General features: G+C 45.5%; 4 protein-coding genes across 9 annotated transcripts; 2 read left to right on the plus strand and 2 right to left on the minus strand.

Moving 5' to 3' along the window:
* Positions 1–9,370: 9,370 nt before the first annotated feature.
* NDUFB4 (NADH:ubiquinone oxidoreductase subunit B4) lies at positions 9,371–11,907 on the plus strand. Its single transcript, XM_063352126.1, has 3 exons — positions 9,371–9,615; positions 9,926–10,072; positions 11,749–11,907. The coding sequence occupies exons 1-3, from the start codon at positions 9,415–9,417 to the stop codon at positions 11,806–11,808; spliced, it is 408 nt and encodes a 135-aa protein (XP_063208196.1). The 5' UTR covers positions 9,371–9,414; the 3' UTR covers positions 11,809–11,907.
* A 3,244-nt stretch (positions 11,908–15,151) lies between these two features.
* HGD (homogentisate 1,2-dioxygenase) lies at positions 15,152–40,703 on the minus strand. The gene is made up of 14 exons (XM_063352114.1): positions 40,545–40,703; positions 35,256–35,327; positions 32,664–32,752; positions 30,820–30,925; positions 26,855–26,914; positions 26,289–26,380; positions 25,585–25,619; positions 24,326–24,405; positions 24,097–24,196; positions 21,610–21,734; positions 20,904–21,008; positions 19,583–19,709; positions 16,128–16,309; positions 15,152–15,530 (listed from the first exon to the last, which is right to left on the minus strand). The coding sequence occupies exons 1-14, from the start codon at positions 40,557–40,559 to the stop codon at positions 15,399–15,401; spliced, it is 1,320 nt and encodes a 439-aa protein (XP_063208184.1). The 5' UTR covers positions 40,560–40,703; the 3' UTR covers positions 15,152–15,398.
* A 7,967-nt stretch (positions 40,704–48,670) lies between these two features.
* Positions 48,671–64,238, minus strand: RABL3 (RAB, member of RAS oncogene family like 3). The gene is made up of 8 exons (XM_063352139.1): positions 64,139–64,238; positions 63,635–63,726; positions 62,321–62,450; positions 59,288–59,402; positions 57,582–57,732; positions 56,782–56,853; positions 55,672–55,710; positions 48,671–53,055 (listed from the first exon to the last, which is right to left on the minus strand). The coding sequence occupies exons 1-8, from the start codon at positions 64,182–64,184 to the stop codon at positions 52,990–52,992; spliced, it is 711 nt and encodes a 236-aa protein (XP_063208209.1). The 5' UTR covers positions 64,185–64,238; the 3' UTR covers positions 48,671–52,989.
* A 252-nt stretch (positions 64,239–64,490) lies between these two features.
* On the plus strand, positions 64,491–118,744 carry GTF2E1 (general transcription factor IIE subunit 1). Of its 6 annotated transcripts, XR_010073308.1 has the most exons (7): positions 64,491–64,551; positions 64,962–65,060; positions 72,827–73,304; positions 108,450–108,651; positions 113,426–113,673; positions 116,997–117,650; positions 117,755–118,744. XR_010073308.1 is itself a non-coding variant. In XM_063352150.1 (6 exons), the coding sequence occupies exons 3-6, from the start codon at positions 72,857–72,859 to the stop codon at positions 117,425–117,427; spliced, it is 1,329 nt and encodes a 442-aa protein (XP_063208220.1). In that variant the 5' UTR covers positions 64,491–64,551; positions 64,962–65,060; positions 72,827–72,856; the 3' UTR covers positions 117,428–118,744. The 6 variants fall into 6 exon arrangements, 5 of the variants coding, with proteins under 5 accessions (XP_063208220.1, XP_063208231.1, XP_063208241.1 ...); XM_063352150.1 differs by having other exon boundaries at positions 116,997–118,744; XM_063352161.1 differs by having other exon boundaries at positions 64,962–65,045; positions 116,997–118,744.
* The last annotated feature ends 23,730 nt before the right edge of the window (positions 118,745–142,474 follow it).

Raw genomic sequence — 142,474 nt, forward strand, 5'->3', positions numbered from 1 at the left:
TGGTGCCAGATGCAATACAGGTTCACTCAGACAAGACAGAGATGCTGGTATTTGGAAGAGGTTGTACTGTGAGAAAATATGATAAAAATCCATAAGCTGTCAAGTGAAGCTATTTGCTTGACTGCTATCAGAGGTGGGAGGGTACAGTCAGAGGTAACTCTACTCTGAGACTGCTCTGCAGGCCAGAAGGACCTTTTCCATCATTGCCTGACAAAAGAGCAGCATTGCTGTCAGGAGCAGATCTCACTCCTGTGACCCATCTGTGAAAACTACGTCTAAGAACAAGGAAATCAAAGGTTTCAGATTCATAATTTCACTGATCTTAAAACATATGCAGGAGATTTTTAAGATTAGGGGGTCAGTTTTCCTGCTTTTCTCAAGCTCTTTCTACAGCAAAGTAGAACAAGGAATGGTCAAGGAGCTGATGTAGTCCTACAGGACAAAGCAAAGGGATGGGAAATGGGGTCCTGCCCTGTGCTTGGGAGGAGTTATACAACATATAAGAAAGAAAAAGTACTTTGACTTTGGTGACTGTTGTGCAGACTGAGTGATTTATCATGTTTCAATTTTTCATTTGGATTTGAGACAAACAGATTTTGGCGTATTAGCTTCTCCCATGGGTATATCCCAGTCATTCTCACTCTTTGGTGGGGAGGACTATCATGGAAAGAATTAGGCAGGTTGAGCAGTGAGTCACTGCCCTTGTTCCTTCAGCTGACGGGATGTGTTCCGTCCCCAGGGAAATTACAGAGAAATGCAACCTCCATATTAGTGGGTCGAACAGAAGAGGCATCCCAGCCACCTGTGAAAGGCTGATATAGACATAACAACACTAGGCTTTGACATTTCCCTTGGACTCATTCAGTTTGTGACCACGCGCTGTGGGCAGCTCTGGTCACTGCAGGGACTGGTGGCCTGTGCCACGAGCAAGAGGGAGCTGCATCCCTGAAGCAGCTTGCAGCAAGACCAATGCAGCAACAGAAGGTGGGGATACCACGCCTGTGCCTGAGCAAAGACAAACTCGCTCCTGGTGGTACAACAACACACGAAGAAAGGAAGAATTAACCATGCAAGGCATTTGTACAGAGATGGACGGGTCCTTCTCCATAGCCTTCACCGTGTCACTGGCCTGCAAAACTAAAAGGCTAGTTGCAGAAACTGAGTTCGATCTGCCCTCATGTGCTGAGAAAACCAGCAAGCAGCATGGTGGCGGCTTGCATTCCCTTGGCTTCAGGCCACAGGAAGACTCTAAAGTAAATGAAAGCAAAGTAGGAAGAACGTGAATGCCCCTGCTCCAAATGTGTCGCGTATAGGTTGCTTGACACAGAGCTGATGAGAGGAAACTGAGAGCACAGTACCACAAGGCTGGCAATTACTATCTGCTAAGCATTTTGCAAGTGGTTGCTACCATGACTGGAGCTTCTTGTGAAGACGCTTGGAAGAAAGTGAGTGAGATACAGCCAGAGAAGAATACAGCCAGATGCAGCCAGAGAGGACTGAGCAGCAAGTGAAGGAGGCAGAGGAAGTCAGAGTATTTTCAGAGCCCCACAACAGTGGTTGGAGTGTGAGGAGAGGACTGAGTAGAAAAAAAACATCTGCAGGTGAGTAGAGGGGAAACAGAAGCACGTAAGGGGATGAAGTGAGGGGCAAGTAGGAGAGAGGGGAAAGCACTGTGTCTAAAGGACGCTGCAAGGGTCCCCCCAGAGGTAGAAATCTTTCCCTTAGGGGTTGCAAATCACAATTACACTGGCTGGATGATGGGGGCATGCCACTGTAAACAGAAGTGCTTTATCCAAAGAGCAAACCTCTCTGCTAAGAGGTTATCTAGACAAGTATGGAGACATTAATTTAGGAGGCAATTTTTAACTTTGGCAGCTGCCTTACCCATTCTCACCAACAAGCCAGATGAAACCTGATGGATATAGGGTTCTGCAATGCTAAGGGATATTTCTTGTTTAGTTAATGTTCCTGATTTATACAATGATAACAAGAGCCCAAGGAAAGCACTGCTCTGCCATTCTATCTTTATAAGTCAGAAGTTTAAGTTTTTTGTATTACCATCATTTTATTTTTTTTGAACATTGAAATACCCAGGCTGGACACTGTGTCTCTTTCCCACTAGCTGGCATTCTGCAGCAACAGCCTCATTTGTATTCTGTCTTTTACTTGAGCAAAAAAAAACCCACTCTGCATTGCCACAACTAAGTACTTCCCAACTGCGATACAGAGATTGCCAAACAGTCACACTAAATTCATCATGTCCCTGCTAACATATTTTATTCATATTGATGGTCTGCTTCACAGTATGTTTCCAAAGACTTGCTTTAAAATTTAAGCTCCAGACTTCCAAAAAATATAAAGCAAAATAAAATTAGTATCTTTTTCTACGTAGATGTACAATGGAGCTGCCTCTCCTTCAAGGCTGACCTATCACAGATTTCAGGCTGGTTTTTTCCCCACACAGAGCTTGAATGTTTTCCTGTACAAAGGAGAAATTTGTGACTTCTTAAAGAGTTATTGTCTATAAAGTCCTGTTCCTTTTCCAGTTAAAAATGAATTTTGGGCCATGGAGAAGTTTCAGACTGGATGATCCCACAAAGTGAGGCTTCCTCCAAGACCATGTTCATGAGTGGACCCCACCAGGACATGCAAAGTCCCTGACACCAAACCAGCCCTTGGGGCACTGTATTTCTGTCTTGAGCAGCAGGGGTGGCCATATCTGTTGGGGATTAAAGTCTCACTGGCCTCTCTTGGATGGATCTTTGCACAGTAGCCTTTTCCTCACACTCTGATTTTGTTTGTGAAAGGAAATCCAGCTAAACCCATGAAGTAACTTCAAGTAAAACATTGCAGGAAATCTGAAAACTTTGTGGGCCAGAGACACTTTTCATAGGGCTCTCCCTTGCTGTCAGCAAGTCCAGGGTTTCCCCCATGGGTCTGGGGAGAACTTACAGAAGCATCCTCCAGGTACAATAAAGGCTGTGTAACATTTGGCATTCTGACACACATTGGATACTCCTCGGTCTGGGAAATATCTGGGCTAAACTAGACTCTTTCCACAGCCCACGGGAAACACATGATCTGCACAGGATGGCTCACAGCCTCTCAGACATGTCTCAGGGTAGGAGGACTCACCATCCAGAGCTTCCTCCATCATGTCAGAGAGATGCAGACAGCATTCACAGTGAGAATCACTACTTTTCTGATACTCAGACTGAACAAGGAAGATGTATCCTTTCTTTCATGGACAAAGCAAAACACCTGGGGAGAAATGGGGAAAAAAGAAACATCAGCTGCTGGCGGTGATCTGTGTCAGGAGCAACAAACCAGAAAAGATGCCTCCCCTTACCCTGCGTGAGATATTTCCTGCAACACTTGGAGTTTCCACTCACTGACTCTTACTGCAGCCACTTTTTGAATTTTCACTGGCATCACTATGAGTCCACCCTTGGTGTTACATACGCTCCCTACAGTCATGAGGTTGAACACTGCTCCATGAGTCACAGTGCAGTCCAGGGACTGCAAGACTGGGCTGCTCCATGGGGGAAGGTGAGCTGTGAGCCAAACAACATGATCAGGGCAGGTCCAGTGGCAATAACTACGATCAGCCACAGTCCAGGGATGTCCAGGCAAGGCCAAAGTGACAAGGAAGGTCTGAGGTCAAGCTGGGAACTCGAGTCACTGCAGTCCAAGGCTGGATGCAACACACACTTGAGATAGCTCAGGCAAGAGCTAAGGTCAAGGTACCAAGCTTCAGTGCTGCTCCTGGGCCTGCGGGTGATGAAAGGTCCAGAGGAGGCTGGTCAGGGCAGTGACAGCTTGCTGGTGACAGCCATCACAAGGGGAAGCCTAGGAATAATGTTACCCTTTGGCTGGTTAAGCATTTCTAACCCTTAGACAATAACAGTACTTATCCTCAGATATTCAGCTTTTAAATTGCCACCATACTTTATTCTAAGAACTCTTCCTCTCCCACTCTTTGATGTTACGTGACTATTAATAGCCTCTCCCACAAGGAGCTGGAAGCAGAGGGAGAGCTAAGAAGATTATATTACGAAATGCTACAATCAATGCCCTGCAAAGGAGTGGAGAAGAGATGCTCAGTGCCAGCTTCTCCTTCTCCCAATGGAGCCTCCCAGGCGGCACCAAGCTGCTCGGGCAGCTTGGCCACAGCTATAATTCAGTGTGAGTCAAAAATTCTATTTCAGCAGGAAAAGCTGAAACAGCAGAGGGCTTCTTGTCACTGTCTCTGGACAAGCCCAGGAGAGGCAGAAATGGTTTGTTTAATGCCGTCTCTCATTATTCCTGGCACTTTATGACTCATTAAGTGTTCTAGTTTTGTAACTAACTCCTGCTGAGCTCAACATTTGATACACATTTATGGGTGGCCTGTTGGCTGTAATAACGATTGAACTATTCATAATTCCCCAAACCATGTTAACTCCTTCCTTTGCGTGCCAGTTTTTCCTTTAAACAACTGTAAGATAAATATACTGGGGACTTCAGTTCTTAACACAGAATTAATTTCATTTATCTGGACAATTTATTAGCATAGCTATGCACTAAAATTAGACACACTTGTCCTGGAGCCTAGATAAAATATTCTGTGTCCCAATATCTTTTACCCTGCTCCCCTTCTGTATCCACTATTTTTTTTTACCATGGATTTATCAATGCAGATGGATGTCTGATATCTATTTCCCTCAGAAGAAGGTTGGCAGCACACACATCAGTATTCATTCACTTGTATGGAATGGGAACAGGAGCCAAAAGACCCCTCTTGCCCATAACAGGTGGGAATTAGAAGGAAGGGACTTCTGTTCGGGAACCTTCTTGTGTTATGAGTGACCTTGTCAGCTTCTGCACTGTTTTCCACCTTGCCTTCTTTGCAAAAGGTCAATGAGAATTCAAAACAGAGCCCAGCAACATGTTGACCCAGCCTGCAAACTGATGCAAACAGGGCAACGGCAAGCGGTCAGCACGAGTTTGACAGACACAACTACTTTTGGAGATGACAGCACATTTAACCTGTCTCTTCTGAAAGCCTTGTGCACAATCACCTTGGATATAGGTAGATGGGTCAGTGATTTAGGTTAATGCTCCTTTCATTCACTTGAAGCACAGAGTCACTTAGCCTGGCCACTCTGAAAAGATGTGACTTTGTGTCTACAGTCTAACAAATTCAGTCTGTGTATATTTTGAAGCATGACTGAAAAGTCACCAACAAAATCACACAGGTCTAAACCAAAGGTCTGTATCTTGGTCTGCTTTAAATTCAAGCTGGAAGTTATTTGCAGCTTCAACCAAAGAGTCTGACATAGAAACGTGGCTGATTTCAGACTTCTGACTTGGAGGAAAACGCTCTCAGAAATTATCCTGTGTGTAGGACAGTATTCAAGATGGCCTTGTAGTGGGTCTAGCTGGGATGGAGTTAGCTTTCTTTACAGCAGCCTGTATGGTGCTGGGCCTTGCATCTATGGCTAAAACAGCATGGGTAACACACCAGTGTTTTGGCTATTGCTGAGCACTGGTTGCACAGCATCAAGGCTTTCTCTCCAATGCTCCACCACCAACCTCAAAGGTCTGTAGGCTAGAGATGGGCAAGAGTTTGGGAGGGGACATAGCTGACCAAAGGGATATCCCATACCATATGACGTCATGCTCAGCAATAAAAACTGAGGGAAAGGGGGAGGATGGGGCGGGCATTTGCGGTTATATCGTTTGCCTTCCCAAGCAATTGCTACATGTACTGAGGCCCTGCTTCCCAGGATGTGGCTGGACATCTGCCTGCCGATGGGAAGCGGTGAGTAAATTCCTCTTTTTGCTTTCCTTCTGTGCACAGCTTTTGCTTTTCTTAATAATTGTATTTATCTCAACCCATGAGCTTTTCTATCTCATTTTCTCCCCCAGTCCTATTGAAATGGGAGAGTGAGAGAGCGGCTGGGTGGGTGTCTGGCAGCCAGTCAAGGTAAACCCATCACAGGCTTCTGGACAAGTACTAATTTTCTTGGCTAATTCTCTCTGTTTTTGTTCCTGATGATCACAAAGAAAACAGATGATGTAAACTTCAAAGGCATTTTCATATGAGAATTGTCAATTTGATTCAATACTCCCAACCTCAAACATTTAATAATTATCAGTCCTGATTAAAAAGAAGAAAAACACTTGGGGTCTTACCTTTTAAGTCTTGGCATTTGAGCCCTCAAGGATGTGGTTTTATTACCGGTACATTCTAGTTCAAGCCTGTGTCGCCCTACTGAGAGTGTCCCCACTCTCACAAGTGCCTGCTTTATATTCCTGCTGCTTGTCTTAGGTCAACACTAGCAGTCAGGAGGAGAGTCAAACAAGCTTCATGATCTGGCCGGCAAAAACAGGGACAAGAAGGGTCTCATTCATTCTTGCAAAATACTGTGTTTCAAAGGTGGTTTGCAGTCAGCAGCCAGGCTGTGTTAGGAGTCTGCCATAGGGTGGCCCAGGAGGAGTGGATGACGCAGGAGGTCTGCACAGGAGTCCAGTTTGTCACTGCAGCATTTCTCACTGTGCGCAGCAGTTCCTGTCAGCAGGAAAAAAACAGTCACTGATTTCTGTCAAGTGCTTCAACTGCAGTATTTCTGTCTTTGTCCTGCATTGTTTTATGCAAGGGTTAGACATTTGTCTCGGGCTTTTGCTGAAGGATGCTGTTTCAAAGTTAGAGACATAGCTGTTATGATATGAAGAAGATGCACAAAATCACCTCTGGAGGAGTGAAAACAACAAATTGCAATGCACAGGCTTGAGTGTCAGCGAATACACATCTCTGGAAAGGATTTAGTTATTTTCTTACCCCATGAAACAAGTGACATCTCTCAGGAAAGACTCCCTGTGGGGAACTTGATCCTTTGGGAGGGAGGATGAGTTAGTGATCAGGGATGGAATGCAAAGGTGTTTTCAGCATAGCGCCTGGTTGCTCCATTTTCTAATACAGTACATTATGTTGTTAATGGAAATGTAGCTTTGCACCTTCTGTTTTTCTCCCAGTAGAATTAATTTCAGCACTGTTTGCATGCCAAGCATGCACACTCGCAGCTGTGAGCTCTGGGGAGAGGGAGAAGGCACAGCTTGGACCTGCCCAGATAAGATCACAAAAAGTCTGCAACAAGGCCAGGAGCTGAACCCGCTGCTTTTGCCAAGTGACTTCACCACAAGACCATCTTTGCTCCTGCCCACAGGAACTGTCCCGCGCCATTACAGACAGACCTCAGGAGCCAGACAACGGAGGGGGGAAACCATCTGGCTGTTTCAAAGTCCTTTGGGAGATCCACAAGATGGGTAGTTTTCTGTGCCACTCTGTGATGCAGCAATGAGGGGAAAAACACCCATTTCCCACTGAGCAGCTATCCCTTCCCAGTAATCCAACCCGCACGCCTGTTCCTGCCAGAAATCTCGCTGTTTCAAGGCTGCATGTGTCATTGATTAAGAAATAAGATAGAGCAGGGAGGAACAGCTTTTAAAGAATAAGGCCATGCACGGGCAGGGAAACAAGGGCTGCTGAGTGCTTGGGAACCCTCAGAGATGAAAGTTCCACAGGACTGCCACATGGCAGTGCTGCTGGTATATCTACCGTGCAGCTAAAGGAGTTCTCCACGTGCTGGTTACGGAGAGAGACAATCCTGGAGCTGGAGACGGTCACAGAGCTCACTCCATCTGACGGTCATGAAAGGGGAAAGTAAAGGGAGTAAATTGTTCCATGCAACAGGAGACACTATCACAAGCTGAAAGCCATGGGAAAGAAAGCAACAGGGCATGGGACTTCCTTGGGAGCTGACTGCGAATGAAGCAGCTGAAGTTTCCACTTGGATTTGCAGCTGCATGTTTGTGGAGAAAATAAGGGTGGAAAAGCTGGAGAAACACCGGGAGAGAGTTTCTGAGAGGACTGCAGGCTTGTACCCAAGAGAGGGAAAAGCACCTCCTGCTGTGCTGGTGTGCTCAAGGCACACAAACTGCAGAAATATCCGACTCCTATTTCATCCTGCTTGGAATCAAATCACAAAGCCCCAGCTCTCAATTAGCCGCTCAAACAAAAAGGGAGATGATCTATTTTCCAAGCGCTTAGGTAAAAGAAGAGTGAAATCATAAGATGTGAGGCAGAGCTTCTGCTCTGTTGTTGTGGTGCCAAAGCACAGCGTCTTAAATAAAGTCAGCAATATTATTTTGTGTGTGCTTAGGAGCAAACTGTAATCCCTCACCTAACATTACCTGAGTCTGTAGAGCTACCCTGGTGTAAATGAGTCCATAACTATATATACACAGCCATCAACTTACTCAGTTCCCATCAGCATAACTGCTGTCATTGCTTTGTATACCAAAGAAGAAAAAACAGCAGAAAACTTGTTTCCTGGCACCTTTGTTTCCAGAAAGACAGCTTGCATATATTTTTTTTACATCTCTGGAGAACAAAGCCCTTAATACTGACCGGACAGAAACTTCCTGAAGTCAAAACCTCCAGGCCAGAGCTCGCTTTCTTTGCCTTAGTATGTTAATGAGCAGAGGGCGATTTGTGAAGCTGTCAATAAAGTTTATCAGGGCGGTGAGTCACCACACCATAATCCTGAAGGTTATCTGGCGGCTTATCTAAGCAGCCTGGCCTTGGTTAAGGAATCAAAGAGATGATTTGACGCCGAAAGTCACAGACAGTGGGATTTTGCAACTCCCCATTCGCCTGCAATACAATGCGTAATTTTGGATATTCTGTTTAAATGTGCGTAGCCACAGGGCTGCGGAAGAGAGAGAGCGCAGCGATGGCTGCCCTGCCACCGTTATCCCCTGTGTACCCAACAAATCCAACAGCGGGAGATTTAGATTAGGTATCAGGAAGAAATTCTTTACTGTGAGGGTGGTGAGGCGCTGGAACAGGTTGCCCAGGGAAGTTGTGAATGCCCCATCCCTGGAAGTGTTCAAGGCCAGGCTGGATGGGGCTTTGAGCAGCCTGGTCTAGTGGGAGGTGTCCCTGCCCATGGCAGGGGGGCTGGAACTGGGTGATCTTTAAGGTCCCTTCCAACCCAAACCATTCTGTGATGCTATGACACCTCCGAGCGATTCCATGACACCTCTGTGACGCCCGCGAGCTCCTTTTAAGAAATAAAAAGGGGGGCGGGGAGGTGACAGGCCATTTAACCTGCTGGGACTGTGGCCGACAAGGGACGAACCTTCCCTGGACGCGACCATCGCCCCCGCTAGGCCTCAGACACGCACACCCCCCAACCCACCGCGGGGGGGCGGACGGACGGACGGTGCCGCCGCACGGACGGTGCCGCCGCCAGCCGACAGGGGGCGCTCCCGACGGGGAGCGGGGCTCCTGCGGCGGCGCCAGACCGGCACCGTCCCCCCCCTACCCCCGCCTTCCCCCCGGCGCCTGCGCTTCCAGGAGCCTCCAAGATGGCGGCGGGCCCGCCTCCCACCGCCGCCCAGGCCTACCGGCCCAACCGCTTCGTCTCGCTGCCGGCCGAGCTCGACCCCGAGACCTACGACTTGTCGCCGGAGAAGCGCCGCGCCGAGGCCGAGCGCTTGGCTATCCGCGCCCGGTTGAAGCGGCAGTACCAGCTGCAGCTCAACAACCCCAACCCACCCGCCATCATCGTGAGTGGGGAAGGGGGCCGCGGGCGGTTTGGGGCGGGGGGGGCGGGCCGCGGGAACGGGGCGCCTCGCCCGGCGTCCCGGAGCGGGGCCTGGGCCTGGGCCTGGGCCTGGGCCTGGGCCTGGGGCTGGGCCTGGGCGGGCAGGGTGATACCGTCCCCATGACCTTGTCACCCGTCCCGGCCTGGTCCCGGAGGCAACCGGGGGCTTTCTAGGCCCCTGCCCCGCCGCGGGGGGTAAAGGGGGCTGCCCCCAGTCGGGTGTCCGCTGCAAGGTCCCTGGGCCCTCACGGTGGCTTTCTTTCCAACCCCAGGAAGATCCTGCCTTGATCCGCTGGGCCTATGCTAGGTCGCAGAACGTCTACCCTACTTTCCGCCCGACGCCCAAGACGTCCTTTCTAGGAGCCGTTTTTGCGATAGGCCCTATCCTCTTCTGGGCTGCTGTCTTCAAAGCTGACAGGGTAAGTCCATTGACGACACTGAATGTCGGTGGACGCCGCTGATCTGCTTGGAGACTTAATTGGTGGAATTCTCTTGCACCTAAGAATTATTAATACCGTTAAAGTAATGAGGAAAGGGAGACTGATAACGAGCCTGCTAGCTCAAAGCGTCGGAACTGATTGCAAAGTCCTGCTGCGCTGAGAGCCCTTGTACCCTTGGGTATGGCCAGTCACAGTTTCCCTGATCAGGATATTTTGCTATAATAAAGCGCTCTGTAGCACTGACTGTAAATTAATTATAAGGGCTGTTGACACACAGTAACTGTGCATTCTAAAATAAACAAATAGAGAGTTTATGGCTGACAGACCTAGTGAGGTCTCTGCAAATTGCTTAACCATTTTTCTAATCTCATGAAGCAAGTGGTGAGGAGTACTTACACTGATTACAGTGCCTGCTGTCACATGGATTTTTAAGGTTTTGGAAGGTTTATCTTGCTTCTGTTCTGAGTCCTGAAATGTGGACGTCAGAATCTGAGCAATGGTAGACTACTCTGAAAATACTCATCTGTATACATATATAAGAAAGTGCTAGGCGACTGGCAGACAGCGACTGTTTTTACCGGTGCATTTGTGGCTATTGTAAAACACTCTTACTTCCCTCTTTCACACAGAAGTAGCATTTTTAGATTAAGTCATAGACCAGGAAGCACAAACATCAGTTAAAATCAATAGCATATTTGTAGGGAATGCTGTTTACTAGGATAAATTAAAAAAACAGGTTTAGGAAACATGCTGAGCATGTTGATATAAATCTCTGCAGTATTTTTGTCATGCTGGTTTGGTTTTGTACACAAAGCCGCACTTGAGCTTAGCCACCAAGTGTGGCTTAGTGTGTGAGTGCTTAAAAATAAACCTGTGTGAGTGAAATATAGAGATACTTGCCTGGCAATATTTAAGCTGAAGTCTTTAATGTAGTCTTCAGGACAATTTGTTTTCCATTATTCCAGTTCCCTTACTGATTGGCGATTTGTCTTTTGTTTTCTGTTAGTACAGAAAGCACAATAACTATTATACTCTTTTCTCTGAGGAGTGTTTGTGGTGTGTCTGGGAAAGCAAAAGATAAATTGCCGAGTCTTAAGCAAGTCTTCTGGTTTTACCCAGCAGAAGGAATCTGTGCAAAATCTGCAGTGTCTGTGTACTGTAACAATACCTGTCAGAAAGGTACATGACTGCAGAGTGAGATACAAATGGGCTGAAAGTGAACGCAGGCACGTTTAGGCAAGTTTTACTAAGAAGTTTCTCCATAATTAGATCTCTAAACTGGATTATTCAGCAAGAAGGAGGAGGTAGAAACTAAATGTATAAATTAACTGATGCAACTAGTTTGGTAAAAAATACATCACAGGAATTGGTGTCTGCTGGCCTGTGGGAGTGGATAGATGTGCAGAGAGGTCAATCTGAGCATGTCTTCCCTGGCTGGAATGCCGTGTTCTTTTTTTTGCTTTTTAATTAAACAATGGCTGTTACCAGAGTTTGTGCTTATAGAATCATTTAGGTTGGAAAAGACCCTTAAGATCATATGGTGCTATCTTCCTATAGGCTGTGCTGAGATACTAGAACTGCTTTTCTCTTATCCCAGGCTGATGGAAATTTTCTTCTTTAATAGGATAATGATGAATGTTCTCTTTCTTCCACAGGATCGTAAAGAGAAGCTTATCCAAGAAGGTAAATACAAGCGACCGTTCAGTGTATTTTAAGTCCTGGAATTGCAGTGCTGTTCATGGGATATGAATAAAATAAGATGTATTGTGTGCTGACATTTCTCCTTCATAAGAATAAATCTTAATTGCTCGTTGGTTGTCTTGCATCTTTAACAATTATGGAAAATGCAGAAATGCAGGATCTTTATATCTAATGCAGATAGATACAGAGAAGGTGTCTGGAACTCAGCTAGGGTACTCCTTTGGTCTACATGCAGAGGCTCCTTTGAAACTGTGGAAGTTGCTGCTGTCAGAGCAGCACAGGCTGAAGTTTAAAATTAGTAGCAGGCTAAAAAGTTGAGCAATCCCAAAGCAGTTTCCCAAAGAAGTGCTACTTGCCTACTAGGTATTTCTTCCTGGCGTCAGTTTGACTATGTAGTTTGCACTAATGGGATAATAGGCAAGTTCTGCAATACATTTTTAATAACTTTAGGAGCCTGCCTGACTGCTCTCAATAAGTTGAGTTAATTTTTGTTTTCCCTAATAAAATACAAGCCTAAACCATGCATTTGTTTACTGTAATAAACTTTTCGGTAAAATTACTGTACCAGACTTGGAAATAGTGGGCTTAACATTGTCATGCTATGTGTAACACGCGTTTCCACTAATTCTGCGATTCCTGTGAGCGGGAGACAAGAAGTAAAAAGAAAGGATTTTTATTTTTGACACTGATTCCCTTACAGTATAGGAGAATTCCATTTCACCCCTGCAAATGGGCTGTGATTAAAAAAAACCAACCCACAAAGCATAACTGAACCTTGTACCTGCAAAGATGTCTTTTCTGCTTATTTTTATAAGAACTTATTTTTATAAGAATTTATAAGATGTCTTTTCTGCCCAGGTCAACTGGTATAGGGGACTCTGGAATTGTGAGCCAGTTTGTCACTTGCATGGCAAAGTACTGCAAAGAAAAGATTTTTAATTCAGACTTGAATTTTCACGTGGCCTGTAGGTGCCATCATGATCCAAACAATCCTCAGTGTTCAGACATTATACAGGAGTGGTTTCCCAAATGTTGAGGTCAATGCCAAAAACTTAATCTGATGCAAAAGTTGAAAAAAACCTTCCCTCCGCCTCCTGTGAAAGCAGCCTATGTTCTTGACAGTGAAGTCAGCAAGAGCAGGTCTGATGAGTCCCTTTGCTGCCTGATTAGGATGTAAATATGGGCTGTTCGCAGCCCTTGTTCATCAGAGTGAGATGATGAGCTTTTTCACAGAGTGGCTGAGGTTGGAAGGGAGCCCTGGAGATCATCTGGTCCAAGCAGGGCCACCTTGAGCAGGCTGACCAGGATGGCTTTTGAGGATCTCCAAAGGTGGAGACTCCACAACCTCTCTGAGCAACCTGTGCTAGCGCTCAGTCACTCTCACAGTAAAAAAGTGTTTCCTGATTGATTAATTTTATTATTTTTTTAAAAGTATTTCCTGTCGTAGCTCTTCCCTTTCCTGTCTGTCTCATGAAACATTCAGGCTTGGCGCTGAGGCTGTGTGCAGCAGCTGTGCAAGGCCATGGCCTGCTTTTGCATTCCCGTATGTGCTCTCAACAACCCTCTCTGCACCTGTCTCTGCGGCTTGTTCTTCTGCTGGCTTAACGAAAGCAAGCCCAGATTATTCTCTCTGCAGAACAGCTTCTAAAAGACTGTCACAAATGATATTACAAGGTACGTCTGTGGGTCAGTGGAGAGAGAGAGGCATCAATGCATGGAGAAAGAGGTATTTAGGGAAAGAAATAATTGCTTGTCTGAGCATGCTAAATTAACTATCTTCTTGCTGCCACGGACTAATTTGATCTCCCAGGACCCATTTCCTCCAGCTAATTGGAACTTGAGTTGCCACACATGTAAATTCTCCCTTGCAGCTGTATTTGTTTCAGGCTGGTTGAGCAAATGGTTTGGGATGGGTTGTGGACGGGCGCTGCGTCTCTTGTCTTTCAGGCCGGCTTTGGATTGTTGCTCGTGGCGCCTGCCACAGCCCTTTCCTTTGCAGATGAGAGAGTCTGATGCTACGTCCCTGCAGATTTGAGCGTGGTGCTCGGGGAAAGGCTGCCCTACTTTTCCTCTCTCCTTATTTGCAGAACTCCTCCAAGCTGTTTTCTTGCAAGGAACGAACGTGCTGTGCTACTGGAGGTGGGGTTGGTGCTTTGAGGCCGTGGTGATGGGTGCATAGAGGAAGGAAAGGGGAGTTTCCCTTCAGAAATGTAGGGTGAAGACCGGAGAGTGAAAGTGCCTCGTGGAATTTTACCCTTGACTGATGTGTTACCACCCGTGTCTGCTTCAGTCTATAGGAGGAGAAATTCAAGCCTGCAGGTCACTGGATGATAATTTAGGCCCCAAAGAGAAAACAAGCTTGTCCCCTCTGCCTATGAAACATTTAGACCTCATTTATCCCTGGATCAGTCTGATTAAATCAGCTTCTCTGGCAAATTGATTCTCCTGAACGTCCTTTTCTGAGCTGGCTATTTTAGAGTAAACATCTCCCTGTAGATTTTATAATGTAATACTTTGCTCAAAGCCAATGCTTTTTTTTTCCCCCCAAGGATCTGGTGCAGATCCAAAACCGATGATGGATGTAACTGACAGAAGTTAGGTGTTGCAGTTCTATATTTCATACTCTTTTGGAAGATTGAGCATTGCTGCTCTTGGAAAGTAAGAAACATAAATGCTGATGGCACCAAGCTTAGTAAATGTTGCACATGGGTATGTGCTAAAGCACAGGCCTGAGGTTTGGGATCTTGGGCTGTGCTCCTGGTTCCCAGCCTACTTGGGGCTTTGCTTTCTGCCTCCACCTTGTGGAACTCGCCACCAGGAGGTGAGGCTTGCGTACTCCAATGAATTTTGAGGTCCTCCGTGATGTCTGCTCTTGAACTTTCTTCCAGGTACCTTCCCAGGAACAAATGCATGGATTGGCCAGAGAAGCCCCTTGCACTTGCTATGCTGCAAAGTAGCTCTTGACTAGGGAGAGAATTTGTCAAACGCTGACAAACAAGTCGATGCGGAAGGACGGCCAGAGCGTGAGGTTGGAGAGCAAATTTGGATTCTCCAGCCTTTTCTAATTTGCAGTCTACTTTTCTGACAAGTCTTTCCTTGGCAACCCTCCACAGAGCAGCAAGTTGAAATCGCTTGTCTAATAGGAGGCTTAGGTCTGGTAGAGCCTTCAGCTCTGCTTGGGAAGCTCTTCCCCTACGAACAGCATAAAATGCTTTATTGATCCCTAGTTTCTCCCTGTGAAAGATGCACCGGGTCGTATTTTCAGGAGGCCCTGTGAACAGGGGCTGGCTGTTACCTCCTATCCGCACAAGGTACAGTGTTCACACCAACTACACATAGTGACAGCCACACAAGTACTTCAGCTTCAGCGTGTCACCAGGAAAGCTTTAATTGGGTACTTGAAAGTTAAAAATAATGGTGGGGGTTTTTTTTACTGCATTTCCTAAGTTACATAGGGATGATCATTTTCATGGCTCGGTGGCTGGTGGAAATGCCGTTCTGTGCTGGGGCACTCTGGGTGGCCCGAGTCAACTGTGCCACCACACATAGGTATGCTGGATTTGCCTGTCTTCACTCACTCATTGCAAGCGACAAATACTTCTCTTTACTTGCACTTTGGGTTGAAATGGCTTTTCAGAGGCTCCCAGCACTTGTAGTAGTTTTTATCTAGGCAGTTGGAGGTCTGGAGGCCCCATTTGGTGACGGCCAGACTGAGGGACGATTCGAACATGAAGGCCTGTTGGGAAGAGGGAAGGTAGGTTAGGGCAAGAGAGCAAGAGTTTGCATCCATGCGAGGTGGCTCTGCTCTACCACAGACAGGAGTTGCGCATGTGGTCCAGCCCTGCCAGGTTCTGCCTCCATCCCGATCAACCCAGGGGGAGAAAGCTCTTCAGAGCTGGCATTGCAATGCTGGTGTGACTTTGGATTCCCTGCATACCCGGGAAGGCTAGGTTGTTCCAAAAGCTCGAGTTCAAGGTCTGTTGATGATCATCATTAGATTTTAGCGGGTAGAGAAAGGAGGACCATTAGGGGTTTCGTTTCTTTGTCCATAGGCTAACACAAAAATTAAATAAATCAGTATGAAAATTCCTAGCTTCCTGCTCAGGCAACAATTTATGTGGGACGATGATCAAAGCTGCCTGGCATCGCATGTCTCCAGGGGAGCTCCTGAGAGTTGAGTGGTGCTGATCGGTAAGGGAGGCGAATACTGCAGCTGTTTGGTCCAAGTACTTTTCCAACTTGCCAGCAAGAAGCTAGGCTGTACTTGGAGAGCGGCACAGCCGCAGTGTGCCATGCTGTATTCAAAATTTTACCATCTCTCTTGGCTCCTTACCATGGTCCCTTCTGCAACCCTCTCAGGTTCCAGCTTGGCTTTGCTCGCCTTCTCAAAGCAGTCAGCATCCGGCCCGTGAGGAGTCATCATGCTGTGCAAGCTGCCCCCTCCAGGCTGGAAGCCTTCCTCCTTTGCTTCGTAGTGGCCTTTGATGAGCCCCATGAACTCGCTCATGCAGTTCCCTGCAGGAGGCATAGAGAAGAGGCTGCAACCCCAGCTGAGCTGTGAGCTCCTTGAAGCCCACGGGCTAAGCTGGGCCAGGCAGTGGGCGGAGTGGAGGTTCCTAGGCAGGGCATCACAACAGAGGACATCAGGGCTCCTACAGGCAATGCTTGTAAAGCTGTATAGGTTTTATTCTGCTCTTAATTATCTGGATTCAGAAACTGGCAGCTCCCTAATGAAGGTGCATTGATGTTGGTAGACGTGTGTTTTTCCTACCACCTGGTGCTGTGTAAGTACGGCACCTGCGTGGTGTAACCTGATATTTACAGACTCGGATTAGAGATCTTAAAGTGCTGGAAAGAAAGTTCAGTATAATCGTCCCTGTGTTACAGGCACTGAGGCATAAAATGCCTGGCCATCAGTCTGGTGAGAGAGCCTGCTCTGCTCTCCCAGGTTGTAAGCTTGAAATCATTTTGTTCGATATTCTTCTACCACCTCCAGTCCAGCCAGGTGCTTTCAGTACTTTATGCTTTTGATTTGCGCATCATTTACTTATTTCTTGAGAGCCACTGTGTGCCCAAAGACAAGGAGCCAAATTCATCTTTCCCCAAGGAAGAATACTTTTAAGTAGACCCTCTGAAACCAAAGGAGTAATAAACCACTAACTTAGGTAAGGATGGCTGTATCTAGTCATTCAGTACTCACTGAGTTATGCTCCCTGGAGTACTTTAGTACTTTAACAAGTGCCATCCCAAGGTTTCAGCTTTAGTAGACCTGATGTGACTAAACAATATGGCAACTTTCTGCTTAGCAGTCAGTTTCTGCAAAACCAGGACACGCTTGTGTAGCTATGTTATATATAGCCCTTTTTAACCACTAGTTCAGTCTTTGTTAAGTACAATCCAGGGTCTGAAACATTTAACAACAAAACTAATTTGGCTCAAAGCAGACTTGGCCTATATACGTATGCAAACATTTATTAGTTTTCATCCCAAGTTGTCAGTATCTCATGTAAGACTGGATTGTTACGGGCTTTTCATTGAACTCGCTCACGTACTGCACTTGGTGTGCTCAGACGGCTGTACAGACCCTAAGAGCTGGAAATCCAACGCGTCCGCAACTGGACTCATGCTACTGCTTAGGAAGAGTGGGCTGGTGAGCAGGAAGCCCGGCGAGGACTTAAGAGATGAGCTGAGTCCAGGTTCTTATTTGTTCACAGATTTCCTACCCGCCCCAAGAACTTAGGCGCACCTCCATTCCCTGTCGGTAAAATAGCATTGTCCTCTACAAGCAGGATGCTGTGAAGTTAAAATCACTTAGTGGCCGTTAGATTCTAGGTCCCACTGAAATGAGAGTCACACAAGTACTCTCCCAGGCACAGGGGAGATATATGGTATAAAAGCTGTATCAGACACATTTTTCAACCTGTGGTGCAAAGACCCTAGGACTAATTCACAGCCTCCAGGGATGCAGAAAGGTGGCCAAGAGAAGTCAGTATTTATGAGCCGCACAGCCACCTTTGTATGTGAAATTGTTACCACGTCTAGGGGGAAACTTCGGGCAAAGCTAAGGCTAGACAAAAGCCATGACTCTGAGTGCACCAATGTTCTCTGAACACAGGCTTTCCACTGCACCTGAGAAGAGGAGGCAACAAGGGATTTCTGGCAAACAAAATGGGCCTCTCGTAAAATATCTGGAGAGAGGAGAGTTCAGCAGCACTGAGCTCATGCTACTCCTACCCCAGGGTTGCTCGGTCCTGTTATGCCTCTCTAATGGTACAAGACTCATCACCGCCCTAATTTCAGAGGGAACTAAAGTGCAGTGTCTTGATAATTAACTGTTGTGATGTCTGCCTTACCCACTCAAGCTCTGCCCCTCCATGGCTGGGCTAGAGTAGACAACCAACCTGCTCATCACTAATTTACTGCTCAAGCCTATGGCTGAGATACTGTGGTCAAGTGAGTAGCTGTGGTAGATACGGGTACTCTTAGCTCACAACACAGACAGAATGAGAGTTATTTCAACCATCTTTTACCACAGACTAAGCAAGGTCGAACAAGTGTATGTTGTTCAACACAACGTGTCTGTGGAAAGTTATCACAGCTCTGCTGATGCCCAGCAACTTAATCATGGTAAGGTGGCTGTGTGTCCCACCTTTTAGGGTCTAATAAAAGAGGTGACTGTGACCTGGCACTGTCCCAGCCAGTCAGGAGACACGTTTCCATGTCACACATGGAATCATTGCGATTGAAAGCAGAACAACCGGGCAGGACTTTGCCTGTGGGATTTACTCAGATGGCAGCACAGCTACCTACGGTGCTTGCAAGCGCCACTTAATTCTGCCAGCCCCCAAGATGCTTGGAAATATGTCTAATAGCAAGAGGAGCTGGCTATTAAACTGTGGTTAGTAAGTATGCAGTAAGTAAAGCCTCTCAGCACTTCAAAGTAACCATAGGGCGTCCTTGGTAGCTTCTGAGATGGGGCCTTTTAGCTGTCGACAGAAGGGGTGCAGCATGAGCAAGCTTTCCCCCTCAGTCTCATAGAGCAGGTTGCCTCATCCCTACCCTGGAAGGGCGAGCCCATGTGGGCAACTGATTTCTAGCATCTATTTGACGCAACATGTGGCTGTGCTCTGCCAAGATGAAATAAAAAAACTGCCAAAAAGAAACTGTCTCTGGTGATGGCAACCAAATCCCCCCCAAACCAACCGGCTGCCTGAGAAGGAGCTCAGTTCCTAATCTCTGGCTTCTTAAATGCCAGAGGTACCTCCATCACTGTGCAGATGGTGAAGAATGGCTCAGGAGAGCCAATTCAGTCCCTTGCTGTAACTTTGGTCTCACCCTGTGAGTGGCCTTGGGCAGCTCTATGTCTCTCTCTGCTTCTCGCCACCTGTGAAGTTGTATTTTCCTTTCTCCTGTTCTTCATCTATGTACTCTAATAAGACGCTAAGCAATTCATGGCTGGACGACAGGACAATTTCTGACGCACTTGTGCAATGCCAAGTTCAATGTGCACCCGGTCTCAGTGGGAGCCCCCTGAGTACAGATGCATCCACCTATGCAGACACCGCCAGCCCGTCACCCCTGAGTTTTCCTGAGATGCTCTAAATAGGAACATCTTTGGGTTTGTTCGTTTTCCAGGGAGGACTGACTGACTCCAAGAAGCTGACTCTAACTGTGCCAAGGGCAAAAAATCAGACTGCTTCTTCCCCGCTCATGCTCTCCAAATAAACAGAGGCTTATTTTTTCCCTGAAATCTTGTACTCAAGCATAACCAACAAAGAGCAGACGTACGGTGGTAGTATGGTGGACGGAAGGTGTTGTTAGCTACCCCCCATCGTGGGGGGAATATGACAAAGTCAGCGAGTGCCACTCCAGGACGAGTCGACTTGGCTGTCAGGACAGTGAAGATAGAAGGATCCTGAAAAAAGCAAAGCAAAAAGCATGAAACAGAGCAGGGCTCTGAGCTGTCTGCTCAGGTCATCCAGCTGGTGAACCTGACTGATACAGCCTCTCCCTCACCAAAACACTTTTACCACCTCCACCTGGTGGTATGGGTGATCTTTGCGACCCTGTGTGACAGCACCCAGCATCTTGATCCCATGCTGAACATGGGAGGCCAGTGGTGGGACTGGATGGTTCTTCCTTTAGGCAGCCTTGGAGAGCCTTCCCTGACCCAGCAGAGGTGCCCCTGGAGTCAGCAGCACAGATGCAGGGGAGGGACAGCCCTGAAAGATGGAGTACTGTAATACCAGGAGAAGCCTCCAGCACCTCTCCTACCACAGAACCGTACCTCTTCCTTAGCCAGTTACAGAGGACAGGAACATGCTCCGGTGGCATCTAGCCTCACAGCCCTGTTAGTTTACAAACAGGGAGAACAACGCACAGAGAAATTGTGGCTTGCTTCAAGGATTTTTGAAGCCTCTAGTCCTGTAAAGTGATTTTCTGGGCTTTGATCCCAAATCCATCCTTCTCCTGGCAGGTTTTTCTGGAGTTTAAACAATTCTTTCTGTTGGTTGTCTCACTAGAAATTCTCCAGTCTCCTTGCACACCCACTTGCAGAAGCAGCGCCAAGAGATGGCATCGCTGCGGGCACCTCTCCCACTGGGCTGGTTTCCTTTTTAGAAGAGCTGCTCACATTAGTTTTGGCTTTAGTTATTTTCCATAAGATCTCGAAATTATTGCAATGAAAGCTGCCAGCTCTTCAAATGAATTTCAGTGCTGGGCTCAGAAGAACCAGGGGAAGGAGCCTGTGCCATTGCAAGAAATAAATCAAGGCAAGAATTTGAAGGAAAATTCTTTTTGCTGAGTTGCACCGTGTGTGTTGGCTTCGGTATTCAGCTCTCTTCCAGGGCGCAGGAATTCTATGCTAAGCTGCATAAAGCTGTTCAAGAAGTGGATCAACCTCCAGTTATGTCTTTGTACCAAAAAGGAGGTTGTCTTTCTCTACAAGAGCTTGGTTTGGGCCCAGAGAAAGCAGCATAGGAGATTTCACACTGTTTCTTAGAGCGCAATATATTTTTTAACAGGCGCTAAGCCCATGGAGTTCAGGGTGCGTTTGGATGCTACGGTGCCCACGCAGCATTGCTCTGCCTTGCCCGGCCCCAGAACTTACCGCGTGGTCAAAAGCAACAGAATTAATGACCATGAATTTTTCCAGATGGTATTTGTATGGCGTGTAGTTCCCGTGCCAAGCTACAACATTGAAGGGGGAGAAATCCTACCAAAGCAAAGAGACAGAGGGTTACCATACACAGCCCTCCGACTTGCTGCACATGTGCAGGGCACTGCTCTTTCCCAAATTAAAAATGGGTTTTGTGGAGGTGAGAGGTACACCGGGAACCTGGAGCACGAAGCCCTTTACGCGCAGCGCGCCACTGCGAGGAAGTGTTTTTTCTCAGCATTTCCACTTAGTGAGCCTCATCCCTCCCTCTGGGGTTTGGTCTCCAAGGGCTTTTGAGTGCCCAGGCAGTGCTTGAACAAGGCCAGCTGCAACACTGGCTCTCTGGTAAGGAAACCCTGGCTTTTCACAACAGCCCCAGTTCCTCTTTTCTACTCTCTCACTATAAATGTATGGAAACAGTGAGGGAAAGACCATCTTTGAGTCTTTGGGCCGCAAAGTCTTCACAAACACTTTTTTCTAGGCTGTGGATCCTCAACTGGGAAGATGAATGACCCAACAAGGCAAGGGCTCAGTCCTGCTCCACTTGACCCAGCAGGACCTCCTGAGACTACATGCATGCTGCTGAGTTGCATATCCCAGGCCGTGCCCTGGCAGTCGCTGCGCTTCAGCATTACCTGTTCTCCTGGGGCATCCTCACCTGCTGGGCTGCAAACAGCTTGCCCTGGTACTTGCTGATCACCGTGTAACCCCCCGGCACTTGGCGGTCCTCGTACCATGCGACAGGCACCAAGAAGTCACGCGGGTTGGCCAGGCCGTTGGCTCCTGCGAAAGAAAGAGAGATGCCAGAGCCCTTTGGGCAACCTGCTAGAAAAGTGAGAGGCTGGTGCAATTTCCTGGCTTTGTGGGTGCCCTTCTGCATTGTGAATGACTGTACTGCTTCTTGGCCCACCACGAAACCTGAGATAGTCATGTACTTCTTGTGCTCCTACAAGTAGGTAATTGTAATACATCCGAGCGTTTAAGTCCATGCTCCCCTTATGTGACTAAGACAGGTATCCCTTAGTCGCCTTCTGAACAAGATTAGTACATCATCCTCAGTTAAAGGCACACAACAACTAGGAATTAAGCAAAAAAAGGAGGGTGAATTGTTCTCTGCTCCTGGACATCCTGCTGGTTGGACACATAGCCGTGCAGAGGTTACGAGGCATGTCATGAGGGGGCCAAATACATTTCTGAATGCTTGCAGGAAGAGTAGTAAAATAAGGGCTAGTGATACCTACAGACTCTGGGCATACTGAGGGGTTGGTTGTCGTGAGGAGTGCATTTTCAAAGTGTAAAGCACCGTATGGGTGCTGAAGTATTCTTCTTCTTCTCATTAGTATTATTGTTACGAAGGGTTTTTGAATTTCTTGGATAAAAATGCAGACATTACTACCTGCTGCTAGGGTTTAACAGTCAGTGCTTTTCTCTAGCTGTCATTTTTTTCAAGTGAAAAGTGAAGTCAGAATAAAGTAAGACTGAAATACAAAGGATCTTGGTCTCCGAGGGGAAGGCGGGTAGGTGGTGAGAAGAGGAGCTCTTATAATTACCACCTCCTGAAAAGGTTTACAGGCAAGTGCACTCATTTTCTTTTTCGTCACAAAGTAAACGTTATAATAGATTCCTGCCTTCTGGAGACCGAAAAAAATCCCACCCCAGTCTAACAGTGTCTGAAAAACTAGCTAATGGGAAAACTTGTTGCAAACAGGCTGGGGCAACAATATCAGTAATCAAGTGGAGCAGGCACAGAGCGCGAGAAGCGGGTGAAGGCAGGTAACCTCAGCTGGCTGAAAGGAAAGCTGCTGAAAAATCACTGTAGGCTCGATGCGGAAAGAGCTGTGCAGCGCACGTCACACGGGAGAGATGCTCGAGCCGGGTCCCATTAAATGGCTGGTTCCTAGGGGGCTAGCTCCCCCCTGCAGGAATGACCAGCTTCAGATTGACTATGGCTATGAGATGTTTACAAATGCCTTCTGAATGCAGATGGTCCAGACCAAGCTGGTTACTGGTTGGTAATACCTAGTCAGTTGACTTCAAGCATAGCCAGTCTTTTAGATCTCACTGAGAGTTATAAAACAAGCCCAGTCAGGGAGGTAGGGGGGGAAGCAACCTAAAATGAAAAACAACCACCAACAAACCACCAGTCTGAAGATGGGAAACTATTGTTACTGGGTTTGTAGTTATTTTAGCCGTTGCAAGGGAAGTTTCTTTTCCCTTCCCTGGGGCAATCTTAGTAGCACTAACCAGGAGGTGTTTTCCTGAGTAAGAAAACTTTGGAGGCAAATACTGCAAGGATAAGGAAAGTGAAATAACCTGAGCTGAGCACCTCCAGAAAGCTGGCTGGGAAAACACAGAGGGGTCGGCAGGGCTTCAGATGCCGTGCACCCTCATGATAGCTTTGTCACGGCAGCAAGAGACTGTGTCTTCGCGACCTGCGACATTGCACGGACCAGGAGGCAGCTGGCAGAGAGGATCCGTAATTTCTGAGAGCTAGGCCTGTGCTCAGGGAAAGCAGATCCGCCCTGGCAGCGCAACACGGAGATGCGAACGTGTTGCTGATCCTAGTCCTGTGCTGCTGGTTTTATTGATTTCTAATTCTCCAAGAGGAACAGCTTCTGACACTAAGGTGTTCTGGCTCTAGAGCTCTAAGGCACCTCTGATAACAGGGGTGGGGGAAAAACACTACTTGATTAAATCTAAAATGGGGCTTCAAGAATATCTGTTGCCTCTCAAATCTGCCTTTCCTTTTACCAGGTAAATTCTCCCTATTAACTCCAGTTTATGCCATATCCGTAAGTAAGAGGCATTGGTGATGATGGCCTTTTGAGTTTCTTTTGGTAGGAACAGGTTCAGAGCCAGCAGCTGGGGACTCCCGAACCAGAAGGAAATAGAGAAAGTGGAAAAGGGGGTGGGAGAGAAATAGTCACTTCAGTCCCAGGGGAAAATTGGGAAAACTGAGCTGTCACATTTTGGGGGGAGAACGCTTGCTCTGCTGGGGAATAACAGTGTTGGGATGGAAAGTGTCTTTGGGAAGAAGCGTGTGCATGGGAGGAAGTATTACATAGGAGATAAAAGGCTGGATTAGGGCTTGTAATTCCTGGCTGTATCTATGAAATTCACTGTAGCTCTGACGGGAGATTGTTACCGATGGGTCCCAGATCAGGCAGCTCAAAGTGTGCCCCATACACCTCCAGGATGTAGCCTCTGGTCTCTCCAAAAACCTCCACGCTGAAACGCATTCCTTGCTGGAAAATAAAGGAAGATACTAGCATCCTCACAGGACTTCCCTGACAAACCACAAATAGCTGAATGCGGGAGCTGGTTTGCTCCAATGTCAGGCTCTGAGACACAGGCAAGGTGCAGCCAGACCTTACCTGGATGACACAGATTTCGTTGGGCTCCACTAGCATCTTCCCAAACTCGGTGGTGATGAGCAGTTTCCCTTGCTGGGGCACTGTGGAAACAAAACGCAGGCAGAAAAGCTGAAGCAATGTGGTGATTGCTGCCTTCTCTGTCCCCCAAGAGCACCAGGCTCCAAGGAAGAGCAATGGGCCCTTTCTGATCCTGCTTCACAGCAGGACCGGGCTCCCTCTCCCATGCAGAGCCTTGCAGCAGAGATGCCCATACTGGAGGGAGAGTTTCCAGACCAGCCCCATGGCCCCCACATCGCAGCAGGTCATCCAGCACCTCATGCTCCCTTAACATAGGGTTTGTGCCACAGTCCAAATAAAGGAGACTTGATATATTTGGGCTCATACCTCTCAGTCTCATGATCTTCACGCAAAATGGTGCATGTACCCATCCTTCTCATGACTGTGGCAGTGTGAGATGTCTGGGAATATCTAATTCTCCCTGCTTCCTGAGGCTAGAAGTAATGCTTCGCTAATGTCTGCGTTATTTTCCTTGACTGTCCTGGTGCAGAAGAGCTCACACTTTGACTTTAAAAACTAGCAGATTTACAAAACCTGCCCTGGCACTTTTACTTCATGGTAGTGAGGGAGGTGAGCGAGAACAATTTAATAGCTATTTGATGGGAGAAATGTTTCTTTTGGTGACCCCAAGGCATTTCTGTCCCTTCGTCAAGAAAGATACAAGTAAATATCAGGCTTCTGATACTGCTCAGAATATTTTTCAGTGTGTGTGCACGTTATGTGCCAACCTCAACACTCATCGTGGCAGTCTGGTTGCCTGGGGCTGGCGGAGTGCAGGAGCTAAGCTGCTGTGCCAAATATTCTTGGACTGAAGCAGAGAAGGCATCTAGCTGTAAGCTGTTCAGAAATCCTGAGGCTTATGTTTTCCAGAAAACCTCCGCCTGTGGTGCACCTAATACCAATCTGGGGAGCGCTGGGAAACGATCCCTGAGCACCACGCCAAGGAAGCTGGGTCACTGCTCAAAACCAAAGTTGAGGTCTGGCACAGATGGGCGCTCTCTGAGCTGCAGGAGAGCGGCGCAAGCCACCCGACAGCCCAGCTGGTGCCAGGCCACCGAATCTGGATGGCATGAGGGTGCAGCCAACCCTCTCCTCAAAATCTTGGCTGTAGGGCTCAAGGCTGTGGAGGAACAAAGAGGCAGGCAGGTGGCAACCCAGATAGACCCTCGTGGGAGAAAGGAAAAGCCAGAACATCAACTCACCAATCAGGAAATCACCATCCGAATTATAAAGACATCTAAAGAAAAAATAGAACAGGAAGGTCAAGGTGCCATAAACACCAGGCGCTTGCACATGCCACGACCACAGCTGTGGAGGTCTGAGCTAGGAGACTGGCGTGGCAGAGGTCTCCCCTTCAGCACCCGAAAAGCTGCTTGTGGGTCAGCAAATGCAATATACAGACAGGGGCAGAGGAGGCAGGGAGGTTTAACGTGCATGCTCTGGAAGCAGGATCTCCTCTGACCTCTGCCAGGTCCCTGCCTTTGTGGCCATGGGTGCATCAGGCGCTGTAAACTGGGGAGCAGGGCTGACTTCCCCCATGAGCCGTTGCAGGGGGTAGCAATGACCACCAGAGCCTGTGTACGTGTTGACCTCTGAGGAGCATCTCTGGTCCCTGGGATGAGAGCACCTGAATCCAACGTATCCCCTCTTGCTGCATCCCCATGCCCAGCTCCTTCCTTCTCTTGGTGGTTCCCCACCCACTCCTCCAGTGCTCAACCGGGGAGCACAACCTGCTTCACCAACAGCTGACGTGGACACCATGGACACCTGCGCCTGTGCACACAGGCACACAGGGACAGAGACAGCACTGCTGGGAGCAGCTGGACTGAAGCACCGCGGTGACAGACATACACAAGCAGGCAGCCAGCCCGGGGCAGCCCAAGCCTCCGGCGTAGCACTCACTGACCTGTTGAGCATGGAGGTGTTGCAGACGAAAATATGGACAGCGATGCCATTGCGTCCTCTGGGCTCACCGGCGCCGCACAAGGTGTGCAGCCCCTGCGGGCAAACCCAAAGCATGGGGAGTGAGCGGCAGGCAGCGGGGCAGGGAACAGACCCCTTTCCTCCCCTCGTCCCACCCCCTTGCTGGGGCTCACCTCCCTCTCCCCGCTTCCCGTACCACTACCAGCCTTCCCATGGATGGCCTTTTGCCAAATGTGTTGGCTTTTCTTTAATATTTTAGGTGTTTCTTAAAAATCCATGTAAGCTGGTGTTTTCCAGCCCAGGGACTGGGGAGAGCTGGGGATTTGGGCTTTTTTTGGAAGAGTTCCTTGAAAGACAATGAAGGTAATAAGGTCCACTGTCAGTGGTTGAAATCTGGGATCCTCTCCCCTCCCACGGATACTCTGCCAGCCCTGCGGTGTCAAAACCACTGCTGTTAGCCCAATGCTGAGCATCCCATGTGCCCCACTACCCCCCCAAGGGGGAGCAGAGATGGAGGATGCCCAGATGCCCAGGCCCCCCTCAACTTACGCTCACAAAGTCCAGCTTATTCTGAGGGGCTTTCGGGATCTCGAAAGGTTTCCAGCGCAGCTAGATTGTGGCAAACAAAAAGCAAAAAGGCGGTGGCCAGTGGTTATAAAGCAAACAGTGGCAATTTGAAAGGAAGTAGAACCCTGCACGCTCCCTGCTTCCCTGCTCTCTGCTAGCTGAGGTAGACTTCTCTTTCCTCATTGCCTTGCTTAACTTGGTTTACAGGTTTCTTTTGATTTATGAAGCTTTTTTTCCCTTTTAATCATAATTTTGTGAAATATTTGGCAGGCTTGTGTAGTGCCAAGGTTTAAAAAAAAAAAAAAGTCCTATTTAAAAGCTGTCTCTTCCTTTATTACTAACAACACTGTTGAGGGCAAAGAAATTCAGATGCGCCGGCTTTCCACATCCAAATTGTCACGGTCCTGTGCTCCACTCCCTGCTGGATGATTCACTTCATCCATGACCCAAGCATAACACTCCTGTTTGCTCCACCTCATTTTCCCCCCATCCGAAGCAGAAATATCTCTACCTGCGTGAGCGGGAGCTCTAAGCAGCACTAATTACTTCTTGCAAAGCCTGTTGAGATCCTCAGGCAGAAGGTGCCAGAGGAGTCCAAAGTATTTACTGCCTCTAATATCGTATTAAGGTTTCGGCTTTGCAGCTCTTGGGAACGAGGTGCTGTGACTGACAGCCCCTCACTGGGGTGGGGGGGTTCAGTGCAGACCAGCCCAAACACCCCAAATTAGGAGGATGTTGACATGGCCAGCTGCCAGATATATATCCCCTGCATTGATACACTTGACCCCAGATGAAAGTGTCTGTGATTCTGGGCATCCACGAGAGCATTCTCTTGCTTTTAGCTACCCGACCTGGCAATTCTTGATATGTTTTTAGGCTGGTGCCCTCAGAAAACAAAGCTTATGGGACTCTGTGCCTGTGCCTGCCTCTCCCACTAATTTTGAACTATGTGAAATTTCAGCTAAATTTGAATAATTTCCCCCATGCCTCATGGAAGTTTTCCAGACCCAAATCAAAATGTGGGTGGCCAGGCGACTTGTCAGGCTCTCCTGGAGAGCCGGCCTTGGGAGGAAACAGGGAACTGTGCCCAGCGAGTGCATCTGCCAGTAAAGCTGAGCGAAGCAGGGGCTCATCACTAATTAATCAGCTGCACCCCAGGCCTGGCCCCACAGCTTGGCCCTCTCCGCTCTGCTCTCTGAAGCCATCTGCTTCCTGAGGGCATCCAACCACTAGCAGCCTTGGGTCACCTGGGTTCGATCCATCCCTTGTTCCTCTCTCCCCCCCATCCCATCTGCTGCCAGGCAGACCGCATTTTCCTCCCCAGGACACCTGGGCGGCTCCCTGATGGTGCCTGCTCAGGGTCACACTGCTGGGGTGCCTGGCAGTGGGGAAGAAGCTGATGGAGAAGTCGCATGTTCTGGATGGAGAACGCAACACACCCACCAGCAGATCAGATGTGACCCTTGCAAGGTATCAACACCTTACTGATGAGCCAGTAAGTGCGCGCTGAACCTCAGGTTTTGCTTTTGGACTTCTTTAAAGCATGTTTTCCTTTGGTTTCCAATCCGGTCTTCCAGACATGAACCAGAGCCAGCGCAAAGCATGGTCAGAAGGTGTTCCTGAGCCTGCTGCCACCCCCCGCAGTGGGATCTTCCCCTTCCCTGTTGATTTCATGGCAGCTGTGAAGGCCAGTGGTGACATCTCAATGTGAACTGTTCCTCTAATGGTTCATTTAAGCCTCCAGGGCTGGAAGTTGTGACCCACTTGACAGAAACCATTGGGAAATACTGACAGAAAGGACACAGGGAGGGACAAAGACAGAAGACCCTGAAGACTGGGGGGAGAGACAGACAGGGAATGAGAACAGGCAAAAGAAAGGAAATAAATGTCAGGTATAAAGATGGTCTTTTCTCACTGGGGAATACAGAAGATGACAGTAACTCTACAGATGAAGTAATAAGTATAGTGCAGTTCCTACATAACAGCTTCATTTTCACTTTGGTCCCTGTGGGCACCTCCACAGCTGTCATTCCTGTGGGACAAGGAAAGTGGGAAAAATGATCCAGCCCACTGCTTGCAACCAAAAATGGTGTCTGGCCCCTCTCCTCAGAAACGCTTGCAAATTGCTAAGCTACTGCCCGGGTCTGCACGCCATTCGTCTGGTGTTTCTCTGCTGCATTGGGCTTTCACTGGTGCAAGAGAAGAACAAGTGCCCTGAGCAGAAGAGAAGTCTAAGACAGCCAGCGGCTGCCAGTGCCTGGTGCTTAAAACAAGGAAGCTTTTAGTGTTGTTTCCCTGCTGTATGATCTGTGAGCCTCCTGAAATACAGCACCTCGGTACTTACTATTACTTTATAGGTTTTCTCTCTCCAAGGTTTGTCCAATCACTTTTCGAACACACCTGGATCCTCTGGCAAGAAGTTTCACAGTTTATGCTTTTATTTATTTTTTAATGTGACATTTGTTATTGGTATTCATTTTCTTCCCATCTCTCAATCATAGTTTCTCTTGGTCACCTCTGTTCCAGGCTGGAGAGCCGTCTTCTGTTTCAGCATTTCTTGCATGGATGCCGCTCCATATTTTTTCATCCTCTTAGTCCCCTTTTCTGTTTTGTGCCCTGTGCCTTTTATAATTCTGCCATTGTCTTTGGGCAACATTAAGGGATTTTTTTCCTATTGACTTCAATGAGCTTTGCATAAGGTACCTCCATATGTCCATCCTTTTAGATGGATGATGATCAGGAAAGCTCCTTAAATGAGCTGGGCGAAACACAGAGCACTGCAGGGAAGTGTTGGTCTTGTCCAACCAACTGAACCTGGCCTCTGGCTCTGGTTCAGAGAGGATGAGAAGGGAAGGATGAGAAGAAACTGGATGGCTCCCACTTGCTGCTGGGAAATAACCCCTCCAGGTCAGAGAGAGAGTGGGCAAGAGTCTCATTGCTGTTCTTTTAGGTAAAAGATGTATTACACGTAAATATCTTGAGATGCTTGAGAGCTAGGCATCTTGGAATTACCGTAATCATAAATAACCGTAATGGTAGATGCGGGCTGCGAAAGGGCGTCAGGGATGGATGAGGTGGTAACAGAAGTCATCGGAGCTTCATGTAGGAAGGAGCACCAAAGGGTGCTAAATATGAGCCTGTCACCGCTCCTTGGTCAGTGGCTGGAAAACATATTCCAGCAGAACTGGGAAAGTATTTAGACAAATGGCAAGGCTGCTGGGAGACTGGAAATTAGCTAATGATGATGCATCAAAGGGCAAAACCTGAGAGGAGTAAAAACCGATGACCGTGATATGATGCTGAGAGGAGAATGGCAGGAGGAGAGAGTCAGATTAACAAGCCAAATGTTCTGGGGCTGGCAGGGAAGAAATCATGATTAAAGATGATAGCGGGGCTGTAACAGAGGAAGACAAATGCCACGTCTCTGTGTGACTCTCCAGAATGAAGCTTGATTTCCCACGAGGCCTGCAGGGAAACAGGCTGGCAGCCAGCAGCCTCAACGAAAGCACGGGGAAGGAGGGGATGGATGGCAGAGACATGCTGCTGCTCTACCTGCTGGGCTGGGGCATGATGAGCCTTTGATGGGGGAAACTGAAGAGGAAGAAGGAGCAGCCTGAGGGGTGGCCAACAGGAGCCCCCAAGGGAGGTACTAGATAGCACAGACCAAACCCTGTGACATTGCAGCCGTGCTGGGAGGCAGCACAAGCATCCATCAATGTGGGAAGCAACAATCTTCGAGGGCTTTGTGTCGAGGGCTGTCCTTCCTTGGATGACCCATAGGTGAGGAACAACAGCTGGCAGAAAGGATCCAGCTCCTGTGTTGGCCAGACCCCCAGCTTCCTACTGCTCTCCTCAGACCTCTTGCAGCTCAGTGCCTTTGCACCCCTGATTAGCTTAATATTTGACTGTCCTCCTGGCAGGACCAGGGCTCTTCCCAGCACGGTTACCTGGTTGGGGTCAGGCTCAACTTCATCCCAGTCATGTGTCAAGTGGCCCTCCTTGAGAGGTTTGAAGGGTTTGTGGCAGACTGAAGGTAGGATCCGATACAGCCAGCTGTAAAGAAGGAAAAGACCTGGATTAGCCTGGGGAAGAGGTTAAATCCTCTGAGTGGTGGCCAGCTGATTGATCTTCTAAAGGTATGAGTAACATTTACATTGGTGGCAACTGGACCAAAAGGTGTATTAAATATCAAACACCAGCTCACAGCCAGAGACTTCCAGAGAAATGGCTTTTTATTACAGGCTCTAAATAAAAATCTACGCTGTTATATGCAGGTAAATGTCTATATGTGTGTTTACATATAATTACGTATGTTTACATTCACACACATATATATGTATATAAAAATAAAAGATACAGCTATCTCTGAGGTGGAAAAAAAACCTATTTAAACACAGCTACAAAGCAGCTCAGACAAAACAGGGACAAGCACAGTATCTAACTACAATACAGAGGAGCTTTCAGGAGGCAGAAGGTTCACAGCCAGTGTCTGAATTTGGGTGGATTACTGAAAGTAGCATCCGATGCCTAGTTGGCCACACCCATAGGACCACCAGTGAGCTGATGCAGAGTCCGGATCACCAGAGTGTTATGTGGGATGACGCTTCCTACTGCTGTAGGAGGTCCCCCATGCCCCCACCCCTGCCTGGGACCGTCACTCTCCTTCCTTGCTGTCTGATGCGTCCGCGGCTGCAGCCCCTGCCGCCCCCACCGCTCCGGCAGCCATGGCCGGCATCCACACACCACACACCGGCACGGCCAAGCCCGAAGCTGGGTTTTTAATCAGGTGGGAGAGCAGAGGTAATCAGGAAAGCCTGAGCTGGGCAGGGCTGCCAGCGCCTTTGATGTGTTAACAGCGGTGGTTGCAGTTTGGGTGGGTGGGAGAGGGGAGGAGGGAGCTCTCCCTTGAGAGCTGGAAAATTTCCATCAAGGACATCTTCGTGCCGCAAACAATGATTCATCCCTTTCCCACGCACACTGCGAGCTGGCACCAGCCCGGAGAGCAGAGCTCTGCTAGGTAGCTCGGATGATGCATTTGCCTTTCATTTGAACGAACAACAGAAGGGACAGAAGAGCCACCATGGGAGAAGCAAAACGAGAAACCCATCTTCTGCAATCTGGTCATAGCTGGAGCACGATGACCGGGACAGAGCTCTGGGACGTTTGCTGCCAGCTGGAACAAGCTGTCCCCAGCTCTGCTGGGAACAGCGGGTAGTCACCAGAGTGCTGGGTGCCTGGCGCTGCTCTGAGCCCCTGGCCAGCCCCAAAACAGGTACAGCCTGAGCTAGTGCCTCACTGGCCCTGGCCAGTCTGCAGGAGCATCCCTTAGGAGGAGGGAAGAGTCCTGCTCGGAGGCTCGGTTTTGACACTGTCCGTCAGGTGCTTACCAGTGCCGGTAGCAGCAGTGATGTTTTCTCAGTGCCATCAGGGCTGAGACCCCGAGGTTGTTTCACGCAGCACACAGCCCCCTCGGGACCCTCTGGCCCCCATGAATGTCCCCTCCCCTTCCTCTCCTCTCTCAGAAAACCATTTTCTTCCCCATCCTGGCACCTTCTTTCTCAGCATATTCACAACCCACTCACCCCACCTGACCGCCCTGCCCCTCTCCTGTGGTTTTCTGCCTTTGCCCCTCTCCCAGCACACAGTGGAGGTTTTCCGATGCGTGTTTCTTTGCCTCCACCCACCCAGGCTCGCAGAAAGCTCTGGTGGCACAGAGGCAGGCTCTCCATCGCTCCCCGTCCCTCACCCCAAGCTCCCCACGTCACCCACCCGCTGCCGGGAGTCACCGTACCTTCGCTTATTCGTCGGCCGGGGACAGGTGAAGGCAGAGCCCGAGAGCTGCTCAGCGTACAGGCCATACGGGCAGACTTGCGGGTTATTCTGAGTGGGAGGAGAAGGAAAAATAAGGAGTAAGAGGCAGCAGCATGGGGTTTAGCTCTGGAGCCCCCATCAGTGGGCCGCAGACTGATGCCATGGGGTGGACTGTGCTCCTGAGCCTGTGCATCAACCCCAGTAGTCGTATCTCCTTGCTCCTGTGAGGCTGAGTGCCCTGAGGGTACCAGCCAGGCCCCAAAACCCATTCCCACATGCAAGAGGCTTCAGAAGTGCCCTAAAGGAGTCGGCGCAGCCATTGAGGCAGCACGCCTGCTGCTGGAGCAAGTGGTGCTCGGTAGGGTCAGCGACAGGAGCGTCAGGGAGAAGAGGGTTATTCCCGATGCTTACAGACTGCAAAGCAGACCATCATTATGCACAAACTTTTTTGGGACCAAGTGTTCAGAGGGGTTGCCCCAGACCACTATGTCTGTCTGGCTTTCCAGAGGGCTGATAAAGACTCGCAGCAGCTGCACCTTTGTTTCCTCCCTCCTACGCACTGAAGGTCCCCTTCTCCTCCTGCCCTCTGCCCGGGGGAAGGATGCCCAGAGCGGGGATTTTGGTAGCGTGCTGCTTCCTCCTGCCAGTGCCGTTTGCTGCCCAAGAGTACGAGTGACCTGTGTGGGAGTCTTTGCTTTTCCACAGGGCTTCTGCGCAGCGGCAGTCCTCCTTTGGAGTACAAAGGGGGCACTTTCCCCTTTGCAGAGCCGTGGGTGTGACTAGCACAGGTTTAGCAGCCCTTGTGAGTTCATAACTGAAGGACAGATTCCTCCTTTTCAGAGAACAGAAACGAGACATTTTGATCTAAGTAGGCCAGCGTCTATTTGAGATCAGCAAGAAGCAAAGGCATCCAAGAACTGCAGGAAATACCCCGGTGGGACAGTCATACACCATTTGCTGTCCCATCTCCCTCCTGCAAGGTCTAGTTTAGCATCCTGTCGTCCTGCTGCGGCTGAGCGGATCAGCCATCCATACAGTATCAAACGCTGCCCTGACAGGTGGGCAGGAGGAAGAGGTAAAGCTCTCATAACGCACGCAGCTTCCAGCCCTCAAACTCCATCTTGTCGGTACGGGTATGCAGTGAAACAGGGGGATCAATAGCCCTTGTCATTTTTATCTTAGCCAGCACTACTGCAGATGCCAGTCTTATAAATACTGCAGAGGAGAAAGGATCCACCCCTGGGACTGGAGACTTTTTTTGTCTAATTTGTTTTCAGATTTTTCTATTAACTCTTTTGACACCGAGTCCAAACTCTGTCCAGATGAGGGTACCTCCACCAGGAGCTGGAGGGGTCTCCTCACCTGCAAAGTGGTGCTGCTCTGGGAAATCACGAGGAGCACATCCACCACAGCCCACTGCCTATTCAGACCAGCAGTCACCGCTGTTGATCTCCCAGTTTTAAGGGGCCTCTTTCTTACGTCTTTTTTCCCCCCATCTGCTGTAGCCAGTCCCAGAAAGAAGACACCCCACCGGCTGAGCCATCAGTCTGATCCAGCACAGCAGTTTTTCTTTCTTGTGGGCACACCATAGGCTGCAGTGCAGACCTAGGGGGTATACATACGCATTTAATGTGTCCTAGTGTTGTGTGTTACTGTCCACACTGACACACAACATGTAGAACATCAGAACCGGGGGGATCCAGCAAACTCAGGAAAAGCGAAGGGTGAAGTTCCCTATTTGACCTGAATTCTGCTGGCCGCCTCGCACAGAGGATGAAGAGGAGCTGACTTGCACCAAGGGGTGCCGCTGACTGAGCGTAAAATGCTGCCGTCCAAGTCCAAGGGATTGCAGGGCATGCAAGGGAGGGCACAGTCAGCCTCAAAACACCAGCAATAAGGAGATGAGAGAGCTTTAATTATTCAGGGTTTCATCCTTGCCTCTGCAGACCGAGTGGCTAGCATCACACGGGTCACTGTTCCTTCCCTTAAAGCAGAAAGACCCAACGTAATTTATTTTATTCTAACATGCTCAGAAGTTACTTACTTTTAAGAATGAATCTCTCGGCTTATTACTACAGGCGTTCATGTCCCCTCCCTACAAAGAAGCTGCTGTCCTGACAAAGGCTTATAAGCCAGCTTCACCAAACCCAATTCCTACAGGAATCCCAAAAACCGCATCTCCTGCATGATCGTGTCTCTCTGCCAACCTTCAAACTTCCGCTCCGGTTTATTCCAGAGCTGATGGCTTCCTTCTCGGTGTGGCAAAGACACTTTTACTGCAAACTCCTTTTGGAAAAAAACCCCGCTGTTGAGCAGAGGTAATTCAGAAAAGTCTTAATCCCCTAGGTGAAACTTGGAAGCTCACAAGTAACTTAAAAATAGAAAGCATGAATGGAAATCTTTAATTTTGATTTTTGCCAGCATGTTATTACAGTCCTGCATAAAGAAGGCTCCTGGAGACTTCTGTGGTGGCAGAGAGAAAGGAAACATGTTAAGATGAAAAGAAGCCCAGGGAACAGATATTCACTCTATTCCATGTCATTTTAATAAAGCGCTTAAAAAACCTCAGTACCTGTCCCTCTGGTAAAGCTCCTGGACAGCGTGGATCCTCAGAAACGTGTTCATTTCCAAATCCTGACATGTACTGTAAAATAAACCACACAACTCGTCAGTGTTTTGAATGAACAAGCAAAACATCTCCAAACAAGCCATCCATTGCTTCCCATGCTTTTTTTCCAGGCTCAAGTCTTCAGGCTCAAGTCATCAAGACTTTCCCAAGTTATCTACTTGCGTATTGCCATGGGCCTCCTGGGTTGGCTTCGTTGTCTAACTGCTTGGTGGACTAGGAAGGACAGACAGGATTTGCTCTTCTGCTACATCTGCATGTACATTTTGACCACATCTGCACTGTGAAGGCACTTGAGAAATATACCAAATATCGCATACGCAGTCAGCCTCAAGAAAAACAGGATGGTGTATAGAAGAACTATGCATCAACATTACGGAGGTGGGCTAGCACCATCCTGACTTGGCTTGAATAGCGCATGTTCCAACATCTGCAGACTGCCTTGTAAATTCATGCACTGAGTCATGGCCTTTGGATGCTCAGGGACTGAAACTGGGAGTCATTTGGTTGTTGAATTCTTGCCATACGTCCCCATGACCACCACGAAAGAGGTCAGGATGTAGTTGGGATGAGGGAAGAAAGGAAGCTCTGCTGGGACTCACACTGTGTTACTGATTTGCCCTAAATGAGTATCACCCCGTTGGGCGTGAACCATCCACCATGGTAGTAAGCAAGAATTAAATCATTAGCAGGTGATAATCTGATTTTCTAGGGCGATGCATACCCGAGAGACCCACGGACTGAACAGACCTGCGTGCCCTCCCATGCCTGCCCTGCCTACGGCCGCTGTGGTCTGAGCATGGCTAAAAGCCACAGGACCCCACAGGATGCGGCTCCCAGCTTTGCGGCACTGAGAGTAGCCCTACAGTGAACCTGAGACACGTGAGGGAAGCAGGTATAACAGAGACCTTAGCTTCGCACTGACAGAAATGTAAAGACAGTCCCTCCAGATGCTATAGAAAGGCATGAAGCAACTCAGTTGAACTCTGCGTGAACGCAGAGGTGTGTTGGCAGCGATCAGTGGTTCGGCTCTGCGTCCTGGGGAGAGAGTTAAATATTAATGCTTCCTTCTATCAACTGCGAGAGTAGCCGGGCTGCTCGTCTGCCTTCAAGCGGTGGCTCTGGGGTGGCAAAGCCCAGGCATCCCAGCGCTCGGCTGACACATGCGTGCTTGCGGCGACGGGGTGGCTTCATCGCTGCGATGCTGCTGCTCCCCAGCAGCTGCCTCGGGGCTCTGAGGAACCCCCGGCGAGCGGCGGGCACCCTCCGTCCCTGCGGTGCGACACCCCAGAGGGCAGAGGCCTGACACGAAGGTGGAGGCACAAATCCCCCATCCCTGCTTTATTATATCCTTGTAGTGCCTGGATTAGTTCCCCCAGGGTTTCTCAGCCTTGTGCAATTTGCATCCCTCCCTAGAAATTTCCCAGTGTGGCAGACACTCGGAAAGCAAACCTGAAACCTCCTGACAAGCCGTGTGCTCTCCTCCGGCACCTTTCAGCGACCCATAAGAAAAGCCCATTCCCAGGAGGAAGCCAGGCTGGCTGGAAGCCCTGCTTAGCCTGAACCTGAAAACAGCTCGGTTTCTGTCAGATCAGGGAGGCTATTTCTCTCCTTCTTATGAACGAGCGTATGCCGCTAGGACTCTGCTCTCCACTGGGTTCTGCAAGAAGCATATTGATATGCAAAGCAGCAGGTCACCTAAGCAGCCTTGGCAAATGTATTGTACTGGAGCGGGTTTTTTTTCTTTTTTTTTTTTTTTTTTTTTTTTCTCCCCTCGTTTAAAAGGAAATGCAGCAATATCTGATGGGACTGCAGCAGTTCCAGAATTAACCGAGACCTCCGCACTGCATCCTCCTCTACCTGCAGTGTAGAGGTGGTTGGAGCGTTTGCCTGAGGGGCAGCCTTGAAGAACAGGGGAGGAAAGGAGGAAGAGGAGGAGAAGGAGGAGGGGGGCATGCTTATTTTCTGGAGGCATAGCCAGCAGGGCCCAGAATGCTCTGCCATTAGCACAGCAAGGAGAGGGTTAATGCAACATGCAGGCTGCTTTGCTTGAGCACCACCTGAAAAACGCTCCACTGAGCTGGTGGAGAGCTGGGAGGGGATGGTTTGTGGTTCTTCGGTGGGTTTGCGTATCTGGTAACCAGCGTGTGCTCCCCGACAGCCCCCTGCCACGGTGCTGGGGCGAGGGGGAAGGAGGCACAGAGGTGATATATCCATCCCCCATCCTTCAGGCTAAACAGCCGGTGACCTGCCCAGCTGGCCTGCCCTTCCGCATCCACAGAAGCCCCTTTACTTCTGCTTGCTGGGATTAGGAAGGGGGTGGGGAAGGAAAGAAAAGAAACTCAGCAGCCAGCATCTCATGCCGGCAGCCGCTGTGTGCCCGTGTTGGTGCTGCACGGCTCCTCGCCAGCCCCAAGCACAGCCATGCAGGCAGATTCCCAGCGGGCTGCCAGCCGGAGAGCTGCTGCCTTCCTCGGCTGGGCATCACCGGGGGCTGCAGGGCTGCTGGTCGTCGCCCAGCGAGGAGGCAGGAGGCTGGGGGTTGGGGCAGGGGAGCCGAGTCGGGGAGGAGACGGTGTTTGGGAGAGGGTGGCATCACCCCGCTGCCCCCAGGGCTGGGGCAGAAGCTGCTTCATCATTGTTTGGTCAAATCAATTCTTCTTTGCCAAGAAAAGAAAAAAAAAAATTAATCCTCAGGTAACTGCATCGAGGGCTGAAAAAAAAGACATTGGCAGGACTGCAGCTGCGGGAGGGGAGACGTCGTCCTGCTGGTGATTTATCACCCTGTGTGGCTCCAAGGCTTTGCCTGGATGCTCAGTGTGGCTTTTCTCATTCACTCGTTTTATTTTGCCTTTCCCTGTGACAGACCTCAGAGAGGCTTCTCTCCTCTCCATGCCCTTAGGGTTTGGTGTCAAACACTACTTGGGCTGGCAAAAATAGCTGCGCAGCTCCCTGCGTGCATCCAGGGCTCTGGAGCACCACAAGGGGACCCAGCGGATGCAGGTCGGTCAGGAACAACAACACAAGGGCCAGGCACACAATGGCCCTTCTCCTTGCCGACCCTCTGAGCCCGCCTCCACCTCCCAGTCTGCGTAGTACAGGGTGGCCCCGAGCCAGGAGAAATGACCCCTTTCTGCCTGCCCGGCACCGGCACCGGATCACCCTTCCCGTGCAAAAACATCTGGAGAGATGGAAACCAACCCTTCTTCTCCATGGCACGGCGATGGGTCGTTAGTCCAAACTGACCTCCATCTAGGTCCCTGCCTGGCCTCCATGGTTCCTAGCCACGTTGTGAGTTACTCCAGGTCGGGTCGGTTGATGAGAACTATTTTGGTAATTGAGCTAGTGGTTTCATAAAACAAAAAGTTCTCTGCGGTCCTTTGTTTTCACTTCGGCTTTTAATTCCTGCTGTTGTTATTTTGTTCGAGATCCTGTAGCTTTTTATGCAAACGGGATCTTAGGAATTCATCTGACTCCACTTTGTTTTTTATTTTGTCGTTTTTCAATAAAATGGGAGAGATAAAAGCCTGGCACAGCATAAAAAATTCAGCAAAGCTCATTGATTGGGATAACCAGGATGCAAAACAGAGTGCTCGCAATGGGTGTCATGCTCTGACCTATAAACCATAACCTTTTGTTCACCGGATTAGACAGCAGGCATGGGAAAAAGGCATTTGAAGTCTGAACACATAGACTGCAAAATAATTAAGGCCCTTCTTCAAACGCTGCATAATACATTTCTCTATCAGCTCCTGCTGCAGGACACAGGAAAACAACATTCATCTCTAGACAAAAGGCATGGCACTTCGTATCAGCTCCGTTCAGTCAACACTGGAGCATCTAACACAAACCCGCAGAAGGAGGGACATGAGCATTTGGGGCGATGAGCAGAGCAAGTCTTTCACCTTCTGCATGGGGCTCCACAGCCTCTTTGCAGGGTTGAACCAAAGCACCCACACCGGAGCTCTGCCCTGGTGCTGCCATGGTCCTGCAGGGCCAACATCCCTGGCAGGAGCTGACGTCTCCCCAATGTCTGACCAACCCTCTGCTCTAAAAGTACCGGGGATGGTCCAGGGCCAGGCCCTTCCTGAAAGGACCTGCCCAGCTCCAAGGTGGGTCAGGGCACTCGGTGGAGGAGGGAAGAGAGGGATGGATGCCAGGAAGAGCAGAGAGGATGGGTGAAGCGACTCTTTCCTAGGAAAGACTCAAAGAGAAGATTGGCTGGGGAGAGGTGATAACGGGGTATGGATGTATATGACATGTATACGATATGTATATGAGGGGAGATGCCGGCAGAGCAGCCCGTTCCTGTGGGCAGCCCTGGGCAGCCCCATGCTCAACCTGTGGCCAAAGTCACACTGGCCAACAAGGTGCTAGGGTCTGCTAGGGATGAGTTGGAGACAGGGACATGGAAGATGCTGTCATGACCGTGACCGACACCTGTCGGCCACTCATCTGGAGTGGTATGGGGGCAAGGCTGCCCCCAATGCTGAAAGAGGACATTTCAGAGCTGTGGGGTGTCAGGGACAGGCAAGGAAGAGGCGCAGTGAAATTCTACTGTATGAGGAGACAGCCTTCAGAGAGGCTGGCCCTGGCGCAACGACAGCGAGGTGACGATGAGATGCAGGGCTGTGAGCCTCATGTGAGCCTGGGCGTGAGCCACCCGCCACATCTCAACCTTCTCCCCAAACTCCCCCATGCTCTGGCAAATGGTGGTGGAGAAAGCTCCTGCTGGCTGCCCCGCTGAGGCTCGGAGAAGAGGGCATGGCCGGAGCCCCGGTGTGCCAGCATGCCCTGTGCGGGGCATTGAGAAGCTGCCCCAGGACGGAGCTGCTGCTCCCCTGGGCTGCCGGGGAAGATGGTGGCCAGGGTTGCAACATCTGGGCAGATGTTGCCAGCCAGATTTCATAGGCTGAGGGGGAAACACCCCCCTGGCAGCCGGGGCAGGAGGAGGGGTGCGTATGGAGGGCGGGGGAAGGACAAATTCCCTGATGAAGAAGTCCTGTGCTGGGACAGGCTGACCAAGAACAATTTCCAAAGGAGGAGAAAAGGGAAAGAAAAGCCCATTGGTAGAGGAAACACAGCAAAAACCTTTACCCCAAGAGAGCTTTAAAACACACCCTGAAACACAAAAGAGGGCCACGCTGTAGTGAAACAGACGCCAAAAATTCGGTGTCAGCGGAGAAGGGGTGCCCACAGCCAGCACTGGTGGGTCGCAGGCGCCCAGCCCCTTACCTGCAAGCCCGCCATCCTCCTCCTGGTCCTCCTCCTGTGGGAGCAGACACAAACCCCAAGCAGGTGTCCGGCCGAAGCAGCCCGCCAAGCAAAGCCCGCTAGCCAGTCGAGCGAGGCAGGCCGATGGCAGGCTGACAGTGCTGGAAGTGAGAAAGTCCAAGGGAGTTTTCAACCTGTTTGCTCAGCCCGGTCTGTGTTTAACCAAACGCCAGCCCTTCGCCGCAGAACCAGCCCCGGGATCGATTTGAAGATAATAATGGCGGGGGGGGATGAGTGGGAATGGGTTTCCTCACCACTCTTTTTCCTCCTTAGATGTTAAAAAAGGGGTCGTAGTTCCCACACATAGGGGGAACGACCCCCCCCCCACCCCCCCCGAGGTGTTTAAGAACAAATAAAAGTAATTTTTGCAACTGTTTTATCAGCTTCTTCCATGAATCATACCTCTAGCAACTTTCATATTCAATCCTCTAAATGTGTAACAAATATGTGTTCATTATGCTTCCGAGCTGTGTTACATTGGGGACAGAAAGGATCACATCCCCGTCCTGCTGAAGGTGGTGATACTTGTGAAACACGTTACACAGCAGTTTGGGGCCAAAAGCCGAGGAGGATTTTGTATTCCGGTGATTAGAGCTAGTGAGGGGCGCTTACAAATTCTGAAATATTAATATTTTTCAAGAAAGCTGTTGCTGAGGCAGGAGCAGCAGCAAGCATTTAGCTATAGAATACTAATGAAAGTAGCTCTGCGTTTCCAGAAGCTGCAGAAAAAAAGATCAATTGATTTTATTTGATTTTTTTTACTTTGAATTCTCCTCTCTCCTTAAAAAAAAAAAAAGGCCAATTTTTATTTTTTTTTCCTTTCCATGACCTGCTCTACTGTAAGTGCTGCCAGGAGGAAATCTCTAGGAGGCACAACTGAAATTTGAACATGACCCTGGAGTTAATGTCTCCCCCTCTCCCAGAGAGTCCTGGAAGCCTTTGCTCCCCAAAGCAATTACCAGTTTGCGTGGTGACCGCAGCAGCCAGCGAGAGCTTGGTCTGCAAGAGGGACAGGTCTTAATTGTTTTGTCTTCTCTAAAAACTGGAACTTCCTCAAACCACCCTGAGTAATATGTCAGAGCCACCGAGAGCTGCCACTTTTTAAGGTCTGATGAATGAGGCTGGCTGCTACAAGGGAGATGGTGTGGTGCACGAAGAGACGGTGGTTATTGGCAGGGGAGAGGTAGAGATAGTCTTCCTTGGTTGTCCCCTCTGATCTTAGGATGACAGGATCATGAGATAGTTCAGGTCAGAAAGGACTTCAGAAGGTCATTAGTCCAACCTCCAGCTCCAAGCAAGGTCAGCTCTGAGATCAGACCAGGCTGATGAGGACTTTATCCAGTCTTCTCTTTAAGACCTCCGAAGATTGAAACCGCACAGCCTCACTGGGCAGCTTGTTCCACTGCTTGGTTGCCCTCACGGTCGAAAAGCTTTAATTTATATGCAGCTTGAATTTCCCTTGTTTTGATTGATGGCATTTGTGTCTCATCCTTCCACCGGTGAAGAGACAGGCTGGATCTTCTTGCTAACCTCTCCATAGGTATTGGAAGCTGCTGTCTGGTTCCCCCAAAGCCATTCTCCAGGCTGAACAAGCCCTCGCAGGATGTGGGCTCCAGCCCCCAAGCATCTTGGTTGGCCACTGCTGAACTTGCTGCAGTTGATTGGTCTTTCCTGTATTGGGAGCCCCAAAACCAGAGACAGGATCTCCACTTCCCCTACAACACTTGCCTCCCTAAAGCAGGAGCACCACAGCCCTGGAAGGCCACATCATCTTCACCTACTTCTTTATTTCTTCATTTGCTTGTCTACTCCGCTAAGATGTTTTGAGCCAGTTCTGTCATCATTTTTGCATACCGTTTTGCACACTACAAACTGAGCAAATAGCAACAACGCAAGCCCTGGAGACATGGTGTGTGTGGGAATTGCTTGGAAATGGAGATAGAGAGCTGCAGTTGAAGACTTGTCTGGAAAGTAGCAAGGCTTATTTATTGGTGGCACGTGGTGGAGCTGGTGCCTCACAACCAACAAGCAGGAGTGTTGTGGAGAGATGAACTAAGAAAGCGAGTGCCCCATCCTTTCCTAAACTCTGCGGGGACTTTCTGCCTGCTTGAGAGCCACCTTGACCCACTGCCTCCAGCACCCTCAGCTCAGAGACCATGCAGGGGCTGAGCCGAGCTCCTCTGGTATCATGAAGCCAATGGTTTTATCGCATAATCACCAGGAACAGGCTCAGCTAACCCGGCTGTACTATATCAGGTAGCAGTGCCTCACTGACGCTTGCTCTAAAACAGATAAAAAATTAGTCCCATTACAATGTGGGTGGGCTGAGGATGAATACAACTGGGAACTTACATAATTTTATTACAGCAGTACCTGAAAGTCTTGAACCGTAGAACTGGACTCCCTTGCGTTAGGCTCTAGAAGAATATAGACTGAGTAATCTTTAGGTCTCCATTATGGCTTGCTGTCTTACCATTTGCCCAGGACGGCGCTCTCCATACTCTGGCCTCTGCCAGCTTTCCTACAAAAAAATTGCACCAGCAGTGAGCAGTTCTCCAGCTCAAGGTAGAGATTGCAAATATGTTAGTTCACCCTGAGCAGTGATTCATCATTGCCAAAGAAATAAAGTACCCGGCACCTGCCACCTACCCTTGAGACTCCTTTCCTACCAGACAATATTTAAGAGTAAAGAGTTCATCTCACTTGTTTTCTGACAGTGAAGAATTACAAGTTTGACCACAGTTTTGGAAACTGAAGTTGCAAAGTTTCAGAGGTTTCCAAGATCCCCTTCCCCTGACCCATGCAGCAGGAGAGGTAATGCCGCATTTTAGCTTACATTCCCCTTTGAGAACCTACATTTCGCCCTGTTCACACCTCTTTACAGGCCCTGCACTCTTGCCTTCTTCTTGTGGGACAGATGAAAATAAAGGTGTTGCTTTTTAATTATGGGTAGACCTACTTCCTGCTTGTTCTTGTTTCCTTTAAAGGAAGGAGAAGGTATGATTCCTTTACTCACCTGATGGCCATGTAAGTGTTTTAGGGCTTATTAGGCTGTCTACCCTTGCTTTTCCATTCCATAGAGGGAAAAACATTCTTTCATGATAGACTGTTGAACTGACACTGTTGGCTTTTTTGATTTATTGACCTCCAAATTACATGAAGTGCAGAAAAGAATGTTTCTTAACACTTTTGTGGCGTTTCTGACCTAGCTCATCCCATTTAAGAGTGAAATAATAAATCCACGCTGGCTACTTCCAATCATCTTCATGTCCAACATGTGTCTGGAAATGGTTGCCAGGATTAGTTGCCTTGAAATGATGGTGGATCCCTTGGAGGGATGGAGCATCCCTTCTCAGGCATGGAGGTGAGGCTTACTGGCCTGTAGCTGTGGATTTTCCTTTTTGCCCTTGAATGTGAATATTAAGTTCTCCAGATCCTCCTTTTTGCCCATACACATGAATATTAAGTGGCAGTCAAACACTGGAACAGGTTGCCCAGAGAGGTTTTGTATTCTCCAGCTCTAAAGATACTCAAAACGCAACTGGACACGGTCCTGGGCAACCTGCTCCAGCTGACACTGCTTGGGCAGGGGATTTGTACTAGATGATCTCCAGAGATCACTTCCAACCTCAGTGATTCTGTGATTTAGCTTAAACAATCCCTTTAGTTAGTTGCAGCAGCTCTTAAATATAGATCTTATAAAACATTAAGTATAGATGTACTTCATTAATATTTTAGCAACTGTCTTTGTTATCACATAAATATGATGCAGAAACACAATGAATTGCTATCACATAAACATGATTCATAAACACAATGAATTAAGGGTGGAAGAACGAGCATTAAAAGCGCTCAGTGTCTTCTCAGCTATCTTTCTGGGTTTACGACACCTATCCAGTGCATGGCTCCATGTGGCCTTTACCCCAAAGAGATTTTGGCTGAAATACATGACAAGACCCAGGAGAGATACGTCAATGCAACAGTATCGGCTACCACACGATGTATATGCGCATCTATGGTACCAGCAGCTTACTAGATGTGAACTGTTCTCACAGCCTTCATGACGGAGACATGCAAGGAGCTCGTCTAAGTCAGGCAGAGTGAAAGTCTCAAGGGGCTTGCTTGGAAATTTAACAGCTTGAAAATGGCATCTAGTGTTCAACATCTCAGTAGTGAATGAAAGATGAGGAGAATTGGCAAAGCCTTTTAAATAGAAGATGAGGCAGCTTGTATTTGATACAGTAGGCAAAGGGGACTAAAATAATTCAACTTCATGGAATGTGCGTTAAGAGGCCTTTTGTTTCCTGCCAAATCATTTAAGAGTTCAGGTGGTGAGCCATTACAGGGGTGAATGACCTGGGAGAGAAGGGAAAGGAGAGACAAGGGACAGCAATCCTTATGCTTCCCTATGCTTTCCATGGGCATTTTCCTATGCAATGTGTATTTCATGCCATGTGACGGAGGTAAGGCCGTATATTCTTCCTCGTCCCTTTCCCTTAATCCTTGTTTATTAAGGTATGTGCTTTCCGGAGCAGGGCCTACACCTTCATAAATTTCTACTCAGTGCTTAGCATGGGGCTTCCCAGCATGGACGGCACCCTGCCCGTCTGCTGTGATGAGTACAATTACTGGATCACGGCTCACCATCACTTCTTGTAGCGAGTGGTTGTCCAGTCCCCAAAGTAAAGCTCTTCTATGTCGTGTGTGTTGATCTGAACGTGTTCACAGGGCTCAGAAAAGGAGACCAGCATGAACAGGAGGAGCCAACCGCACACTGACGCAGCAGCACAGCTCAGCAGTGGTGGGTTTTGTCATTGGTGAAGGCAACAAGCCCTGCCAGAAAGCTGGTGTGACGTCTTCAACTGATGTCACAGAATAGTCATAACCAAAACAGATGTCACCTGGGAATGAATGATTTGAAATGTCTGTGAATTTTACTCAGGTAAACTGCCAGATTTGGCGTGTGTGCACAACATCTGTGCACAACTGAGAGCGACAAATCCTTTCTGATGTGGCCACGGACCTGCTGTTGCAGTGGCCCACTGCTTTTCACAGGGATGTAACTTCTTTCTAAAAGGACCAATCTCTTCTCCTGCCTAACTTCATCCAGCTAAAATGCATTCATTGATGTACGTAGTTATTAATATGTCTCTACGATCTCAGCTTCCCCACCTTGCACTTCTTCTCTGCATGTTAACCCTTCACACACTGCCAAGTGGGACAGGAGCTCTCTAGAGCAGCTGTCTTTATCTGCCAGTGTACTACTTAGTACCAGGGGATTTAATCTCTTTTTTGAACCTTTCATCATAATATAAGAAAATGAAGCAATATTATTTATACTTTTTTATCACTGCCAACAGCTTTGCAGCAAAAAAGGCTCTTTTTAATAATGTACTTTTTTGTTGAGTGGCTCTTATGAAATACGTCCTTGTCATTTTTCTGGGACCATTCAGCAGCAGATGCCAGACAGGTTAATCATTATCATTTATTTGTGCAAGAAAGGTCATAAAAGTTGTCTGCAGTGGAAAGCACACACTCCTTGTCGCCAAAAAGCAGATGCTGAATGAACAGAGGCTGGAGAAGCCACCTGCTCACCTTGCTGTGATGCTTCTGCCTTCAGGCTAAAAGAACCACTCCTAGGAGGCAGGAGAAAATTTAGTCACCTTGCCCTGTCCTGTTCTGTCCTCCCACTCTGGTGCAGCGGCTAAGGAGGGTGCTAATTTTGGGTTGTCACTGAATTTTGTGATCTGACCTAGGAGTAGGACAGCCACCATCACATCCACATAAGCCACCACAGAACAAGCCTCAGGAAGACAGGATGGTCACAGACAGCAAGATAAAAATCTCTGAATTTAGTCCTAGTCATCAAAGCTACTGGGCCCCCTTGTCCTTTAATAAATCTTTAACCCGAAGCCAGCAGTGCTTTTCCACTTTGTAAATGTTAACTTTCAGGTCAAAGGGAACGTAGATGTGCATGGGTTAATCACACACTATTTCACTTCATGCTCCTTCTCCTAGTCAAAAGAAACGACTGAACTTCGAGTTGGATTGCCCACCCAGCCCAGACTTTCATTTGGTTGATCTAGTCAAGAAAGAGCATGTGTTTTTATTTACGAGCTTGTCTTGTATTCGACATCTTTATGAGAGAAGTCCATGGTGATACGCTGAGAAGGAATTACGCTGTGCAATTTCAGTAGGTATGGAACCAGGGTTTCTGCACATTGATAATCCCAAGGGGCACAACAAGCTGTGTCTCAGTGATATAATGGCAAGCCAGGAAAAATAAAACACAGTTGTGCATTTAATACTACTTGCAGCAGGGGTCGGCTAAGCAGTGAACTGCCCAAGCTAGATTTCACAGTCTCTTTTGCTGCCACAGATAGCTCTGATCATCTGAACCAACTTCCGTACAAACACACTGGGGTACTTTTCCTCAAAGCTGTGTTAAAGCACATCTTTCAGAAAACTGACAAAGCCCAAATGATGATAAATCTGCTTTTTTCCACTAGTTGTTTCAGGCGTTATCACTCTCACTGTTAGAGAGCTACCTCTAATTTCAAGATCCTTTTAGGCTTGGGTTCTGAGAATCACAGTTTATTGAAGCTTTGCCTGCACAACTGGAAAGTCCTTACGCTGCCCATATGCACATGGTTAGTGATGAAGACTCTCCTTAACTTCTTCATTGGGTTCTCATGTACCATAATGAAACATTTTCCCCATTTGCTGATCAGATGTTAGAATAAATCCACAGTAGCGCAAGTGGATAATAATAAAAATAATACTTCAGGTTTTGTTCTCCTTCCTCTCTTCCACCTGACACCTACCTGATGTTTTTTTCCAAAAAACAGTGTCTGTCTGAGGACCCAACGCACAGCACTGCAGGAAAGCACACCCTAAGGAAAGCTTTACCTCCGAGCGCTTTCTGGTAACTTGCCAGCCAGTGACAGGTTCATCAATAACGATAATGGCTTTTTGTCAAAGAAAACTGGCGCACTAAGCCACAGACATGCTCAACCCTATAAAGGAATCAAAGTAACTGGCGTCCTTGTAAGGAAAGTGAGACAGGAACATGACTTCTAATGGGAAGAGCTGGCTAACAAAAGAAATAGAAGGATTAAGCTCCCTTTGCTGAACAGCAGAAGCAGGTTTTCTATCGGTAAAGTCTGTCACCTCCTTATCAACTCAGAAACGAGGATTCAAGCGCCGACTTCATTATACCTCACCGAAAAGATCTGACTTGACTGCAGGCTACGACACAGCAGTTCATATCTCTTTTGTGATAAATGGAGCGTATTGCAGCTGCCGCTGCAAATATTTATGGTTGCACCCAAACCCCCATTACTGGTTAGGTTTCATACTCTTAAAGCCAGGGGCACCTTTGCTAAATGTTGCCGCAAGGAGCAGGCAATCCTGTTGCTACGAGAACAGAAACATATACTCAAGAATTTAAGGTTACTACTGTACACATGGGTTTCCTACTTTTCTGCAGGGAAATCGAGAGGGGCAGATTTGGGGGATTTTCCAAATTTAGGACATATTCATGCTTCTGACTATCCCCTCAGTCATCAAACTGGCCATAAATCAACCAGAAAGCTCTGCCGAGCCCTTTGGGAAGAGGGGAAGCTTATTAATATTTGCTATACACTTCACCTGTGTGGAAGTCTAACACAGCTCAAATGTACCTGACACCTGGTGGCATGAGCCACCTTCACTGACACCTCTGGTACACAGCACCTGAGTAAATATTTCTGCCTTGGAAATAACACAAAGAGATTGAGTAGCTCCGGTTTAAAGGAACCAGGTAAAAACTGCTTTGATGTGAAATGTGTGTGCTTGTGACAGACACCAGAGAGACAGACAGAAGGAGAGATGTAGGAAAACAGACAGAGACACATGGAGACAGGTGAACAGAGGGACAGAGATTGATATCAGGTGGTACAGCAAGAGAGACAAAGCATGGTGGAGGGAAATGGAGAGAAAAACAGAAGAAGAAAGGGGGAACCAGAGAGCAGAGTGGGGGGAGCACAGAGAGAGGGGTCTTTGTGACCCCTGGTGACGCAAAGGGATCAGACAGGTGGGACAGAAATTGGGAGAAAGGGATCTGGAGGAATGGGGGCATGGGTGGACAGAGGTAAGAGACAGAAGGCAAGACAGACAGAAGTGTCATAGAGGGCATGAGAAAGTGGGAGGGAGCAGAGAAAGGAAAGGTGAAACACAGACGGAGGAGTGAAGTGTGGCACAGAGACCACAGACCTGAAATTGGAGGTGAACATTTTTTGGGCAGCAGAAATAGGTGAGGTGCAAACAGCAACGCAACTGACTCCAGCTGCTCATGTAGTCCTGGTTCTGACAAGAAGCTAGCGCTTCCTTTGAAAAATAAATGTAACATCATCAACATACACGACTCAATTACACATCACTGTGACCTAAAAGGAAAAATTATACTTAACTATGGTTACCTGATGAGATATAAACAAATAAGATACTTAATCTGTACTGAAGATCTATTTGTATTAGAATAGCTAAGATGTTGGATTCATGGCACTACATTAACACAGGTGTAAGGCAACCAGTACACTCACACCCATGATCCAAAAAACTAAAAAGGATTTGGCTGGACAATGAATATTTGTCAACTTCTTTTTAGTGACAACTTAATACCGATGTTCAGACATTTTAAGATAGAAGTAAAGCAGAAGCACAGAAGGGATGTCGCAGCGAGTAATGGTAAAGTCAATGAGAACAGCTAGGGATGGTCATGCCACATCACCTGCTGGATGCTGAACATTTGATACACACCACAGCAAGTGCAAGATATTCTTGCTCTATACACACCAACAATATTGGTACAGCAAGGTACGGTGCTAAACTGGTGGCACTTGCATATGGTGCCACTATCCCTGATCAAAATACATATGTACCTAATCCCACACTACACCCAGTCAGCAGATTAATGGTGCCTGCAATGGCTTTCTGCCAGTTCCCATGGTTTATCTTATTTATAATTATCAGTCCATTCTGTCCCTCCATTACATTTAGGAAAACAGAAGCTACCACTCCAAACAAAAATCATACGGACCTATTTCAAGAGAGCTATAGTGCTCTCTTGCCTTGGTAAGTGCCAGTCAGGTAAACGTGAAAATGACAAAACAGGCATAGTGCAATTATCCAAACCCCAAGCATGGGAAAAAAACCATAAAATTTCAGGATTATACTTAAATGTAATTTGAATATGCTAATATCCTTAACTCGGCCCTGATGAAATACTGGAAGAAGAAAAGTAGGCAAAAATACATGGAAAAGCACACACAGGTGTTTTACACAGCAACCCATTATAATCTGGGACCAGGAAGGCTAAAGCATCGTAATCATGGTCAAATGGGTCTGCAACCATTTCTCAGGGCTACTGATGGAGAACAGCACAAAAATTTAGCCTTTACCCTTTAGAATTATAACCAAATGACAGCTACGTAAAGGATTTCAGTGCATTAAAACTAACAAAGACGGCCTACAGGAAAGACGGAGAGGGACTCTTTATCAGAGATTGTAATGATAGGACAAAGGACAACGGTTTTAAACTGAAAGAGGGGAGATATAGGTTAGATATTAGGAAGAAATTCTTTACTGTGAGGGTGGTGAGGCACTGGAACAGGTTGCCCAGGGAAGCTGTGGATGCCCCATCCCTGGAAGTGTCCAAGGCCAGGCTGGATGGGGCTTTGAGCAGCCTGGTCTAGTGGGAGGTGTCCCTGCCCATGGCAGGGGGTTGGAACTGGGTGATCTTTAAGGTCCCTTCCAACTCTAAGCATTCTATGATTCTGCGATTCTATCATTTGTTTATGCAGAACAGAGTTAAGGTTCGTGGTATCAGAATAAATACTGTGACAACACAAACAACATGAAACAACTCTGGTACTCGTTTTCTTCAAGTTAAACATCCAGACTAAAATTAAAAAGGGTAAACTCTTTAATTCCCAGTGTCCTGAAAGCACTACAATTTGACAAACAGATACATCAGAACCATGCCTCCAAGGAAGCATCCTTCGCTTTGCACAGGGGACAGTGAGACTGACCATGAAGTCACTTGTCAGCTGGTCATTTCAAGAATGGATGGAGATACCCTGGGAGGAGTTTTATGGCTCATAGCTGAATGAGTGAGCCCAGGAAGACTTAGCTGAGCCTAGAGCAGGAGCCACAGCCTCAGGCAAACTTCTCTCTCAATCTGCTAACCTGCTACCGCTTGCCCATGTGCTCTACTTTTCCTTGATACTACTCCCTTTATTTTCTCTCTCTCCTATCGTAACAGTATCTCTTTCTAATTTGCTCCTGGATACCGACTGCCATAACCTACAGTCCCACTGATGCACAGGACCTAGGAATTCTCTCCTCCTCCTGGAGCATGAACTGACCTTCATGAGATTTTCCATGTGAAGACTTTGTTTCTCCTTTGTGGAGCCTCAGGAGTGAAACGCACAAATACAGGTAAGCTGCAACTAGGGCTTATGCCACCCTACAGCATACTGAGCAATGTTCCTTTTTTTCATTAATTGAAAGGGGCTACTTTGGAGAGTTGCTTATTGCAAATCAAAGACCTGTGTAACTGTTGCTTCATGCAGCCTCTTATACTAAATGACCTCCCTTACTTTGCAATGCTTCCAATTCTCCCAAAACCATAGGGTGACAGAAGAAATAGGCCTAGCTTTCTTCTGTTCTGCAGTTCCTTGGTAACCTGAGGGAGCATAGTTCTACCTACCCTAAGACAGCACCTGACCTTGAAAAAATAATTCCAGCTTTTATTGTCAAGGGAGCAGAGAGACACATTGGTGCTGTCATGAGCTGCATAGCTCAGACATGGGTTATCTGCTATGAATATTTCAGTACCTTATTTTCCCCTGGTTATAAAGTAAAGGTAACCTAATAACCAATTTATACAGGCATCTAAAAAACTTACCGCAGTCATGTTTGCAAATGCTCCAAGACCTTTCTGGAAACAGCGTAAGGAAAAGCAAAGTATCCATATTTTTAATAAGTTTGACTGGTGCACCTAGCTGTCATTTTTGTGCCTGATTAGTGGCAATAAGCAGTTTTCCATTTATTTCCAGGCAGCTGCTAGAGAAGAGCTGCAGGCAGATGTAATCTGGAGACTGCAGAAGTCTGCTCACTGTCAGTTTCACACCAGCATTTTACTTTCTTCTATCCCCATTTATTATTAATCTGTATTTATATCTAACTCCAGCTCTTAGTTAGCCTTTGCCAGAGGCTTAACCATTAGAGATGACTGTGAGGAAGGAGGGGAAAGAAGAAACTGTGATAAATCAGGCTTTTACCACTCCATATAATTCTAGGGAGGTGAGAAACCATGCAAAGCTGGGGCTACTTAGGAAGACAACAACTTACACAGTAGATCAGACCAGGTCAAGTCTCCTTTATCCTTAGTACTAAATATGAAAAGGAAACAACTCTATCACAGAACTTTCCTTCTAATCATGCTCAGTTCCTACTTTTTACAGGCCTTTATATCCCTTCTAAATTTCTATCCATTCTAATTCAGAGGATGTTCTTACATTTCATGTTTTCTGAATCTGCGAAGCCCCGAGGCTCAGTAAGACCATGTCACATTTGTTCCAAATAAGCACTGTATAAAAACCATACTTTTCCCAACAGCTTTCAATGCACTGCCTTTTGATTTAAGAACAAGAACACACTCAATTATGAAAAGATAAACAGGAGTACCTGATTCACTTTGTCATCTCCAAAATAAACAATTTTAATTTAAGCAGCAGAATTAATACCATGTTTTCTACTCATAATTTTCTTTTTAAGGCTTCAAATCTTTTTTCATCTCTGCCTATTTCATTTATCCCTTTTGAATAGGGCTGAACAGTGTGTTCCAGGTGAGACACCACCATTCATTTAATGAAGGCATTCTATTATTTTCCAGACCATTTCTTATCCATTCTTACATTTTGCTCACTTGTTTTGTTCACTTTACCATAAATAAGAAGCCCACTCAGTGTCATCTTTCCTTTAGAGGTAAGATGAATGTAATTCATTGCAAAGACTGTCCATGAGTTTTCCAAAACGGAGATAAAGATGTCACGTATACTTGCTGTGTATGATAAAGTTTCCCACAGCAGCGCGAGAGGCATTCAATTTATGGCACGCTTTCCCCAAATGTTCCCATATATCCAGACAGTCTGCAATCCCCAGAAACACTGTAGGCTTCAAATTAGATTTTCGGAAATTCTTCCCCAAGTCTCTTCCAGTAAAAGTAGCTTCAGCAGTCTACTCGGCCAAAGCATAATACCGTTTTACTCTGCTTGACAGAGGCGTTATTGTCTTTAAGCATCCAGTCGAAATGGGAATGTTGTTAGGAACTTGGAGAAGTCATCTTCCACTTCTTCAGTGTTCAATCATAATGAAGGCTCTTCAGTGTTGCCCCTCCAAACCTTTTCCTTTCAGAGAAGCCAGGAATCTAGAGACAGGAAAGATAAGTCATCATGTCAGAATCAGCATGAGCTCCCTCTAGCCCACATTTGACTGCCTGTTACCAAGCCAACTGCAGCAATGCCTTCCTCTTCCACGTTGTCTCCAGAATCAGGACTAAAATGTTTCAGCCTACTGCTACAGGAGCACCGTCAATTAAACAAGACACAAAACCTGAGTATGGCTCATTTGTCCTATGGAGCTCCTTAATCCTTTTTGGCAAGGGTTACAATGAAAAGCTTAATTTCTTGGGCAAATCCTGAACGAGTTAATTACAGATTTCAAAGTCTGTAATTCAAATTCAGATTCAAATGCGTACAAGAATTTCTCTTCCACTCATTTTTAAAACTATAAAATAGTATTACCAAGTTCTATTAAACAGATGTTGAGACTTTACACCTTCTAACCTGAGACAGCAGCACTTCACTGATGGTTGAAAGTACAGTTTTAACAACTGCTGAAAGCTTTAAGAAAACCATCGGAATAAAAATGGCCACAACAATGCAAAGGATTAGCACTCCTGCTTTTGCAGCCAATCTGTAGAAACTGCTTACACCGAGACAATGAGTGCTTGCGAAGAAAATCTACTTGAAACCATCAGAAGCTTCTCTGGCTTAACGGTATTTCAAACAGATCTGCGATCCAATGCACCTGTGAATCCCACAGAAGAAAGAGATGTACTGCTTTCTAATAGGTATGTCTGTCCTATTGGTGGCATCATAAAACTATTTGATGACAGCCCAGAATAACTTCTAAATATCTAACCACATACAAACAGAAACAACAGACCCAATAAACACACCCTCCCAAAACAATTCCACACAGTATATTAAAATGGAAGGTGTCAACCAAGCACTACAAATCACGCCAGGAGAACATGGGCATGTATGGATAGTATGGGACGAAAATGTAATTTACAATACCAAGCAGGTATTAGGTTACACGCTTCATTGGTAAACTGAGAAAGCTAAAGAGCTCACCCAAAATAAAAATCCACCAAAACGCCCACAATTTAAATTTAGTTAGGGTTTTCCGGCACAAAACTCAAACAGATATGCAAGGTATTCATTCAGGAATTGTTTTGTTCATCTCTGAAAAGCAATCATCTCTAAGGGAAAAATCAGGCAGATTTTGCACAAAGTTGTATCTCATCAAAACTGCTTTGGGAATTCAAAAAAGAAAAATGCAATCATTATAACTAAAAAGTAGCAGGACACCGTAGCTAAAAACTTATCTGCTTTAGCATTTTTTATATCAAAGTCACTAATTAAGAGTAAGAATTATTTATCAGAGATCTGATCAAAGTCATAGCTAAAAACAATTTGAAACTTATCATTCTTTTCATCCTGAAGAAGTCTATAATAGAAATACCTCAAAACACGAGTGATCGAAGAGACCTATTGTAGAAAACCCACAAACACATTTGTAAGATTTACATTAAGTAGATAATTTCAAATAATAACATTAAGAGGTTATAATGAAATCTCCAGTTCCAATTTGGATTTTGCCTCTTTAAATATGACTGTCCACTACATAAGATTTGTTTTAAGCTTTTGAGCTGTTTTCAGTGAGGCAGATGAAAGTAGTCCTCAGAAGGCTGTAGTCTTTGGCGCGTGGCCATAAGGAATATAAAGTTAATCCCTAGCTAGCCACTAAAAACGATCAAATAAGAAAAATAAAAATCATGCGTCAAAGACAACCAGCACACAAGCAGATTTCTGCATTAAGCTATTATCCCCATGAAAGGGAGACTTCCTTTCACTAGAACGTGGGAAGGAGGGAGAGGGGAGGAAAAAAGGCATCATGCAGAACTGAAACAGGAAAAAGCAAATTTATTTTTAAAAAGCATTTAAAAACACTCAGAGAAAGTAAGCATTTTGTAATTCGTGACTATTTTTTACCCCGCTCTCCCTAAGGGGCTTTCAGCACGGCTACATCTAACCATACATTCAATTGTATTTCAGTGGTGCTATTCACGGCAATTTGCAAGCACCTCACAGACGGGGTAAGTGGAACCTCACTATTTCCTGCACGGTAGACTGTGCATGGGAAGGTGGGGGGCACAAGAAGTTAAAATGGCTTGCCCAACCCAGGACAGTAATTTTTCTAATTCTTTACTAACTGTATTGAAAACAGCTAATTCTGCCATTTAGAAATGAATTACAAGCTGGTATCATTACTGCCATTTTCCTTGTGGCTCCACTGGTTCTATGAAAACTACCTGTGCAAAACATAAAATGCTAGTTCCAGCTGTGCAAAAAAAGCCTTTTCTTTGACCTTCAGGACAGCATCTCTGGCCTAATTCTGCAATCAGGCAGTCTGAAGCTGACAGATCTGAAAGAGATTATATTTGCCCATTTTACCTCACTCTTGCAACTTCTACCATGTTAGAATACTTAATTATTTCACTGCCAAATACTTCAGCTGACAAGTCAGCCATTTTTCTGTCTATCCAAAATTGCTGTGCTCCCACATATTTAAAAACTCAGTTACCAGCATAGATTATCATTTAAGTCACATGAAGCCCATGTTTTATACAGGACTCTGTCAGCAGTTCACATTACGCAGGGAGAAACAAAGCAAAAGTGGAAGAAAAATGACAAACCTGATTGCCATCTCTTAAGAAGTATCTCTTCTCTATGACCTGGGAAAAACAGAGAATGATCTTAGTTGGCACAGCATACGCATAACCTCAGATTTCAATCAACATTTCACATGTAAGCACCAAAACTCACGGCTAACTGGGACAAGGTCTGAACCCACATGTCCTGCTCCAAGCCTGCTGCTTTAAGTGCAATGCTCTACTACTAATAGAAGGAGTTGCCACTTCCAGCCATTCTTAGTAAAGCTGTGTTGTCCTCAACTGCTAGACACCTAACTGAATTAGCCCTCTTTAGTAATGGAGATGATGGTTTGGGTGTCTCCTTATTGCATCAGAGTCAGTTATTCCCACCCCTCTCTGCAGGCGCAGCAGTTCTGAGTACCAGCAAAAGCTGACTCTGCAGGTGCATAACAACTCCAGTGGCTCCAAGGAGCCCCTGGCCATAGGTGAAGCTTGAGAAGAGGTAGCCCAACTCAGCCTCTGAGAACGATGCACAAATTGTCTGTGCTGAAGAAGACCTATGGAGGCAGTACCATTGATCCAAAAATCAAAAAGTGGTTTGTATCACCCTGTACAATCTACACCCTCCTCTGAAGAAAATTCAGGCCAAATTTCTTCTAAAGCATGACCTGTTACAGGAGGTGATCTGCTCCACTATGATCTCTTTGTCCAGGGTATGCTTAAACCAGAGCATTCCCCTTTTGTCATTTTCACAGTTGGCCTTGATGCTCTCTTGTGCAGGAAGGGAGAGTAATATGCCCAATTTCTTAATTCCTACCAGGAGCAACAGTGTCTTGTACTCCCCACGTTGCTACCTCAGCACACTGCAAACCTTCTGGCCTGCCAAAGGACTCCAAAAGCACATGCAGAGTGTCTTTGCACATTTGTGAGATTTTTTTCATTGCTCTACCCACATCAAGAATCAAACCGTCAAGCAGATCAGCTATTTTCTGGAGGTTTCCAAAAGCAGATTAATCTTTGGCCTCCCCAGATCTGGCTTGAACCAACTCAAAAAATGGAACACGAAAGGAGCAGCTAACTGTTGTTCCACATTCAAATCACGAATGGCGTTCAACATATAGGATAAAACATAATTTAATTGACTTGGCTTACCTTATCAAAAAACCTGCTTAGTTTGACAGCATTGGATGAGCCTGCAGCCAGGTAACGAGGATTGGTGCAATCCTAGAACACACAAAAGGCAACAACAAACCGAGCGCAAGGAGATCAATGCAAGGAAGCCATACACATGGAAATCAACATACCCTTTCCCCTGACACATGCACATGCAATCAGCTAGGGAAAACACCGTGTATCTGCTGATTTCTGCTCCACAGTCATCCGAGAGAAAAAGCCAACTTCTGTTCTACGAATCAACCGGAGAATTCTAAGTACTCCACTATGCGCTCCACGTATTCCTTCTGCCACCAGCTATACAGTCAGCTAATACTTTATACAGCCTACACATGAGACCGTGCGTGCATGTGTATGCATGTGTGTGTATACACGAGCATTCACACAGCACATGTATATTTTTATACATATATACACACACACAGACGTTATACATACATATATACATATATAAATAAAGTGACCTTGATGATTCTTTCAAAGATAGTCTGTGTCAGAACTAAGAATAGAGAAGAGAAAATTTAACTCACAACCATCAATTCTAAGCTTTGGTGATCTTACCCAACATCCCCTATACCTCCCTATAGTGAAACAAAGATGATTGTTTCATCAAGCAAGAGGGACGGACAACCAAAGTGTGCATGACTCCAGCACTGCGAGCGTCTCATTTACTGAGAAAATCTCCAAAAGACCAATTTTTGTAACAGTCTCTTTACTTACTAAAAATCAGACTCACTCCTGTATAAAAGCAAAATAACACTGGTGACAAGGATACTAACCAAATTTATCTCTTCAGCATTGAAATCCTCAGCCAAGAAAGCTGTTCTGGTCAAAACTTCATTCCGCTTAGTTTCTGGGATCTGATCCAGCTTAGTTCCTATTACCAGCAGTGGAATCTGGTTATCAGCAAACTGCTCGCGGTCATAGTCACTGATGAGGGAAACAAATATAATGCTGAATAAAGCATTGGTCATGTAAGTGGGCACAGAGGTGCCATCAGCTCCCCTGTTCCTTTCAAATACTGGTCATTTATTTATTAATGGTCATTATTTGTTTAAGTGAGAACGTGCTATATCTGTAAATTAAAGAAGGGCTTCTGCATCTAAGTCACTACACAGGAACTGAAAGGAAAGAGAAAAGAAACCACGAGTTGGATTTCTTCTCTGCACAGATGAACGGCAGAAGAAATGCTAACACAAGCAGGAAAGAAAGAGGAATTCCAGTATTGCACCAACCGTACGCAGCCACCAGAGACAGATCAGGGAGCTGGCACCTCTGAACATCTAAACTTCCTACATACATACACTTTTTAAAAAGGGACAATGAAATAAATTGCAACTATGAAACACTACCCCTTTCCACCTTAGACCAAAGAGGGCTGCAATAACAATTGTGTGGTGTCAAGTTACTAATTCTTCTACATTCAAGTAAAGGTAGCCACCATAAGCTATATTCCAACAAGCCTTGATTCAGATATGAATAATGATCAAAGACAGCCTTTATAAAATAGATAATATCGCAATTAAATGTCATCACAAATCCAAGTTCAAATCATTCTCCTCAACTAAGATAATCACTTGTCTTTCATTTTTACCTAAAACAAGCTTTCTAGAAAGTAATTTTACAGCGAACAGCAACAACTTAACCGAGCAATTGCTAGTGGCTGAGCATCTGTCGCTGACAGAAGTTAAGCTTTTGAAAATTAAAATGATTGTCAAAAACCTGCATGTGGAAAACCTGGAGGAATTGGCAGTTTATATAGTGCAAACCCTCCTTCCCTTCTCCCATGTTTCTACCGAAACACCTGCATACCAGCATAGGCAGAATAGCAATTGATATTCTTCCCACGAAAAGCTACTCCTTATTATTGCTTCCCTGCTCATATGTGAGGTTGATCAATGATCTTAAAACCTCCCTGACTACATGTACAACAGGAGCACTGAGGCACAGGAGGAAATACTTGATATGATGTTGGAAAGCTAATTATGAACATGCTGCTTAAGCAGAGTTTTCTAAGCCCTTTTTTTAGCCTGAAATAATTCCCCCACTGCCCCAACTGAAAAATAAAGGGAACTTCCTCAGTTTTAGTGCACGGACAGATAGCCTTTTGGAACGGAGTCATATCCCATGACACTTCCTGATGCTTTGCACATCTCAGTAGAGACACACGTCTTCAGGTATCAGGGACTGGACCCACTCTCACAGAGGCCTCAGACAAAAGAAAGACACAGTAAACATCTTTTCCCTTAAAGCAAGGTCTCTGCCACACAGTTCAGCAAACTACTGGCAGAATGGCCTGATTGGCAGCGTAAAACAAAAAGAACAGCAATTTTCTTTGATACCTCCCATTTGTTTCCTTTCTTTCTTAAAAGTCTAGGCACACCTAATTTTGTGCAGACTTCAAGTAGCCTTAGAGATGAACAAAGACTTCCACAACAGCTTGGAACTACTATGTCTTAACTCTGCACATATGTTTTTCACTTACCCATTTGTCACAAGAACTCCTGTTGGAGCAACATCTCTGTTGAGTGCTTCCAAAGACCAGCGATACAAATTCTGGGATGATTTCTTGTTGGTTAAGTCATGCACTAAAATTATCCCTAAAGTAAAAGAGAAGGCAGCAAGATGCTATTTAATGATATATATTTTTTCCTTATCTTCCAAAATGACATCTGCAGGTTGCCAGATATCTGAGAATGAAGAAAGGGAAGAATAACCGGTTCAGTTACAGTGAATGCGTAAAGCTGAACATATCAGGATGCAACAGTTCTTTTAAAGCTGCTTATCAGGAATTGGATAAGAGCTAAGAGAAAAATCTCATGAAAGGAGGAAACGAACAGCCACGTCAGGGTTTAATCTGCAAGAGGCTTGCAGGCATTCCCTGATTCTGCTCTGTCTAGTCCTAATGATATTGAAACTCTATATTATTGTAGCAGAGAATTTTGCCTTTCTGTTTTGACTAATTGGTAAACATAACTCTTTTTGTCACATCATCTAAGAAATCTAAAGGTTCTTTCTTTGTTTCAGAGCTTAGAGAGCACTATTGCTTTCCTGCATTTTCAAGAACTAATGCTATATACTTGGGGAGGTATCAAAAGGGGAAACAGACTCTGATGAACTTTCACAGTCCACCAAATGGCTGGTAGAAACATGAACTATTAAGATTTCATATATTTAAGATTAAGCTTCTAGCACTTTTCATTACCATGATCCTTCAGAATGTAAATTCTGAGACAAAAAAACAGCCAGCCAAACCTCCTAGCTGTGCTATTAGCAGACACCCACTTCTGATAACCACAGTTCCTAACTCAATTACCAACTCCTGCTAGCAAATTTCTTCTATTTATTCACACCTTCTGTAACCTGTGGAACGTTCCCACTTCCTCCAGACGTCAAGCCATCATTAATTCAAGGACAAAATGGAATTACACCCCTTATCTTCAGGATTCATTCTCAACACACTTCACAGTCCACAGGTGGAAAAAACTTACTCATTTAATCTTTCACCTTAACTCCCAAAGGTGCCACCCACTGTACACATTATGAACAAACCACATTTCCACAAACATTCTTCACTACCCCGCACAACTGTGCACAGACTTTCCTATGAGATTTCCCAGGATAACAGAACCATAGCCCTGTTTCAAAGCATTTATCTGAGGAACAACATAAAAAGGCAACTCAACTGCGTGTCCACCCCCAGTGTAGGCAGAAAAAGCCTGATACAATATAACTTGGCCTACAGCAACAGATTCAGAAGCACTGCTGCATAATCTGCGAGAAACACTCTCCACCTCCAGACACTCTTCCCCAGTTATGTTTTTGATAGGGCAGTTCTCTTATCTGCTTCAGTGAAAACCTACATAGTTAGTTGCACCAGCAGAAAAAGGCTATGTCAACATCAAAAAAAGGCAGGCAGGACCAATGACTACTCAAAGAAATGTTCCTCCCCCACTAGGGTCTGCAAGCCACAGCCTTACTGCCTAGTCACTGTCCTAGACTATCATGGCCCACACACCAGATGCAGGGACACCAAAGCTGAAGATATGCAGTAGAACCAAAAGCAAACCACACCTAACCTGGTCAAAAACCAGGTTATGCTGACAGCCTGCACAGATGCTGCCATGACCAAACATTAACTGTCTTTTGATCTCTGATTTTTCAGACCACTGCAAGCCCAGAAAGCACAAGCAGTCAGGCAGAAGGAATGCATTCATCTTCTCTTCTTGAATCACCTCTAACAGAGGCAATTTGTGAGACAAGCTCTAATGAAGGAATTAGTTTAACGAAAGAAACCAGAGCCAAGGCTAACTACCAAAGTCAACAGTTGTCATACGTAAGCTGCATAATAGCATCTTTTGGACAGTGGAGATAAATAACTCTATTTTAATAATGTCATCAATTATAATTCAGACACATAAGTTCAAGATTTCATCTCCTAATGGGCTGTTCTAGGATATTTCCAAGTCTGACCCACACTCACTGGCATACTGTGAATATGGCGTCAGAAGAAATAAATTTCTTTCACATACCAAATAGGCTTGCTTTGGGGCACACCTCAACTCAGATCTTATTTGCAGAGGTCTGGTTAACACTATAAGCAAGAGGTACCTACACACAGTTTTCCTCCTGGGAAAGGAGGAAGAAATAACTAGTTAAATAATCACAGAGCAAAAATGTTTATTGTATGGCTTAAGAGATTATTTAAAGGCCCTCAAATGATTGGGAGCAAGAAAAGAGAATCAAACGGAACATTTGAGACAGATTTTCAGAAGCGGTTGTTCATCTGGTATACATCTATTTTTAGTGAACTGTCCTTGGATGCCAAAACGTAACAATTGAAATATTGCATTACTATATTCATACTCTCTTCTTTAGTCTTATTGGTGGTACAGATGAACTACTAAGGCCTTTAAGTCAGTATCTCAACAGAAGGCACAGAATACTACTCTCTATTTACATTAAGTTGCAAAATTCAATTATTAAAAATAATTTGGCAAATTAAATGAGCAAGATGGTTATCAGCATATTGCAATTTTATGGGAGAACAGTTCAAATTTGCCAGGGCAGGATGTAACAATCAAAGTTTATATAAATTCAAATAACGATTCCCCTGCTGTAGGTTTTGAAAGTGAACAGACAAGAAAATATAAATCATACTTCTGCATGTGTACCAGGACCGGAAAGGTGAAGTCAACCTTTATGTCTGCAAGCGTAGCTGGAAGGGGCACCACTGCAACTTCAAAGACTCCCTGTTGCACCAGTTGCACAAGACTGAAGTGAAAGGCTGATGAACCTTACCTGCACAGGTTCGCCTAAAATAGCTTTTCTGTTGAAAATTGAATCCATAAAATTCTGCCTACAAATGGTATCAGTTTTTTTGCTGTATAAATTTACCGGAATCAGAAAAGAGAACAGTATAACCCTCAGCCAGACTTAAAGGAATCCCGCTTCAGAATCAAGAGACAGCTCGTAACTGAAACAGTGACAAAACCAGACCTACACCATGCAAACTTACCATTCAGCAAGTTATAAAATACTGCTCGTGTGCTTTTCACACTAGTGGCACTACCCACTGAACCTCCAACATCCCACAGCTCAATGTAGTAGGTCTTCTCCTCTGGAGTCCCTTCTTTGTAGTCATGGATCTGATGAAAAATTCACATCACAAGTAATGACAGCACCAGCTCACAAGAGTTAATCCACACAACACTTACACATTCAGCCGAAAGGATTATTGTACTTGGACAAAAATTTGCAATTCTCATGTTGACACCATTGCAAATCTCTCAAGTAGAAGAGAGAGGGAATGAGTCCAGCAGTGGCCACTGGATACCACAGCTCTTATATGAGATGGAGCTTGGTGGTCATCAGAGAGTATCCTTTCCATCTCAATATAAACAAACCTAACACCTCATGATGTGCTTAGAAATAGCATGTTGCAAAAGCTGATGAAAAAGTAAGGTCATAACTTCTTACAGTTGTTAAGACTACATATAGTACTGCAAGAATATTAACACAGATGACCACACTGGATTCCAACTGACCACATCTTTTTCCTCTCCAAATTCTCATTGACAGCTCAACTGAATTAATCAATTAACATTTTTTGCCCCAGGATCTGCTAGGTAGTTCTGCTCCACAGTCAAACAGGAGTGCCATGTTTCTTTCCCCAAATTTTAGAAATGTATTTCAGCATGCTTTGAGGTGAAATGACAGGATCATTCCTAACCTATGCCGATACATTTCGAGGAGAATGCAGCAAAGAGCTATGAAGGAAGAAAGCCTTTATCACCAGCACATGAGAACTGTAGGTTGGGCCAAAAACCTATTAGATTAATATCCTCACGCCTCTAATCGCAGGTCCTGCAATAAGCAGAGGGGAAGAGCGGAAGAGCAGCAACCCTATGGTCATGGTCAGCACCCTCAAATTAAACAAGCAAATTGTTTTTCCCCAATATGTTTGGCTGACAATTTAGCTGTGTGTTAAGTGTTTCTCAGGGAAGTGTGGTTTAAGTGCTATGCTTTCTGACTTAAACTGGCCAGTCCGTGACTTGTAACACGCCCGTGACCACTGCAGCAAGGAGAAATGCCACGAATGACAAGTATCTTGTTCGCTTTTGACGAGCTTGTAAGGTCAAAACTTGCTCAACACAAGCGCTCGGCTCACTTTTCATAGTATTTGTTTCAAAAGATTATATGCTTAGCAAAAGAAAACATCAAAACACACCTCCTTCTGGGGTGGAAAGTAATGAAAAGAAGAAAAAAAATGTCAAGGCCCTTCCTTTCCACTGTAAGCTAGGGCTACCAAGAGGTCGGGCACGTCACCTACTCGAACATCCACCGAGCAGCCCACGGTCCAGGATGGGTTCCCCAGCACCTGGTTTTGGCATAAGAGGTGAACAAGCGAAGATTTTCCGACACCTGCAAGTGCACACAAGAGGACAACTCCTGGGAGGCCACCCAAGGCAGGTAACAGGGCCGTGAGGTGACGGGGCAGCAGCACCGACTAAAAACCACAGTCCCGCCGCCACCGCCCTTCTCCCAGTAGCGGCAGGTAATGGCCAACGGTCATCGGCCAATGGCCAGCGCCCAGCGGCCGGGGCAAAGCGAGGAGTGAGGGAGCAACGACGGCCAGCGGGGTCGCCGGCACTGCTCGCCCCAGGGTACGCGACGGGAGGCGGGCAGGGCCTCAGGGAGGGGTGCGCGGGACAGGGAGCAGGAGGCTCCCGGTGGGTGTCGGCGGCGGGGCCGGGGGAGGGAGCGGGGCGCCGCGCATGCGCCGCCCGGCACCTCCGGGGCTGGGGGGGAGCGGGGGAGAGGGAGGGAGACTCACCGGAATCGCCCAACACCAGCACCTTGACCCTGTCCAAAGCCGCCATCTTATTCTACCTAGCAACAATACCTCCCTCTCCCGGCGCCACCAATCGCGGCGCACGCTCCTTCCCCTTCATTCCACCCATTGGCTGGCTGCTCGAGGGGGCGGTGCCGCTTTCACTCTTGATTGGTCTAACTCATGTGAGGGCGGGAACGGCGGGGCTTTCTGAGAACGCGATTAGCTCATTTTCCTGTCGCTCACCGAGAGGGGTGACCAAGGGCCACGGAGGCATGGTACTGCGCATGCGCAACAGCCCGAACGCTGTTGGGCAAGGTGCCCTGCTGACGTCACAGCCGCGCGCGGCAGTGACGTACCCTTGCGGCGCCGCCGGAAGCGCCGCCTGGAGCGGGGAGAGCTGGAAGCGGTGGCAGGTCAGTGCCGACCCCGGGGGTGGCGGCGGCAGCAGCGGCGGCCTTGTCCGCTCACTGTCCGCCCTGAGGCGCCAGGATGGCCCTGCCGGGTTCCCCCCGCTGCCGTCCCGTCCCGTCCGAGGCTGGGCGCCCCCTTTCCGCTTCCCAGGGGCCCCGCCGCTCTGGGCGGCGGGTACCTGGGGCCTGCGGAGACCCCTGTCCCGGCCCTCCGTCCCTCCCGTCCAGCTGTGCGTGCGCGTGTCGCTGCGGGGCCGGGCACGCCGGCACCGCCCGCAGGAGTCTGTGCCTCCCCGCACGTTGTCGGGCTGGGCCCTGCCCCGGGCCCCTGCTTCGGCTCCGTACCCCACCGCCTGCCTCTGCTCTTGCGCTGTTTGTGAGGGTTTTCTCGTTTGGTTTTTTTTTTTTTTCAGGAGGTACTGCTGAGCCCTCGTCAAGTCTCTTGTCCTACAGGAGCCTACACAACTGGATGTTTAAAGCTCACCGCATAGAAGTGGGTAGGGAACAGGAAGGTGTGCAAATAGCATAAAGGATTCTCTGCTTCACTTAGCTTTAAAGTGTAATCTGCTACTATAGTCTAGGAATTCTGTGCAATTTCTAATTTGAAGGAAGCTGCAAGATTATGGGAATCTGAAAAGTAACTGACGTGACAAATCTAGCTCAGTTCTTTTTGCCAGGCTTGAGCATTGGTTGAACCCATGCAGTGAAACCATTCAGTTCTCTATGTCAGCAAGATACTTTCTTTCTGTTTGTTAGTTTTCATCTGGCTTCACAGGCTTGCTGGTTCCCTGAGAGGCAGATGAACATCACATCTTATAATGGCACTAAACTGTTAAACAGGTCCAGCTGTGCAACAAATGACTTGGAATGAATAAGGAAGATCAGCATTTTGAAAAGGGTGTTCATCAGTATACATTTAAAGCATATTTTCATAAAATATAGGTAGGTTAGTATTTTTCAGCCATGAAAGGTATTATCTTCTCTCATCTCCTGCGCTTGGATCCTCTCGCATCTGCTGGTTCAGTTGCTCATCGGACTTTTCCACTAGTCAATTCAACTGATGAAACTGTTGAAAAACCTAGTAAAAGGAGGACAAAGGAAAAAAAAAAAAAGAAAGTGGTACATTTCTGCCATTTAGTGATGCAAATTGGTACACAGGCAAGTCTTGTGAGTGCTAGAGCTGGCAAGGGAGACAGCAGAGCCGTGTGCTTGAAAGAGGGGCAAATACCCTTCCGGCAGCAATACAGGATGATGGGAGTTTCAGTCCTACCTTCCTTTGAGATACTATTTACAGCTCGCTTTCACACAGGATGCTTTAGGGAATTCTGGGCAAGAAACTACATGAGTTAAAACTATCCAGTATCTTTATTATTTAGTTTCTCTGTTTCTTAATGGCTTACATCCACAGTATGTATCCCTTTTTGCTACCCCCGATTAACTAAAACTTTTCTGAACCTAATACTTTCATAAATCTTTGTGTTACTGCTTCCCTGAATTTCTGAGAGTCAGACAATATCACTCATGTTATCTGTCATGATGAGGAGTGTGGTCTTCCAGGTCTCATTGAATCCAGGATATGAAAAAGAATTACTACTTTCTTCCCATCAGAAACTTAACAAGGAATGCTGGAGTTAGGCCCACTGTACTTCAGTGTAATCATGACTTCTTAGGCTTGATATTTGTAAGAAATGCTCTTACTTTTTTCCTTTAAAAAAAAAAACCAAACTCAAAACCTTACAGCTTTGTTCTGTAAGGGGCAATGCGGAGGTTTCTCCAAAATAATAGACATTCTTCTGCTGGTGTACATTCAAATCGGAGTGTAAATTCTAAGCGTTTCTGATGTCCACGGTTAAAATGTTCTAGTGGCTTCACATTGCAGTTGATCCAATTGCACATCTTTGCAGCCCCATGGGGATGCCTCACTCTTCTACATCCCTAGCCGTGTTTTCTTTTCTCTGCTTCGTGTGGACTCTAGTCTGGTAACATAAATGATTCGGTTCTTGAACTTTGCCCCCTTGCCCTCCCTTTAAAATACATTAGTTTTTTGCCATGTTAATTCTTCACTTTTTTTCAACTTGATTCACCTTGCTACGTGAATAGGCAACTGGCAAAATCAGCACAGAATGGGCAGGGGTTGTGGCTAGAGGCTGGGAAGGAAAAGAAAGACTTCTTTATGGAAGGGTATAATTTGACTTAAGCTGTAACAGGAAACTTGTACCTTCACTATTCTAGCCACCAAGACTGGCCTTCAGTAAATAGTGCACTCCATTTTTGTCTACAGCTGCAATTATAAGCAGTTTGCTGTTGTGTATTTGAAGTACTTCTGAGTACTACATCTGTTTGTATACATGCACATAGGTAGCCCTTTAACTTACTGACATCTTGCTATCGTTACGCGACGTTTAGATTAAGAATGTGATTGGGAATTACATCCTGAGCCTGAATTGTTCAATTTCTGCCATGTGCAGTCAGGCCTTGTGGCCATATCATGTATGGTTCCATATATTTTTACTTGTGAAATTAGGTGAAAAAGTTGTAATTTCAGCCAGACCCTTCAGGCTTTCTATGTGCAGCTGTAGCACAACTTTTCACCTTAAGAGAAGAAAACCCTTTGATACCTGTGGCCTCCTGGTTCCCGTTTATGGAATGCCAAATAGAAGGCAGACTTTGAGCGAAAGCAGGTTGTTCTTTTCTCCTTTAATACTTCAGAGCAGGGCTTGCAATGAAAATATGTGATTTCTCATCAAGATGTAGTACAGGAGGAAGGCTGAGCAGCAGTGTTCTTGAAGTCTCCAGGGGATGGAATTCAGTAAGCTTTTGGTAAAATGCCAGAAGACTGTGGGTTTGCAACTGAAGTGGAATAAAGGCAGTTCTGGATAATAGGGACATGTTGCACAGATCATCCACTCACTACAGAGAAAGGCAAAAAAACCATCCATACTTCAAAATGGAAGATTCTGTGCCATTTTCCCTTTTCTGGAAAGGACAGCTAGTGGCTGAGATGACATTGTACAGGCATCTAGAATCTTGATGGCATGTCTTCCCACTGTAGTTCTGAAATGTGTGCCCTCCTTCCCTCTACTCGGGAAGATTCAGAATCGCTTCTCTCAGCTTAACCTCATCGTACTCTGGAAGACAGAATTTTAAATTTTATTAGAGTGACAGACTACAAAACTAGGATCTGGTGTTTACAAGTGACTGCTGGAGTGGGATATGCTATACGCTGGCTCCCGGAAACCTGTCATACTTGGCCACGTTTACAGGCGAGGGACTCTCTTCTTATAATCTGATTTTGACTTTTTCCTGGAGAAACTGTGTCGGTGGTGTAAGCAAATAATTTTTTTTGCCTTTAAAAAAATATTTTGGCAGAAGCCTGCAGAAGTGTTTTCCAAACAAATCTGCAAAACCTGATCTCAAAGATTTAGTGAAAAAGAGCACTAACAATTTAAATTAGGTGTGGGGGGAAAACAGGAAGCACCTTTCCAAGTGTAAACAGTATGTCTGATAGACCCAGGTTTCCAGCCAATGCTCCAACTCCCAAGTTTTCATCCAAAAGAGATCTGGGGTGTTGTATACCCAAGTGATTCTGAAGAGTAGTCTGCTTCCTTTTTCAAGATCCTGCGTATAAAATGTTTACCTTGTCAAATATATGAACAGTGAGACTTAGTTTTTTTGAGGTAAAGTTACTAGTGGAATCAGTATAAGCCTCAAAGTTACATGTTAAAACAATGTGATGATCATTTCCAGTATTAGATAAAAATTCAGGTTAATTTACTGTCTGACTCACGTTTTCATGACTTGTAGTTCTAATTTCATCTACATTGTGGCTTCTAGGTATCACCTTTTTAGCACTTGTCATTTTTTGACTCAGCTTTAGAGAGGAAAAGCGGGAAAGAAGAGGTCCAACATCCTTAGCACAATTCCTGTTAGAGTTCACAAAAGAATTCTTGAAATCTTTGTAAATAGAGAAGAAGAGTTCAGTTACTTTGATGCTGCATCAGGAAAGTCCTGGCTAATGGAGATGTTTGGTGCATTGAATTTCTGGCTTCTATGTGGTCTTTGGTCCCATTATATTGAATGGTTTTTTGCCGTCCCTTGCTCTCCTCTGGATTTCCTTACTGACAGCCTAGTTATGCTCAGTACTGATACCTCATGCATTTTACTCAACCTGAGGTATGATCGCGATTTTTGTGGGCTGTACCCTGATTTCCTTAATCCAACAGATGTGCTTGTATTGTGTCGCTTTCAGTCTTTCTTCCCAGTGTTGTCTCTTTTAGCCATGTCAGTATTTATTCTTATGTTTAGAGGAATTGTTTTAAAAAAAACAAATGTGTATTTAGGGTTGCTGTCCTACTGTGATAACATAGACAGATCTACTTTCCTGCTGTACCTGTAATACTGATTTGTATTCATGTAATTACGCAGAACCATTCCGCAACAGCTGTGTCTTTTAATGAAGCTTATGTTTAAATTTTGAAATTTTTCATTTGGGTATTTCTGAATATCATCCTGTCCAGTGTGCTTTATTGTTGGTGCTGTAGGTGCTTACTGCATAGTGATTTATCTTGGCCGTTGTTTTTCTTTTGTTTTTTCCCTGATAATGTCCCTCGATGTTCATACATTATTAAGGTCAGTACAGACATTATTATGAAACAGATGCACGTCCATTAAAATCTTGTTAGGAGATGTTATCATATTTCTATGCACGCGTAATTAATTCAGGCTTGACTTACTGCTTCGATGGAAGGTGAAGTCACTGCCTAAGGACGCAGTGGTAAAGTCCCCTGCTTTTGAATCAAACTGATATTCTTGTGGCAGTGGACTACCACTCGTGAGCTAGTTCACTGTCTGTCTTGCCCGGTGAAAGGCGGTAAGGATTTGGAGCTCTTATTCTGTAGCCTGGGATTCTTCATGGCAGGGTGGCCAGATGTCAGCTTCTCTTAGAGAAACAATTTGTTAGACCTTGGCCTAGTCAGGTCTGGAGTGGTATATGCTCATTCTCATGCCGTTGTTCTGTATCACCTAATTTACTTGAGAACGGGATTATCAAGCATGATGTTGCAAAATATGTCCTTCGTCTGACCATACAGATCTTGTTCAAGGCCTTGCTGGCATTAGGCCTCAATGTAGTATAAAACCTGGTGTTTGCTGAACATGCGCCAGTGCTCGTTTTCAGAGCTAGGTTAGTTGTGTTTAGCATTGTTGACCCTTGACAAGGGTGGGTTTTGTTGTCTTGCCTTTTTTTTTTTTTTTCTTTTTAAAATCTGACACTAGTCAATTCGATGTCTCACTGAAAAGCTGTCTTCTGCAGGATTTAGAATTTAATCCTTGTTAATCAACTTTTTGAAGTGGAGATTAATGGGAAAGAATGGTTTGTGGTGCTTTCAGAATGCTTGTATTTCCATGTACCCAGCTGTAAACCCAGCATTACGCCCAAGATGCCCACTATTGCCAGACGACATAGAAGATTTGGACATCACTAAAAATCTCCAGTAGAGGAGAAGAAATAATTGTGTAAAAACTCCTGGCCCCACTAGATTAAAAAAAAAAATTCTAGTGATTGACACTAAGAAGTATTATTAAATCTCTCACTATAGCTGGAAAACAAGGGAAAAGTATATACTCTTAGAGGTGGTTTTATTTATTGGTCCCTTGTAGGTCTTAGTTTAAGCTTTTTGAGTATGTTATTCATGAAATTGTACCTTAAACCTGTTTTGTGAGATCAGCACTTAAAAACCTCTTGCCTTTCAAAATTTGACTTCTTAAATCTCTTCTGGGGTGCCAAGTTTTAGTTAAAATTGATCTTTACATTAATGTTATACTGTGCTTAAACGCCGAATAAGAGTTAATCAGTTTGAATAAATAAAGGCTTCTGGCCAGCTTCTGCATTGACATTGTTTTATAGTATCAGTATGTTGCTGACAGATTCAGTCAAAAGCAAGATTTATCTTTAAGTGACTGAAAGATGTAAAAATACGAACAGAATTAAATTGATTTTCAGGGACAACGTCCTGTGACGGTATATTCAGATTGGGTCTGACTTAAGGGTTGAAAAATACTGTATGGCTAACTCATGACATCATTTATTGCTAACGCTTTTACCTTTAATGCAAAGCTCTAGAAAATTGTCCTTTGTGCGAGGTAATTCGTTATGTATCTGGTGTGCAAAAAAAAAAAGTTAACTGACTCTAGAAGTACTTGTTTCATGACTAATTCATGCTGTGATGAACATATTTCAATTTCCTTGAAGGGAAGCTGGAGCTGGACATCCAAGCATTGTTTCCGTAAACTGTTCTCAGCCTGCGCACCAGCACTCAACAGATGTTGTTCAGTTCATTTCAATTGGAGCACTGTGAATTCTGTTTGGCTCTAAGTTACAGAAAAAGAAAAGCTCAGGGAAGCATTTCAAAAGAAAAGAATGAAAGTGGGTGGTTTTTTCTTACCCAAAAGGCAAGCAAGACAGGACAATCTTAATTTACTTATGGTTAAGCTCCAGAATCCACAGCGTAATTGCTTTGCAGTTAGACTGGCCATAACCCTTGAGAGGAACATACCTCTTCTGTTGCAGAAGAAGGTGGGGGTTGGACAGAAGTAAAGCTTCAATGGGTAATGTCGCTTAAAGTTTTTTGAGAGGGCAATGTTTCTTATACCAAAAAAAAAAAAAAAAAAAATGCAAGCAGGCTACTGTGATAAATGTGCCCAGAGTTTTGAGTAGTCTTGGGTGATGGAAGTGAGTCATCAGCTGCTTGGTCACATGTAGAGCTTGGCGATTCTAGTAGCATGCCTTAGTGTGGGGAGTATAGAAAAGTTCTGTAATGGTGTTTGTCAAAAAGGATATTATAGGTTTTATGATAGCAATGAGGAAAATAGAATACTCATCCAGATCCTTTCTTCTCCTGTCACTCTCCTCTTCTCTTCATTTGAGACTTGAATGCTGGGGAGGTACATATACAGTGTGTGAAATATCCAATAGAAGTGAAAATTGATATTGGCAGAGTTTTACTATTTATGATATTAGTTCACAGATAAAAAACGCTTAGCAATGGTGAACAAACAAAACTTCAGGTGTGGGGTTTTTCCTCAGCTGAAGGAACCTGTTGCTTAAGAAATGGATGTTCATATCCTAAACCAGCATGGAAGTCTCATACTGAAAAAGACTATTCAACGTTTTATTTGAAGTTAACTGGAAGTACAGCCCCCTGAAAGAGTATTTCAAAAGCACCTATAGTATTTCATCTTATCTTGAACTTTTCATACATGGAAATCCAAGTGCATTATGAGTGGAGGGGAATTTTGTTACTGCCTACGGATGTATGGACTTGAAAGAGTGGAGGGAAAATGTACAAAACCACCCTGTGAACTGATAGTAGACTATTTCTGCCATTTCATGTTAAGAAATTATTGTCTTGTCACAGAGAGCACAGTAAGTCGTGATAAGTAAATCAAAGGATACTTCATGGAATACTTTTTTCTTTTTAAGCACATGGTCTCTTCATGTTCACTACATTTTGATTTTTACTTCATTTATCGTGCTGTATTATCCATGGGCTTCGAAGGCCTGAGCATGAAACACTTTAAATGAAGGATCAGTCCTTTGGAAGGACCTATTTGCTCATCTAAGATCAAGGCTGAAGCAGTCTGTGATGTAGGAGTTCGCAGTGCTAACATTTTCATGCTGCAGAGAGTTGACTAAGGTCTATTTATCAGAAAGTAAGGAAAAGGTTTATCTGTTCTCATTGTGTGGCTGGGAGCTTTTGCTTGAATGCAGACCCATCCGCACTAGCAAGCTATCCTCTTATCTTTGCCCAGTGATGCCTAAGGGGTAGAAGCAGGTAGGGCTACTTATAACGTGATCAAGTGATATCAACTGGGGCCATAAGACTGCTCTACTCTTGGGCTGTCTTAGGACCTTTTGTGCTTCAGTCTTTCTCTGCTTCTCCCAAGCTACGTCTCAGCTGATCATGAAGCTGTCTACTGGAGCTCAAGTTCAAGACAGCTTTCTTATTCCTGCTCTGTTGGTTGTGACTGAGCAGAAATGAAATCTGCCGTATGTTATGGTACCAATTTCTTGTACACTTTTTAAAGTTTTCCATCATTTTGTTTTGAATAAGATGTACCACTTACTAATTCTACTTCTGTAGCATTGGCATTATCGGTACAGGGCTTGGGAAAGAGAAATGGAAAACACCCATCCTTTTCCTAGCTCTAAGTGAGATAAATCAAAACTTCTGAAGTCAGAAGACTAGCTAAGAATCCATCTGCCTTTTTTTCATTGCAGTATACATGAAGCTTAAGATCTGAATCTGCTATGACTGACCCAGACGTCCTCACTGAGGTCCCGGCAGCTCTCAAACGCCTTGCCAAATATGTGGTGCGTGGCTTTTATGGCATTGAACATGCTTTGGCTCTGGACATTCTCATCAGGAACCCCTGCGTGAAGGAAGAGGACATGTTAGAGCTCCTTAAGTTTGACAGGAAGCAGTTGCGGGCTGTACTTAACACCCTCAAGGGTGACAAGTTCATCAAATGCAGGATGAGGGTAGAGACAGCTCCAGATGGCAAAACCACTCGTCATAACTACTACTTCATCAACTACCGCCTTCTGGTTAATGTGGTGAAGTACAAGCTGGACCACATGAGGAGGAGGATAGAGACGGATGAAAGAGACTCCACCAATCGCGCCTCTTTTAAATGCCCCATTTGCTTCAGCACTTTCACAGACTTGGAGGCCAACCAGCTGTTTGACCCCCGAACAGGTAAGAGTACAGGTAACAGAATGCTCTTGCTCTCTCCTTCATCACGTAAGTGCTGGACTTTAAGGAAACAGTCTTAACAAAATTCTCTTGAGTTCGGTCAGAGCTAGAGGGCACTCTGTTTCTGCACGTGGTAAATGTTTGAGCAAAATAGAAAAGTAATGTGTACAGACTTACATAGTCTGTACAGGCAAATAACAATGTTGGTAAAATGCTTGAGTGACAGGCAGTAGAGAAATGGAGGTCTTATCTCAATCAAATTCAAGGTGAATAAGGCAGTCTGTCCTTGTTGGAAGCTGGCAGTTTTTCAGTATAACCTGGTCTTGCCTTTCAACCGTATGATTTACTGGTAGTTTGCAGAGAGGACATATGTATAGTCGACTTTGGTATGCAAAAAAATTTTAATTTAGAGATGGTCATGCAAGGAGTGAGTTGTTACTGTTTAATTTTCTTCTAACTGGTTCACTATACTGCACAACCTTGTTTCCCTAGTGTAAAGCAATGTCACTAAAGTTAAAAGAAATTAATTACAGACTTGTCTGTGGTTGGGAGTAAACAAGATTCTTTTTCAAGTGTGTGTCTCAGTGGAGGTGCATATTTGTCTCATGCATATGAAATAAGAATCGTTTCTGGGTGTCATTGTCTACAGGGGCAGTCCAAATACTTTGTCTTTTGTGCCAGGGAAAAAAAAGGAAGAACACCTGCACCTGATGACATCCTGTATTGCTAGTCCAGTCTGGGATTACTCTGGGGGGAAAGCAGGGAGTAGGGGTTGGGCGTTGGGCTTCCACCTTCTGAATTAATTTCTTTACTTTTTAATTTTTCCTTTTGAGTTCTTTGACCTGATCTTGCTTTTCCAGAAAAATAAAAGAGCAAAAGTCAGGAGAGCTCTCACAAACATTGGAGTGTGGTGCTTTTTTTCAGTTATCTTAATAAGAAACTGTAAAATTTCACTGTTTAGTGGTATTGAAGCTTTTAATCTAGGCTTAGTGATATCTTATCTGCTTTGGAGAAGGGCAAATACCCAGCAAGTGTTCAGTCTATCATTTTCCCCTCTTTCCTGCCTGCAAAGATCAAGAGCTGTGAAAGTCCTTTTACTTGAACAACCATGAAAATGATATTTAGTACTAGGGAAGCAGAATCCACTAAGTCAAGTAACAGTCACTGCTGTAATCCATCACAGCTCTCCAAGTAGAAGTTGTTCCCTTACGGAACACCAAAACAGAAATGCCAGCACAGGTTTTCTGTGCTCACCACTGAGTATAGAAACTACACATTCTCTCTACAGTAATGATCATCTGTGGCAGCTACAGTTGTGGGTGTCGAGCTGCAGAGGAATAGTGCTTTTGCAGTTTGCGTCAGTGAGAAGACAATAGACAACTTGTGCAGAGAACATAGTTGGGAGTGTGAGACTGTCATCCCAAGGGGACCTGTAACACTTTGCAGGTGAATCCTCCCAGCCTGTGTGGGCGGTGAGTTCTAAGGGCAAAGAACTGTCTGTCGAGGAGATGCAGAACACAATAATGCTGGGATTCGGCTTTGACAGCAGGGCCTGTGCTCCAGGAAATGATGAGGTCAACAAAGGCTTTGCCTGCCTTACAGGCACTGGCTGCCTTCACAGTGTAAAATAGTTCACTGGCACGCTGTGTTTTGCAGTTTTGCTGATGGAAGGAAAGGTTGAATGCTGTTTTCCCAGCAATTCCCAGCAGTTGGTTTCTGTCAGTATTAATGCAAGTAACAAGATAACCAGTTTACCTTCGCTTACTTCAATAAGAACGTACCTGTCTAGGATTTATGTATATTCTGTTTCTCTTATATAACTTCTAAGTCAATGATAGCTTCATCTAGACGGTGCATGATGTTGTTTCTCAAGAGCTGTTACATGGAATACCAGTTTGGATAGGCCTCTCCGGTCACCGTTTAAGAAGGGCTCATACTGTTTCCAAACCATGAGATAGGAGCTTGTTTCCATTCCAGGGGAATAAGTGGGCAGTTTTACTTGATTTTTTTTTTTTTTTTTTTTTTTTTTTTTACTGGGAGTGGCTGCTTTATATTGCAGTGGATTGTATTGTCTGCATATGTTTCCCACTCCTCTGGAATTCCACATTAGAAAAGAACTGAGGCACCTTTCAGCCTCTCACAGAGGTAGCTTGTGAGGGCAAGGCATGTAGAGGAACAAGGTTTGTTGGACTGTGAATAGCAATCCTTTTCCAAGGATGTCTTTAGCCCTTATCAGCACTACACAAAAACATCTCCCACTCGTTGAAACTCATGGCAGTATAACTGCTGAAGGGGGGCTGAAAGCCACATGAATCTCAGTCACGGTTGACCTGAGCTGCTCCTGGACAGCAGCCATGTTCATAAAATTTTGTGAATTAAAAGGCCTGCAGGGCCAAAATCTGTTAGTCTATGGAGCAGGTAGAGCATGGAAGGCATCCTCTGCATGAGTCTAGACCAAGCTGCACTTAAATTGGCAATCTCTTGTTAAAAAACATCCTGTTTCATTATCTGCTTCTTGTCCTTGTCAGTCAGAGCTGGGGATGGTTTGGATGTCCAGTGTTTTCTTCTGCTTCGCTTTCCTCTTCCCTAGTTACAACTCGAATGCAAACTCTGAGCAATTGTTGTAGAATGAAGGGGTTAGAAGAGGAGGTTCTTGCTCTTGCCCTTCCTCATCAGTGATGGTGAAGAGGTTTCCAGAATCTCTCCATGCCTGTAGTCATTCTATTGTGACTTGTGAATTAAGAGCGCTTGCGAAGAGCCTGTCTATAAGTTGGATCTATAGTGCTCTTTAATGTTTATCACAGCATCTGTGTCTGTCTCTTGCCTTTAGCAGCGGTCCATTTCTTAAAGGTTACAGGCTGTCAAATGGAAGCCCTTTCAGCTCTGTGCTTTACTCCATTTGTGAATAATTTTGAAATGAACTGAGATGTTTATTTTTTTTCTTTAAAAGATGTGATTATTGATGTTTTTGGAAGGTGGAAATATGTCTGCTGAGAGAAAGTATTTGATAGTAAGAAGGGTATGTTTTCAGGGTACATAGGTATGGATGTGCTGTGGTTGCTGTTCATTCAATTTACTTGGAAAAATATTTTTGAACAGAGTAGCAGGTTTGCTGCTAAGGTAATTTTAAATGTAGTTTTTAAAATGGTATAAATGTTACTTTGAGAGTGTGAACTCTCTGTTTTTAAAAGTATTAAATGATTTTTCTCCATCTCTTTTTCTGGTATTAAACATCTGAACCCCCAAAAATCTCCAAAAACTTATTATGCTGTCAAAGTTTGAACACATGTTGTCTGGTACTTGTAGGAAGTTCAAGGACAGGAATTGTGCATTGTTAAACTGTCAGATGGTGAAAGTCAAGGTAATGAAAAAAACCTAGAGCTTTGCTGCTTCTTCAACTCACAAAGTGAAAAGAAAAAAAACACGTGTTGGAAGAGTCACTTGGTTGTATGACTAGTGAGTGCCCGCTAGCTCTAAGCATGATGTGCCGAGGTCATGAGTTTTAGCCCCACCTCTTCTAGATGAAGAGCTGGAGCAGGTCTCCAGATACCGCAGTTTCTCCTCAGTTGTCAGTTTTTACTGTTGCCTCCAAAGAAGCAGTATCAGTAACTTCTGCTTTTAGAGGTGAACAGCTTGGACAAAGCATGCTTTTATTTTGCAAAAGTTTGCTGTGGAAGCTTGTAGCAAAGCTAAGAACTTTCCAATTCAGTAGCTTGCAGATTTGTGGCTTGCCTATTAACCTGGCAGTGTCTTTGACAGGAATTGGTGCAGGCTGGGTTGTTACACTGAATGGGCAGTTCTTACCCACTTTTGTGAGTGTTTTGAGGTCTACAGAAAGGAAAAAGCTAATGCTGTGTGAATTGTGTGACTTCTAGCCCTGTGTTCCAGATGGGATGACTGAGAAGGGAAAAAGATTGTAGTTTTCCTAGAAGATCCTAATATAGGCACTTGAAATGCAGATAATTGCCTCTCACTTATGCCATTGTCTGTTGTCTACCTGTGCTCTGATATTTCTTCACTCTTTGTTCTGCATGCTAGTAATTGCATGCAGCTGCCATTGCGATGAAGCCTCATGCAAGTGGAAAGCTGCAGCTGTTCCCTTAAGGTAAGGGGTATCTCTTGACGCAGGGATGTACAAGAAGTTGTTTAATTGAGTAGTGGTAAGGAAAGCCAGATGTTAAATGGGTACTGTGAATAACGCTGCTGAACTCTGTCTGTTCCCAGACCTGGTCTGACAGTGGGCACTGACAACAAGGATTTTCAAGTGTTTCACTGAGAGATGGGGTGTTACTTCATCAAGCTCTTACACAGACCTATGGGAAGAATTTTCTTCTCTGTGTTTTTCAATGTAGAAACTACAGAAAGTTGGTTTCTGTAGGCCAATTCCTGAAACTGCAGAGCAACCTAAACAACTTGATACCATCTTGTGTATTGAATATTTTTTTATTTTAAAAGAATCTTGGAGAATTAAATATGCACAAGTTTGTTCTGTGGACCGTGGGGGGAAGGACAAGAGGAGCTGCGTTGTCTCACCCAGTAGAGGGAGCTGTCTTCTCTATACATATAGGCTTGGGTTGATTAATTTATTGAACGTCACAAAACTGGGAATTATGTTCATGGATGTGTGTTCTGTAGCATGATTAATTGGGTCTGGTTGGGGAAGGTCTCTCTGATGTATCCTGTTCTCATACCCTAATCATATTTGTAAATCTAGTGTAGTGTTGGAGTTGACTCTCAAACTCAAGGTCAATTTGAAAGAAAGTATGTGACTAGAAACCACAAAAGGGAGAGTGGGGTTGAAGTGAAGGAGTGACAGAAATGAGATCCTGCAGTGCATCACACTCTTATTCAGCCCTGAGTTTCCTTAGGTATTCTAAATACCAAACTGTATCAGGATGCTCACCAGCATAGCAGGTAAATTTGATGTTAGAAATAAAATACAAAGCTAGACAAAATAGGTTTTCCTCTGTTCTCTTCTACCTTTGCAGTATAATTTTTATGCAGTCTTGTGTTTCTTTCACTTCTGTTACTGTGAAGAAAATTCTTGATGTTAACAGTATATTGCAAATTACATTTGATCTCTCTTATATACATCTATACGTTAAGTATCCTCACCATAACGTTCAGTTAGATAAGACGTGAATAATAGAAAGAAAAAGATGGAACATAAATGGGTAATGTGGATCAGGAAGGTGATGCTGTTAGGATGTTCTAATTGCAATCATAATCACTGGAGTCTTTTGTTGTTGTTGAAAATCATAGCAGCTAATTACTTGCCTACTCTTTGTCCTCCCACAGTTTGCTCTTGGGTTGGTGAATGATTTTGGATATAGCTATCTTACTGTTACTGAAGATGCACTGTACCATGTATCTCCATGCCTTTCTTATTCTGTGTCCTGATACGAAATTTAATTTGGGGAAAAGCAGATTGAAGGTGGCAATATCAGTTTTACAGAAGGGAAGACAACAACTGGAACTTCATTTTAACCCCACTTGTTTTACTGTCAGCCTCTTGCATGTCATTTGTGTACTTCGTAACAGAATTGCACATAACGTCTTCAGAAACAGGTTTTCTGTACCTGTCACAAGGCAATTTATATCACGTTCAGGCAGTCTGTGTGCAGCTGAGCGTTTCAATGGTTGGGGCCCTGTTACTGAGATTAGAAATTTGACTAGTCTTTGATTTTTTTTTTTGCCTTGGTCTTATGTGTTGACTTCTAGAGCTACTGCCTTTACTTCTGAGTGCTCGGCTTCTCACTTCATCCCCAGTGAGCTATTCAGAACACATCTGTCTTCTCTTCTTGTTTTGAATTTCCCCTTCCTCAGGCAAGTTCTACACTAGCTTCAAATCTTCCTCACGTGATTCCAATTGCTTTTGACCCTGTCCTATCTATTTTGTTAATTTTTTCTTATGCTTCCCCTTCTCCCTGTTTTTTGCCTTGCCTTTTCTTGTTGGAGCTCTGGTGTCCATTTCTGGTACATCTCTTTTTGTGTTCTGTCCCTTCCAGCCATTAGAAGAAATAAATCACTTAGAGTGAATACGTAGAATAAATAGCTCTGTGTAGTCAATCCTATTTGATCTTTAGGCTGTTGATTCTTGTCGTTTTGATTCAATGATTTTCAGAATAAGCATTCTGGATAGTTTTGTCTACCATGTACAGCTATGCATGTGCTATATGATACTACTACTACAACAATTTACAGCTTTTTACCAGCCAAACACAGGTCTTTTTGTAAATTGGCATACCAGAAACTTCCCTTGAAAAAGAAAGGATTCAGAGCAATTCTGTTTTGAAACAACTTCAAATTCTGTGAAGACTTTTTTTTTTTATTGTTGTTAGCTTTCCAAGTGTATGTAAACCCATCAGTGTGATTTTTCTTGACTTTACAGGCACATTTTGTTTGTCTGTGCTGCCACTGAGAGTTTTTGGCAAACACCAACAGAAGGAAACTGCCCATGCTTTGCCTAGTTTCTCTGTTTCTGTTCAAATTTCTGGCAAAAGTTCCGTGAGTATTCCTGTCAGCTTTCCTCTGCTTCAGCTTGGTAAGGCCTGGAGCCACAGGGAAGGGAAAACTGAGAAAAACATATCAGAATTAATGCATGTTTTTCTAAAAATAAGAATACTCTTTAGAACGACTTACAAGGGGTGTGTAGGTTCCATCTGTAACTTGAATTCATTCCTTGCGTGTTGAACACCCTGTCTGGAAGATAACCATCTAGTCTAACCACGGACATCTCAGCTTTGTGGAGAAATAGGTGAGGGTAGTGTTAGAGCTATGCAGAGCCTGTTAGGATGTTCTGCATAGCTTTCAGACCAGAACATCAGACCAGAGGATTGTAAGTCACCGGAGTAACTCAGAAAAGCTGTTGCCTGCAGGGTGCTGGCTGGTCACTTCCTTGTATTCCACATTGACCTCTAGCTGGTGTGCTGTGTCTCTTAAATTAAAAAAAAAAAAAGTATCCAATAAACACATGACCTGACTTACAGTAGTGATACCGTTTTGGTTTTTTTTTTTGATCTGCAAAGGACACTTTATTATTAGAAGTGCAGGAAATAATTGCCCTTCAAGTAAAGGTTATCACTTTACCTTTTCTCTTGGCTTTGCAAATTGAAATAGATAACAGCAAGAAGATCTCTGTAAAATCTGTGAATATTGCTAAGCCGTTTGCGGTGATGAAAGCTGGACTGCAGCATTCCCATCTTTTACTCTTGTAACTTGCTCTTCTTTTGAAACTGCATCCTCGGTAATACCGTCTGCAACGTGTGTCATCCATTTAGGCATGGGTATCTGTAAGTCGGATCAGGAGCTCACGTAGAATCCTGTTACTCGTGTTGCAGTGTCTCTGCTGTTGGATGCAATTCGAGGGTACAGTATGTTGGCTCAGTTGATGTTTCGGTGTAGTCTTCTTGAATGACGTTTGAAAAAAAAAAAAAAATAATTACTGAATTCCTTTCGGGCTTCCTTTGCATATCCCCTCTGTCCAGTTGCGTCTTTCTCTGCTCAGTTTATCCTCAGTAGGACAGAAGGAAGAACTCTTGTCAGGTCACAGTTGCTGAGGTTGTGCGTATGAACTGGAGCAGAAATAGCTCTTACTGAGAAGAGGAAAGGATTCCTCTCTTCTTATCCAATTTTATGTTGAATACATATTAAATCACCTGGCGCTTCTGAACAATCAATAATTTGATGTGTGTCTCATGCCGTCCATTTTTTGGAATGCTTAATTCAACCTTTCCAAGAGAAATGTCTTTGGAAGCTCAAAAATTCTGTTACAGTATTTTTAATCTAGTTGGGCTAAAAATGGTCTGCACGCTGAGATGAATGAGCAACTCATAGTGCTCCTTTAGATAACATAAAGTGGTTCTGAAGGTGATTTTATTTTTTTCTTTTTAAGACATTAAATGTTAAATTGCTCTCCTTCTCTAATTGCAAACCCAGGTCAGCAGGAACTGGAAACTGTAGCATGAAATGTAGATTAATGTTGTTGTTGTGAAACACAGAAGCAAATTTGGTTGATATCTTTTGAACTTTCTGGAGTTTGCAACCTAAACTATGCCCAAGAAATAAATACCTATAGGCAATTGTGCATATACATGGCATGCCGTGATGAAGTTGCTGTTTCATAACTGAGTTACGGCACTGCTATGCCCTTAGAGCACCTTGCATGCCTCATTCTTCGCTGATAACTGCTGTGGCCCCCTGGCAGAGCTTATTAGCTCGCATCCCATGCAGTGCTCTAGAAGAATTTATTTTAAACTGCTGCCTGGGCCCCTGGACTGTCTTTGTATAGCTGTACTTAGTCCTTGTCCAGAAAAAGCTAGTGTCTTTGTTTTCCAAATTCAGATCAGAGTAATACAGCATGAGCATGGTTTGTTTTCTCCCAGAGTGCTATCGGGGTAGAAGTCAGAGGCCCAGATGTGTCCATCCTGTACAGAAATTCGTCTTCCAGCAGACACTGCAGGTCAGGCGTGGTGCTGATGCGTTGTCAGTGTCACCTGACGAGTGGTGAGATGGCACTGTAATGCTATAATTATTGTGGTCAAAAAATGGTAACTAACAGTGAAATGTAATAGGCATCTGTATGAATCCTTCATAAGTCTATAATAAGTCTTTTATAAGATTGAGAAACGTGTGGTACCAGGGGCTTTACCATGAAATGCTTCATTATCTTGATTCGATCATCTTTACTTCAGCGCTTCACAAGTTGGAAAGGCAAAGCATCTGTGGTCACCTCACCTGGCATTTCTTCGAGAGGAAGTATTTTACTTTAGGATTATTTTTTTTTCTTGATTTTTCTGCATGTACCTCTCAGATGCACCAGAGATGTGTCTCTCTCTCTGCCGCGTAGAGGCAAACAGCAGAAACTTCTTGCCCATCTGGCAGTATGTTCTGAAGGAGTCTTTCGGGAGCCCTGAACAAAATGTGATTTAAACAAGTAGGTGTAGAAGTCTTGAAAACATTACTAAGCTGTACACAAACTCTAGAAGACAAACGAAAGATGCCCAGAATGGTTTCCTGAAGCCAATTCCACGGTTAGAGGAGTTCTGACTTAACTTGGTTTGAGTCGTCATTATAGTGTTTGAGGATAGAAAGTAGGTCATCTACAGACAGAAGTAGAAGTTGTAACATCTTGCAAGGTAAGATGTTACACCTTACCTTGCAACATAAAGTGTTCCAAGTTCAGTTGCTATTTGTTAACGAAAGATGCCTTCTCAGGCAGGCCTAATTTTCAGTATGTCTATTGAAGTAACCTTCTGTTCCTTGATCTTTTTTCATTGCCTGAATTTGTGAATAACCTGACAAAAAGCGGTTATGGCAGAAGAGTGAAATCTCTTACTCTTAAGGGGTGGGAAGACAAGGGAAGAGAGTCCTTCTCTTGCCAGTCTGGTAAAGTGCTTTTAGGTTGGTGTGGGTTGTTGGTTTTGGGGATGGGGTGTGCATCTTTTTGGGGGGGATATTTTGGTGGGTTGGCTTGGGGTTTCTTTTTGTTTGTTTGTTTATTCGGGGGGTTATTTTGGTTTGTTTTGGTCGTGGGGTTTTTTTTTTTTTGCATTTCATGCTTTAAAGGTATGAATGCATTTTTTCACGTGTTGAAAAGAAGGTCAAAGTTGGTCCCTGCTGCCACTTAATTTTGTACTCAAGAGGTGAACATTTGAACCTTGATTTGTGGGTTTGGACTAATAGCCTTTTCCACTAATCTGTTACATTGTCTGAAAAATTAACAACTTCCCCTCTGGCAACATTCAAGCTGTTCTGTCTGTTATCATGTCAGTTCAGACTGGTTTCCCAGCTCCCAGCTTAGCAAGAAATAGCAGTTGCATGAATGAGTGAGAAACATGGGGTTTCTATAGCGAGCTGATCAAATGTGCTGCAGGGGCTCCAATGAGGATGGTTTCTGATAGCCAGTTTGCACAATAGCGGAGTATTGTGAGGACAGAGTTGCTTGCAGGAGTTTGCCAAGCGAATCTGCACCAGGTGCCCTAATGGAAATGCTTGACAGCTGGCAGCGATGCCATCCCCCTACATGCCAAACATACACTTTTTGCAGTTGCCATCCACACGTGCCCTGCCAGCACACAAAATCTGCTTCCTTTCATTTACAAGAATAAGAACTACTTGTTTCCCTGCCAGGTTCAGTCTGGTTCTTAAATGTGGTGGATGGCTTTGAGGTTACCAATAGCAATCTCAAATCCAAAGCAATATTGAAGTTCATTTTAATAGCAAGTTGCTGGTTCCTTCTACCTTGTGTGATGTTTGGGGGCAAGAAATTCAACACCTGGTTTTCCAAAAAAGTGGCCAACTGCTGTGAAGCTGTGTGCGCACCACTGTTATGTCAGTATAGTGTATGGGAGAAATGTAGGCATGGCATTTGGGAGACTTGTCCAGAGATTTGACCAGATAACAAAGGAAGAGAAGCAAATGTTCCTTGCTGCTTTTTGCCTTCTGTTGAGATACAAGAGAGTTTAATCTTCCACTGTGTGTCTGAAGCTATTGCACATTTCAAAAAGGCTAGGTGTACGAATTGGAATTTTGTCTCGGAAATACTCTTTCTGATCCTCGTCACTTGGCCTACAAGGCAGCCGACTCAAGGAACCTGTACTTTGGTGGCCTTATACACATGCTTGTGGCAAAGCGACTCTTGAGAAAAGATGGCAGGAGGAACACAAGTGCAAATTCTTCTCGAGAGCCCTTCCTTGCCCACAGACTGTATGTTGATTGTCATTGCTTTCTTTAATCAGAAGTGCAGACAGCCTGGTGTATATCTAAAACTTGCACAACTGAAATGGAGAGCCAACAGTGTATGCCAGTGTTGAACAGATCTGTATTTAAAATATTGGAAGGGACAAAAATGTTCCACAAGCAATAGTGCTCATTCTGTTTCTCGCTAACCATGCTTTGTGAGGAGTAGGTGCAATTGGGAATTCATGTAGGTAATATATTCATTGCTTTTCTTTTTTTTCTGGAGTGCCATTACAAAATAAAGCCAAAAATAAATGAAGTTTTGTATCGATACAAGTGTGCCGCTAATCAGTTAGCAGCTCTGAACATTAAAATATCTGTTGAAAGTGTCTGTAAATTCTTACTGATACTAAACTATCATCGTTGAACAGAATAAAGTTATTAATTTCTGTTCCTAAAATAGCGTAATGAAACCCCTCTGAACTCTACTTCCATCAGTATAGAGTTGCTCTTAAATACGTATTTTCACTGTATTTTTCAGTCTTGCTTTAACTATTCTAGTGGTTCAGTATAGGCCTCATCACTGACTTCAGGAGAATATTTTGCAGCGTGAAAGATTTTACTGCAGAGCTTTGACCTGTTGCGCAAAACTTTTAACTTTAATTTTTGAAAGTAATTACCTTGCTGTCTGCATTGTCCCCCACAACTGTGGGACGGAATTGAACTGAAAGAACAAAACTACGCTAGGAGTCTTCCTGACACTTCCTTCCTGAGAGGATCAGATTCAGTATCTTCTTTTCTGCTGTAACGTATTAGATTATTGGTTTGTGTGCTTCTTACTCCTTCTAATTGTACTCATCCTTTTTAATTAAAACACTATTCCCCTGCTTGTGCTCTCCAAAAAGGGGCTGAGGAAGAATTTTTCTGTTAACAACATGAAAAGAAACATTTGGACTGAATGTTTATTCTTTTAAGATCTCAACATGTAACAGAAATAGTTAATATTTGAAGAAAGAAATCGTATTGAGCCATATTGGCTATGCAGATAAGAGAATTAATGATTTTGCTGCTGGAGTATCAAGCTTTTTTGGCATCTAGAGGTAACAAGCTTTTTTGCTTGAAAAATGTGAGACTTGGGGAGGAGGAAAGAGGAAAATGAAAACGGAGAGATTAGGGGATCGCAAGTGCAAGACAACATTCGTTTTATAAGATAAGTAAACAGTCCACTGTTCCACCTAACATGTGCTCTTCAGGGAGAGGCAACAATAGCAAGAGGCGTGAAGCCTACTTGGGCAAGATTTGCATTTCAAAAGGATTGGCAAGGCTTTTAATTCCCTCCACCAGGGATGGCCAGGAAAGGCATTTCGTCAGAACATAGCATCCTGTCTTCTATGATTAAAGGAAATCTGGGTGTAGGAAGGAAATAGGCAGCTGCTTTGGCAGAACAGGAGAAAGCTCGATAATACAAAATCGCTGTGATAAAGCCAGTTAAAATTGCATCATGGAAGAATTTTTTCTCTTTGCAGTCAAAAATTTTCTTCCTCCTGGGCTGTTTAATAGTTTTATTCTTACTCTGCTGCTTGCTCCTGGGGACTTAACTGTGGCTAATAAAAGTTTTTTTTTTTTGGTTGTGCTTATAGGTGGAGCTAAGGCAGGCTCATTTTTCTGGGTTACCTTTGCCATTGGTCTGAAACGGTATGATCCAGCTTAATGAGTTCAGGCTAAGAAAAAGGGTTAAACCACTTTGCTTCTGAAAACACTCTTATTAACAAGTAGGTAAATGCATTTAGCAGTTTTACTGCATGACTTGAGTATATAGATTCTAACATCCGTGATTATGGGAATACTTGAATGCCATACTTTTAAGTTGCAAAGAGAAGATGAGCAATTTCTGAATGTAATTCACTGGAGTTGAGAGAAGAGAGAGCTGCTTTTTAATTTCCATAATAATTGCACTGAGCTGGTGAAACTGATTAAAAAGTCTGTCTACCCTCAAGTCTAAAGAGCAGCAAACGTAGGATCTTGCAGTGAGTAGAGGACAAGGATGTAACTTGACCATAAAAGACAACGGATTAGGTGATTTGTGATACTTCATTCAAACAGAAATGGAGAGATGGTGATTCTCCCTGCTTTGTGAACAAGATCACAGGAATATATAATTATTGTTGGGAACAGACCACATCAATTTTAAAAACAAACAAAAACCCACACTTTTTTCATAGAAGTCAGTAACATCCGTAATTAAATTGGCTGATATGTATGTGTGTATAAAAATATGGATGTAAAATCTTAAAAATGTCAGAGAAGCTAATGAAGGAAGATGAAATAATCCTCACCTGATGTATTTGATGTTATATAAGCTAAAACTTTCTGAAGACTTTGGACTGGTTCTGTGCTTGACTCGATCCTTTTGGGGATTTAAAAGTATTTAACTCGGGGAGATCTGTGTGTACTCAACACAGAGTTGACCTGCTTACTATCACACAAATATTTTTAGGTGGTAACTGAACATTGGGTGTCCAGGCTGGAATGTTTTTGCTGAGGAATGAGTTCCTCAGTCCTGCCTCTAGTCCTTCCTCTCAGCCAAAGGTCTTGCCCCTGGTAAATGCTTTGGTGTTTCATCTTAATCTGCCTGGAACTGAAAGTTAATGACCCACAAAAGCAGCAACTTGTAAAGCAGACAGGAACTTGCTGCTTCCAAGCAATGAAGTCTGCTGTGCTCCTCAGCAGTTTAATATTTGCTTCCAAAATGTAATCATCATCTGAACCTGTAGTACACATTCAGGAGTTTGAGTGTTAAGGATTTGCCGCCTTGTGCGTTGTCAGGACTGCAGTGGTTACAGTCTAATGCAGGGACAAACAGCTTCAGTTGTGGAATTGAGAAGATGTGGCTGAGCCTGAGCTTGACCCATGCCCACATTAGCATGCAACTTTGGATCCTCCTAAATGTTCCTTGGGTGACTCTGTCATTTAGATACCACAGCAGAAACTTGCAGGTTGACACACTGGGCATGAGCTCCAGAGATCCCCTTTCTACCACATACTTGTATGGCTTTATGACTTACTACTTAGGTTGCCCATCTTCAAAATGGGAAATGTGTAATACCTTTTGTTCGTGCTTGCTTGATTTGTCTGGTTAGACTGACAGCTTTAGAAGCAGAATTTTTCTTACCAAGTGGTTTTTTTTTTTTTTTTTCAAGTCTCCCAATTCCGTGCAGCTCTGGGCCTCTAGATCCCACCTGAATAGGACTGATGCCTCAGAAATACCGATGAGTCTCTGCTAGTCTTCACCACTGTTCCAAAATTTCATCTTTATATTTAACTAGAAGACAAAATTATAAACAAGGGTTTACAAATTTCTGAGGATCTTCTATCTTTCTGTCTTCTCTTGGATTTAAAGAGGCTTTGTTATCTTTGGCAAAAATGAATCTTTTATACCCCACTTCTTCAGAGCACAGGTGATGAGTTACATCACAAATTCAAGTTCATTGGTGCACTGCTGCTTTCCCACCTGTAAGGGAAAGGAGTAAGAGCTTGTTTCTCTTAACCCCTTTTTATTTGAATTTTAATTTATTAGCTCACTTGTATCAAATCTGGTAGAATACAAGTTAAATCTGTGCACAATGCATCTCTAGCAGCAAGATGGCAATTTACCTTGGAGCTGTGCCAATTCTGCTTGCTCCGACAGAAGCATTTATGGAACCAAGCATGAGTGTGTACTTAAGGAGAGGGAAAGCAAAAGCAAGTAAACAGCACGGCGGGCCTTCTATTTGAAACTCCCTGTGAGAGCTGAGGGATTTGCAATTAATGTCCGTATGTTTGTTTATAATCAGTTTTGAAAGGAGCATTAAGACCCTGTAAGCTTCTGAATGCTGAGAGACAGGAAATCGGTTTTGGAAATCTGTGTCTGAGAATTCATTTATGTAGTTGTTTTCTTCTTCTCAGATCACTGCCTGTATCAGAATTTGTGTGACAAAAAAATTCAAGTATGCATTTGCTGATCTTTTTTTTTTTTTTTTTTTTTGAAGGCTATATGAAGTCACTTTCTTTAATGTAATGGCAGTGTTTGCTTGCAGGTATGCTATACAATTTCTCAGTGTCAAAACATTGATTCCTCCACTTTTGATGACTCTTCATTTAGGAACTGCTGTCAGCTGTGATGCAAAATCCTTTAATATATTCTGTGATATGCTTTTTCTTCTCAGGTTATAGCAGTTAAAGCTTGGAATTGGTATCTTACTCAGAAGTTACCTTGCTGGAGAATATCCCTAGTGGTATAGTCTCAAGCATAGGCACTCACTTTGATCTTGTCTGTGTAGGTCCTTGTAAGTGCCCCAATACTGCAGTGTCTGCACAGTGATATGACATACTGTTTTCATCCCTATTCTGCCAATCCAAAGGTGCCTTTATAAGGCTCACAACAGTCTTCTGTAGGCAGTACGGAAGGTAAAGTGCTGGTATGGGTGAATAATATAAAAAGCACGATGCTTTGGGCTTTAGCAAACATCATCTTGTTGACTGATGACAATTTCTGTATTTTATAAAGACAAGTTTTCATTCTAATTGTCTTCTACCAAGGATTTGCCACCTTTTCCAATTTTGTCTTATTAGTATATTGCAATGCATATACAATTCTGCAATCAAAATCCTTAGTAGAAAGTATGAAATAGGGCTGAACCAGGATAGACCATTGAAATGTCCTCTAAGGCTGACAGTGAACCATGATTTTTTTTTTTCTAAAAGTGGTGTTCTCCACCAGTTATGCAATCATTTTCTGATGAATTTATCTGGACTATGGTTCTTTAGTTTGCTGATGAGCATACAAAACAGTTGAACACCCTCCTTTCCCCCAGTCAAAGTAGATTGCTTCCCATTTTTCCCATTATGCTTCAGCTTCTCCAAAACTTAAGATTGGGCTCGCTATTTTTTTTTTTTTCTGTAATAACTCAAACTCAGTTCCCTCCATATGAGTAAATTCTCTTCTGTGCTTTGGCCTCCACCAGTGTCCAGTTATCCTTGTCTGTGTTACAAAGTGTAATCCCTAGCTGTGAGTTTCAGCTCTCCTCTAGCCTTCCCCAAATCCTGAATGCCAGTCGCAGGGTGCGCTGCCATCATAGTTGTTTATCTCTGCATTAGCTCAAGGTAAATGCTGTTCCTCACTGGGCTGCAAGAGAGTAGATAATCTTCTTGGGAACAAGAAGGAGGAGAAAAGGCCATCTGCGGCAGTCTCCAAAGTGAGGTGCGTGCAAAATAATCCACTGAGGTGTATGAAGAAAATATTTTTTGTACCATTAATAAAATCGAAAACTTGTAAACCAATTTTTCATCTTAATCTTATCCTATTTCTGTTTCTGTGAATGTTTTATAATGTACATAATATATTAGTACAGTAGTACAAGTATTTAATTTATAAGTTAATATCCTTGTATTGAGGGTGTGTGCTCAAAAAATTTTTTACTGATGGGATGTGCAATCAAAAAAGTTAGGAGACCAATGATCTGGGGCTTCAAATTTCTTCCAAAGATAACTTCCAGTCCCTTGCCCAGTGTCAGGATCTTTGTCTTGGATTTTATTTTATTTTATTTTTAGTCCAGAGCATTATCATTTTGTTATTTACGGGTTAAATCAGGCTCTGGATTTGTTTATGAATTTGAAAGGCAGTGTTCTGTGCTCTTTAGAAGACTTGCATGGATTTTAATAAAGTACCTTAATCTCTTGCTGACCGCTTTTGTCAAAAACCTGAATGTTTCTTCTTGCTTCCACCAAAATCTTTTGTCTGGCTTTCCTTGACCCTGAAGTAAATCCTTTATAAATACTGAATACTTTGTTGTGAAATGGAAAGAGTTTTCTCTTGCATCTTTGACCTGTATCACGGTGTTTTTGTGAATCTCTTTGGCTGGGTATTGGGCAGACAATGAACGGATTAAATGGGGATAGCTGTGACTTTTAAATGTTGGACTAGCTGAAAGGTAGTCCTTGGAGCACACAGAAGAGGATGCCACTAACTTTGTAGTGCTGTTCTTCATCTTGTGCCCAAGGAGAATTGGGAGTATTCTGGTTTGGGATTGCAGTGATAACAAGTGATTGCGTTTGCGCCCACTTCCTGTTAAAAGCTCAGCTTTTCTTCATGCAGCAAGTGATCGGTGCAGGTGCCTGCAGAGCAAGGTTATGTGGTTTGGGGTTTTGTTTTTGTTTTTATTCTCTGTTCACCTCATCTAGTCGTAGCTCTAAGGCAAAACATCCCTTGGTCTCTGTGTGTTCAAATGGAACCAGAGCAAGTTGCTTCATTCCCTAGATTGTTGTGAATGAGGCAAAATTAGTTTGAAAGTATTTAGGAAAGTCAGAGTTTTTTGTTAAAAGGAAAGCTGATGCAAAAGTGACAGAGAGGATCTTGGATTGTGTAAATAAGGAAAGACCCTTGATCTGAGTGGGAAGAGAAATCTCTGATGGAAACTTGCGCTGTAAAAACTATATTTAATGGAAGACTAGAGAAGTGCTCAGAATACAGTTTCTGTTAGATTTTTCAAAAATGTATACATTCCAGGAGGCAAGGCAGAGCAGAGACAAAAATTCATTGATATTGGACTCTAGAAGTCACTGCAGCGATGGATGTGAAAGATGTAAACAGAACAGTACTGGAGCTTTCTGGCTTTGATTGAAGAGTGGATAGCTGATACTCAAACATCAGTAAATTAGCAATGTTAAGGTAGATCTGCAGCTAAATTTCTTACTTCTGTACATATGCATCTGACAATATGGAAATGCCCTTTCTTCTCAAAAGAAATGCAATATATTGTTTTTGAGTTTACTGCCTCGTATGCTGTATCAGACAGTGTACACTTGCACTAAACTGTATTTTCATGTATAATATTAAAATATGCTGGCACTTACTGGCCACAAAATTATTTATTAAAAAGAACTAATAATTGCGTGAATAATGTTCTTGTCTAATGGTGATAACTGACAGTGTTGCAGTGAGGTCTTGTGGAGTTATATACATATGTAAAGCTATGTACATATGGGAAGTTAGGTATATGATATGTTCCTAATTGGAAATAATTTGGTGACAAACCTAGGAGGAGTCTCTGAGTTCAGACTTCCAAACTCTCATCCTCAGAGAAAACCTGAAAGGCTGGGGTATTGTTATTTTCTTTCTCAAGTCACAGTTTGAAACTGTAAAACCTTTCATCTGTCTGTGCTGCAAAATATCAAGTGTAGGGTGGCACTCTTCTTTAGTTAATACTGCTAAAATGAAAATAAAATGCAGCTCAGGAAACTGATGTGGGTAACTTTTCAGCTCTTTTGAAGACTTTGTAAGGAAGCCAAAATTAGGTTCGACACTGGCTTTGTTTAAAAACGTATTTGCAGGACCTTAGAAAATGCTCCAATAATACAACTGGATAAATGGGAGAGAGGGGGAGAGAGATTCCTCCCAGACATGGGCATTGATACCAGACAAGGTATTCATCTCTCCTAACTTAAAGCATTTACATGCCAGACGTGGACATCAGAGGCAGAAATGATCTGTAACGGAGCTTCTTTCTCTCTGCTGCCAGCACAGGGATCCCTGTGGACTAGTAGCCCCTATGTTTGTGCCTGGTTTTAAGTGGGAAGGATCAAGAATGTTACTGGTCTGGGTTTTTTTTAGTGGTGATCAGTTAGATGAATTCAGGCGGAATTAAGCTCTCTTCCAGCCCACTTCAAATCAGCAAGTTCACTCTATCCAGAGTCTCCCAAAGGGTGAGTGTGTGTCTTACAGCATACCTTGTAAGCGAGCGTGCTAGGAGCAATAGAAAAGAATGTGAGGATCAAGAATTTCTCATAGGAATCAACCTGCAATTTTACACTCTTCTTTCAGCCTGCGGGTGTTGGGAGACTGGGAAGACAGGACAAGAGCACCATGAGATGTTCAGTGCCAAGTCAGACACGAACTACCGTGTTGAAGTGAAAAACACTGCCGTGACTTTCACTAAAATGGGTTAGCAGATGGTCTGTGTCAGTCATACGTGTAAGGCACTGGTCCAGGTGTTTGCTATGATCCCAGTAAGAAAGGCACTCAGACTCTGTGGGGTACAGGTTAAAATAGCACTTATTGGAACTAACAAGAAGGAAAAGATAAATGGATAATCTTACATCCTTTCCGATGCTGGGAATCCCATGTTGTGCATCATTGGACAGACCTGCAGTCGGGGCATGTCGTAATGTGCAGAACCCCATCCACAGAGAGGTTTGCTGGCGTGGTGGTCTTCACCGTTCTTAAAGGAGTTTCTTAGAAGAGAATGTTTGTAATAATTTCTGCTGTTGAGCAAAAGAACGTCCGCATGAGAGCGTGTTGCTTCACTTCAAGATAAAGACGTGGTGATGTAGTTGCCAGAGTGAGGGCTGCCTTACAGGCATCCTCTGGTAGGATTAACAGGCCGAGCGTATCCTGCGGCCAGGGTATATGTGCAGCTCGGGCCTGAAGGCCAAGTGCTATGTACAGCACGGCACAGACCTGCTGCTACTCAGGCAAACTGTTCTGTGTGCAGTAGCCTCCTGGTTCAGCTCGCTAAAGTACCCAGCCCTTCAGGTGGGGCAGCCTGCGTTGTTCCGTCCTGCAGCGAGGGAAAGGTGTATCTCACAGCTCTCAAATGACCGCTCTGCTTGCCAAAGGGCAGCTGACCCAATCATTTGCCGTGATTCCAGTATCTTCTAAAAAGGCCAGGTTTTCTGTCTGTATGGCGCACTGCTGCACAGAGTTTGCATATTGAACCAGTTCTCTCTGGACACTGTTTTCATGGGTTAGTTTCAGTAAGGAGTACAGGGCTCCGGAGGTGGTGTGCCGTTTGGCACCCTTCAATTACTGTCAACCTGGTTTACTGGGTTTCAGCATAAGCATAGTAGAAAACAGTATCCTAAAATTGGCAATCTCTTGATTAAAATGTACAGAAGAAAGCCTAAAACAAGAGATAAAGCATTTGTTTGTGAACCAGAATGATGATATGCAACAGAATTTTCCAAGGAAAGCTGCTGTTAGCGATCTAATTTATTAAACAGCCCTCAGTGGTGGGAGGGGAGTTCTGTCTGAATTTTTCATACCAGGTTGTCAATTTTATGTTTGTTTGCAGCTTTAAAAATGTTATGTTTGTTTCTGCTTTGAAAGTAGGTACAAAGTTGGGAATGAGTACACAATAAAAGTATCTGCATTTCAGAATATGCTGAAGGCTGTTTTCGGATACAGGGCATGCTAGGAGAGATATCCTATTCTGAAGCAGGACAAATTTAACCTCCATAGCTAGTACATTCCAGGCTTTTTATCCTCAGTTTTTCTTACTACCCTAACCTAAAGGGTTTTTTACCCCAAATTAAAGCTGTGAGTAATCTTTTGTGTGTATGTGTGAAACTGAAGAACAGTTTGTCACCATTTTCATTACTGTAACATACTAAATATCCAAAATTTGCTGTTCCCTACCACCACCTTCCTAAAACTAAACAAGTCTGTCTTTCCAATTTTTCCCTAATGAAACATGTGTTAAGCTGTGTCATTTTGTTCCTTTGGAGTTGTTACAGTTGGACTCCTTCAAGTATGCAATCTGAAGCCGCACCTGGTTATCAGCAGAGATATTCATAGGGCAGAATAAAGCAGGATAACATATTATTGTCTCATGCTTTGCATGACATAGTTATTAATTTACATAACAGACAGTTTTTCTTTTACTTTTTTTTTGCAGCACAACACTGTTGTTTCTTGGCTTTTTCCTCTGCTATAAACATGAGGATTTTTTTCAGTGTGCTGCTGAAACAATTCTCCCCTTCTGGCCTCCCTGGCCCACCCACACCTTTTTAAAAAACAAAACAAAACAAAAACAACCACAAAACCTCAAGTGCAGTATTCTCTAGCCATCTCTACTGAATTTCATAATAATGATTTTGAAATGAGAGGTTCCAACCTGATATGAGATCTTTTCACCATGAGGATGGTCGAGCAAGTGCAGCAGGTTGCCCAGCACAGTTGTGCAGTCTCCACCCTTGAAGGTTTCAAGATGCGATTGGATAAAGTCATGAGCAGCCAGGTCTAATTGTCCTGATTTGAACAGAAGGCTGGACTGGAGACCTTCTAAGGTCCCTTTATGTTTCTATTCTTTCTCACATCCCTCACAGCTGCTCTTTTTTGCCCTCTGTTTTTCCTACTGAGAGTTTGACAATCCTTGTTCATATCCCAAAGTCTGCTTTCAACAGTTCCCTCTTTTTTGCGGGGCAATCATCAGATCTTGCTGACGGTATGCCAAAGATGTATAGTTCATTTCACCGGCTGTACAAAGCTTTAGGCTCCACCTGATTTCTTTCTAAGTCTGTATTACAATGTGATGTCAGTTTCCAAATACGTTGTCATCCACCTGCAGTAGTTTGCTGGTGACAGTGGCACTTCTGAGCAGTGGCATAGCCACAGTGACACTGTAATTGTCACCTCCTGCACTGTACTACTGTACCTGAAAGTGAGTGTGAAGGCAGCGAGCAGGGTCATGCAGTTACAAAATGAACCTCCCCACTGCTTTACCACTTTATCAAGGCTGTGGTCCTGCCCTTCCCACAGCCCCCATCTAGTTTCCCGTGCTGATGTAACACCTTGGTGCTCCTCTTCAAAGGAAGTTAATCAATCAAGTCCACGCTACACAAGGGATGTCATAGGTTGAGACTACCTGGCACAACAGCACACCTCACTTGGGGCAGTGTCAGTCTGTGAACGTTGTACAGTTTTCACTTTCACAGATGAACAAAAGTGATCAAAAAAGCTTTTTTTTTTGAGATTTTGCACAGGCCTCGGTAAAAGCGGGGATGCATATTCCCATCACTAAATGGTCGATTTACGTGACCTCCCCCTACTTCTGCTAGCTTCTTGGACCATTTAACATTATCAAACCTTCCCAAAGAACCGAAAAACCAGCAGGTATTCCCTGGCTGCTGGAGGAGAACAGGCAAGTTGCCTGCCGCTATGGAGAAGCAGCAGTTTTTCTTTCCTCTGACTCTGCGTTTATCCATCTGTTTCCTATCCACTGTGATGCTCAGGGGTGCAACACTGGACGTTCTCCCCTTGCCCCCTGCTACCATCTCGCAGCACAGCACTTTCCCAGGGGAAAGGGTGCCGTTCCTGCCATGCTCACCACACTGGAGGGAGCGATGGCTGGTTAAAAATAAATTTGGGAGCAGATGGCGAGGCAGATTATTGTTCATCCTAGGGCGATGATGATGATGTGCCAGCTAACTGCTGGTTGTCTATCAGAATTAATCAGGAGCTGTTGTGGCACATGATCAGTGAAGCCACTGCTCCCCCTGGGAAAAGCGAAAGAAGAGGAGAGAAGCAGCTCTGTAAAATGAGTTGTCAGAGAAGCACTTGATTTTTGAGATAGGAGAAGTTTCTTATGGAGAAAAGACTATATAAAAAGAAAAACAGGGCATGTTTTTAGCATTTGGGGTTTGGATTTTTTTAATGTACTCATACTCTTTCATATATCTGCAGGTGGGCCTGGCTCCTAAATATCAAGTGGGAAAGCTTCGTTGCTTTCTTTTTGCTTTTGTCTCGGTGCAATTGTAGATCATCAGAAATAAAAATATTTAAGTGGATTATAGGACCTTTACGAGCACTGTCTATATGGATAGTATGAAACATTGTCCATGGATGCTTCTGGTTTAGATTTGTGGCCTGTGTCAGAGGAAAGGAGTTCACGCTTGCTGTGCTCAAAACACTTCACAAACATTAATTCTCTGTACAGACTCAGAACAGACTAGGCGAAAGCTGGCTCGACCCGTTGAGCTGAAAGGCAGCATCAGAGGTACAACTCCAGAGTTTTGATGCTTTAGCTATCTGAAGGGTAGTTTATCCATATTATCTTTCTTTTTTTTTTTTTTCCTGTTTGACTAAAGAGGTTAATGAAATGATGGAAGAATTACCAGATGTTTTGTTTGATCAAAATAAGAAATAAAGAGTACATTTTTGGTTAATGTTTTTGTAATGAAAATCAACAGTAAATTTTGATCACTTAGTCCACTTAGATAACCCGTCAGTCTATTTTGTTAGCCTAGTAACATTTGTTAAACTAAATTTCTTATTTTGTGTCGTCAGCTTCTATTGTCCAGGCTGTATGTCATGGCATCTCCTTTCAGTGTACATCATAGGACCATAGGGTTGGAAGGCACCTCTGGAGATCATCTAGTCCAACCCACCCTGCCAGAGCAGGGTCGCCTTAGAGCAGGTTGCACAGGAACGCGTCCAGGCGGGTTTTGAATGTCTCCAGAGACGGAGGCTCCCCCACCACTCTGGGCAGCCTGTTCCAGTGCTCTGCCACCCTCAAAGTAAAGAAGTTCCTCCTCATGTTTAGGTGGAATTTCCTATGCTCAGGTTTGTGCCCATTACCTCTTGTCCTGTCCCCGGGCACCACTGAAAAGAGCCTGGCCCCATCCTCCTGACACCCACCCTTTAAGTATTTATAAGTGTTGATAAGGTCCCCCCTCAAGCCATCTTTTTTCCAGACTGAAGAGACCCAAATCCCTCAGCCTTTCCTCATAAGAGAGGTGTTCCGCTCCCCTAATCATCTTGGTAGCCCTTTGCTGCACCCTCTCCGGCAGTTCCCTGTCCTTCTTAAACTGGGGAGCCCAGAACTGGACACAGTACTCCAGGTGCATCCAGTCTGTTCTCCAAAGATACATTTTGCTAGGGTGTAATTTATGGGAAAAAACCCATGGTTCTGTTTCAGAAGATATTTCAAGTGATACTTTTTATCTAAGACTGTCAGGTATATACAGCCTATCTTAAATAGCACATTCTTCACAAACGTACATTATAAAATACAAAAGATGGGATGAAATTTGCCATTTCCTTACATTTTTAACCACTTTTTTCTTTTGTACTTTCTTTTTAAATGGTAGTGCTGTTTTAGGTTGTTAAAGAGGTATTTCCTGTGCAAACTAATCTGAGGGCTCTGTCTTGTATGTAACAGTGAGTGGAAGACGAGGCAAGGCTGAATTAAGCTTCTTCAGCTCTTATTTTTCAGGTGATCTAATTTGAATTGTTAGCAGTAAGAAGAAATGAACTTAAAGCAGAAATAAGATAGAATAACATGAAGAGAGGTGGTCCCTCTGGACACTCAAAATTTGCAGACGTCAAGGAGGCTTTTTATTGTTTGGTCTGGCATTACTATAAGCTTTATTAATACTTCTTTTTAACAGTTCATGAGTGAGACAGCAAATCACTAGCAGGTTATCTGCGGCAGCAGCAATCTTTAGGTCAGAAACACTGTTAAAACACTCCTGATATTAACAAGTCCTTTTCTTTTGCTGGTGTTGCAAATGATGAGAATGGAAATATATTACTTCACTGTCTTATTTCTTGTTATGTATAGGTCAGACTGAACTGCAAAACTAGTCTTCCTGTCTTTGTTTCTGATCAATTCACCTGTGTACCACTGCAGGAGGGCCAGATTCGTAGTATTTTGCATCCCTAGTGCCTGAAATGTCCTGTCTGTCTTACTTTTTAATAACTGAAATAACCTCAGAACCATTTTATTTCATTGTCCTTGCCCTTCCAACCTGCTTTTTTGGCCTGCAAGTTGCTGGGTGGTTTAAAGACAGTTGTATGCACATGGGATGGCTTGCTCTTTAAATCTTTTTAAGTGGTTGGATGCTGGTAAGACGGGGATATGTACAAACCCTGCAGTGCAGAGGTGCTATTGGTGAGCGTTGCTCAATTTTAGCATGAAACCTGTGAACAGCCAGATCAGTGCAGAAGGCAAAAATTGCCCTTAGCAGTAGAAAATCTTTTTCCTCTTTAAAGAGCAATAATTGAAAACAGCACCTCCTTTCCAAACAGGTAGTGAAGGTGAGAGCGCTGGGAATTTGGTCTTTGAAGAGTTTTTAGCAGAAATCTTGTTTCTTTAACAGGTGCTCGTGGCACTTGTGGCTGTCTCACTAGGCCATGCTATTGTTTTGTCCCTCTCACCTCTGTAAGCCCATGTGGTTCCTATTGCATGAATCAAAAGGAAAGGGATAGATAAAATCATTCTCTGGGAAGGTAAAAGATCACGCGCACATCCCCCCATTGCATCTTTCTCTAAGGCAGTGTGGGAGATAGCCACCCAGACCTCAGTCCTGGCTTCATGAGAGATCCTGCTTGGCATCATGGGCCAGCATTTGAGCAGCCTCAGCAATTTCTCTTGCATATTTCGCCTGGTGCCCTATTTTCCCCCCCTAATTTCTTTTTCTAACGTTTTTGTAGGCCTGGCCTGTGTTAGCTTCCCTTTGTGCTCCAGGTTACCTCCTGGCATCTGTGCAATTCTTTCACTTAGAAACTGCCAACTTTTTTCTCTCCATAGCAATTCTGGCACCATCCTGCAGTTTGGAGCTCAGCTTAGTCCCAAGGAACTTCTCTTTCCATTTGCTCTCTCTTTTATTTAATGAGAAAATAGGATCCTTCCATCCAGCCACTGCCTCGGCCGTGGAGCACTGCCCAAGCTTTCAGTGCTGCTCCCATTGCTCTAATGGCTCCGGAGAGGGAAGAAGGGCAGGGAAGAAGGGCAGGCAGGCACTGAGTGCATGGTCTTTGGAGGAAGCTTTGCCATTGCACTTCTTTGGACGAACCTTCATTCCCTTCTCCCGGGTCTGGCCACAACGCTGAGCACTGTACTATATACAGGGGGTCCTACAGGTGGGATCTGGCTTGGCTGTCATCCTTTCCTGGCCATAAGAGGTGGCCATTCATGCAGCATTACTTGGACCAGTTTGGGGTATCTCATTTGGCATTCCCAGTTTTCACAAGGAAAGGGGAAAAGATATTTCCTTTGAGAGTAGCATTAAGAAGGAAAGGGAACGAGGGTAGCATGACTATCCAGAAGAATATCTAAAGGTATAAAAAAGAATACACAGATATTCCAATTTTCTTGATGGCAGTGAGGTTTCATGTGATAAGATGTGAGAAATATGAAAAGAATCAGATTTCTAAAAATACTGTGTAAGGCAGCAGTTAAAAGGTGGGACTTCTTTCTGTGTGGGATATATGCACAGGTCTCAGAAAGGGATCTGTTACCTTTTCTATAGCTGAGAATACAAGTTAGTTGAATAGGAAATGCTTGCTTGCATCATCTTTTGTATTCCCAGCAAAAAGTGAATCACAGAAAGTCAACTAGAGAGCAATGCTCATTCTTATCACGTACTGTTGTGTGTTTTTGCAGTGCCAGGGCACTTTCAAAAACTGCAGGCTAGGAGCACGATCTCTTCCACCAGTAAATTGCTGGCAAGTGTTGCCCATGAGCTTTTCCAGATCTTCAGGAAGGAGGGTAAAATGACATCTATTCTGATAATAGACGGTCTTTGTTCTTAAGTAACCAGCATCTGAAAAACCTGCTTCGTTCATTGTGAAGGGCCTCCAGAGGCTCACGGAAAACAAAAGGCGGAAAGCAGACTGAAGAGCAGCTTGTCCTCCTGGTGTTGGCCCATCGTGTGATGACATTGAAAATAAGGCTGGAAACAACATCTTGGAGCTCACTGTTATGCTTCCTCTTTCTTGCTGCCATCCCAAGGCCCACCACTGCTTGAAGCACTGGTATGGAAACGCATGCTTCTGACATTCGCCCCGTTAGCCTTTCAAATACTGCCTTGGGACAATGGTTTAAGGATTTCGTTCTTGCTCTTTGTTCTTAAATAGATTTCTTGTGTGTACATGAGCAGATTTGCATGAAATGCAAAGTCTCCGCATTCATGGCATGTTCCCTTGGTACCCTTCTTTTCAACCGGAGTTTGTTGTAATGAGGAGAAAATGACATTTTTAAATTTTTTTATTAATCTATATTGTTCTCTGTTGGCGGCCCTAGTAGCTTTTGGAGGAAGCTCATGCAGTAGGGAATTTTTCTTGCCACTCATTAACTCTGAAAAGAATTTGAAAGTAAAGGGTTTCAGTTGTTGGCATTTCTGAGCCACCATCTATTGAATTTGAAGCTCTTTTTGACTACAAGTAGCAGAGTAGGTGTGCCAGAGCTGTAAATCTCTCTCCTCGGGGAATTTGTTGTATGCTACTAAAGGGATTCAGTAGTGACAGTGAACATGGAGGAATAGATCTGTTCCAGAAAATCAGAAGTGCTGGTGTGGTTTAACAAATGAATCTCGGGCATGGGAAGTATTTAATGTTTGCCATTGCCTGCAACAGAGGAGTCTGGAACCAGCCTCTGAAACCTTCTGTTTCCCTGTCCCTAAGTACTTGAGATTTTCAGGGAAGAAAAATGCTGTCCTTATGTATTCAAAGGTGTTGCCAAGGGTGTCTTATCTCAGCAATTCCTACTTTTATTGTTAACAGCAGGGTTCATTTTGTGCTGAGAGGGTCCAGAACAAGTGCTGGACACTATTCTTGGCCATCTGTAACGACATTCCAGCACCACCGTTTTTCCAAATTATGGCTAGGATAATGTAACTGCCTGAGTGAAATCTGCTCTGCAGCTTAACAGAGAGACCTTCTGTTTCCAGGACTGCCAGTCCCTCAATTTTTATACATTTACACACTGCTCTCAGGGAGAATAAATAATACATGAACATATGCACTGGCTAAGTGAAATTTCCTTCCGATAATAGTGAGGCACTGGTTAATGGCAATTATAAAATACATTTATTTCATCTTTTGCTAATCTTGCAGTGTGTTTAAAAGTATGCCTTTCTCTCTTCTTTTTTTTTTTTAAGTTGCCATTTTGTTTTTATTTTTTAAAATAATTGTTTTGATTGTTTTTCATGTGTTGGCAAGTTGCAGTTTTGAACCCCGTTAAACACGTTTCTGGCAGAATTACCTCATCTGAATCAGAAATAGTGCTACTGCATAAGTGCCCTTAAATGCTGTGTCTGCTACATCTATATTACAATAATAGAAGCTTTGGAAAGAAACCGATTGACATTAATCCCAAATGAAATGTTTACTCTCTGCTTAATACCTGGTGGGCAGTTCAATACTCTGAATCTATATTGAACAAGAAAAATGTTTAAGGCTCAAAATCAGGTGCTCAAAAGTCAGAGCTGTATCTTGGTGTGCATTATGAAATGGTGTTGAATAGTGTGATCAAATACTGGGTTTTGCACTTAATAAATTCATAGAATAAACCTTTTTTGAAGGCTGATTTGGAGGGTACAAGTATATGAGTCTCCATCCCAAACTTGTTATACATGTGGGCTAGACAGTTGAATGCTGTATTTTATCCTCCTGCCTCCGCCGTAGAGTCCGGAGTCATGTTGAACAGGTCAGTGAAAGCAGGTGAATGATCCTTGCTTGTTCTCTAATTCACCGAAAACTGTCTTAAAACCTTATGGTCTGATACTGAGAAGTATCAGTCTCATTGCTGTTGACTCAGTGGCATTTGTGCTAGAATATGTATGTGCCTAGGAAAAACTGGATCTAGATTTGGGGCATATAAAGTTAAAAGGAATTTTTCTTCATTTTGGGGTCTTGATCTCATTTGTAAACAGTAGATAACACAACTTTCTTAGGAATTCAGATACTGCAGAAAAATTCATAAAGAGATTAAAATCTCTTTTCTGATAACAGTATTACATTATTTGTTCCTAGCCCCATTTCTAGCTGAAGCGATGTGCTTGACATTTTATAAATGTGCGCGCCATACGCTTCCTCACTCATCTGAAGCAGAATTGTGATACAAAAGAAGGTCTAGCAAATTTCAGTTTAGGATGTGATAATAGGATGCGTCAGGCCGCCTTTCATATTGGTTGTTGCTATCCTTCCTGCCCATAATCCTAATTGTATGTGCCTGGTAGTACCTCTTCAGGAAAGGCAGAGAGGAATAGAGGAGATGCTGTATTTTCTTAGCCTATTATGAAGAGAGCTGTCAGGTCTGGGGGCAGGATGCTGTATTTAGCAGTCCACGTTCACGTCTGCTCAGGCCTCATCTGGCGAGTGTCTCGATTTGGTTGCAGTGCCGTTCACAGGGATGCTGCATACCCGGCTTCATACTACAGCCACTGCACTGACCGCCTCCTCTGGGCAGCATCGTCCTGTGGACTTTTCAGATCTCTGCTTTCAGATACCATTCACATGTTCTGGATTTGCTCTGTCGCTGTCTGCACTCGATGTTGCGCATCTCAGTTGCAATATACCTTATCTTCTCTATAGTTAGAAATTTTAAAGTAAGACTTTTCAGACTGTTGGGATGGAGCTTGGTGCATTTTGGGTTTCAATGGCAAAGCTGGATGTTTTATTACAGATGTGGGGTTAGCAAATCTTCCCAGAATGCTAACATTTCCTACACATGGTCCAGTGTTTGTTCTTGTACCCTAAGGAGCTCTGACAACAGCATCTGTTCTAGCCTATCCCAAACAGGACTAATATAAAAACATACACTTTCTGTGTCACATTTCAAGATAGAGTCAGCCCTGGGCTGTGGAGTGTCCTCAAGAGCTTGAGATCCAGCGGACCATGAAACCTGTCTTAGAAAGATGAGATGTGGCATTACATTTTATGTAACACACTGTGCTCTGTAATTGGCTCTTTTAATGCATGTGTAGAAACACTGAAATACTTGCAAGAGAGAATGGTATTGCTGTGGTGTTCAGGAGACGGATTTTATTGGTGGGTTTCTCTATTTTTTTCCTAAAACAGCCGGGGTTTTGGAGGTCAAATGAGAATACAAATGTACTTCGGACTGTCGGTCTGCAATACGGGGAGAAAAGAGAGACGGGGCCAGGGAAGGCTACCGGATAAAATCAACAGGAGACTCATCTTCCCGTGGGGCAGGAGCACATTTTCCACTCCGACACACTGGATTGCTTTCTCGTTGAGATGCTAAGGACAGCTTAATCTGTTTAAGACTGGGAGTCACTAAAGATCAAGAGCTCCTACAGTCTAATCTGCATTATTATTAAACCAGTTAACAAGCAACAGTTTTAACAATTAGCTCTGTGACTAGCTAAGTTCATTAAGGTCATTACAACTCTTTGCTTCAATTTAACCCCTTAGGTTGCTACTTCTAGTAGGTGAGTATCCTTATCATGTAGTGTGGTTTATGTTATGGTTGCTGATGATCCAGGTCTGTTGTAGCCACTCGGGCTACGATTTGTGTCTTTAATGATTCAGGAGAGAAATGCCTGTAGGTGCTGTCATAAACAGTCCTCTATATCTTGAAAATCAATGAGAAATGAAAGGAAGTTAATTACAATTTGTACTGACAGCACTGCCTATTACTTGGGTTGCTAAGTATTTCCATTACATGAGCTTGGATCGTTCGTTGGAGGGCAGGCGTGGGAATTGCTGTGTGGATTTTGTTCTGTTCAAAACTCTGTCAAACACTTAATTTATGATGAATTTTTCCTATTCTATGCATCCAACTAAGTTTAAATTGCTTTGGAAAATTTCATCAAAAAACAGTTTGGCCATTTTGAAGAATGGGCTGATGAGAAAATGGAAGAGGAGGCCGGAGAAATGCATATTCCTTTGCCTGTGTTATATTGTTCCGAATGACAGGTTGTACTGCGAAAGATTTTCCGTCTCTCTGGCTTGAAACAGGAAATTAATCTGATGACCAGGGCTCAAAGTTAGAAACAGAATTAGTTGATCAAAGAGCAGAGAGGCACGGGAGCGGAGACAGGCCGAGATTGGAAAAGAAGGATGGACAGGAAAGTCTGAGAAGTGAGTGAAGCCCAGGCTGAGAAAGCAGGACTAGATAGACCAGGACTTGCTAGCAAGGAGAAAAGGACTGTCAGATTGGGGAAAAGCCTGGAACTGAGGTGGGAGCAGATGGGAAGAGCTGGGTAGGAAACCTCAGGTTTGGGGCTAGCAGGTAGGATAGCAGGTTCCCACAAAGCACATCTCTTCCAAGAAGCTCAACCAGGACCCCGAGGTGTTTCCATTTCATCCTCCTTTTGTTGCCAGGAAGCAATCTGGCAAGGCATCCTGCTCCCTCTGCAGCCAATCCACGCAGCACTAGCAGGTTGTCATCTTCTCTGTTATTTCATTCCATCAAATGGCGAAGGCCTGTGCGGAACTGAGGGTTCCAGGTCTGCAGATCAACCATATGGCTGTCGGCATAGCGTCACATGGCGGGAGACATTTGTCCAGCTTCATGTTGGTAGGAACCTAGGAAACTCCTGTCCTTTCCTCAAGGCCTTAATACTCTCTTTTTAACATCAAATGAAGCACTCGGAGAGTGCTGAAATTAAAGTTGCTTATGCATCCCGTAACATTTTCTCTGTGACTTTTTTTTCCCCCTCACAAAACATGTGCTTTTCTCGGTGAGAGAGATGAGCTGTGCGCTTATAGTGCACTTTTTGTCTGGCTTGCTGAAAAAGAAGGAAAAATGTGCAGTGTGAGAGTCGAGGAATTACTTGAAGAAAATGGCTGCAAGTAGACACAGGAACATGATCCGATCCTCCAGGCCAGCTTAGTTTCTCTGTGGTGTTGGACTGGTCTCTGTGGTGTGGGACTGGTCAATTTGAGCTTAACTTTTCAAAGGCTATCTTTAGCTGTTGGACCTAACTTGTTTGAGATACCGGATTCTGCAGCCTGAAAGAAGATTGGTGAAAATACTGCACGCTCTTTGGTGAAACAGAAGTTTCAGGAAAGCATTTCTTAGGCATCTCAAATCAAGTACTGCTCAAATCAGCAGCTCCTTCTGAAATTGTGCCATCTGTGCCTTAGCTCACTCTCCACGTAATGGGAATAATGCTACTTCTAAAAGAAGGTTGTGGAAGATTTTGAAAATAAATTAGCTTAATGTTTTGTGATGCGGTTGAGAATAAAGAATTGGGTGAGGATGAAGGCTGGAGGAATAAAAAGGAGCTGAAAGATTCTAGTATAAAGTACAGTGTCATGCACCGAGCATCTAATGCAAGTGTCTCCTATAAACGTGGAGCTCAGCAACTGGAAACTACAAAGGAGGAAGAAAGATCTCGGAGCGTTGCTAGATCTTGTGATAATTGAGGCAGCACTTTCATGATCAGTTACACTGTGATCTTAAAAGGTCTCAGTGGCTATCAGAGAAGCACTAATGCTTTGGGCTTTTGGGAAAACTCATCTGGACACTTCTATATACTTCCAGCTTTACAGCAGAAAGATGAGAGCAAACTGGAGAAAGTGCTCAATGATGCTGATAGCATGGTTGGAGGAACGGGTGGCCAGTTTTAAAAGGCAAAGAAAAATGTGTGTCTTATTGAGCCTTGCAAAATGAAAATGGAGGGATGAGTAAGACAGCAGATCGTAAATATACCTGAAGGATTAACAGCAAGATGGAAGCTGGCTGAGCTGAGGTACGGTTTTTGGCTCAACAGTACATAGGCTTGAAATGAACGGGAATGAGTTTAGGTTGAAAACAAAATAGTTTGTAAGTATCAGAGTAGTGAGAGCCTGGGGCAGCATCCCAAAGGACAGAGTGGGAGAAAGACACCTTGTTGGGCTGGAGATGAGGCTTGAACTCTTCGAGAAGGGTGTGAGCAGGACCTGGGCTGAGGCTCACGAGGCTGTAGCCAGTTAAATGCATTAATTATAGCAGATGCAGCATGCACGCTTGGACATCGTGTATGCAATGCGTGTGGGCAGTTGACCTTTTCCTTCTCTCAAGTGAAATCAAGTCATTAGGAATTATCTCTAAATATTCTGGCCCTATACTTCAGAGCCTGAGCTGCTTTAATCTTAGTATGCCTTGGGGAGCCAGATTACCAGCGTATCTGCCCTGGAGAGTCTGGGAGCAGATGAGGAGATCTCTTTCAGATGGCTGGTTTTTAACGTGCAGCCAGAGCGCTCTGTTGAGTGCCTGAGCATATGTGGAAAGGAGGGGATGTATGCGCTCTCCATTAGCATTTCCAAAATGCAGGAAAGCCTCATGTCTGTTCGCTTCAGGATATCTACTTGTCCTGGTTTATGCAGCGTATTTGAATGGAACACTGTCAGTTGTGTAAGGGCTGAAGGAAGAAATACATTGTTGGAGTGGGAACATTGCCATTCTCAGCCTTTGGATGGCCTGCACTTCATGTTTGTCATATGCAGTTCACATCTGTAAGGAACATGTGTCACTGCTGATGTGATGTGCCATGTCATAAAAGCTCCGGTGACAGTTTGTGACCTCTTAAAGTCTAACAAAAGAGGTTTGCAACATATAAATGCCATCTGCCATGGCAAAGCAACTTCCCAGTTCTCTAATCACATATGCCTTTTGTGAAATGCTGCATCACCTCGAAAAAAAATCAGCATATTAATGGAGGAAGCTTGTCATTTCACTTATTCCCAGATTCTTTACATAATTCATCTATTAACTTTTTTTGTTGTTGTTGCTTATTAAGAACCCTGAGGGGTGGAAGTTGCAGCAAATCCATGATAGCTTTAGGAGTTCCGTTTCATTAGAGCTGTATTTACTTTCTGATTTTTTGGTACTCTGAATTGGAACCATTCTCCCTACGATCTTAATCTTTTGCAAATACTCATGGGGTTCACAGATGGAAGCGTGAAAAGTCTGAGCTGTCTCAGGAACATGTAACAGGACTTTGGGCGGGGGGGGGGGTGTAAAAAGAGGAGAGTTTTCCTCATTAAGCTGTGTTTGTTCACTTAGTCCATTATGGGAACTGAGATGTGCTAATTATTTTGATTCAACTTGTTTGCCAATTTGTCACGCCGATAGCCTTAGATGTGGGATAAGGAGACCAAACTTTGGCTTCAATTTTTGCCGGGCTGAGAGCTTATATAATGTATAGTTCTTGAATCAGTAGGGGCCATATTTACAGCCTGAAAAAATAAGCAGAGTGTTTCATGCTTGGATGGGAGAGAAGAGCACTTTACCCACTTATCCTTTACTTTGCATACTGCTGTTGTTGGGTGCTGCAGCTTTTACATGTAGATAAGAAAAACTTTCTAAAGAGAGAGTCTATTGCAGGAAACGTGTACATATTACAGGCCACATATACAACACACTCACATTAATTTATGAGTAACAATGAGCAAAAGCTACATCAGATGGTTCCAAGGTAGAAAACTGCATCTCTACAGACTGTGATGAGAGGCAACAGATCTACCTCCTGTCATAAACAGTGCTTTTGTTTGTTTTCCAAGAAGCGCGCAGGCATTGTCTAGCCCTCACAGCCATCAGTGAAGAAGTTAGGTCTGTTTTTATCGCTGTCTTACAGGCAGAGAAAAAGGTACACTGAAAAATGAAGTGACAAGACTAGCAAATCTGTGTAAGCAGCAAAACAAGATACCAGAAGCCCTGGCTTGCCTGCCTGTCTCATTACATCATGCCCGTGTGCCCTGGGCAAACCCCAGTCTTTCGACTGTGTTTGTACATAGCATCGGTGATATAGCAGGCTCCAATACCGATTGAATACTGATTTTTAGACATAAGCTTATCATTTCCCTGATATAACCTATCTTTCCGCTCCCTATTAGTAAAAAGAACTTTTCCTTTCTTCATTGGGGTATTGAAGGATGATGCTAGATGTGTATAGGTGTCACAGAACGGATAAATTTAAAAAAAATCACACAGGGACAAGAGAAATTGAGAAGCCTGTGAGCATTGTTCTGGATGTAAGTGTTCTGAGGCGGCAGAGGTACATTCTCAGTCCAGCACTTGCAAGGATAAGTCATTACACTCTGCTGCTCCTCTCGTCGTGGACCATATGGTAAGGTCCTACTGTGCATGTACTGCCCTAAGGGTCCTACTCGCAGGTGGAGCAATGAAACTGAAAAGCCTGCTGTTCAGGAGTTCGGTAGGTTTTTTGTAACTGCATTGCCATACAACCATTTCAGTTGCCTTCCTGATTGACCTGTTTTTATAGATCCCGATGAGGTCTGAAAAACGAGCTTATTCTTAATTGCCATTCATACAATTCTTATCTTGCCATTCTTAATTTCAAGAAGTGAATAAAGGGGTTAGGTGCGATAAGTTTTTACATTTGCTGCTCTGCAGTAATGACAATTTTGCATGTTTTGACCCCGAAACAAAAGGAGAAGCCGTCTTTTTTGCATTAGTTGCAGAGTGAAAATGGTTATACTAGCAGTTACTGCAGAGTGGTTGGTGCAGTGTAAAACTTCACCCTGCTTCATTGTGAAATTAGCCTGTTCGTGTGGCCTGGGAGATACCAGTGCAAGCACCTGAAACAGGTATTTGAACTTCTAAGAGTATATTGTGAAGCTTCTTATCACAGCCCAGTCGTAATTGACATTCAAAATGTGCAGCAAGAAAGAGGGAGTGAGATTAGGAGATGTCTCAGCAGAGGTACTGCAGCCTATCTGGGCTTTTCAGAACAAGAATCTGTACCCAACTGGGCATGACTGGATGGCATCAAAATGCTTGCTTTGTTTTCTGCTTAAATAATAACCAGGTACACTGTGTGTGGGAAGGGATTGTCAGGGGAGGAAAAGCTCTTTAGCGTCAAGCTAAAAAACCAGCAAAGCACTGCTGTTTGAAAGACTGTATAAAAAGCAGGGCCTGTTGCTTTCCTTCCAATGCTTTGCAACTTTTTTTGTTTTAGGAACTTTCCGCTGTACTTTCTGTGAGACTGAAGTGGAAGAAGATGAGTCGGCGATGCCCAAAAAGGATGCAAGGACACTCGTGGCAAGATTTAATGAGCAGATTGAGCCCATCTATGCGCTGCTTCGTGAGACAGAAGACGTTAACTTAGCCTATGAAATCCTCGAGCCAGAACCCACCGAGATTCCTGCCCTGAAGCAGAGGTGGGAATGGGCCTGGTCTTCTCTCACTGCGCTGCTTTCTTGTAGTGTGTTTGCCTGCTCTGTGAGGCTTTCCCAAACCTTGCGCAGCCTCTGGCTGCATTGAGGACTTGTTCAGCACCAACTGTGCAAGCAACTGACGGATTCCCCAAGGAGTGTGTGGTTTATAAGGAGACAAAGGGCAAGAACCATTCTTTACTAAACAAGGCAGATGACTTTTTTTCTGGTCAGCCTCCTGCGTGTAGTTTTCCGTGGGGTGGGGTACTCAAATTACCTGCTGCTTGCTGTGCTGCAGCTGGTATGTATATCAAGCCCTTGCCCCAGTATGCAAGAAATGCAAACTGCAGCCATTTGGGAAAGCTCTGAAGGTGCCATCTACACTGTCTTCTTTCTCTCAAACCCTTGTCTTTCATCTGTTCCTTTTGCTTTTACCCAGCTTTTGAAACTAAGCTATCTGCATTCTACAATTTGCACTTCAAATCCACATGTAACAACATTCTAGTTCAGAGGCATTACTTGTAATAAGGGTATTTTTTTCTTCTGATTTTCTCCTACTTGTTACGCACCTCTTCTTTTCGGGAGGAGACCATGTTACATTTAAAAACTCTTTAAAATGTTCTTACCCATGGGAAGTGACACTTTCTTTCAGAACATTCCTAGCTGTACAAAAACAGATGATGTTTAAATAATGCAGAAAGATGTGGGGAGCTGTCAGTTTTGTCAGCTGTGTGAAATGTGATGCACTTCTCTGTGTTTAAAAAAAAATAATTAAACACAAGATGGGGGGGAATGTACCATGAGGGGAAGCATTCCCACAGTGCCTTGGGGTGCTTGGCTTTAGTTAATGTGAGAGCAAGCAGGATACTTTTTTTCTCTCAAGCTAACCTTGAGAGAGAATGTTCCTCATATATTCATGCCAGACAGTTTCTAATTAATATAATAAAAAGTTCTTTTCTATTCATAGTCTTTTTCTAGCCAAGAAGGTAGCTAATTTTCCTCATAATTCTGATAGAAAAACAGAAGCAATATAGCGAGGGGAGGAGATTTTTTCCAAGGTCACTCAACATGTCTTTGGTGATATGGGGAGTCTTTGAAGCCGTTATGCCCAAGCTGAATCACTAGACTTTGCTTTAAAAACCCATTTGAGTAGTAGAACTGGGATAACCCCACCAAAAAGAGAGCGATTTCTCAGTCTTCCTTTTCTGCACACAGGAAATTATCACAGCAGAAGCCTGGTGCAGTCCCGTGATTAAATAGCAGCACCCACTTACTTGACTCTTAAATACTTAAAAAACATTGTAAATGATTAATTACTCTGTGCAAGGAATGACAAAATAAATAGGCGGCTTTTTAAATGCTTACTTGAATACAACTTGCTTCAGTATATTTGTGATTTAATTATTTATTAACTCATTAATTCAAAGCAGCTAATTGCATGAAAGCACTGCTGTGAGATTATTTTTTTTTTAAAGTGCCAAACCCTGGGTTATTTATTCCCTCCATTTTTATGGAGTCTTGAGTGTCTGAAATCATTGACAAAACTGACATTTGGTGATTCTGAAACAAGCAGAAAAGGTCATGCATCATCTCTTTGCACTGACACAGGCAACTGCATGTGTTTTCAGAAGAGTTACAGCTCTAAGCGACCACACTGACGTTGCATAACTGTCATTCACCTGCCGTGGGAAACTAGGCAGGTTGTCATTTATATCTTTCTAGGAGGCCGTTAATTTTCTTAATCTTGGCAGAGCATGAATTAGCCCCACAGGTTTCAAAATAAACCTGCTTTTTACCTAAGCCCTTCTCTGTGGTTTTCTGAAACAGATGGATTATAATATCCCTCTGTTTTCTTCTGTCAAAATTGCATGATTTTATATAACAAAAATCTTCGCAGAATTAATCTTCTGTGGTCATGCTATCAAGGACCATGGGTTGTCTGCTGTGAATTTGAAGCTCTTAAAAGCAGCTAAGTGAAAAAGTGCTTTATTTCAAACACAACACAAAAAGAGTTATCCCCATTATGCGGAACCTTTTCTTAATAGTCTGGGCAGGATTGAGATGAAAATTTCAAGTTGTTTCCCCATTGCACAGCGTGGTTTCTGTGGGCCATACCTCAGCTATGTCAAGGATTATTTATGTCACCTTTAAAGGCAGCTAACCACTCATTAAGGGATTTACATCAGGGTAAAACAACTGATGGGTAACAGAGCAAATGTAGCCGCATCTGGGCCACTGAGCTGACACTGTCTGAGTAGTTCCTAGTTGCAGGATGGCTGTGCAAAGTCTAGACCTAAGAGGGGGAAAGCAGATCTTGGATCTGAGAGAGACAGAGAGAGATGTAAGAGTGCACTCCCTTCATCTGCTCTGTGCTGCCCGTAAGGCAGCTTGCGCGTCTGGCCTTTTGCTGGTGCCTGATCCATGGTGTTTAATCCCGCACTTCGAAAAAGGGTTGCTGAACAGGAAGATCTCTTCTGGCAGTAGGGCTTGAGGGGTTGCTGACTCCTACCACCAGTGTTGTTGATGCAGTTCCACAAACAAGGAAGTAAATTGAGACACGTTTGCAAAGCTCACCAGGGTTTGAAAGTAGAAAGTGTCTACATGGTTCCACCTAAGTGTGGGACTTTGCAGTAGTTGGCTTAAACTAATCCATGCTGTAGGTGTCTCTTAGGGTTGTTACTTTCATTTTTGAAATGTTCCTAACGTTGTGGAATAAGTGTTTTGCTGCTAAATGATACCGCATAGGAAAAAAGTCCATTTCAGGCACGCTTACGGGGACCTCTGTGCAAGAGTATTGTTAGGCAGTTCCTGGCCCTGCTGAGTATTCAGCTGTCACGCTGCAGTCGTGGGGAGGGAGAGCTTGAGGGAGAGCTGCATTGTGTATCTTGTGAGGAAAGTGGATTACATAAAATCGTCAGGGAAACGCTAGTTAGAGATTTCTATTGTGTGGGAAGCAGAGTGGTGCTTTTCACAGAACACACGCCTGTCTTGGAGAGCTGAAAGGTACCAACACTTGAAATAACACACTGGGAAGAAGGTCTCTGTGTGGTTCCTTAGGTTACGTAAGCAATACATGTGCACGAGTCTTCTGCCCCAAAATTCAAGGCTGATGTGAAGCTGTCTTAGTGGGGCTGGCTGCAGGAGAGAACCGGCTAGTGTGTGGACACATGCGAAAACCAATGCTGTGAAGTATTTTGCTAACAGACCCCAGCAAGCTCGCTATTGGGAGGCTGTGCACAGCCCTCAATCCAAACTCCGGCTGAACGCACCAATACGTTTTATGTGGAGAAGCGAGATGATCACCTACCTGCTTATTTTCCTCTCACTGTTCACCCCAAAAAATCCATCAGAATTAGCTCATCAAGCAGTGGTTCAGTCCTTGCTGAATTAAAGAAATTGCATATTACTCAGGTCTTCTTCAACTACAACCTTATTTTAAGCTTCTCAGTTGGAAGAGAGGTCATGGGTACATAGCAGTGTCTGAACTGTGCTCGCTGACAACTTCTGGCAGCTGAGCTGGCAGCAGAGCCGGGATGCTGTGGGTATCCTTGATGGATTTGCTTTGGACAAGAGGAGGAGTCTAGACAGGTCTCTTACCCGTGAAAAGCCTTAGGTACTACTGGCAGTCAGATGACTGAAATTATATGGCTGAGGGCGGGTGCGGTCTGCAGCGGATCTGTTTCTCCGAGAAGATGAAATATGATTTTGAATTAGAGGAACGGTCACATTTGGCTTTCCCCCACCTGGAAAGCAGTGAGTTTCCATTCATCTGCTTTCCCTGATCAATGCATATGTAGCAGCACAGACCAGAGAGAGTATTTTAGGCTCATTGCCATTACTGTGCAGAAAATACTCCACCTGATGTCCTCTTTCCATCAGATCCAAGCAGGAATGTTTCTTTTCTCCATCAGTCTCCTGAGTTAGAAGGGAGCCTGGAGGAAAATGTGCTGTCTGCAGCTTGTCTCAGAAAACAAAGGAGGGCTAGGCTTTGACTGTTGTACCCTTCGCATCGGTCATCGCCTTTCTTTCTCCAGCTTTTCCACAATGAAGACAGTTCTGTCTTGCCTCCTCCCACACAGCATCACCACACAAAGCCCTTTGCCCAGCCCTAGCTAGTCCTCTGGTTTGAACGTGCCCTCTCATCTTTCTTCTCCTCTGCCTGGACTCCCCAGTGCTCCCACAGCTGTGGATAGTACAGATCTCCTGTGCAACACAGGAGACGTGACATACCATGCGCACTGTCACTCACAATTGAAGCAAGGGTTTGAACTGTGTTTTTCATGGTGAGTTAACTCCTTCGTGAGTCCCGTGATTAATAATGGTTCACAGATCTGAGCATGCTGGGTCTCTGCCTATCATCTGACTTGTTTAAACCTGGGTGCTTTTTTTATGCAGTATATGGTTGCTGTGTGAAGGCCTTTTCCAAACGCCAGATTACTGTTTGACTATGTTTTGCTGCTGTGGCTTTTATTTCAGGGTATTCTGGGATTTTATGTTTTTACGTAAGTGCATTAGAAGCCTTGGTGCTGTCTCTTCTTTTCAGTGTCTGTGGAGGAAGTTGCCATAGCCTCATGTAGGGTTTCCCATTAGAGAACCCCCAACCAAAGTTCCCCAAACCAGCAAGCTGGTGTAGAAATTCCTGGCACTATGTGTTAGACATGAGAATGCAAGTTCTCAGTGCAGATCATGGAAGATAACTAATCATAGTATGTGTTGTAATGCTGGCCAAGAAGGGGCTTGTTCTGAATGTTCTGTTTTTATATCTTTGACTTCTATGTAGCAAGGAACGTGCAGCTGGTGCTGGTTCAGGCACAGCAGCTGGCCTTGCAGGTGGACACCATCGGGAAGCATGGACTACAAAAGGACCATCGTATGAGGACTTGTATACCCAGAACGTTGTCATCAGCATGGAGGACCAGGAGGATCTTAACCGGTCTGCAAATGAAGGAAAGCCAGCCAGAGAGAGGCCAATTTGGCTACGGGAGAGCACAGTGCAGGGGGCTTATGACCCTGATGAGATCAAAGATGGTAAGAAAATTCACAAGGCAAAAGTACTGCTCTGCTTATGTGATGCTCTTAAAGTGCTGGCAAAAATATGTTTCCCTGTGTGTGTACAGCTGCTGCTCCCAACACTCCAGATTTTGGCTGCTCCCCTCTGCTGTGCAAAGCACCTGTGTGTAGGTAGATGTAAAAAATCCTGATTTATTAGATCCAGGATTGAAATCTAGGTCAGTAAAGCCGAGTTGCCCAAAAAATTGTTTGTGGGCTTCTAAAATGTTAATTATCTGTTACATCTTCAACCTTGAGTGTTTATTACTTTTGGATGAAGGTCTTTCAATTTCATCTAGAAAGCTGCCTCCCTAATAGGTCACTGCTGAAAAATAACATTTATTAACATTGGGTCAGTCTGAAGCCTACTGAATCTACCAGCAGTGGTTTTGTGCTCCCAGCCTTCTTATTGCCAATTGGTTTTGAAAATGTGTTTTATATGAAGAATATGTCAGAAATACAGCTTCTGGAAGTACAATAGGAAGGTATGTTACCATGGCAAGTGAGTCTTTATTGCTTTCTGTTTGGTTCTCATTATGTTTGCTTTTATTTTCATTCATGTTGGGGTCAGGTTGTCCATAGACTATAGTCAAGATCTTGTAACTGCTCGTAGAAACATTCTGCTTTGTTAAGTGTACTATTTCAGCTTACACACTAAAAATAGGAAATAGAGACTTTTTATTATTTGTACGGGAGTGAATCAATAGATATGATCTTCCAAGTTGTCTGAGGATTATAGACTGAAACTTTTGATGCCCTAGGAAGAGAAGATGGTAAAAGGGGACCGCATGTATCCCTGCATGAGACCCTGGAACCAGTGCAGTGCTCAGGAGAGGAGTGGAGTACGTAGGTGTAGCAGAACTGAAGAAAAGGGACGGTAAAATGTCTGTAACGTCCTTCAAACATACAGATCCCAGAACATTTTCCAAATAGATTAAATAAAGTGAGGTGATTGAAACAACCTCCTCCTGCAGTCTGTAGCAGATATTGTTGTTACTCACCAGCCATAGTGAGTTCTCACCCCATTTTTCTGCTAGACATTCAATTCACCTGTAGTTTTAAATTGGCTGCTTGAGATGATGTTTGGTGTACACAGCATAAATGTTCCTCAGATGCCACTGAAGGACATGGAGGGGGAGTGAGTATATCTCCTTACAGCATGATGGCATCGCTGCTTAACCTTCACCACTGCTGGAGACCAAAGAGGGGGCTTGTGGAAATGGCCTGAAAGTGCTGCTGCAACGCATTTCGATAGCTCATGGATGACATAAACAGGGAGGAAGGAAACTTGGGACTGTTGACAGAAAAGACCCATGGTGTTTAATTCACTGCTTGGATCTGGCAGGAACAGTTCTTGCAAGCAAGACACAGCCCCACGCCTGAGCCGCAAAGTCGGACTTTGTGGAGGTACTCCAGGCTGTGGTCACTTCACAGCTCTCAATGTGATGAGCTACAACATTATCTCACAGGGATGCTCTCTAATAGCCTCTTAGGTTCCACAGTCACGAGCAACAAGCTGAGCACAAGGCTGCCAACACAATGCCTTCATTCTTCCTTTCTTTCAAGATTTGTGCCAGTGCATTAATAATAGTGGTTTCAGCCATCACCCATCACTACAACTTCATTTACAATAAAAACACGAGTCCAGTGAAGCTAGGGGTGGGTCTTTTGGCCTTTATTTTACCACAGGAAAGGAGTGACCACAAACTCCCCCTGGCTTTTAGTGCTAAATGCAGAGCTTACTTCCCAAGTTCACCTGTTTCTCATAATTTTTTTCATTTCATAAGGATGAAAAATAACTGGTGCATTTTTGACCCTGGGGGAAAGGCTTGGGTGCCAACTGCCTGGATGTGACGCTGAAATCATGAGGGTCCTGGTCTTGGAGAAGCGGGCAAGTGTCATTAAAGTATGAGGGCAGAATGCCATCGCCTCAGCTCCAGCAATTGTTCGTAGGCAGCATCTGAGGTGCAAGAGAGAAAGTTTGCTATGGGGATGTCTGTCCTGCTTTTTAGGCCTTGTTTTTACATAAGGTTATCTGTATTTCAGTTTTTCTCCTGGGGTTGTTTATTTCCATACTGCCTGTAGTTTTATTGGTGCTGGGTGGACTCACAGTCCTCTCATCAAATGTAGGATTAAGAGACGTTTTCTGCAGAACGCCACTTTTTGAACAGAATTTTACCTTTTGAATCTGTGTACCCTGCCTACCCAAGTCATGCCAAACCCTCCCAGCTATTGTACAGCCAAGCTTACTGAAAGAGGAGCTGGGAAACGGCAGTCCCCTTCGAATAAGAGGTCCAGGTAAGCAGCCAGAGAGGCTGGCTGGGCTGTGTTTCAGCTTGGAGGGCAGGAGCTGGTTTAACGCAGGCTTCCACGCTGTGCTGCGCAGCTTGGCTGCAGGCTGTAACCTGCATCTGCTTCACAAGATAGATCCTGCTCGCTACCACCGTGTTCCAGTAATGAGCGGTAATGAGCTTTTCCCCTTCCTGCCTCATAGGTGCACCTCTGAGCTTACCAGGCACAGCTACTTTGAATGTTGTTTTATAACACATGGTTTCCGCAATATTCCCTGTCTGCCTGGATTCATCTGCTGCTCCATCTTAATCCTTAGAGATGAGGAGCTTGACAGGGCAGGGCCTGGTTTTGGTTCTGTGTTTATGGTCTGTGCCAGCAACACCCCATGGTCTTCATCACCACCACAAGTCCTCCAGGCTGTGGTCATACAACCTGTAAATTAAGGGGCAAAAAGGAAGGAAACAGGCTGTGCTTGTTCATCTGTGAAACAGCACTGAGATACTTGCTGTATCTGACAAGCATCATCATTAGGTGCGTGGTCTGGGTATCTGTAGCTCTGACAAGTGTCATCATTGAGTGCACAGTCTGAGTATCTGAAAGCCCAGATTTTGGTCCCAAGGACTACACTCTGCTGTACATTGACGAAAGGGTATCAGCCCAGCTGAGGGGTGCCTGAGTTGGGCACCTCCTTGGAGGGTCTTTTCCAGGTGCCTGCCCATCATGCGTTTGTTGTCTTCTCTTATGATGTGCTTCTGGCTGAGACTATTAGCTGGGAGCCACAGTGACTCCAGGCCTCCCAGCTCCTAGGAAATGTCAATACTTGCTCTGCTGTTATGAGCAAAAACCTAACTATCTCTGTCTTTTAAGGGAGAGGAGGAGCTGGCATAGAGAAAGGATGTGACTTGCCCAAGCGTGCTCAGTGGCGGTAATTAATATGGGTCCAGAAGGCCTTCAGGGCCGTCACCCAGATCTCTATGCGGAAATGATCATTCCCTTGTGTCTCTTCCCAGGGGGCCGGGATCTGGATGCCTTCCAGGAGCGTGAGGAGGGCCGGGCAGCTCTGGATGATAATGAGGAGGTGATGCGTGCCCTGCTTATCCACGAGAAGAAGACACCTTCTGCTTCAACAGTCACTGTCGGAGGTGCTGCTCCTCTCTCCGGTGCCAACGCTAGTGACTCCGAGAGCGAGACAAGCGAGTCGGAGGAGGAATCCCCTCCCCGCGCTCCCACCACAGCCACCACAACATACGGGCTAGAGGATGAGGATGAGGATGAAGAGTTTGAGGTGGTGGCAGAGGACCCCACTGTCACAGTGGCTGGGCGTCCGCACTCCTACAGCCAAGTGAGCCAGCGCCCTGAGCTGGTGGCCCAGATGACGCCAGAAGAAAAAGAAGTTTACATAGCCATGGGGCGACGCATGTTTGAGGATATGTTTGATTAACTGCTTCCTGCCATGGCATTTTTTTAAAAGTGACTTTTTAAGCCAGAGACTCCCTAGTAAAACAGAAGACTGAAGTGCATCTTTCCTCCCCTGTGCACAGGGATATTGGGGCTTGGGACTGCTAATCTCGGGCATCTTGCCCGCCAGAGACGGGGAGCAGGAAGGCTGCATGTGCCAAAACAGGTAGAGGAGGACAAATCTCAGAAGTGAGGATGCTTGCAAGGTAAAAATCTGCTTCAGGGTGCCCTGCACGGGCACTGCTTTAACATTCTCCAAGGCCCCAGCAGCTGCCTCTCCCCGATTGCTTTGAGTTGATTTTTGTTGCAGATCCTAGTGAAGTCCACACCCCTGCCCTCAGAGGACCCGAGTGCTCCGTGGTCTCATCAAAGTGCTCTGCAGAGGAGGGTGTAAGTAACGTTACAGCTGCCTGTGCTCAGTGAGGGGAGAGGAGAGGGAAGCACTCATCTGCTGATGGCAAGCTTGGGCCAGAGTTGTAGCCAACCTCCTGCCAGCGGCCACTGGAATGGCTATTTCCAAGCAGACCTGTGGGCAGCAACCTTTTCTTGCTCCCATTCGCTCCTTACTAGGTCTTGACACCTCAAGGTCAGGTGTAACTTAAAGCATGCAGAGTGAAAGCCTTGGCAAGCGCACAGTCACTCATTGTCAGTGTAATGAAAGCCCTCCATGGATCTGAGCTGTCAGAGCGCTCCGGCTTATCAGGAGATACCTTCATTTTTCCAGTATTGCTGCCCGTCGCTTCTGCCTGGCCCTGTCCGAACTCCAGTGTTGCAGATGGTTCGTAGTGGGCAGGGCCACAGTCAGGCAGTGCCAGAGAAATAGCATAGCTAGTTTTTATTTGCAGTCACACCAGGGCTGTATCATTTTAGTAGGAATTATGCAATTTTGAGTTCTGCTTTGGCACTCTTTTACCATAGAAGAACATTCATTAGTGCCTACAGAGCAATATCGTATTTTTAATGTTTTTCTCTTTCAACTGAAAATGTTGTTTTTTTAAAATTCTTGTGTTTTCCTATCCAGTACTACGATAAAATAAAATGATAAAAGAATTTTGTGTTCCAGAGGGTAGGGGCAGTATTATGTACTGTTCAATTTACATGGGCGGCATGAATTTGCTGTTCACTGAGACTGTAAATCTGTTTTATACTAACTATGCTTTCTATGTTCTGCTAACCTTGTAATGCCTCCTTTGTGGTTTTATTTTCAGCTTCTTGATATTTTGGACCCCCGTCTTTTTTTAAATAGTGTTTAAATTTGCTTTTAAGTCATTTTAAAGAGGAATAAATAAACAGAAACTTCTCCCCTTTGTCATCTTCCAGTTTGTCATCTGCCTAGTTGGCAATGTTGTTTGCCTTATCATTTTGATTTACTCGATTCAAGAAAAAAACCACACAGTTTGAGGCTCTCCGTTGGGGGAAGGCCTATTTGAAATCCCACTGCACATTGTTTCTCCTTACTAGAACTTCCTTGAATGCCTCCTGGAATCTCCTGCGCTTCCGGGAAGGATGTTTCATTACACCGATGCTGTAGGGGAGGCCCTTTTTGATCAGCACTTCCACTCCTTTCCCCCTTCCTCCAGGGAAGCACAGGTTGATGGCAGAGGTCTCACAGACATTGTATCGCTGGTTCGAATGGTACTTTTGTGTAGACAGAATTCCAAGATCTGCTATCAAGCTTCTAGATATCAAGCCCCAGAGCTGGTAAGTCAGATTCGGCGATCAGCTAACAGAAGAAAAGTGCTGCACCAATTCTGTCTAGATTTAATCTGGTTGAATTCAAGGTTAGCGCTGGAGAAAAGCAGGAAGGTTTACAAGGAGCCAAAGACAGAAACTGAGAACGAATCCTGAACACAGTACCAGGTACTCATGCTTGTAACTCACTAGTGGTTTATACTGAGTTTTCAGTCTGCAAAATCAAACTGTAGCTTTATTAAAGCTTTGGTGAAGAAATAATGGGTTTTACTAAAAGAGCACTTACGCTGCATCTATATCCAGCATAATCATCTATAAAGTCGTGGTTTTACTTAATGAACACCTTTAATTGTGGTTTGTACGGCAGCTGTAATTTTTGTCGTTCAGCAAGGCATGTCCTGCACGTGAGGGAATCAGTGCGGTGGTTTGTAGGGCAAGCCTTCCGCCTTTCCTCCACCACATGCAGCCCTGAGGAGGACTGGCAAGGTCAAGATCCACGAGCAGATGCCATCATTGTTTCCTTCCCTTTTTAACAGCTTCTGGCTCTTGGAAAGGATGGCTGCTCTGCTCTGTTATAGCCAGTTAGGGCTGTTGTCAAAGGACAACTATGTGCTGCTGCTGCCCTGTCATGACAAGCAGTGCTTGAACGAAAAGGAACAAGTACAATCGATGGTGCCATTTTTTAATTTTTTTTTTCTTTTTGCAATTGAAGCAGGGCTCTGCACACATGCCAGGAGAGGAAGAACAGTGGCTGCTGCAAGCAAAGCCAGCCACTGCCTGGGAGCTTGGTGCTAATGCAAGGGATAAAGCCATCAATTCTGAGGAAGGCCCCAGCCGTTTCCTCTGGCGGCTGGACCGCATGTGCTGCATTAACGCTAACCCAGTAACACCCTGAGTGTGGTCGAGCGCTGAAGCCTTCCTGGGTGAATGTTCTGTCTAAACCCATTCAAACCAGTTTCTGTGTCTGCTTTCAGCCTGAAACGCGTTTTATCTGATGAGCGCACTTGAGGCCAGGGCACTGCAGCTCAGGCTGGAAAGAAAAACGCATTTCTTGAGCTGCTCGTACTCCTCTCCCCAAAGGTCAGAGGCCCTGGGTGCTTTTCCCAGCTTGGGGAGAGCTGCCTCTGTCCCCACTCCCATTGCGCGTCAGGAAAAACACAGTGGAGTTATGTCCTCCCTGGCCCAGCACAGAGCAGGCCAGAGCAGATCAATGAAGCTGCTGATGGAGGGGAAGAGCACTATCAACGCTGGAAAACAAGAATGTTTTAAATTTTTATACTAAGCTCCCAAACATCGTCTTCCTCCATCCAACTCTTCTTTTCCTGTGTTGCTGCCTCCCTCAAACAGACTCGGATTAAACAGACTCCTGCGCTGTGAGAGTCGAGGGATTTGAAGATCCCCTGGAGGAAGGGCAGAAAAATAGCATCATCTCTTCCCTGAGACATCTAAGGCGCCCTGCCTCGGTGATGCCTGCAGCGCCTGGGCGTGCTGCGGGGAAGTTTGACAGGGGCCTGAGGGGAGAAGCAGCCAGCTGTGCTTGGGTCTCTGTCTCCCACCGTGCCCCCATCGGAGGAGGGAGAAAATTGCCTCAGGAATCAAACACAAAAGAAAGCCTTCACGGAAATGGAAAGGTTATGAGCAGGTGGAAGGACATGTCAGCAGCAGGGCAAGCCAGCGGGCTGTCCAGTGTGCTCTCCTGGGTGGTTTGCGGAGAAGCAGCAGCAGCAACCCCGTTCCTCTGCTCTGGTATGTGTTGACATAAAGCAGTGAGGCTGTGGGCTCCGTCCCTTGGAGAAGTGTCACGCAGGGCTGCAAAAATTGCTCTGGGCTGTTCTAGGGCTGGTATTGCCTTATCCTGCTGGAAGCCCTGGGCAAGGTAACCGTGTTCCTAGCTTGTCCACAGGAGGCTTTGCGGTATTGATCTAAGCACGGACAGCCAAGGATCCCTAAGCATCACGATACACTCCAGTTTCAAGTGTATTGACTGTGAGTCAACACAGCCTCTTCTCCAGGAGCTGGGGCTGAAGAGTAGCTTCTGTCTGCTGAGCTGCTTCCAGAATAAGGATCAATATTTATAAAGTCTAAGGAGATCATCGCTCGTGCAGTCTTGACAGGAGGCGTAGCCAGATGCTTGAAGCTGTTTAAGATGCGGTTGCACAGGGAGTCGTGGAGAGGCCGCTGCCTAAAAAGAGTGGGGAGCGATGTCTGAGTGCTGGTGCTCCTGGAAAGCTGCCTGCCTGCTCCCTCCTAGCAGAGAGCAGAGCACCGGCAGCGCCGGGCTGGCCGGGACTACAACCCCGTCACTATGGCAGAGCTATTTTCTCTCTCTTCCAAAGTTATCCAGGCAAATCTGGGCTCTTGCCTGTTCGGGATACCTAAATGAGCTGCCAGAGGGTGGTTTCTTATTTACCAGCATTAATTAGATTGAGAGAGAGAATGAACCTAATTTATATTTAAACAAAAATCAGATTTTGGAAGTGCCTGCTGTACCATCAAAAAACATATTAAGGACAGTGACTATTTGTGCAGCCATCCTGGAAGCAGTAGACAGAGAGTCTCTGAACAAGATGCTTTAAATATAACAGGTATTTTTTGCTTAAAATATGTTTCTGACCTAAATATAATTCAATTTCCATCCCTTTGAACAGTTTGATGCTAATGAACCAGCCAGGGATGGCAGAGAGGAGGCTGAGCCAGCCGCATCGGAAGCGACTCGGCTCCACTGCAGTGCGTTAAGAGACCCTGCGTGCGCTTCACCCCGGCTGCACGCAGCGATGAATGCGCAAATCTCTGCCGAGAGCTGGCCACAGGCAGCAGGAGGAAACCTTGGGCTGCTCAGCCGGAGGAACAGGCAGGGATCCAGCCTGAAAATTAAGGCTGATCAAATATTGTTCCACGAGCATTAACGTCTGCGTACAAAAAAAGGTGCGTCTGGCAAGGAGGAAAAATCACATCTCCTGCAGATTCGATTAAAGCCCTGACGTACTGCTTCTGCTTATTTTTCACCTGGAATCCGTATCGCCAGCCTCTGCCATCCCATTACTTGCTGGGAGAAGGCAGGTGAGCAGTGCTAATTTTGCAGTGAGCTAAAATTGTACGTAGAGCTGAGAAGCCTGGCTCACCGGGTAAAGGGATCCTCTTAGTCTTAAAAACATTCCTTTTTCTGCGCTTCTGACAGCGGAAATCTGCCTGATCCAATGCCAAATTTGCCAGGCACTGTTAGCAGAGTCCATGCTTTTCCTATGTCCTCTTAACATACGTTACGGGGGCGCAAGATGCCAATCAGCGTTTAATGGTGGTTTTTGATACCAGCTGACCTGGGGATGCTTGGGTTGCAGTGTCTGAACCAGCCCTGTCCCATATTGGGGAATGATAGGTCGGGGCATTTTGGCCAGATTATCCATACCCGCGCTTTGCAAAGGTGCTGGTTGTTCTTCTCCCAGCCAGTGCTGACGGGCTCTCATAAACTCACACCCAGGTGACAATTTAAAACAAAGTTTCAGTCCCTTCTCCACCACCACCACCACCTCCACCACTGAGCAGCTCTGGCTTGTGCCACGTCCACTCTTGGGGCACGTGTGCCTGTCATGCTGAGGTCCACCATGCAGGTCTGGGCCATGACTGCCTCCGGCTGTACCACGTCCTGGCAGAGAGGTTTAATGAATGGTAGGTCTGTGCCTTCTCCAGAAGTGAGGCTTTGGCTGGGCTTGGGGGAAACACCTACTATGGCCCCCCTCCCTCGCCCCCCAGTTTCCTACAGTGGGGAGGGAACTGGCATCAGCCCCAGGCTGGTCATTCCCCTTACACGCAATCTTTGCTGCTTGAACTGGATGTGATTCCGTAGGACGGGATGTGATCTTTCTTTTTTTTTTTTTTTTTAACCCTTGTTCTTTTTGTTCCTTGGGAGTATTTTGAGTTGCTGAATTTCTCGTGTTTCCCTGCTGCTTCTAACAACAAAAAAAAAAACAAACCAACAACTTTTTTTTTCTTCTGAATGCAAATGAGGCTGTAAAATCTTTTTAAGGAGACATATCTGTTCTCCCTGCGCTGTCAGCACAATTATTCTTCCTTTGCCATACAATGCTTTCTTCCAAGACGTGGTGCTTTCAACACCTCGCAGCCCTTCTGGTGATGTCAGGAGATGAAAACTATCCCCATTACAATAGGGAAAAGTAGAAAGGAATGGGGTTAGAGGGAAATATGGCCTTTAGAACATGAGGCATCTTGAGAGAAATTTCACTTTCGCAGAACTCTCCCAGGCCACACGGGTGCCGTATCCAAGCAAATTAAAATACAATATGCTGAAGAGGGACTTGGCTCATGGTGTGTTTTTCCTGGTGTATTCCATTGCCTCAGAGCCCATTAGGAAGGGTAATATTCACTGAGTGTGCCAGCCTCTTGGAAGTTATACAAAGGCATCAGGGAGGTCCCCAGATTAGCCATCAACTTCAGCAGGAGCCTGCAGGTCCGTTTGAATGATCTGACTCCTACTTTCACCATGCTGGAAGGCTTGGTGCAAGAATACCTTGCAGCAATGAGTTGCCGAAATGAGTTCCATGTCGCATTAAAAAGTACCTCTTTCCTTGAAGGTTTCATCTGAGTGGGCTGTTACGTCTGTGTCTGTGTATGAGAAACAAGCACATAAAGTCACGTAGCGGGGCTGCCCAGCCCTCCCGAAGCATGTTTCCCTTTGGGAATGTTAACAGATAAGGATTTTTGTACGTTTTAGGTAGGAGCTACTGCCAAGAGCAGCAAATAATAGTTGAAGTTTTTGTTACCTAGATAGTCACTAGATAGTCATTGCAGCCTTTCTGAAGTCCAGAATAAAGGAGCTTATCTCCGTAGGCGGCAGGCGTGGCTTCTTCCAGTTGGACAGGTGTCAAAAAGCCACATTTTCAGCCCTTTCAACGTTGGGTGGGCTTTGCTTTTTTAACTCTTTGCATATTTTGTGCCTCATGCAATGGGCACTAGCGTCTTTGGTGCACCAATGGAGCAGGAGCTACCATGAACTAAAAACCTCTGGCTTGGCTCTGTACTAATGAGCTCCTTGCGGGATTGGTAATTCACATGCTAATGGAGCCTGCCCCGGGAAAGGTGTGAGTCAAGCCATTAGAAATACTGAAAACAGGCCAAATGAACACTGTGCGTGGGGGCACATTTGTTCAGGTGGTCAAAACCAATGAACCGGAGATGAACGGCTCCCTGTTTGCAGAAAGTGTCTAGTGCACTTCCAAGTCCACAGTGGACATAAAAACTGCTTCGTGTCTAGCTCAGTAATAAAAAGAGCATCAACGCTGGAAATCCATGTTGGAAAGGAAATAAATCATGCATTACTAAGGTAAATCATGCATTACTAAGGTTTTATTTCTCATGTTTGTTAAGGACAAAGAGGCAGTGAAGCAGAACCTTTCTCTGTCCCATATGAAACAGCCTTTGGCACCTGTGGAAGTAATAACGAAGCAGAAATGGGAACCGCTTTCACCTCATGGCTGCCGATGGATTGCTCTGAACGGGAAATCCAGCATTTTTTTAGCGCTAGAAGGAGCCAAACGTTCAGTGAGACCGGTGCAGCCTGTGCCGTAGCAGCAACAGCTGCAGAACCACAGAGAGAGCTGCTGTGATTCAGACACTCGTGCTCGTCCTCTCTGGTTTTCACAGAAGCCGCGGCCGCGCTGCAGGATTCATGGAGCGTGTCAGCAGAAGGAGCTGTAGGCAGGGCACAGTCTGCTGGAGATGGTTACTCTTGTTCCTCCCTGGCCTCGTCACTTCCCCCTCCCTTCCCCCATCCCTCCTTTCATATTTTGAAGAGGGAAAATACAAAAATAACTAATTTGCCCTTTAAACTGGGAGAGTGAAACACGATACTCAAGCCTATAGCTTACTGGCAAGGAATCAAGGAGAACAGGTGGTTGCAGGTGACTCTCGGTCCATCTTGCTGGTAACTTTTCCTCACACCAAGGGCTGTAACTATACAAAATCACGGAATCACGGAATGGCTGATGTTGGAAGGCAGCTCTGGAGGTCACCTGGTCCAACCCCCCTGCTCAAGTAGGGCCATCTTGAGCAGGCTGCACCCAGGACCATGTCCAGATGGCTTTTGAGAGTCTTCAAGGACAGAGACCCCACAACGTCCCTGCGCAACCTGTGTCAGTGCTCAGTCACCCTCATAGTAAAAAAGCATTTCCTGATGTTCAGACAGAGCCTTTTGTGTTCCAGTTTGTGCCCATTGCCTCTGTTCCTGTCACTAGAGAACAGCCTGGCTCCATCGTCTTCACACCCTCCCTTCAGGTATTTATACACATTAATAAGATCCTGCCCTGAGCCTTCTCTGCTCCAGGAGGAACAGCCCCAGCTCTTTCAGCCTCTCCTCATAGGAGAGATGCTCCAGTCCCTTCTTCATCTTTGTAGCCCTTCATTGGACTCTCTCCAGTATGTCCATCTCTCTCTTGTACTGGGAAGCCCAGAACTGGACACAGGACTCCAGGTGTGGCTTCACCAGTGCTGAATAAAGAGGAAGGATCGCCTCCCTCGACCTGCTGGCAATACCTTACCGAACGCAGTCCAGGATACCATTAGCCTTCCTTGCAGCAAGGGCACATTGCTGGCTCACGTTCAACCTGGTGTCCACCAGGACCCCTCAGATCCAAGCTGCTCTTCAGATGGTTTACCTCCAGCATATATTAGTGCATGGGGTTGTTCCTTTCCAGGTGTAGGACTTTGCACTTACCCTTGCTGAACTGCATGAGATTCCTGTCAGCCCATTTCTCCAGGCTGTCAAGGTCCCTTTGGATGGCAGCCTGACCCTCTGGTGTATCAGCCACTCCTCCCAGTTTGTTTTCATCAGGAAATGTGCTGAGGGCACACTCTGTCCCATCATCCAGATCATTAATGAAGATGTTCAACAGGTTTGGACCTCATATTGACTAGGGTACACCGTTAGTTACTGGCCTCCTAGTAGACTTCATGCTACTGATAACCACCCTCTGGGCCTGGCCCTTCAGCCATTTTTCAGATCACCTCCCTGTCTGCTCATCCAGCCTGTACGTCATCAGCTTCTCTATGAGGATCTTATGGGAGACAGTGTCAAAGCCCTTCCTGAAGTCCAGGTAGACAATATCTACTGCTCTCCCCTCATCTACCAGGCCAGTCCCTTCTTCACAGGTGGTTATCAAATTGGTCCAGGATGACTTCCCCTTGGTGAATCCGCTGCTGGCTGCTCCTGATGATATGGATGTCTGCTTGGAGGTGTGGATGCTTGGAGCAAGGATTTTGCTCCCAGCTCTTCTCCCTTTACCACCCAGCAGCGCTGCCTGTTAAGCTTCCCTCTCTATGATGAGTGGAACATCTTACTCTGGTGCAGGCACAGCAGAGGGAGAGCTGCATTGTTGGAGCTAGGGAGGGGGGGTCTCTCTTCTTCAACTCACCCCAAGGGGACAGGGCAGGGGGGTCCCATGCACATTTCCGAGGCGCTGCATGACTGTGGGGTGCAAACTGCCCGTGGAAGTGGAGAGGAAAGTGGAGAAGTATCAGGAGAGCAATAAACAGGGCACTTATCTCCTCCTTAATCACAGCCCAGCCTTCAGGAGGTCTGCAGGGAGAGCTAATGGATTAAATACAGGTATTAAATGAAATCTTGGAAATGCTTCCTTCACCTGGCATGACCGAGAAGCTGATGATACGAGGGAGTGCTCCCAGCGTGTCTGGGCTGTAAGAGGCAGCAAAAGGAGCGAGGGCCGTGGTTGCTCGTAGCTGGTTGTGGGATTTAATAACCTGGGTTTGATCTGTTGGTGCCGAGGCCAATCCTGAAATTTCCTGAGTATGTCCTTCAGCATTTCCAGATGGACTCAACAGGACGTTCCTCCTCAAGTTGCTTTTAGCCTGCGGAGGTCAGTCTGTGTTTTGTTTCACTAGGGGTGCTTGCTGCAGTGCTTGACCATCTCCAGGGCTGGGCTCCATGCACGAGGCACATGAGCAAAGAACCGCAGCTCTTTTACAGCCAAAGACTACAGCAGCATCCCAAGAGATCAGTTATTGATATGACCTGCACAAAATCTTACAAGGGTGTCCTTAAAATGCTTGTTTGGGTCTCTAGGTGCCCTTTTATCAGAAGGAAGGCTCCAAAATGTGTGGCTGAAGATGAGGGGTGATCTCTGTCCTGGTGCCATGGGTGGCTGAGCGCAGATGGGAGCTCACCAGGAAGGTTTCAGTAAGTAAAAGCACCGGGAAGTGGAGGTGGAACAATATATTGTTAATCTTATACCTTAGTGCAATCACTTTTAATGCTGGCTACATTTCCGGGCCATAGGATCTCACTTTTGGTGTTGCTTTCAGCAAGGATGCAGTAAGCTTTCCTCCTCCTTCCTCTCCTGTGAACTCCTTCTCCTTAAAAACATTAGGAAAAGCAGTGCTTTTCATCATTTCAGGGGTTTATCCAGAATGTGTGAACTAGCCCTGCCCCTCGGGTGACTAGTACAGCTGGAGGGCTTATCTGCTTTCTCTTTTACTAAGTGGACGGGATGGCTGGAGTCCCTTCACGACCAGGAGGCTTGCAAGTGTTCATGGAGAGGGCAGCTCTGCCCCACAGCTGAAACTGACACTGTGAACTCAACTCCAAAAAGTAGGCTTCAAGCGCTGTGGGCAAAGCTAGCGCATCTGTTGGGAGAAAGCAAATCACATTAATAAATGGTATCATAATTCAAAGTATTTTCTCAATATAAGGCTGAATTAATGTAATGCACTTCTTAGGGACAAATCAACAGCAATCAGGCTAATCAAATTGGCGTTTAAAATAATCCGACACAAGTAGAAAATCCTATTTAGCTAACTAATGATGCCAGTCATTTTACTCAGTCACTTTCAGAGTATAAAGAGAATCCTTCATCTTTGAAGTCAGTGACATTAGTTTTTCCAGCTCCTTCTCCCTTTCCTAGCGTGCTTCCCCTTGCTCTCGGAGGGTCACTGGCTAGGACGTCTGCCTCCCACAATCCTCGTGCCGTCACCACCTAAATGGAAACCTCAGCAGAAGTCATGCTTCATTAATACACACCTTCTGGTTGTGTTATACAAGCATGAGGTGCCGAATTGTCATTAGAGGTTTCTTGAGCACTACTGGGAGTACAGTTCCCCCCCACCAACCCGCATTTTAGATAAAACCGCATGGCACTCGCTGCTGCCGCTGTATTGGCAGTGGGGAAAGGCCAGGTCAATGAGGGGTAGCCAAGATCGAGGTCAAGATGAGGTCTGCGAGGAGCTGCGCTGGGCGGCTGTTGTGGGACCGTGGGAGAGAGCGACAGCACAGCAAAGCTGGGACCTGGTGTCATAATTCAAGCAACAGTAATTAAAACAAAGCAGGAGGGTATTGTTTGGACAATGAACCCGCTTTAGAAGAGCGTCTGTTCTCAGACACCTGAGCCACCCCAGCCCGCTGGCCCCACAGACAAGGCTCTATCAGTGCTGTCCCTGCTCAAGAGGCAGTCCCAGGTGAAAACGGGATGGAAGGAGATAGGCATGGACATTAAGAATTAACAGCTAATTCGTTCATCAGTTACACGCAGGCTTTGACATCTCATTAGGTTGTAACACACACAGTCCCACCGTCGCACTCGCTGTGCAATTAATTTTAGGTCCTTGGCTTCTTTCGAACGCAAGTAACTTCTCACTCACTCCTAATTTGCATCCTTTCATCATTTTATTTCTGAAATTAAGAATCATCATTTCCTTCTGTTTGTGCTCCGGAGAAGCAGTTACGCCTTTGGACAGCTATGATAGTCAATATGTGCACAGGTACCTAATTCAGGCAGGCACTCAGCGTCTCTTTTACTTCCTCACCCGGGCTACCGTTTGGGCTTTTCTAACCATCTCAGTTTTGTGGGTGGGTGATCTACCTGCTTTGACTTCTGGAACCATCTTCTTCCTGCCCGGGAGTCCCCAAACTCCAAAAATGTTTTTTGACCTATTTCTCTTGCTCTATACTGGACTCCTCTGGTTTTTATGCCCAGAGCCCCAGCAAGGAGTTAGTCCTTTCCTTTGGTCCTTGGCTGTGCCGCCACCTCCACTGCCCTGGTGTCAAGGAGAAGTCCATACGCAGGAAGCTTCTTCAGAAACTCTCCATTGACCAGGGTTGCTCTCCTTCAACTCTGGAGAGAAACGACAATGAAGTTGCTCATCCGTTATGTGATCTGTCATCTGGAGAAACTTTCCCCCACACAGAAGGGAGTTAACGTGAACCGAGGGATTCAAGCACATCTCAACAGTTTGAATATATGTGAACTTTCAAAGAGAATTAGATGCAAGAAATGTCACCGTGCCATTCCAGCACCAGAGGCACTGGAGATGTAAATTAAGGATGTAGCCAATGCAACTACCTGAGCTATGGCTTCCCAGGGACACCATGTCTCTTCTGTCTTTCCTCAGTCTGGACACTGGAAGATGGATATATGCAATCAACTGTCTGCTCTCCAAGATCCTGGAGATCATCCAAGGGCTCAGCTATTCAGGTGAGCAGAAAAAACTCAATTTCATGGAACATAACAGGGAGCAAAAGTGCCACGGGGGCTCTGCAGAGGGGAAGTGTGGACCTAGGAACATTTCTTCCCTGTTCCTCTTGTTCCCGCTGGCTCCTGCACCCCCCAGTTCCCTGTTAGCACAGGCCTGTCCCAGTGCCACCACACAGCACTGCTCCCAGGGCATAAAGCAGTGTGGCACAGAGATACACGGGTTGCTCTGGAGTAGCGGGAGTGCCATCAAACCAGATGCCTTTGGAGTCCATCTGGCTGTATACAGAGAATTGTTTCACAAAGCATCATGATGTGCATCCTGCACAGAGATCACTGGCCTCATGGTGTAATGCCTCTGTCTCCATGCTCTGCAAAAGCTTCCAAAGTGCTTCTGAACCACAGCTGGTAATGTCAGTGATGGCTGGGTTTGCAGAGTAGGGCATCCAAGCCATACCACCACCCTGGACTTGAAATGGTAGTACAAGTCTCCATCTGCAGCACAGAAAACCCACAGCCTGGACAAACAACCTGTGAGAAGCCTGGATTTTATTATATTTTCAACTATGTGTGTCTCCACAACAGTGTCCAGCAACCTGCTGTCCCTCTCCGGTGACAGGCACCATGGCATGTTTGGTTGCCCATCAGGGTGGCACTGTCAGCGGGGCAGAGGGCTGCTGCAGGGACAGGGATGCCGTGTGCCGGGGGGAGGAGCAGGTCCTGAGGGAAGAATGGGAAACCATCACTCAAAGGTGTTGCGTGAGCTCTGGAGCTGCGCGATCAAACGAGCCAAACACCCTTCTTGTACCGCAGACTTCCTTCCAAAAGCAAGGCTTTTGACACTGTCTCCCGTAACATCCTCATTAGGAAGCTGAGGAAGTATGGGCTAGATGAGGTGACAGTGAGGTGGATTGAGAGCTGGCTGCGTGACAGAACTCAGAGGGTTGTGATCAGCAGCATAGAGTCCAGTTGGAGGCCTGTAACCAGCGGTGTCCCCCAGGGGTCAATACTCGGTCCAATTTTGTTCAGTATATTCATTAATATTCATTAATGACCTGGATGATGGGACAGAGTGTATCCTCAGCAAGTTCGCTGATGATACCAGACTGGGAGGGGTGGCTGACACTCCAGAGGGCCATGCTGCCATCCAGCGTGACCTGGACAGTCTGGAGAGCTGGGCAGAGAAGAACCTAATGAGGTTCAACAAAAGCAAATGCAAGGTCCTCCACCTGGGGAGGAAGAATGTCAGGCACCAATATAGCTTAGTGGTGGACCTGCTGGAAAGCAGCTCTGAAGAAAAGGATCTGGGGGTCTTGGTAGACAGTAAATTATCCATGAGCAAGCAATGTGCCCTTGTTGCCAAAAAGGCCAATGGAATCCTGGGCTGCATAGGGAAGAGTGTGGCCAGCAGGTCAAGGGAGGTCATTCTCCCCCTCTACTCTGCACTGGTGAGGCCACAACTGGAATACTGTGTCCAGTTCTGGGCTCCCCAGTTCAAGAGAGACAGGGAACTACTGGAGCAAGTCCCGCGTAGGGCAACAAAGAGGATTGAGGGACTGGAGCATCTCCCTTATGAGGAAAGGCTGAGAGAGCTGGGACTGTTTAGCCTGGAGAAGAGAAGGCTGAGGGGAGACCTTATTAATGTTTACAAGTATCTAAAGGAGGGTGGGTTGAAGGAGGATGGTGCCAGACTCTTTTCAACGGTTCTCAGTGACAGGACGAGGGGCAATGGGCACAAGCTAGAACATAGGAAGTTCTGTTCAAATACACGGAAAAACTTCTTTATGGTGAGGGTGACAGAGCACTGGAACAGGCTGCCCAGGGAGGTTGTGGAGTCCCCTTCTCTGGAGACTTTCAAGACCCGCCTGGATGCAGCCCTGAGGGATGTGCTGTAGGCAATCCTGCTTTAGCAGGGGAGTTGGACTAGATGATCTCTAGAGGCCCCTTCCAACTCTGAAGATTCTGCGATTCTGCGATTCTGCATGCAACCACCAAGAAGTCTCAGCTGTGATCTTTTTTTTTTCCAGCCTGTGCTGGTGGCAGACACCCATGGCGGGGATTTGAACTGAAGGATTTAGCTGCACCAGTGCAAAATCCCTGCTGTAAACAAGGCTGACGTCGTATCTGCCTTTCGTTCCTACAGCAGCCCGTTCCCCGCTGCCCCTTCTCCTCTCTATTAAAGACATCCTGGCAAGCATCGCCTTTTTCAAGAAGGCTGATAGTTGCCTGTTGCCCTGGCTCTGGCTTCACACGGGCCTGGAAAAGAAAAGGCGGCCTCTCCTCTGCCCCCATTAATTCCCCCATAAATTGGATCACAATGAAAGGGAAGCGGCAGTGTAATTTAATTGTCCTCCGAGCACAGCGAGGTGGAGAGAGACGCTGGCGAGGAGGAGTCCTGCTCATGAGACGCCTTCTTAATTCCCACGTATTTTACTTTGGGGGGGGGCAAGGGGGTGTCTCGGCATTACCTTCCTCTCTCTAGGTCCCTTTTCCTGCTGACGAGGAGTGAATTGTCAAAGTTTGCCATGTTGCAGCTTCCCCTCATCGGGAGAACGAGAAAATCGAGACGTCCTCCCTCTGTGCTGGATGCAGGGGTGGGGGATGGGGGTTAATTCGGCAATCGTTGCACAGAGCTCTGAAATATAAAGTGCTCCCTCATTGCGGCTGTCAGGCAGCCCCTGTACCTTGGCAGAGCACCGCTGGATCCCATCCTGTCTCCAGCGAGTGGGAGTCGGGGGGGGCGGGGGGGAGGAGGGATGGGGAGCAGAGAGCTCTGTGTGAGGAGTATTTCCCGCAGAGAGACAAGCTCGTTACCAAAGAGCACAGGGGCAGGAGACGGAGTCGCCGCAGCTGCTGCGGGTTGTGGAATGGCTCTGGAGCTCAGCTGAAGAGCACGAGAGGCTCAGGCACACCAACAGACCGCCTCGGGTAGGAAGGCACCTCGCATGAACCGAGCACCAACGCCTCTGTGTAACCTGTGCTCTTTCCCCCCAGGCAAACTCACGGTAACGCAGACGATGGTACAATTTTTCCGTCAGGGCTTGCAGCTTTGCTGGGATACCTGCTCTCCTACACAGCAGGCAGATGGACGGCTGCTCTGCTCCAGCTGATGCGCCGTATCGTGTTTGCCGTCTCATTTTACCTTGAGCTTTTCCTTGCAGACAGCGTTGGCTCTTTCCTTCCTCTTAACTTTGCGTTCCACTAAAACTTTCTCCAGTTCCTATACCCTCAGGGAATAATCACTAACAATTGGGAAATTAACATTAAAGTGATGTTTTACGGGGGAGCTGCTAGCTGCTATGGTGGGAAACCTCAAGAAAGGTGTTGAGCTGGAGCCAAGGGACACTGGGACTTCGTTTCCGCTTTTGATCTCATGTGAATTTATTCTCAAAGACTCTGACAGGCGTGAGCTCATATATGATGGGGAGATCAGCAGCAGGGGCTTCCTGCGTGGAGGTGAAGGACCCTGCACAGCTCTCCTTGCCCAAACGGCTGGAACAAGGTGGGGGAGGAGAGTGGGGCAGCTCTGCAGGAGGTGAGATGGGGGGGCTCAGCAATGATCCACTGAAAATGAAGCAAAGGCAGCAGGTGACACAGCTGGAGATCAGGGCTGGCAGAGGGAGTCTTGAGCAATATACTGGAAAACCCACAGGGACAGATGGGACCAGCCCACCTCGCTATGAGCCGTGAAGGAAGGGAGGATAAGCCGTGGTGGTTTGCTGTAATGCTGTGTAACCGGTTCTTTTTTAAAGATTCCAACGTACAAACCAGAGCCCACACAAAGGGGGGGGAAAAAAAAAAAGGGTTAACTCTGCTTTATTGCGAAGCCTCGCTACAGAGAAAAAAAGCAGTGAATTCAGCTTTATTGCGAAGCCTTGCTAAGCAGTTCCCAGATGTCCCAAAAGTTACTTCAGAGAGTCTTACCACCCTGTAGATGGTAGCAGTACCACTGAGCAGGAGGATAACAAGGAGCTGCATCGGTACGGCAGAGGGAGGCAGGCACAGCGCTTGTTCAGGGCGTCCCCTGCATCTTCAAAGTGTGCTCATGTCTCTCTCTCCCTCTCCGGCCCAAGACAGCCCCCCTTATATTCCGCACAGGATTGAGTGGAAAAGTACAGGCTAGAGTCGCTGCATGCGTGGCCAGCGCAGGCAGTGAGCCTCACCAGACTCATGACCCAGCTTTGCTGACAGCGGCTGTCTGATACCCGACTACATTGTTGTACTCCCCTCTTGTTATCTTCTTCATCGAAGGTCAGGTTCTCACGGACGCACACGTGGTTTTTGCAGCAACAGTACTGACGTCCTTTTTCTCGGCACGTATATACTGGGTTTGGTTCAACTAGTAATTTTCCGTCGTGCCTCACTCGGACCATTCTCTATTATCCCTAACACATGCTGTCGGCCCGTCACTGAGATATCAAAGCCTCCTTCCACTCGGTGTTGGCCTGGCTGTCACCCAGCACCTTGTGCCATGGCTGTAGGTGCTGGATTTCCCACCTTGCCCCGCAGGGAGAAGCGCTCGTTGCTCTCGCCTCTCCAGTGCCTCTGCAGCCTTGCCTCTTCTCTGCACGTGGTGCGTGTGGGCCTGCAGATGGATGCTGCAAGGGGGTCATGTCGTCCTCCTGCAACCAGGCGAGAGAGTTAAAGCCATGCTGTGGTTTGTGTAGCTCCACGTGGGGCCACAGCTGCCAGACACAGTCCAACGAGAGAGAGATTTCAAGGAGAAAGCAGGGGCTACTGGTCCATGCTCAGCTCTCTGGGAGACGCCGGAGGAAGGACAGTGGCTGCTCATAAAAGAGGCAGCTTACCTGGCACAGGAGGGAGGCTTGAATACAGGCCAGCACTGAGAAAACGCTGTGGCGGCTTTGCAGGGAAGGATGCATCGCTGTGCCTGGGTGCCTGCCGTACGGCCTCCTGAAGAAAAGGGCTGGAGCTAGAAGGAGCCCCGGGGCCTGGCTGTAACACCCTCAAGCAACATCTGGGGCTGGCAACTCCCAGAGTTTTGATCCACAGGCTTGCTACTGCAATCCTGAGCTCTGTTCCCCATCCTTCACCTGCTCCAAACCCCCCTTGCATAACCAGGTATGCATTCCCCTCTTGCTGGTTGCCCAGCATCAATTTCCTTACGTCTTCTCGAGTTCATCCCATCATCTTGCTCAATCTGCCTGTGCTTTTTCAGTCCCAGCCTGCCTTCCTCCAGCGAGGCCTCACCTCTCACTGCGGTGGCAGGGGGTGGAAAGCTGCAGCCTACGTGCTGGCCATGAACTGGAAGCAACTGAAAGCAGGGTCACTCTAATTGCTGCCATCACCAGCCTTGTTGCTAGAAGGGGCCTGCCGTTGGTTTATAGGTAACCTGAAATTAAGCAGTCACGTGCACAATGTGCAGCACCTGTGGGAACCTCTCACTTGGCCCTTCAACTGCTGCTGGACACCGGAGATCATTAGCTGCACGAGGTGGTAGCTACAATTACAAGCATGTATATTTTCGTGGTTTGGGTTGTTCTGTGCTCCCTGCCCTGAAATTCCCAAGCTGATCTTCAGTTCCTCTTCCCCATCAAGACCGAAAGGTCTCGCTGGTAAAATATTCCTCTTTCCTCACTGTAAAAATGTCTTGAGTAGAAAGTGTACATGCTTCTGACTTCCCCTCCAGGTGTCTTGCGATTTAATTAATCCCAAGTCACATTTGAATATCTTCTGAGACGGAGACATGATACCAATCCACTTGCATAGGAAAAGGCATATGAAGATAATTGCTTCTGTGTCTCTTTTAATGTGGGAAGAATGTCTATCGGATGGAGAGTCACTTCCTGACATATTTCTGATGAATTACTGTTTTCATTTAAATCCTATAAAATAATGATGTGAGTTGATGTGCTTTTGAGAATTTTGGCCCCTGAATTATAGCTGGACGAGATACTTACTGCTGGCCGGTGTTCAGCCTACTGCAGGTTGCCTGGCTCTGCAACATCAGGCTGAGATGGACGGGTAAAGATCTCACGTGCGAAGAGTGGCCCTCACCTGCCTGGATTAGGCTCTACTTCTGACCAGAAGCTTCGTAGGAAATGCTTTGCAGGAACGTGGCCATTCTGAAATCCTGCCAGAAGTAGATGGGAGCAAGGATGTACCTGGTTCATCAAACGATTTCATCTGCTGTGGGACTACGCCCCGGTTCCCAGCCCTGTGTCTCCTCAGCAGCCACGTTCTCGTGGCCTCCAGGTCCCCTGCTCCTTGCCAGCCCCTCTGGAGTAATTTTTCCTGGTTTGGAGCTGAATATTCATCTTCCAGCCAGCTCTACTAACTGGTTAATAACCAACCTGTGTCTAAACCAGATTCCAAGTTGGAACACAGTCGTCACCAAGGGCACAGCTGCTGAACAGGCAGAATAAGAAAGAGATGCAAACCAGAACGGCAGGCAAACACACTCAGATTTTGACACTTGAGAAGTTTATAACCCAGACTATTTACAGTGAGATGTCAAACATCATTTGAAGATGAAGAAGTAGCCTTGCAACTAAACAAGCAGGAGAAATAACAGCAGCTAAAAACACGCATGAGATGCTTCTGAGCCCGGTCACTTGAAGGATGGCATAGAAAGAATGACATAAAAGTCTGACAAACCCAGTCCCTTCACTTCCCATGTCGGAAGGAACTGCAATATCAGACAACCTAAAAAATGCAGCCTGATTTCTTTTCTGGTGCACATAAGACTAAATCCCATTGCCTCGCCTCCACCTGACCTGCAGGTCGTCCTAGTCTGTCACCGCTTCTGATGGGTTTTTCTTCTAAGTAAGCTTTGTAGAGAGCTTGCCATGCAAAAGTCTCTGCTGGGGAAAGCTAGATAGCGAAAGCAATCACTGCAACCTTGAAAGCTTAAACAGTAACTCTTTCTGTATATCTTACGTATAGAGGATATCTTTCAGCAGACCAAATTGAAAATACCACGTCTCTTTTTGTTCGCACTCGCAGCACTATTCACTAGCGCTGTGTGACTAGCGCATCCCAGGAAAAACAGGCTCAAGCTGAAGGTGAGGCTGTAATGTGTGCCTGTGTGTGTACACATTTTTATATAGAGAGTATTAAATTACTTGTACCAGAAAGCAATGCATGGCTTGCCTCTAAGATGTTCTCCTCTGCATGAGAGGCGAGGTGTGGAGTACGGTGCCCTTACGTGAGGTTGTCTTAGCCCCCATATTTATGTACAACTAGGTTAACGCAAGGCTTGCCTGATTTCAAACCTTGTACAAAGCTGTCGGGCACAATACTACAGCTTTGTAACTGTGACTTGATAGCAGCGGACCCTATCTGCCATCTTGAGTCTAAGTAAATTTTACTGGGACTCGATGCTAAAATGTCTGGTGTTGCTAGTACTTGCTGGCAGAAGGGGTTCATCTGTTCTGCATTGAAATATGCACACTTTAATTCCTTGTCCTCGTTGCTTGATTAATAGGCAGCCTTGGAAGGCGGTCGGAGCACTTCTGTTTGGTGCAGCACTCTGCCTGCGAAGTCTGAAGGTGGAGGTGGGGAGCAGGGTGAGCCTGCGCTCACGCTCTTGGCAACGTAGCACAGACTCACAGCCTGGGTACTGGAGCAGCGGCAGGAGGCAAGCGTGTCCAATTTCTCTACAGGATGCGATTTCCATGCTCATCAGAGAGTGGAAACTGGAATAAATAGAATTAATGAGCTCTTGGGACCATTGCAGACAGTGTCAGTAGTTGTTCTTAGGCAGAAGATGCACTTTCCCACTCGAAGTGCTCTTAAAGGATTCACCGTGTGTGCAAAGAAGGGAAATCCTGCTGGCATCCCACACTTTCCCCAGCCAACTCCAACATCGAATGCTCACAGATGAATGAAGGATGAGATCGGTAGCAAAAGCAGGAAGCAAAGTTCACCTCTGTCACTGGAGAGAGGATGTTCCAGAAGAATCAGTGCTGAGCCTGGTGCTGCCCCAGGAAGACTGGACAAAATCGAGAAGTGATCACAAACGGATGCAGAAACCTGGAAATTACCTGGCAAGGTGCAAGGCGCGGAGCAGGACCCTGTAATAGCTGGGTACGCCCATATCTTGGAATGCGGGCTGCCACCTCCTAAGTTATATCATCTTTGAAATGATATATTAGCACTATAGGGTGACAAAACCCGCAAGAGTACTGTCACTTCAGTGTCTTGTATCCCTGATTCTCATGCGGGGACCTGCCCAGTCCATATGCAGCCTCCAAACCCAGGACATCTTAGGGGAGCGGTATGTGCTGAGATCACCCCCCTTCCTTGCTGAGGAGCAGTGACGGAGTTGGGAAGATCCAAACCTGGGAGATCAGCAGCACTGCCAGGTCCTGGAGTTAGACGGGGGGAAGATAGGGAACGGTCCCTCTAGGAGAAGAAAATAAATAGTTTAAGACTGTTGCCCAGAAAAAAAAGATGGTGAAGACCCCAGAGGAAGCATTATTCACTTGCTTATGTGATTTCATTGGGTGCCTCTAGTTTTTGAGTTATCGGGCAGCATATTCCTACGACTGCCAGGAAGGGCTTTTTCCAAAACGCACTCCATGCGCAGTGGAACTAATCACTGTGGGATGTTGTGGGGGCAGCAACCATAAACATGGTCAAAGAGACTTGAAAAAATTCAGCACATGAAGTCCGGTGTTAGATAAGATGTAATTTCTGATAAAGCAAGTGGCTGTTTAGGAAAGTCTCCTTCCCCGTGGCCCTGGTTTTTCATTCCCTCCTAACCTTCTTCCACTGATGAGACTGACAGCTGGCCCCAGTGCTCTCACACGATTTTTTTTTATTATTACTATTTTTTAATTTTTAAAGTTTAATTTTTTAGATTTAAAATGAGGAGATACGAGGCTCTGTCCTTTCCAGTCTTGTCATCTTGGGAGCTAGTTAAGATCCTCGGTGAGGTAGCTTTGAGCAATGGAGTGCTGCTGGGGCTGTGGACCATGACTTACAAGGTCTGGGTTTTCCTAACATAAAGCGGGGGGGATGATTTTTCTCTGCCAGTTCCTGAGCGTTTGTAACTCTGGCACCACCACGACGCCCTTCTCCCCGAGAGCTAAAATGTGGGTGCCATCCTACAAATTCCAACCCTGATTCTGGAAGGACCTGCCACTGAGATGACAGCTATTTACTTATTTCGCTTAAAAAATCCGGTTTTCAGAATGAAAGAAGGAGCTGGGAAAAAAAAGAGAAAATTTTAATTAATGCTACTGATGGTTTGTGGAAGAAATGCAGTAAGAAACACCTTTGGTGTGAGACTGATATTAAACCAATTTAAAAATTACTTTTCCTTCTCTGAAAGCAGAAATAATTAACTCTGAAGTGCTGGCAATATAATATCAGCTCTGAGTGGTAGTGCATATATTTAGTACTTTAGTTGTCCAGGTCTGAGAGATGCTAGGGGATAGGGTTTATTATCTCCATATCAAAGAGGTATTTTTTTCATTTCAGAGAGAGTTCACGGTCACGGAAAAGTCAAGCTCTGCACAAGCCATAATTAACGGCAAGGATGACTAATGGGCAAAACAAATCTATGGAAATGGACAGATGTTTATTTCACTGGATGTTTAGGAAAAGATTTTGGGGAGTTGCATTTGCTGAGATTAATCCCAAATTCTTGTCCTGGTGTCAAAGACTCCTGGAGGGAATACTGAGCAAACGGGAGTATTTTCCCTGGTCAAAATCATTAGAAGCTTCAGTTAAGTTTTGTCGGTCGCCTCCCGGCTTCACGACTCAGTATATGCTGAGATAAAACTTCTCGCTCTTCGGTGCTTTAGGAAGACTCACTGGATCTCTTATGCAATTGATTGTTGCGAGCCAGGTGAAAATGAAGTGTAATTGTGTGACTATTCAGCAGAGGCATGCTGTATGCCACCCTGTATGCCACACCGTATACCATCCCAGAAAAAAGGCTCGGTAAGATGCACAGATCTGCCCACTACAATGGGAAGAAAACAATTTCCAGCCCCTGTTCCGTGCTGATAAAGCCACGTCTTCCCAAACCACAGAGAAATGGGGTTGGGCTTGGCTAACAGAAGCCTCACAGGGAAAGAAAAAGCATAGCTCAGTAAATTAAATTCCCAGACTCAAAAACTAATTGAAGTCGGGAAGGTGCTCCAGAGGCCATCTAGTCCAAACCCCGTCTCAAAGCAGGCCCAATTAAAGCAGGTTATTTATGGCTTTGTCCAGCTGAGTTCCCAATATCTCTAAGAAGGGAGCTTTCCTAACTTCTCTGGGCACCGTTTCAATCTTTGATGAACCTTATGATAAAGAAGCTTTTCTCATACCGTGTCCAAATTTCTCACATCCCACCTTGTGCCCGTTGCCTCTTCCCCTGCTACAGCGCATCTCCGAGAAAAGTCTGTCTCCATCTTCTCTGTGCCTCCCCATTGTAGACAGCAGTACCATCTCCCCATACCTTCTCATCTTCAGGCTGAACAAACCCAGTTCTCGCAGCCTCTCCCCATATGCCGTATGCTGCCCTTCCCTAGCCACCTTAGCGACCTGTCTCTGTTGATATCTTTCTTGACTGGGGAGCCCCAAACTGGACACGATACTCCAGATGCATTGTTAGGATGGGTGAAAAAACCCTGATTCTGCAATTGGAAATCCTAAATTTAGTGTGGGCAACACGCTCGTGGTTTCAGGATAAGAAGTTTCCATCTCCCTTGCTGGCAACACATGCCCATAACCAGACTGGGGATTTTGTGCAGAGTGCGGCAGGAATGCTGTAAGAGAAAAAAAGAAGTTTTGGCAGATGATAATTAAAAATAAAAATAGGTGTAGGCGTCAGATCAGCCATGAGTCCAAACTGCCACAGGTCCAGACTCTGAATATCCTTCGAAATGCCAAGTGTTTCTGCACACCACAGGAGAGGCAGCAGATGAGTGCGCAGTTGAGATGCACCCCGGTTGCCAGCATCCCTGCCGGCGTAGGAGCACGGCCCATTCCCTTTCTGCCGAATGACCACAGCGGCAGCAGATCACAGGGTGGGAGGAGAAGAGGGTACGGGACTCTGCAACAGCGTTCAAGGCAGGAGAGAGCTGTCAAGGTAAAGCTACCTGGAGAAATGACATCAAATAAAAGCTTAAAGACTACAACTGTTGATGCTCCAAGGCTCTCGCAGGCAGAGGAGGAAGCCATGGGGATGGACGCACCCGGAGAGCCGGGAGCTGCCGGGAATCTGTTTTTTCTCTGGGTTAGTCCTTTGCTCAGCGATTACGGAAGTTCAGCAGATCCCTTCTCTGGCGCCGAGTGGGTGGGCGGTGGGGGAGGGCGTAACGGAGCTAACGTGGTGGGTTTTTAAGAAGCATCTGCTGAGCGCGCTGGCTTGGAGGCAGAAAGCAGCGCCGAAGGAAAAGCGAGGGACTGCGGAGCCCTCCCTCCCTCCCACCCACCCACCCACCCACCATGCTGCCGGGCTCCTGTTACTGGCAGGCAGCAGGGTAATGTCTTCACATGGCTTGAAACAGCTTGTTAAATATTGTTAAACAGCTTAAAATTCTCAAGGAGATTTGGATTAAAGTACAGACTTTCAGTACCTTTACTATTTATACTTGCGACTGATGTTTCTTCCCCCTCTGTTATCAGGCCGCGACTTTCCACATATTCCTGTGACGAATCACTCACCCTCATTATTGTGCCATTTAGACAAAAAGCAAGGTGCTGGCAGTGAGAGAAGGTTTTGCTATATTATGCATGCATATACGCATATGCCATTTATTCTAAATGGACTGTTCCAGGCATGTGAGAGACCCAGGTCACTGAGAGGCAGCTGCCAACTTAGAAAAAGTGTTTTACCAGAAAAGCCTGTTGTTAAAGCCAAGTCCCCATGTCCAGAAGGCTGAATTATTGTGAGCAATTCCCATCCCCATTGCTCATGACAGGTGCTTGTAGGATGCTTCTCTTCATAGCCATCTCTCGTCCTCCCGGTATTCACTCACGCAAAGTTATAGCTCTGCCATTTTGCTACATCAGAAATTCTCCTGAGAAGCTATTTGCAACGCACGTGAGTCGTTTTCACTTTAACTTCTGTTTTCAGAAGCAAATAGGCAATTGCCTCAAAAGAGGAGAATGAATGAACCTTCACAAAACCCACATGGACCTCACATAACTCATTGACGATAACAGGCTTTCCACGCTGTGCTGCCCGCGTTGTTAAAACGTCACCTGTTATTTATACCGCCGCAGCCAAATGCTTCATTTATGACTGTAAGTGAGCAGAGAGCTTGACGCACAAATGAAGACGCCCCCGAGTCCCACCCCCTGTAGCCCAGTGCCTGTGGATGCCCCCGGGTGTTGCGCTGCCACCAGCTGCAGCCGAGCACGGGGCGGCACCGGAGGGTGTTTGCTGCGGGGCTGGGGCTTCACGGCAGCTTTCGTGCTGCTGCCGCCGCCGCAGCCTCATGTTTCATAAAGTTCGGGGCTAATTGAAAAGTGCTTACTCCTGTTTTAACTCAAGTGCTTAGTGCCGCCTGTGTGGTTTTCGTAGGGAGGAATAGCCAACGACCCCGCTGCTAATGAAGAATTGAAGTTCGAGCATAAAAGTAGGGATTCACTGTAGGTCACATATGAAAAATGCCTTTGCCTGTCCGGAGCTGGTGTATTTCTTCAGTGCACGGAGAATTTTTCTGATGCTCCCGAAGCTAAGCTGCCAGCAGGTTATAAACCAAAAGGCATTTAATTAGTGCCTGTCTATTAATCTTCAGGGGTGCCCAGGCTTCCTTGCGCTGCAAGCCACGTATCAACCCCCCGCCGTACAGCGAGAAGCACCATACTGCTCTACCTAAAACTGCTGAGGAGAGCCATGGGACCTGTTCCCCGGTGAGAAATGACCCATCTCCGTATCT

This window comes from Chroicocephalus ridibundus, chromosome 1, assembly GCF_963924245.1.
Source record: "Chroicocephalus ridibundus chromosome 1, bChrRid1.1, whole genome shotgun sequence".
Lineage (NCBI taxonomy): Eukaryota > Metazoa > Chordata > Aves > Charadriiformes > Laridae > Chroicocephalus > Chroicocephalus ridibundus.

Coding starts and splice junctions, on each gene's coding strand:
- NDUFB4 (XM_063352126.1), top strand. CDS start 9,415: ATGGCGGCGGGCCCGCCTCCCACCGCCGCCCAGGCCTACCGGCCCAAC. Junction 9,616..9,925: donor CCAACCCACCCGCCATCATC/GTGAGTGGGGAA, acceptor TTCCAACCCCAG/GAAGATCCTGCCTTGATCCG. Junction 10,073..11,748: donor CTGTCTTCAAAGCTGACAGG/GTAAGTCCATTG, acceptor TTTCTTCCACAG/GATCGTAAAGAGAAGCTTAT.
- HGD (XM_063352114.1), bottom strand. Junction 26,381..26,854: donor ATAAGCTGGACTTTGTGAGC/GTAAGTTGAGGG, acceptor GTTTGCCCGCAG/GGGCTGCACACCTTGTGCGG. Junction 16,310..19,582: donor CCGTCCACCATACTACCACC/GTACGTCTGCTC, acceptor TGCCTCCTGCAG/GGAACTGCATGAGCGAGTTC.
- RABL3 (XM_063352139.1), bottom strand. CDS start 64,184: ATGGCGGCTTTGGACAGGGTCAAGGTGCTGGTGTTGGGCGATTCCG. Junction 59,403..62,320: donor ATTTTATAACTTGCTGAATG/GTAAGTTTGCAT, acceptor CTTTTACTTTAG/GGATAATTTTAGTGCATGAC. Junction 56,854..57,581: donor ATGCTGAAGAGATAAATTTG/GTTAGTATCCTT, acceptor TGTGTGTTCTAG/GATTGCACCAATCCTCGTTA.
- GTF2E1 (XM_063352150.1), top strand. CDS start 72,857: ATGACTGACCCAGACGTCCTCACTGAGGTCCCGGCAGCTCTCAAACGC. Junction 73,305..108,449: donor GCTGTTTGACCCCCGAACAG/GTAAGAGTACAG, acceptor TTTTTGTTTTAG/GAACTTTCCGCTGTACTTTC. Junction 113,674..116,996: donor CCCTGATGAGATCAAAGATG/GTAAGAAAATTC, acceptor GTCTCTTCCCAG/GGGGCCGGGATCTGGATGCC.